We start from the raw sequence: 144179 nt of genomic DNA, 5'->3' as shown, positions 1-144179 counted from the left end.
TGGGTTTTGAAGCTTTTCTTCGATCTAGTCTTTTCTGGTAATCTCGTGATCCGGTTTTTTTAACTTTTTTTGATTTTTTCGCAAATCTCGATCAAGATTCGAGAGTTTATTTGCCGCTTCGGATCGTTGGGTCGTGGCTGATGGATTTTCTCTTCTTGGCAGCGGCGATCGTTTTTTTTGTTTTTGCAATTCTTCGCTATTTTTCAGCTTCAATGGCGCCAACGACGCAGCACCTGAAAGAAGAGCGAACTCGGTATTTTCTCGTGATCTGTTCCTCCTCCGTATTTATTTGATCGAGATAAGTTTTCTGCAAGATCTCCGGCCGCCGGATTACGAGGTATTCTTCGCTCGATCTCGCTTCCTCGATCTGAATATCGGCGTTCCAAGCGAGGCTTTCTAATCTGACATTTTTTTTGGGAGCAAGGGTTTTGATTTGATTTGATTTGATTGCATCAACCGAAGCATCGGAGGGATGCCGTGCATGGGGGCGGCGGACGAGGACGCGGCCGCGGCTGCGGCGGACAAGGACGAGGAGCTGTTCGTGGAGGTGGACCCGACGGGGAGGTACGGGCGGTACGCGGACCTGCTGGGGGCCGGCGCGGTGAAGAAGGTGTACCGGGCGTTCGACCAGGAGGAGGGGATCGAGGTGGCGTGGAACCAAGTGCGTCTGCGGAGCTTCAGGGAGGACCGTCCGATGATGGACCGGCTCTTCGCGGAGGTGCGGCTCCTCCGTGAGCTCCGCCACGACAACATCATCGCTCTGTACCGGGTGTGGACGGACGCCGAGCGGAGCACCCTCAACTTCATCACCGAGGTCTGCACCTCCGGCGACCTCCGCGAGTACCGGAAGCGCCACCGCCACGTCTCCCTCAAGGCCCTCAAGAAGTGGTCCCGCCAGATCCTCATCGGCCTCGACTACCTCCACAACCACGACCCCTGCATCATCCACCGCGACCTCAACTGCAGCAACGTCTTCATCAACGGCAACACCGGCCAGGTGCTACCGCGAAACAAACCCTCTTTTTCTTTTTTCTCTTTTTTGGTGAAAAAGGCAGTTCATATAGCAAACAAACGCTCTTCAAACACCGATGTCGGCGCTAATGTTTTGATGGTGGGTTGTTGCAGGTGAAGATAGGGGACTTGGGGCTGGCGGCGATCGTAGGGAAGAGCCACGCGGCGCACTCGATACTGGGGACGCCGGAGTTTATGGCGCCGGAGCTCTACGAGGAGGAGTACACAGAGCTGGTGGACATCTACTCGTTCGGGATGTGCGTGCTGGAGATGGTGACGCTGGAGATCCCCTACAGCGAGTGTGACAGCATCGCCAAGATCTACCGCAAGGTCACGGCCGGGGTGCGCCCGGCGGCCTTGGGCAAGGTCCGCGACCCCGAGGTCTGGGCCTTCATCGAGCGCTGCCTCGCCAAGCCCCGCGCCCGGCCCTCCGCCTCCGAGCTCCTCAAGGACCCTTTCTTCAGTGGCCTGGATGATGACGAAACCCCACCTCCTCCCAGCGTGGTCGCCGTCGAGCACTGCAACCCGCCGTCGGCGGACATCTCCGGCATCCGGCTGGTTTGAAGGGAATGCATGCGTTGGGGTCTGGCTTTGGCTTCTCTTCGTCTCTATACAAGCGTGTTCGTGGCGCTTCACGTCGCAGCAACTCGCAATAGTTGTATTTTTTATATTTTCAATTAATTTGGTCTTCGTATCCATATACATACCAAACTCGTTGGGTTGGAAGGGTCGTATTTTCAGGCTGTTATTTTTATTCTATTTGATTATACTTCAATTTTTTTCTCATCTTCATTTGCGAACGTGTCTCAATGATCAGTAGAAATTGTAATGATGGGTTCGTGCGATGGCAGACAGCTGAAATTATATGGATAACCGGGATATTTTTTTTTAATTTGATTAAAGAGTATCAAGAAAAAAGAGAAACGTTTATGCATGTTTTAATTTGGTAGCTGCAAACCGGTGTCAATTATGAAATGGATGCAACTGCACCAAGGTAAGGATCATACGCCAAAGTTTTTATATGTACGATATTTTCTATTTTGCACTACCCTTGTATAAGGATTATAATGCCTATCTAAAATAATATGGATAACCAGGATGATTTTTTTTTTTTTTTTGATTAAAGAGTATCAAGAAAAAATAGAAAGGTTTATGCATGTCTTCTAATTTGGCAGCTGGATATTGGTGTCAATTATGAAACAGATGCAACTTCCCATGGATGAGGATTATATGCCAAAGTTTTTGTATATATGATATTTTTTATTTTGCACTACCATTGTACAGAGTTTCAAGAACTTTGGCGTATAATCCCTATCCAAAATAATCAATGTCAAAATTTGTAGACTATAATCTATCACCAATCATATTAATTTTATAAATTGCACCAATCCTCTCATGGCGCGTCAATAGCATGGGCTTTTCTTTTTTAAGCTGATTAATTAGTTGGGTATAGATTATCCAAAGTTTATAAAAAGCTCTTCTAATCACTTCTTTGTGATTGCAGTAATAATTGGTGACTAATTTAAATTCTAAACCATTCTCATCAACCTATGTGCTATATATATATATATATATATATATATATATATATATATATATATATATATATATATATATATATATATATATATATATATATATATATATATATATATATATATATAATGGGAGAAAGTGATGGTGCAACATGTTTCATACGCTCTTTGTTAGATTTCCACATATCATTGTTATTACTGTGGAAGCTACTAGTAGTATTATTTATCCAGTTAACAAAGTAGCTTCCGGTTATGGTACTCCAGATCTAAAAAACAGAGTGGGTGGGACTTGCCAAGACTTCTAGTTCATGGAGTTAACATATCGTCATTAATGTAAAGGTTCCTAGGAGCATGGAAGATGTTAGTCAAAAGAGTTGCTAGAGTTTTTGGGGCTGTCAAGGGTGCAAGAGAGACATTCATGGAATGAGAGGAGAAAGTAGGAAAAGAGGAGGGAAGGGAGATGAGGCTAGGAAAGGAGAGGGAGGAGAAAAGAGGAGTTGTAGGTAGAAAGGGGAGGGTGAGTCTTGAGGAGTTTGAGAAGAGGGTCTTTTAAATTCCTCTTGTGGTGTTTGTATCACCTATATTAATCTTTTGGGACATTAGGCTAAGATGTTTTGTAAATTTTGTGAGAATTTATTTTATACACATGCACATTATTTGTCTTTAAGTTGTGCTCATCATAGGCCAAGAGAAATAGCTTTTCGTGTCTTTCTTTCTAAAGAAAGTTATAAGTTATTTGATCCAGCACTAACATGAAGACAATTCGCACTGATGGACCTTGAGCTAGCCTAGGTCCATTTCTAACATCTCACTCACCAGGAAATGGATGATAGATAATTAAGTTGGAGGGCTATTGAGAGGCCTTTTGGACTCTTTTGTGAGTTTTAAATACAGTGCTTGATTTTATTCATTTAGCTCCAGCATTCATGTATGTAAGAGGCCATTCTCTAGGTAGTCGCATAGAGTTGTGCAGAGTGAGATGAAGAGGCATGCAATAATAAAAAAGTGACAGTCACTCTTAAGGAGGGAGATGCGACCACTCAATGCTAGCCCCTACCAGTAATGCACATTTATTTTAGGGTTTTATTACAATGCTTTTTCATTATTTTTTTTTTTGAAAAGTTCAAATCCATCCTCACTGTTGATTATGAGTAAACATATTCATGGGTCGGATGGCCTGTCTGCTTGATCAAGTCTAAAATCTTTTGGATAAGAGTAGACATGGATTTTAAGCCTAGCAAGCCAGGCACGACCCCTAAAAAAATAAGCCTGTCAATTAAATAGGTTGGACTCAAATTTAGGCAATGAAGCTCAGTTCGAGCCCAATCCAACCTTAATCATAAATATCCTATTTTTAAATAATCCTGATTCACTTAAGTAGAGGCTAGGGCTATCTGGTTTGCTGCTTATTTTTAAATTGTAAGAAGGAATCCTCTCCTCCCTAGTCTCCTTCTCTTCTTCTTCTTTAGATGCTAATGATGATCCAAGGTTTACTATTTCTTGAGGGTTGTTGCCCTCCATCCCTCCGCTCTGTTGATGCCACCTTCCATAGCTTTCACCACAATGGCTACACGGTTTTTCCAGGCTCCCCCATCCCTCACTCCCCATCCACCACAAGGGAGAACCCTCCTATCTCTTTTTGCCTACCTTTGTTACCTAGCTATGCAATCCAAGAGGAGGGTTGAATTGGATTTTTAAAAATTTTAGCTAATAATGCAGCAAACTTAATTTAGTACTTAATGGACAAAGATAAACTTCAGCAGTAAACTAATAGATAGAAATGCTAAGGATGAAAGTCAGCGCTCATGGGAAGAGCAAGCCTATAGTTAACTGAATGTGGATCAGTATACATTTGACCTGGCCTTGGAGAAGATGGGGTCTCTTCGTTGTGGCAGTGCTGAAGCCAAAAATAGCATGGCATGGTTCAAGAAGGGATTCTATGAGGAGTTGGTGCGCTTGGGAGAAGCTTAGACTTGGTTTACTTGGAGATCTTCATGAGATCTAGCCTTTGGGTATTTGTTTGTTTGTCATTATCATATTATCGCCAATTAGAACTAAAATTTTTCTAATGTTTGTTTGCATCATTCATTTACTTATGCTGCTTTCCTAAGTTGATTTAAAGATTCAACAATTCAACTATTCCACTTTTCCCTGTATCTAGGATGCATATTAGTTGAAAAATTCAATTATTCAGCCTCAGCCAAAATTTACTTGCTTTGCCCTGGTTGTCAGCTGATCCCATTGAAAATTTAGGAAAACTTTGTTCTAGGTTAGGCCAAAAGGCCAATATATCTCTATTAATAAATAAAAATTATATATGATAAAACAATAAAAAATTTATTAGGAAAAAGTCATAAAAATCATATCTAATTTGCGCCTGGTCAAGAAAGTCCAATTCATTCACCCAAACAAAATCAAGCTAGAGAATCAATTTCGCCGTTCAGCACCCGGACTCGACAAAGCTGGTCTGCATCGAGCCGGATTTTGTTCTGGACCCATTTGCACCCATACCTAGGTTTTAAGAGATTTGGTTGGTGTTGGCTCACTTAACCAAGTCCTCGGAATTTATTCCCCGACAACCTGCCGTGGAGGTCAGGGCAACTGGATGCCCGGCCCACAACATCGAGCCAGACCGGCCATTGGACCTGACCGGCCCCACCTCGACCGGAGGGCTCTTGCATGAAATGAATTAAAGAACGTTCGAACCCCACACCCTAGATTGGCAAGTCTTTGATTTTCAATCTCAATCGTGGCCATTAAATGATGAGATAAGGCGACCCTTGCCATTGAATGGGATTTGTTTGTCTTGTTTTGTCAAATGGAAAAGGACCAGGACCAAGTTTAATATCCTAGGTGACATACTGACATTGCGACATAGATTTCTTTGATATGTAATGTTGAGGATACTATATCTATGGATAATATAACTTTACAGGCTTGGTCTTTTTTATAATTATATTAAGAAGGAAAACAAAATACAATGGGAGTATTATTATATTAAGTTGTATAAAAAAATAAATTGAATGTAGATCAACCGATAGTTAGTCTCTATAAACTCATGTTGCAGGTCCTCTAGTCTACATAGGCTATGAGTCGAGTTAGTTTTGAAAGATATTTTTTAAGTTTTTTAGTTCTATATAAGCACTCAAGATTTTCTCGGTAAATAACCGATGTGGGACTAAACATATGTATGTACGGATTCTGACACATATGTAACTAGTTTGATTATAAATTTGATGTAAATTTAGATCATTGAGGTACAAATAATATTTTTTTGCAAGCCAGTATATACCAAGCAATAAGCATATAGGTTATCGCAACACAAACATGGAGAGAGAGTGAGAGATGGGAGGCTAAAATAGCACGTTGTTTAAAGCTGACGTAACAAAATTTTCAGATTTAGTTGATTGAGGCCAAAACCTAGCCTTTTGGCTTATAAGGTGACTTTCCTTTTTTTTAATGAATAACATATTAGAATATTTAATATGATGGTAATTTGAATGGTCCCAATTGCAAGGGAGATAGGGTAATAGCCCATCCAACTCATGCCGGTCGTGCTGCCATCCTAGCTACAAGTTTAACTAATCTTAAAAAAGAAAAAAAAATCAGTCATCCTGGCAAAAGGACGAGCGATACCCGCAATCAATGGCGCGAGACTGCACCTCTCTTAACACGTAAACGAACAGAGGACGATGGCTTGACTTGCTCACTCACCGACCGTCATGTTTTCCTACCACAACGCAAATCAGTATGCTTTGAATGCTAAGTATTAATGATCCGACCAGCCAATCGTTCTCATCTGCAGATCTAAATTTTGGTTTGACTTAAGTTATAAATAAGCCAAGTCGTTTAAATTTATTTATTCAATAAATGAGCTTCAGGTTTAAATATTTGACTGTTTAATTTGTTTTGATTCCTCGGATTATTACTCAACCCGTTTATTCTGTTCAAAATCTGTTTAGCCTATATGATCTATTTAACTTAATCCACCTGACCTGTTTAATATATTTCAATTCATTTAATTCGTTAGAAATTCATCTAAATCGGATTATCAATTTAATAAACAGAAATAATTCAAATTTAAAATTTTGACCATTCTAATAAATAAATTGAAGTTGGGTAGTTGAATTTTGATCCGGTTCAACTTAATTGCCATCGACTATATGTATACATTTTTTTTATTTTATTATTTTTATGCCAGTCAACAATCTATGCGTCATCATCCAGAAGCCTGCAGCAGCATGAAGTTACGAGCCGTCACCACTGAAAATGTTGTTATAAAGTTTCTATAAATTTCTTGTTTAACTTGAACTGACCTGTTATATAGCTCTTAAAAATGAAAGCATATATAAATCAGCTAATGATTTATTAAAAGTTGATTGTGAATGCGCAAACTTTTATGAAAATATTGATTAATTTGTTGCGCATATGTATGTATAGAATCAGGATGTATAATGAACTGCACTATTGAAACCATATTAGTTTTGCCTAACTTTTCTAAGCAAAAGCCAAGCAATGGTATTAATCATTCAACAATCATTTTCTTTCGCATTCATAATCATTATATTTAGCAATCAAATTTTTTTGGCTTCAAATATTAAGTGGTGCATTCTCAAGATTAGAACCTCATAACTATAGTATAAATGAACTTTCCCCTCTTTCATACATGCATACATATATAGATGTGCACGGTCTCTCTCTCTCTCTCTCTCACACACACACACACACACACACACACATATATATATATATATATATATATATATATATAACATGTATGATGCATGCATGCGGTACAATATATTTCTCAATTGTTTTTGAAATAAGAAATAGCAATGTAACAAATTCATCAATTTCATTATACCAATGTTAATGAGGCCAACAATTATCGAGATTCATTGCTTAATGCACAACAAAAAATTTGGCTAAGGAAGTCTTCTATTTTTTGTTAGAATTTATTAGAATTTGGCTATGGTTATCAGCTGATCCCATTGAAAATTTAGGAAAACCTTGTTCTAGGTTAGACCAAAAGGCCAATATATCTCAATTAATAAATAAAGATTATATATGATTAAAAAATAAAAAATTATGGAAATACCCTCTCGACATTGGACCGATCTCATAGACGCACGCTCAACTTTAAAAAGTTTTAAACGGACCACTCATGTTTGTAAACTGTTCCAAACTAATCCTTCGACTTTCCGACCAATGGACAATGTTAGTTTGTTGTTTCAGTTAACAATAATGCCTCTCCTTCTTTTAGCTTATTCCAACATCTTTTTAAAATCTATGCATGTGGACAAATAATCCAGATCATCCATACTATCACTTTGAGATCTATGAAGAAGGATGAATATTTGGATCATCCACAAGCTTGCTTTGAGATCCGTGCAAGTAGATGAATATTTGGATTATTTCGAGATCTATGTAGCTGGATGAATAATCTGATCATCCAGTGACTGTTTTGAGATCTCTACAAGCGGATGAATATTTGGAATATCTACATGGTTGTTGGAGATCTATGCATGTATATGAATATTTGGTTTGCTTCGAGATCTGTGCAGGTGGATGAATTGTCCTGATCATCCATTAATCACTTTGAGATCTATGTAGATAAATGAACTTCTGGATCATCTATGGTTGCTTTGAGATTTATGGAAGTGGATGAATATCTGGATCATCCATGGTTGCTTTGAGATCTATACAGGTGAATGAATATTTAGATCATTTGTGGTTACTTTGAGATCTGCGTAAGCATCATCCTCCCATCTCCTTGTTTGCATAAATTTGGTTCCTCCACCCAGCTTTGAGATTTATGTAGATGGATAAATAAACTAACCTTTGAGATCTGTGCAGATAGATGAACAATCCTGATTACCCACCGGTCACTGTGAGATCTGTGCAGAAGGATGAATAATCTAGATCATCTATGCGGTCGTTTTGATATTTGTGCAAGTAGATGAATAATAATATCATTCATAATGTGTTTTAAGTGAGGTGCAATAGAGTTCAGCCACAAATATGCAAAAGCAAGATTGAAATAGATAGATATATAAGCTCATAGAGACAAGAAGATAAATAAATAAGAGAGCAAGCACACACATCGTGCAAACACAAGAATTTTATTGAGCTTTAGAGCCAAACCCAGCTCCTACGTTCTTTCCCCATGGAATCCCTCTTGAGAATTATAATCCACGAATCATATGCAATGATTACCAGATCTATTGGTTTTCCACTGACCTATTATACCCCGAGCTTATCCCTAAGTTTGTACAACAACCCATTTTAGGGCATAGTCAAACCTTTCCCCAAGTTTCAATACAACCATTGAAACTTGTCATGATAACAAACAATTTGGAAAGAAAAATAGGTTACAATAAGAGTGCTCCCTATTCAAAGCAAGATGTATATTTTGCAGCTTGATTTGAATATGGAGGGAAGTAAGAAATATATAGGTGAAGCTTTTTTCTACTTGGAATCTCAATTGAATACGTAAGGAAGAGGTTGTTCTCTTGTAATGAATGTTTCTCAATGAAAAATTCCCAAAATAACCTATTCTTATATAATGTTTGAAGCTTTTATATCAAATAGAGAGGCTTGAGATGCTTTCTTGATTGTTGGAGAGCTTTTTTGGATCATTAATAGCCATCCAATGCATTTTACAAGTGTTGGAAAACTCGTCATTATAGTTCGTCGGACATAATGGAGTCGACTCCTGGTTTTTAATAGTCGGCTCCTGAACATCTGGGTTCAATTCTTTCCTAATTGAAATTGACTCCTGAAGTGTCGTAGAAACTAGATCTTCTCTTGTCATCCTGTAGCTACTTTAGGGTTGACTCTTGTGAGTCTGGGATCGACTCCTCTCGGACAAGAATTGGCTCCTGAAATGATGCAAATATTAGGTTTTCCATTTTCATCCTGTGGTAGTTTTGGGGTTGATTTCTGTTAGTCTGGGGTAGATCTTCTCTAGTCTTGGGTTCATTGAGTATCCTATTAAAATAACCTTTCTGCCTAGCTTGCGGTCAATCTGGGTCGACTCCTCTAAGGTTGTAGTTGGCTCCTCCTACTCTAAAAATTCCAAAATGGTTTATATATATCTCCAACCTTTGAAATTGATTTCTCAAGACCTTTTCATGCACTTAAATACAATAAGCTTCCTGAAAATAGAATTTAATATTTTCAAAATACAAGATTATTAGTATCATACTCAAATATTTTGTGATCATCAAAATCAATCTTTTAGGTCAACAACCAATCAGATTATGCTCATGAAAATGGTAATATCGACAATTTTAGACTCACGATGACTTGGTTGAATTGGGAGAAGCTCTAGGCATTATTGCAGGTCAATAAGAAACTAGGGACTCGACTAATATTAAGAACATTTTATACTGGTGGGGTATTCATAGGTGATACTACCGAACATGTACTGGCTCCTTCAAATTTTTATTTATTTATTTTGTCTTATTCTGTAAACCTTGCAATTAGTCAACCTAGTAAAGAAGCATTAAAAAATGGATAAGCATAATAAACCCATTGTTAAATTTCTATATTAAAGTGAAGTATGGTTCTTGATCTTTTCTTTGATTTAATGCCCAATGTACTCCAATAGTATATTTTTTTGGAGACGAAGATGCAGTTCCGATTGAAGTGTAGTGCGACTTGTCAAATGCAATGGCATATATGGGATTTACTCATTCTCTCTCTTGTTTTTTTTTTTTTTTTTGGTTGAAAACGACAATTCATATAGCTCTAACTTGAGTACATCCTGCCAAATTAGAAGAAAGCAAAAAATACAAATGTGGCGGTAGCTCTACTGTGGATGTCCAGTGGAACTCCCCGGAGTGTCATGCAACATAAGAGGCGACCCAGTCTGCAGCTCTATTCGTCTCCCAGAAAATGTGTACGGCCTGAAACTCATCCATCTCCATAGCCAATCTGCAAGTCTCCCGAATGAGCGGGTGCCCATCTCCATACCTATCAGCACCCTGGATCCAATCTATGACTATGGAGGAATCCCCCTCAAGGTGCACCCGCCCGGCCCCGAGCACCCCGGATTCTCTCTCTTGTTTGAGATCCTCTATTTTGCTTAAGAAATATTCTCTTTGAGATTGAGTGAACATTATACAATTAATATAAAGTTGGTAAGTTCATAAACAAAGAAATTTAAGCGTGGGGCATTTTAGAAATTCTATTAGGATAGCCAAAAATAGAAGTTATTTGCATTTTGGTGTACAATATGGTTTACTTCATCCAAGGAATTTATTGCAAATAGCATATATTAATTGATTTTGTTCTTGTCACTTATTTTCCAAAATACAATTTCATGGATATGAATAGCCATCAAAATATAGCCTAATAAATTTATAGTTTTGTAAAGTAGACTAGTAATGACAAACTTATGGATCCAACATCTATTCAACCATGATACTTACGATTTGGCATGAATTTAACACACTTCTGCATCTATGCTACTACATTAATGGGGACTGCAGAGGCCTCCCCAACATGCCATGTGTCGCGCTATACTTTTTCTTTTCTTTTTATTGGAAGTTTTCTTTAGTCCCATGAAGAGGGGGACTCCAACACTCTCCCCACATGGATTCTCCTCTGACACGTGCTCCCGGTCGAGGCACGTGCTGATACAAAGAAAAGTATTCTTGCCAATCAGGTTGCTACACTTCGATTCGGATGCAATTGGAATTTTTTTTCTTTTTTCCTCCTTAGCAGTGCGGAGAGGGGAGGCCGGCACTCCCACACAAATGTTCGCCTTCGGCTTGTGTTGTTCCTACTCGGGGCTGCTTCTTGATGAAAAGAGAAAAAAAAAAAAAAAGTTAAACTTGGCCGCTCAAAAGAGAAAAAAGAAAACAATTGCAATCATAGCTGTTGAAAAAAAATATCCTCCATGTTGTCGATCATGATGCCAGGATCTGAATGCATAAGAATATAACACGTGGCAAGATCTGAGTGTGTTGGGGGAGGAGCGGATTTTTTTCTATGGAGAGGGGCGCGTTCGTAGCAATGCACCATGCACCATGCACCATGTACCTCTTCTTTCTTTCTTTTTTTGCCACCATGCAGCAGCCCGGACAGGGCCCAACACTACCCATGCATCATGATGCGTTGTGCGGGTTCACGTGATAAGATCACACCTCCTGTGACTAGACCTAGAGTGTGCAGGTGGATTTTCAACCTTAAAGAGAGGCCTATGTGTGGCTTAAAAAAGAGAGAGACAGCCTTGGGGCAAACAGAGGCTAGATGGGCTGATAACAAGGATGTTGTGATGCCATAAAATCCATTTCATGCTAATAGTAGAATAGCTTTAGATATAGGATGTGTGTTGTCTTGCTATTGAGGGGAAAGAGATAAAGGCCAGCACCCCATCCCTATCTCGTTATAGTTCGACGCTCAGCTTCGGATCAACAATGAGGGGGCCAATGATTAAGGCTCTGTTTGGAGGAGCTTTTGGAGGGCCAGAAAAGTTCTATATGGGGGAGCTTTTGGAGGGCCAGAAAAGTTTTATTTTCTGGCCCTTCAAAAGTACTTTTGGATGAAAAAAATGTTTGGTAAAAATTTCGAAAAACTGTTTTAGCTTTTCTAGAAAGCTGAAAACAGCTTTTTGAAAGAAGCTCCATTTTGGAGCTTTTCGAAAAAGCTGTTTTCAGCTTTGTCGAAAAACTATTTTTTTTGAACAAAATACCCTCAGTTAAAAAAAATTTTCCTTCCAAAATACTCCATCCTCATCCCCTCCCACCCATCCCCCTTCCTCCCCCTCTTCAATGCCAAAGTAATCCCTCCTCTCCCTCTTCCCCGTCGCCGCCTCCGACGCCCTCCCCCTCTTCTCCCTCCTCCTCTGCCGTCCCTCTCCCCCGCCGCCGCCCCCGATGCCCTCCGTCTCTTCTCCCTCTTCCTTTGCCACTCCCTCAGCAGCTCGAAGTCGAAAAGGCCATGGGAGTTGAGGAAAAGGACCGGCTCGCCCGATCCCTTCCAGCAGACTCGGATCTCGAAGGGGTCGTGAATGAGGATGGCCTCGAAGCCGTCGGCCAGGTAGAAGGAGGAGGTGGATTCGGCTGCGGGAGAGGAGAGGTGAGGGAGCCAGAGGCGGTGGTTGTCGAGGTCGGGGAGGAGAATGTTGGGGACCTCGAATCGACGATCTGTAGGCGGAGGACGCCGCTTGGGTAGACAAATAGATAGAGGAGGAGGAGGCGGGAGGGATCACGGTCAGACTCAGGGTCGTCTCCAGCGGTGGCCTGACGAAGGGGCTAGGATGGGAGGAGGCGGGCGGAGGGGTTGGGATGGGAGGAGGGGAGCGGCCGCAGGCTCGGCTGCGGGTGTCCCGTGATGCCACCGGCCTCGGCCAGCTTCTCTCGGCGCGTGTCTCCTCCGTGGGAAGAAGAGGGCTGACTGCCGAAGGTGCTGCTGGCTTCGGGCCGGCCCCCTTCCGAGCTTCGATTGCCTCCTTGCCTCGCAGGAGAAGAGGGGAAAGGGAGAAGAAGTCGGCAAAAGAGAAGAAGAGGAGAAGACATTAAAGTGCCACATCACTTTAGAAATGTAGTTATTAAACAACAACAAGCTTTTTATAAAAGCTCTTCTTTGGAAAACTCTACTTCCAACAGCTCTACTTCCAACAACTCTACTGTCAACAACTCCTCCAAATAGGGCCTAATACCTTCACCATAGCCCTATACTCTTCATTTTTGATTAAGGCTGCAAATGGGTCGGGTCGACCCGAGACCCGACCCGACCCGCATAGATCCGATCCGACCCGAATTTTAGGACCCACGGATTCGGGTCAGGTCCTAAAATTGGATCCGAATTATTTTCTGGATCGGTTTTGGGTTTACCGAACGGATCCGATCCGACCTAAATGGACCCGAAGAGAGAGAGAGAAAGGAAAAGCAAAAGAGTGTTTTTTTTTTTGCGTGGGTTGTGGCACCATTGATCCGTCAGAATACTCTCTCGATCTATTACATTGTTGATACCTCTGGTGTCTCGGTAGCTGGTCTTTTTTTTTTCCTTCTGTTTTTTGGTTTTTGTTTATTTTAACTTTTGCAGGGAGGAAGTGAGGGAACACTAAACTGAATATGGGTCGTGTGCCAGTTTTCTGCAATGGAATTGGATTTTGGAAGAAGGTATGGGATTTTTTTTGTCCTCGTGAGAGGGGAGCTGAGAGACACCAAGTTCCGTCCAATCAGTCATATAGACAAAAAATAGTGTGATATGAAATTTGGCTTGTAGGCCGACTTAGTAAGTCATGGGTCATCCGTTCTGACTGGGGGTCAATTGCAAGTCTTTCAAGTCATAGGTCACCCAGCACCTCATAATTATCATATGACCAAATTAGATTTGTCCAAACTTTTTTTCCAAAAGCAAAAAAAATTAGATTCGGACCGAATTCGATCCGACTTGGATCCGAATTCGATCCGGATTCGATTCGAACCCGATCCAACCTGATCTTCCACTGGATCGGATCTAGATCCAAAATTAGGATCCAAACAAAAACTCGAATCGAATCAGGATCATCCAGAATTTGATCCGATCCCTTTGCACCGCTAAAAAAAAATAAAAGTTGAATGCGATCCAGACTGTTTTTAGAGACTTATGGTTTCCTCTTAGTCAATTTATGCTTTTTGTAGCACGTGCAAGTCTCGTACCACCTACTGGCTTTTGATCAAGCATCTGCCGCTTCATTAGCATGTGCACTCTGCTTCCCACTTCCCACTGCCTTCTGTCTGACTGGCGATAACTAGTAGGCCTTCTTTCCCGTCTTTTCTCAATCTTCCCCTTATCTTCTATCATGTGTAGGGTTTGTTGCCAAAAATGTTAGCATTCCTCTTCCCACATTTTTTCCAAAGTAAGTGGAGGTAGAAAAAAAGAGAAATAATAGGGTTGATAGGGCAAGACCATTGGAGAATGCAGTTCCAAAAGATCCATATCTTTGCTTCCCACTTTTCCTTTGCTGAATGCTCAAGGGAAAAGAAAATGATATCTTTTTGAAAAAATAAACGATAATTTGTTAGGTAAGAAAAATAGTTTGAAGTTAGAAAAAAATAAAAGTTTCTTTTTTTAATAAAAATGAAATAGTACTATCCTCTTTTGAATAGCAGTATATCTAATTTCGCTAGCTGTATATCTATTTTTTGAGATTGCTTTTTTTTTTTGAAAATTACACTTTTCATAAAAGAAAAAAAACTTGAGGTGGACGTGAGGTGGAGGTGGAGGACAAACAATTGATGACAGAATTCGATGAGCTGCAAAAGGTCATAAGATACAAGAAAATGTTCCTATGAGTGGATGAGTCATCCAATGGAGAGAATTTGGAGTAACTATTCTCTTTCCTTTTCCCATCTGCTTTCCTCCAGGGCCAGCTCGAGCCTTAGGCGGCTGCCTAAGGCCCCCGGCTCAAGAAAAGCCCCGTTTTGCCGCTTGCACGACTACAGCTTTCACATCCGAAAGCTAAGAGTAGGAGGATGTCTGTCCCGCCTGGCAACGCCGCTACAGTGGGTTCCCGTTAACGGACAGCGAGACAGGCTTTGGCTATAGGTGAGTCAGTGGCTGAGGTGAGCTACGAGCCTACGACAAGGACAACCAACGGACATCTTCTCCATCCTGTCATCCTGCCGTCTTCTCCATCCTGCCGTCCATAGCCTATAGGACCATACCGTGTCTTCTCCATCCGCCGTAGTCATCTAGAGGACGGAGGACCAGAGCGGCAATCCATCTAAAGTTCTAACTTCTAAACTCTTCTTCTTCGGTTTTTCCTTCCTCCGGACCTCTTTAGTTCTTCCATCCTTCCGAAGAAGATCAAACATAAACCACCAAAGCCCTCTCCACATTATTCCTAGAGATTGTTTACTACATTGCAGTTAAGGTCAAGAGACAAAAAGACTAACAAAAGAAACTTCTACTCACCAGCCATCGCTTGGCTCTACCATCCCATTCCCATACTTCCCCACTATTTGGGAAACAGCTACTGCTTTCTTTGTTCTTCCATCCTTCGCCCGTTTGCCGTCCATGGGTTCTCAGTTCTCACTTTTCGCTTCTCACTCCTCCCCATCGGCCGCCGTCGCCACTCGGCCGAAGAGAGTGACGAGGGATCAGGATTCAGGGAGGCGGCGTGATGGCGTCTCTTCTCGGCCCTCCGTGGCTCCGCCCTCTCCAACCTCCAGGTGAGCAGCGTGAGCTTCCGCCTTCTGTGGTTGTCTATTTCTCTCTGAATTCTCTAAGTATTTGGTGTGATTGGATGATAGCCTGACTGGATTTTTGAGAATTGGGGCTGGAGTATAGAAAGGCTGGTCTCTTGCCTCTTGAAATTAAATTACTGATCCTTCCAGACTGTTCGAGCATTTTCTTTCAAGATTTTGCTTTTTATTTCGTGCAGTGGTATGTATGGATGATGAACTTACTGGATTCATCATGTGACTAGAGTCTAGAAACATGGTTCTCAAATTAATTTAAAACTTGTTTTAGATTCTTTTTTGTATTTCATCTATTTGGGATGAGGTCCTTTTAGCTATTACTAGCTTCTGGTTTTTATCTTCTGGAATGGTGTGCTTGTTTGGATCATAGTTTGAGTGGGTTTATGAAGTGGGTCAGGCTCGGTTTGAAGAAAGAAAGAGCAGAAAGTTGGAATCTTTGTAATTAAATGAACAGAATTTTGAATTTAATATAGGCATGATTTTTCGCATATTTTATTGCCTATTGCTTTGGGTATAACTTTATGCTTATTCTTAAAAATTGACAGTAGCTTTTCATGTCTAGGGTTCCCATTAAAATTGACAGTAGCTCCAGCACCAATTCTCGCTATCGAGTTCGGCACCGCTTGTCGGGACTTGAGTTCGTCATCGAGTCCGGCATCGCTTCTCTTGATATTTCGAATTTTATCATTTTCAACTCTATTATATTTTAATTTGTTTATAGTGATTGTCTTAATTATTTTGTTTCATAATATTATTTTTAAAGTATTTTGTACTTATTAAAATTATTTTATTATTTTTTTTAAAGAAAGGCCTCTCTTAGTGATTTCGCCTTAGGCCCCTAAATACATTGGGCCGCCCCTGCTTCCCCCACGAGTTCATCAAAAGAAATCGCAGAATCTAGTGAATGACATCGATAAATTACCTCATTTTTTTTCTTCAGCTTACCTAGAATACGATAACTAATGCTATATTTATTTAATAAATATTGCTTGATATTTTTTTGCATAACTAATATAAAAACTATTACAGAGTGCGGCTTAGTTGCTAGTGCTATCATAAATCTCTTATCTCATATCTATATATAATGAAAAATGTTGAGTGACTATCCATCGATCATTCAACCATCTTAAGGGACTAAGCATGAGATAATCCTAGTCTTTTCTCTCTTCTTTTTTTTTTTCTGCGAAGGATGACTCATATACTTCAAGTATGGATACATTCAAAAACATCAAAAAATAATACATCGCGGAGTGCTCTAGGCAGCTCTCTTTTTTCCAACTTATTGTGTCCCTCCAGAGTGATCCGCTATGTATGAAGTGTTGGGAATTGTCTCCTAAAAGCCAATCGCCAGTTTGCTGATGATTGAATTTGTATATGAATTAATTAATTAATAAAATATTATTTGGCATTATTCATCATTTTATTTATACATCTTCAAATAAACTCTTGTTATAAGATGAAGTTCTTAGGACTCCTTTATGATAAAGAAAGATTTATCTACGAGTCCTTAAAATAGTTCGCGACCAAATGATGTGTTGTTACTAGGACAATAGCATTATCAAGATTAGGTCGTTGTGTGCCATATACGTTGGTTATCCTCTTAACCAGAAAGTGTGGAGACACTGATATGTCACACAGGTGAAATATAGGAGTACACTTCACTGAATGTGACCATTTCGGAACGCTCTGCTGTCAAGAGATGTTCCGACTGGATATGGGTATATATGTCCCTCAGACCTGAGATCACCTTGGTGATTAGCAAGCAACTCATTGTACTTTGGTACCGGATGTTAGATGTATGCCCTAGAAGCCAATTTTTGGCTGACACATTATTAATTCTGGGACATAATTTGTATTTGATTTTATTATTGAATAAATAAAAGACATTTTTTTCATTCATATTGATTATGTGTCTATGAATCGTCCAAGAATTAATAAGATGATGATGCATATTCTTGAGAGTTAAGAATTTGAGCCATGCATCATTAGTAATTAATTTTTGAATGCTTCTGATCGATGGATCATCACGAGGGCGGTGATCGATCCGATGAGATCAGTGCACACATTACTTTCCTTATGGATGGACGAGACTCGAGTCCACGGTGTGGGGACACTGAAGTAATAGTGCAGGTGCTTGTTAGAGAATAAGGGTACTGAGCGTGACCAATACAAGAAGTCACTTGGATGTCTATCCACTCGTCAGTGACTTGCTTGATGTTGCAGTAGTGTGACTGGTCCTTTGACCTGCGGTGCTTCGGCCACTCACAGTGAGGTTATTGTAGTTTGACTGCACACATACATGGTCTCTAGTCATATGGGTCCATGCAGTGTAGATTGGCTGCAGTAGGTTCACTGTAGGAGTAGGGTATGCACCTATAAGGAATCTATCGACCTTGATAGATAAGGAGAGATCCTATGTGATTTATAAGACTGAGTTCGTAAGACCTCGGCCGGGGCAGATTGCACAGTAGAGAAAGAGTTCTCCGCTCTCGAACTTAAGTCGAATAAATCTTCACATATGACAGACGATGGGGTTTGATGAGTTGTCCATGACCTCCGTCCTGTAGGGATCCACGATAGTAGGACTGTATCACATGATAACTGCACCTAGAGGTTCATCATTCTATTCTGCTGGGTATCCACTACATGCTGCTAGGTGTCACTGGTGGATGGTGGGACTCCTAGGGATTATCTTGATGATCGATAAACCCTAATGAGTAGAGTTGGAATCGTTCCAATCCATTGAAAGGAGTTTTCAATGATATTGTGATAGAGATCACAATATATCTCACTACCAGTCAGAATAGAACCTATGGGGTCACACACACTAGAAGTATTGACCGATCCGATGGTTGAAAAAGTGATTATGAATCACGAGTAATCAATTCGATTGATAAGAAGTTGAAGAAGGAATGGGAATTGATTAATTGGACTTAAAACACAAATCCTACTTGGAGTAGGATTCCTAGAGTCCTAATTGGATTAGGACTGGGAATTCTATTTGGAGTAGGACTGGAATTCCTACTTGGAGTAGGATTCCTACAATCCTAATTAGATTAGGATTTTGAATTCATCTTTGGATTCCTACTTATAATAGGATTCCTAGAAATCCTAATTAGATTAGGACTTCGGATTCAATTAGAGTCCTAATTGGATTAGGACTAAAATTAAAAATGTCCTAATTTGGATTAGGGTTTCTTAAGTTACAATTAATTATTAATCTAATGAATCAATAAGACTCCTAATTGGATTAGGATTGAAGAGTTCAATTGAGTCAAAATTGATTTAAGTTCTAATTAGATTAGGACTTACCTAGATTGGATCCAAATTGGTTCACCCTTGGGCTAAGCCTAATTGGATTAGGGCTTGACCACATTAGGGCATTCCAAACCCTACTAAATGTGGATTAGGGTTTACCAAGAGTCCCCTCCCCTTTTGCTTCCTTGGTGCGGCATGAAGAGAGGGGGCCGGCGCCCCCTCTTAGGAAATAACTCTAGGGCTCCTAAATTGTAGGAGCCCTAGATAGGTTTAAAAGAGGAACAAGGGGCCGACGCCCTAGAAGGATTGAAGCCCTCTTCCTTTGTGCCGTGGCCACCCCTCTCCCTTCCTTGGTTCAGCCGCAAGCAAAGGGAAGAAAAGAAGAAGCCATTGGCGGCCTCCTCCTCCTCTCTTCCTCCTTCCAACGCAGGGAAAAGAAAGTAGGCTGCAAGGGCTTTGATTCATCTTCAAGTTTCATCCTTCTTCTTCCTCCTCCCAAGCACAATCAAGGGTTGATTGAAAGGGAGGAAATCAGCCATCAAAAGAAGTCTTTGCAAGGGAGCTAGCACCCCGGAAAGACGAGAGAGCTTTGATCGGATCTCTGCTTCGTGTGGATACCCATAGAGGCCGGACACTTGAACGGCTTCAAGCGAACCCTCTTCCTAAAATCACAAACTCAGATTTGCGGTGATCATCTACCCGCACAAGGTGAAGATCTGATCTTCAAATTAGTTTAAAAAGTTTTTAATCCTTATCTATCTACGAACGGTTCATGAAACAACGTTCATGAGATGAACATTGATCCCGCACATGCCTCTTCCGCTGCCATCTGATTTTTTTTGAATTATCAGCGGCATGGGCGGGGTTCCCAACAGTGGTATCAGAGCCTAGGCATCGTAGATTAAGGTAAGGATTAATTATTAATAGGCTTAATAGATCTGAAAATTGAATGATCATGCATGCTGAAAATTTTCTGCATGCAGATTTTTTCTAGGGTGCTGATTTTTACATGCTGATTTTTATGTGATAAAAAGATGATTCTAATTGCATTGTTAATGGGATTACAAAGTTTAGAATTATGATTAGCATGATCAGCAACCTATGTCATAAGATAATCAATTAGTTTTTAGATCTGAAAAGTATAATTGTTGCATGCGGTGATGATCATAGGATTCAAACCCTTTTGGTATTAAATGTAAAGACCTGCGATGTGATCTGCAATGTCATGTAATTTTTCAGATGCTTGCATGCATCTTATTTAATATTTTGAGAGGCCTGCGTGCCTCCTAAAAGGGAGATGTAATTTATTTTTATTTTTATTTTATATCTGGTTGTATTTCTATGATGTGATGTCGTCAACGATCAAGTCAAAGATGATGCATGGATGAGCAGGGGTCTAAGCGGTTGATGGCGATTGGATCAAGATTTGGTCAAGGATCGAGTCAATGAGGCTTGGAACCAATTCAAGAGTTGAAGACAAGTTGATCGATTGACGTGCATGTGCTTGTAATATGACCTAATTAGAATCCATGATCATCACCTATTTAAAGTTTAGCTTTAATTATTGCTGCGATTATAACTGCCTGCAATGTGCTGTTTGCATGTGATGTGAATGAGAGTCGGGTAGATAGGTTTACATGTGATGTAGCAAACCCAATAAGACCTAAACTAAAAACCTCCTCAATCAAGTCGAGAGTGAACCGACATGAGCAAGTCATATTAGATTAATTGATCTAATTGGTGTCTAGGAAAGCATGAAAGGTGGTTACTTAATTAGGACCTTACTCTCTGAGTAAGGGGAGCCTCCCACCTGCTTACCTGGCCAATTGTTCGATTACCTCTTATGAAGAGCTCAAGTTGTAAACACTAAGACCTGATTAACCAATATTAAGTCAATAGGTCTTCCACCGTAGTAGAGCTACTAAGGTCTTTCTGATGTTGATTTGTCTCGGCTGGACACAGTGGGCAAGTTGCATCGGGGGGCTGGACCTCTCTATAGACATGAGATGTTGTAGGGTAAAGGTGGGGTTGGGCACCAATAACTGTTAGGTGAGGATCCAATGATGACTTTATTCCTACGGTTATACGGTGGGTCTGACTTAACTAAGAAATGGGACCAATAACTGTTAGGTGAGGTTTTCATGGCTTAGAGACCAAGTTGCACTGCAACATGCTTGAGAAGCATTGTACAAGAGTTGTACATTCATCAATCTATGTGTCACCAATAACTGTTAGGTGAGGTGGGATGTAAATCGGTGGAACCGCAGTACCCACTAGAAACCCTAGTCGTGTAGGATTTTCGTTTTCCTACCAGGAGAGTGTGAGGAATTCGAGAAAATAGTGGGAGGTACATTCGTTCTAAAAGTCCTTAGAACAGATTAAGGATCAAGTACAAAAGTCTAACTCGAATCTTTACTCTCTGCAGATCATAATGTCAGCCTCAAACCCTTTGACCCGTATTTTTGAGACCAACCGATTGACCGGTATAAATTACAAGGACTGGCTTAGAAATCTCAAAATTATTTTGGGCTATGAGAAAATAGGCTACATACTCGATTCAGATATCCCCACACTACCAGCACGTCCTACTGATGTTCAGCGACAGATGCATCAAAAGTGGATGGATGATGACATTAGAGTCAAGTGCTATATGATGGCATCCATGTCCAATAAACTCCAATGCTAGCATGAGAATCTCAAGACTGCTAGGGACATACTAGCACACCTGCAAGAGTTGTATGGTGATCAGAGTCGCACAGCTCGTTTTGAAGTGTCCAAGAGGCTCTTCAAGACAAAGATGCGCGAAGGGCAGTCCGTCCATGATCACGGTCTGACTATGATCAAGGACCTTGAGGAGCTTGAGAAGCTCGGTATGAATATGCACAAGGAATTGCAAGTTGATCTGATCCTTCAATCCCTTCCTGATTCATTTGGTCAGTTTATAGTAAACTACCACATGAATAAGATTGAATGCACTAAGACTGAACTGATAAATATGTTGGTAACTGCTGAGGGAGCCTTGAAAGGTTCAAGGGGCAATGTCCTTGCTGCTGAGTTGACTTCTGGTTCCAAGAGAAAGTCTGCTTGGAAGAAAAAGAAGCCGGCTAAGAAGCAAAAGAAAGACAAGAAGCCAAAGAAGGAAGTTCAAAAGAAAAAGGCTAATGACAAAGGAAAATGTTTCCACTGCAATGTCGACGGCCACTGGAAGAGAAACTGTCCTTCATACCTCGAGAGCCTGAAGAACAAGAAAGGTGACAGACCTTCAGAAGGTATAGACTTGCTCATAATTGAAACTAATCTAACGGTTTTCTTCTACTTCTAGTTGGGTTATAGATTCTGATTCTAGTGCTCATCTGTGCACTACCATGCAGGGTCTAAAGGAAAGTAGAAGGCTGGCGGAAGGTGCGGTAACCCTTCGGGTTGACAACGGGGCAAAAGTTGCTGCTATGGCTGTGGGCACCTACCATCTGCGACTACCGTCTGGTTTTAGTTTATTACTTAGAGACTGCTATTATGTACCTGCTGCTAGCAGAAATTTGATTTCTGTTTCATGTCTAGCATAGGAAGGTCATGTTTTTACATTTGACAAAGACTGCTGTTCTATTTATTTCAGAAATAAAATAGTCGCACGTGGTTTTATGATTGACAGTCTCTATCATTTGCATATGGATGTATCTATAAATGTGTCTGAGCAAGAAGTGAGTGCCAAAGGATCCAAAAGATCCAGGGATGAGATAAACCAAAAGTATTTGTGGCACCTTAGGCTTAGCCATATTGGAGAGGACAGAATGAACAAAATGGATAAAGATGGGCCTCTTGGCTCATTGACTTCCGAGTCATATCCAGTTTGCGAGTCCTGTCTTCAAGAAAAAATGGCCAGATTGCCCTTTGTAGGACATGGGGAGAGGACCACTGAAATACTTACCCTGGTACATACAGATGATGTGGCCCATTCGATGTGCTAGCCAGGGGACGTTATTCATACTTCATTATCTTTACCGATGATTATTCACGGTATGGGTATGTGTATCTTATGAGACACAAATCTGAATCTTTCGAAAAGTTCAAAGAGTTTAGAAATGAAGTAGAAAAACAAACTGGAAAATCCCTTAAGGCTCTTCGATCAGATCGAGGAGGAGAATACCTTAGTGGAGAATTCCGAGACTATCTCAAGGACAATGGCATAGTATCACAATGGACTCCTCCGGGTACACCTCAACTCAACAGGGTGTCAGAGAGGAGAAATCGGACTCTATTGGATATGGTCCGGTCCATGATGAGCTTCACTGATCTACCGATGTTTCTTTGGGGAGATGCCTTACTTACCGCAGTATATCTACTGAATAGGGTTTCCTCTAAATCCATTCCTACCACACCGTATGAGATATGGCATGGTAAGAAACCAAGTCTTGGTCATCTCAAGATTTGGGGATGTCCGGCCTACGTCAAAAGACTACAGGCAGACAAACTATAGGCTAGGACCATAAGTGCTCGTTTTATAGGATATCCTAAAGAGTCATTAGGATACAATTTTTACATCTCAGAGGATCACAATGTGTTTGTGAGCCGTCATGCCATATTCTTGGAAAATCAGTTTATCCTTGACAGAGGCAGTGGGAGGAAAATTGAGCTTGAAGAGAAAGTCTCTGAAAAGCAACGAGTCATGGATCCTATCGAACCCATTAATACAGAGCCAGTACACGATGTCCCTCAACCACCTCGTAGATCAAGTAGGGTCTCCCATCCTCCCGATAGATACTTAGGTATACTAGAAGAGGATACTGAGAAAATGTTCCTAGTGGGAGATAGGGATCACGTACAGGATCCCAAAACCTACAACGAGGCGATATCTAATATCGATTCCGAGAAATGGTTGGAAGCTATGAAGTCAGAATTAAACTCCATGCATTCCAACCAAGTCTGGACCTTAGTAGATCCACCAGAAGGTATTGTACCTATTGGATGTAAATGGATCTACAAAAGGAAGATAGGTTCGGATGGAAAGGTAGAGACCTATAAAGCAAGGCTGGTGGCGAAAGGATATAGTCAACGCGAAGGCATTGACTATCAGGAGACTTTTTCACCTGTAGCCATGCTGAAATCCATCCGAACATTGCTTGCCATTGCAGCATTTCATGATTATGAAATCTGGTAGATGGATGTGAAAATTGCTTTCCTAAATGGATATCTTGAAGAAGATATCTATATGGAACAGCCTTTGGGTTTCACTTCCAGTGATGGAGATCACAAGGTCTGCAAGCTGTAAAGGTCCATTTATGGACTAAAGCAAGCATCTCGGAGTTGGAACACTCGTTTCGATGACGCAATCAAAACGTTTGATTTCATCAAAAACGAAGAGAAACCGTGTGTTTACAAAAAGGTTAGTGGGAGCACTATCGTATTTTTCGTACTGTACGTGGACGACATCCTCCTGATAGGGAATGATATTCCCATGCTAACCTCGGTTAAGGTCTGGTTGTCAAAAGAATTCTCCATGAAAGACCTTGGAGAAGCAACCTATATTTTGGGAATTAAGGTCTATAGAGATAGATCTAAAAGGATGCTTGGCCTATTACAGAAGATGTACATAGAGGAAGTCCTGAAAAGGTTCAGCATGGAAAACTCTAAAAGGGGTCTCTTACCCCTAAGATATGGAATTCATCTCTCCAAGAAGATGTGCCCCAGCACATCTGAAGAGATTCAACGCATGAGCAAGATTCCTTATGCATCGGCAATAGGGAGCCTCATGTATGCCATGCTATGTACACGACCTGATATAGCTCTTGCTGTGAGTGTCACAAGCAGATATCAGTCGAATCCAGGTGAAGAACACTGGACAGCTGTGAAGAATATTCTTAAGTACTTGAGAAGAACTAAAGATTTATTCTTAGTCTTTGGAGGATCATCAGAGTTAAAGGTAGAAGGGTACACAGATTCAGACTTCATGACTGATGTCGATGATAGGAAGTCAACATCTGGATATGTGTTCTTGTGCAATGGTGGTACGGTGAATTGGAAGAGTTCTAAACAACCGATCATTGCTGATTCTACTATGGAAGCTGAATACATCGCCGCCTCTGAAGCTGCTAAGGAAGGCTTCTGGTTCAAGAAATTTATTGCGGAATTGGATGTAATGTCATCAGATGCCATAACACTCTACTGCGATAATAATGGCGCCATAGCTCTTGCTAAGGAGCCAAGGTCTCATCAGAAGTCCAAGCACATAGAGCGGCGCTTCCACCTTATACGCGACTATGTTGAGAAGAAGTATGTCGAAGTGCAGAGAGTAGACTTCGCAGACAACGTGGCAGACCCATTCACTAAACAGCTAAGTCAGCAAAAGACTGAAGCCCACCTTGAGAAGATGGGACTAAGATATATGACTGATTGGCTTTAGTGCAAGTAGGAGATTGTTAGATGTATGCCCTAGAAGCCAATTTTTGGCTGACACATTATTAATTCTGGGACATAATTTGTATTTGATTTTATTATTGAATAAATAAAAGACATCTTTTTCATTCATATTGATTATGTGTCTATGAATCGTCCAAGAATTAATAAGATGATGATGCATATTCTTAAGAGTTAAGAATTTGAGCCATGCATCATTAGTAATTAATTTCTGAATGCTCCTGATCGATGGATCATCACGAGGGCGGTGATCGATCCGATGAGATCAGTGCACACATTACTTTCCTTATGGATTGACGAGACTCGAGTCCACGGTGTGGGGACACTGAAGTAATAGTGCAGGTGCTTGTTAGAGAACAAAGATACTGAGTGTGACCAATACAAGAAGTCACTTGGATGTCTATCCACTCGTCAGTGACTTGCTTGATGTTGCAGTAGTGTGACTGGTCCTTTGACCTGCGGTGCTTCGGCCACTCACAGTGAGGTTATTATAGTTTGACTGCACACATACATGGTCTCTAGTCATATGGGTCCATGCAGTGTAGATTGGCTGCAGTAGGTTCACTGTAGGAGTAGGGTATGCACCTATAAGGAATCTATCGACCTTGATAGATAAGGAGAGATCCTATGTGATTTATAAGACTGAGTTCGTAAGACCTCGGCCGGGGCAGATTGCACAGTAGAGAAAGAGTTCTCCGCTCTCGAACTTAAGTCGAATAAATCTTCACATATGACAGACGATGGGGTTTGACGAGTTGTCCATGACCTCCGTCCTGTAGGGATCCACGATAGTAGGACTGTATCACATGATAACTGCACCTAGAGGTTCATCATTCTATTCTGCTGGGTAGCCACTATATGCTGCTAGGTGTCACTGGTGGATGGTGGGACTCATAGGGATTATCTTGATGATCGATAAACCCTAATGAGTAGAGTTGGAATCGTTCCAATCCATTGAAAGAAGTTTTCAATGATATTGTGATAGAGATCACAATATATCTCACTACCAGTCAGAATAGAACCTATGGGGTCACACACTAGAAGTATTGACCGATCCGATGGTTGAAAAAGTGATTATGAATCACAAGTAATCAATTCGATTGATAAGAAGTTGAAGAAGGAATGGAAATTGATTAATTGGACTTAAAACACAAATCCTACTTGGAGTAGGATTCCTAGAGTCCTAATTGGATTAGGACTGGGAATCCTATTTGGAGTAGGACTGGGATTCCTACTTGGAGTAGGATTTTCTACAATCCTAATTAGATTAGGATTTTGAATTCATCTTTGGATTCCTACTTATAATAGGATTCCTAGAAATTCTAATTGGATTAGGACTTCGGATTCAATAAGAGTCCTAATTGGATTAGGACTAAAATTAAAAATGTCCTAATTTGGATTAGAATTTCTTAAGTCACAATTAATTATTAATCTAATGAATCAATAAGACTCCTAATTGGATTAGGATTGAAGAGTTCAATTGAGTCAAAATTGATTTAAGTTCTAATTAGATTAGGACTTACCTAGATTGGATCCAAATTGGTTCACCCTTGGGCTAAGCCTAATTGGATTAGGGCTTGACCACATTAGGGCATTCCAAACCCTACTAAATGTAGATTAGGGTTTACCAAGAGGGAGGGGCGCAAGCCCCTCCCCTTTTGCGTCCTTGGTGCGGCATGAAGAGAGGGGGCCGGCGCCCCCTCTTAGGAAATAACTCTAGGGCTCCTAAATTGTAGGAGCCCTAGATGGGTTTAAAAGAGGAACAAGGGGCCGGCGCCCTAGAAGGATTGAAGCCCTCTTCCTTTGTGCCGTGGCCACCCCTCTCCCTTCCTTGGTTCAGCCGCAAGCAAAGGGAAGAAAAGAAGAAGCCATTGGCGGCCTCCTCCTCCTCTCTTCCTCCTTCCAACGCAGGGAAAAGGAAGTAGGCTGCAAGGGCTTTGATTCATCTTCAAGTTTCATCCTTCTTCTTCCTCCTCCCAAGCACAATCAAGGGTTGATTGAAAGGGAGGAAATCAGCCATCAAAAGTAGTCTTTGCAAGGGAGCTAGCACCCCGGGAAGACGAGAGAGCTTTGATCGGATCTCTACTTCGTGTGGATACCCGTAGAGGCCGGACACTTGAACGGCTTCAAGCGAACCCTCTTCCTAAAACCACGAACTCAGATTTGCGGTGATCATCTACCCGCACAAGGTGAAGATCTAATCTTCAAATTAGTTTAAAAAGTTTTAATCCTTATCTATCTACGAACGGTTCATGAAACAACGTTCATGAGATGGACGTCGATCCCGCACATGCCTCTTCCGCTGCCATCTGATTTTTTTTGAATTATCAGTGGCATGGGCGGGGTTCCCAACACCGGACCAGCTGAATTTCTAATTCAGGGATGGAAGGTCACTGGGTTCAGTCAATTACTTGCGAAGTCGGTATGTGAGTCAAAATGGAATTGATCCCTTCTAATAGCAGAAGATAATGTCCTTGTGTTCAATTTAGCAAAATCTTGGCCAGGATAATCCTTGTGAGGAGTCACAGAATTTCTAAGGTTGAATCATAGAGTGGTGTAATATTACAGAGTTGACAGAATTCTGATGTCATCCAGGCATTAGGAGCTATAGGGATGAATTATACAGATAACCATAGTCCAAGGGTTCAAAAATTTTGCTTTACAATTATTCGGCCTATCCGGACGTCGGGTACCATTGCTAGATGGTCACTTCAATTATTATAGAAAGTCATTCTTATGCTACCGGCTTAGGTTTGAGCCTATGGGGTCACACACATAGAAGTTTCTAGGTTGATCAAATGGCTGATCGACAATTAAGAATCGTCCAGGGGTATATCAGTCAATTCGATTGACAAATTACCCAAAGCAAAAGTTATAGTAAAATAATTATTGAATTATTAAAGGATTAATTAGCAATTAGCTTGCTAATGAACTTAATTGATTGAATGATTGAGCTTAGGTTAAGCCAAATTGAATAAAATTCAATTTGGGCTACATCAGGATTTGACCTAATTGGATTGGGTTCGATACGAGTTGATTAGGCTCGACCCAATTAATCGGACTTGATCCAATTGGATTGGGCTTGATTTGAGCCTATTAAAAGTTCTTATTTGATAAGGATTCTGTCAACCTTAAAGGATAAATTTTGATGATTACAAAACACTTGAGATAATGTTGTGTACTAATGATGTTGGCTTAATTGTGAAGTTTTATAAGTCAAAAAAAAATTCAGAAGAAATGAAGCACTGCAAAATCATTAGTTCTTCACAAACACTTTATTGGATATGTTCTAAAAGAAAAATAATCTTAATCTAATCCATGGAGATCAAAGATAAAGTCTAAAATTTTCTGTTTGAAAAACTTGAGTCGACCCCTAAGCAAAAAGGACAAGTTTGAGTTGACTCTGACATGTTTTTTTCAAGTGGCACAGTCAATGAGTCGCCCACAAAATATGAGCCGACCCATGTATAGTTTAAATTAAACAGAGAGTGTGTTTGAAGAGTTGACTCTTGTTCCAAATGAGTCGACCCCCGAAATTGAAGAGTCGACCTCAGTTCAGTCTCAGCGTTAGTTAGAAAAATTATTGGATGAGTCGACTCTTGTGTTTAAAGAGACGACTCTTAAAGAGGATGAGTCGACCTTTAAGGTTAAAGAGTCGACCCTTTGAAGTTATCACAGCAAGAACCGTCTCAATATCTTGAAGTGCCAACCTAGGATAAACATGAGTCGATCCCTGCATTGCTGGGACCACAACGGAAAGCTTGCAACAACTTTTGTCTTCTTCTGTAACATTGAAGAGAACCTTAGAAAGAAAGAAAAAAAAGAAAAGAAAAAAAGATTCTATCAAGAAAAAAAAATTTCCACAAAAGAAAGGAGAAGAAAAATCTAAACAGTTCATTATCCTCACCGACATTTATCTGAAACTTGCTACTGTGAGAAAATCAGTCGAGGCTTCTCATCACATCAAGAAGAGTTGGTGTTCAAGCATTGGAACACTCTTCCACAACCAACTTCTTCATCGGCTTCAGATTTCATTTTTATTGATTCAACTGGGTGATAGATTTTTCGTTGGTTGCCTCAAAAAACCAACTAGGTTTTTGATTATGAGCCTGAAAAACAATCAGGCTGTAATCTGCTGGGTTATAGTGAAATCTCAAGCTAGGCTTGGGGAGTGGATGTAGGTGCTGGGAGTGCACCGAACCACTATAAATTCTGATATTTGTGTGTGGTTTATCTCTCTTCTTCCACTGCATATTTCTAGCTGCTTTTCTAATCTTATTCACTGCTTTATTTGTGCAACTTTAGTTCCGCTGCTGAATCTACAAGTTACAAGAAGATAACTATAACTCATTCACTTCAAATTATTAATTTTAAAAGATCTAATTCACCCCCCCCCTCTTGGGCTGCACCTCTGGGCAACAGATTCAAAGTTCAAAAATTCAAAAATTGATAAGAAGAAGAATCCCTAAATTTTAGGACCCTAGTTTTCTTTCTTAAGAAGAAAGATACCTCATCTTTATCCGTAAAAGCAGTGGTGCCTATCCTCTTTATTTTTGGCTAATTTTTGGCACCTCAAATCTGCTGAGTTATGCCCCGCGCGATGCGACAATCGCAGCGGAATACCGCACGAGGCGTCGTTCATCGTATGAACGTACCAAGAATCGTAGAGTTCAAAAATTTTCTGGATCCAAATCCAGAAGATCCTTAAACTCAAGAGGGAGGGAGATTAGGATATGAAGGAGGTTGATTAACATTCATGTAAATAGAAACAAAATTAAGAGATAACGATTTAAAGATCCCATCTTCAAACCTTGTGTGGTTTTATGAACACCGCAGCCTGATGATCTTTCAAGGTTCCTGGTTAAGCCGCACATGTGTCCGGCCTCTACAGGTATCCACACGAGGATCTAATCATCTGAGATAGGGTCTTACCGGAGTGCTAGCTTCTTGCAAAGACCTCTCATGACTATCATAATATTGGAAGATAAAAATCTGCAGCATACCTCTTTAAAGAAGAACGCTTTCTTCTTCAACCTTGCTCGCAATTAAGGAAGAGAAGGAGGTAGCTTTGCACGTGGATCTTCCTAGCCTTTGTTGCCCAAGGTGACAACCCAAGAGGGGGGGTGAATTGGGTTATTCTAAATTTTTGGTGTTTTAAAAGTTTTCTTAGTTAAGTGCGGTGGATGCTTTCTTAAATTATTTGAATGAATTAAACTAGAGCAAAGATGAAAGATAATGCAAGAATAAGCATAAGAACGAGCACAACACAAACACAACGATATATAGTGGTTCGGTGCACCCCAAGGCACCTACGTCCACTCTCCAAGCGTTCCCTTGGGAATTTTACTATTACCCCTTGGATTACAGTAGGATTGTTTTCCGGGCTCACAATCCAAAACCTTTACAATTGGTTTTTCGGGATCACCAACAAACCTAACTATTGGTTTTACGGGCTCACCAATAACCTACGTTGGTTTTACGGGCTTACCAACAACCTACGTTAGTTTTACGGGCTTACCAACAACCTACGTTGGTTTTACGGGCTTACTAACAACCTACAATGTTGGTTTTACGGGCTTACTAACAAACCTTACAACAAGAATAAATAACAAGGAACTAAAGCTCCTAAATGAGCAAATAAAACAATTATGAGCTACAAAGAAGAGTTTAGAATATGGTTATCCCTTTAATAAGGCTCTTCTCTTTTTTGTCAAGATTGCTTCACTCTTCAAGGATTGGTGGAGCTCTTAATGTCTCTTGGAATCTGCTCAACCACTTCCTTTTGGCTCTTTGAATGAAGCAATTGAATGAAGCTTGCCTTGCTAGGGTTTTCTCTTGAATGCACTTGATGTCTTTTCCAAAGCTTGCTTCCTCTGATGAATACTCCCTCTTAAATAATTCTCCAACCTCTAAATAATCCTTCCTGACCGTTGGATTGAAGAAACTAGCCGTTTATAGCCGTTGGGAGTCCAAAAACCACTTCTGCACAACTAGCCGTTATGCTTCTGCCCGTGCTTGGGTCGACCCAAACTTTTCTTGGGTCGACCCAAACCACTGTTCATCAGACTTGGGTCAGCTCAAGCTTTTCTTGGGTCGGCTCTCTCAGAAAATACAGAACCTTGTATTTCAGCCTTCCTTCACTTGGGTCGACTCAACTCTGTTTGGGTCGACTCAAGGTTGGGTCGACTCAAGGTGGGGTCGACCCTCTCAGAGATTCCAGAGACTTGTTTTCTTGAAGCTTGAAGATGGGGTCGACTCAACTTTCACTTGGGTCGACCCAAGTGCTGTTCATCCATGCCATAAGTGCTAGAATGTGCCAGAATGTTTCTAAAATGTGCTAGGGTCGACTCCATCTCTTCTAGGGTCAACTCCTACTCTGTGCCAAGTGTTCCAAAGGCGTGCCACTTCGTTCCAAGGCGTGCCAAATGTATCGGGGTCGACTCCAAACTAATTGGGGTCGACTCTAACCATGTTTTTCTACACTTTGAAGGTTAGTTATGCACATTGAAACAACAATATAATATTCCAAGCAAATTACGATGCATGGCACAATAGAGTTTCATACCCTTAACAGTAGAAATTACCGAATTGCCCTTTTAGGTATTTTTAACGTGAAACTTTGCCAAAATGGATTCTTGAGCTTTCTACCATTTTCTATTACAAATTTTATCTCGTTTATCAATTCTTGAGAGTGGTTTTGACCATATAGTCCTAATGTATCATGAGTGTATCAAGGGTGTGCCATTTATCAATGATGTATTGAGTTAATTTGCATTTCTAATATGATATGGCCTCAATGGTTGTGTTAATCATCAAAATAACATTATCATCCTCAATCTCCCCCTTTTTGATGATTACAAAATATTGAGTGTAAGCAAATTGGCATTCATATGAAAAGTTAGATTTAACATTCATAAAGTACTTTTGGTTCAAGAGTTTCGAAGTAGTCTTATTTAGAGTTTTTATAAATGAACCAAAAACTCCCCCTCTCCTATCCAAATGGATGCCAAATGAGTTTTAGCTTTGCTCCCCCTTACTCTTGTATTTCATTAAGACAAAATTTTCAAAAGTTTGTGTCAAAGCAAGAGTTTCAAGTCATGTATCGAGGCAAGAAAAATCTCTATGATTATGTGCCAGAATTTAGATTTTCTTTTTTTTTTTTCACATGTCTCCCCCTTAAGTATATAATATATACCTTTTATATTTTCTCCCCTATTATATTTTCTCCCTTATACTGTTTTTCTTATAGAATTTGCTTCTAGTTTCTTCCTTATATTTTCTCCCCCTTTTTGTTATCATCAAAAAGAATGAATAACAATGAAATGGATAGCATTGTAATGACAATCACAAAGATCATAACTCAAGAGAAACATTGTCTATGCCAAAAGCACTATGTTTTAGAGAAGAAATACAAACTACCACAAAGAGCAAATAAGTCAAAACAAATACAAAGTCTGGGAGATACTTTAAGAATATACTTCATGATAATGCTTTAGAGTTAATCAGCTTTAATATAATCAATGTATTTCAATCTAAGCTGATTTATATTCAATTCAAAACATAAAGCATTATGAGCATATACTCAGATATTTCTTCTTTTTTTTTGACAATATCAAAAAGATTGCAAAATAGTGAAACATTAAGCACAAGGCAATATTTCATTCAATGTATGTCAAATTATTGCAAGCATATGAATCACGTAACTCAAGGCAATAATGTCAGGACAAGATAATGAGTATAGATCAGTGCCAATTAAGATAGTTTCAAAATTATGATGAGATCACATTAAATTTGATGATTTTAACATTCTTTTAAAGTTCTTTTACCTTTCTTTCAAAAAGAGTAAACATGAAACAATTTCAGGGGTAACAGATATCATCAAAATCAAGGATGAAAAGTTTGGCTTTAAGAATGAGACATTTAGGATGTGAGCCAGAAGTGATCTCTAAATGTAGATTCCAAAGATAGTTTTCAAATCAAGTGTAGATGGAATCTTTTTCAAGTTATTTCAAAAAGTATCAAGAATAATATTCAAAGAAAGCACGAATGAAAATCCAACACTCTTTTTTTTTAATATATTAAGTATATAGCAACATGAGAGCAATCTAATTAATTTTCAGAGTATAGTATAAGAGCAGATAAAGATCAAAACTTATATACTCGAAAAACATAAGATTATGTTGAATCCTTAATTCTTAATGACTTCAAAGTTCTTTCATGATATAAAAGTATTGGGGCATAGATACCAAAACATGAATTTATGCAATGTAGGATACATAAAATTCAGGGCTTTGAAAGTTCTTTTAAAGCTCTCTTAAAGACTTTCTTTTACTCCTTTAAAGATCATAGCATCAAAACAATTAAAATGAATTGGCTCAAGATTGAAACACTAAAGTGCAAGCCAATAAGAGCTCATTAGTAGGTTCCAAAGTAAATTTTCAATACTAAGACAAATGGAATCTTTTTCACTTAGTTTTCAAAATAAGTGATTTACCAATTAAGTACAGATGAAAATCCAACTTTCAAAAGATATTCAATGAAGCACAAAGTCTAATACCAAAATATGCTTAAATTGATATCAGTTTGAAACCAATTAGACATTAAAAGCATGCTAAAAGTCCTTTGCCAAATTTACATAGAGTAATCTTTAATGATTTAGCTTTAAGAAATTCATGTCTCTTTCTTGTATGTAAGGCTCTTGATATCAATTCATGCTTTGTAAGTAAAACAGTTAAATTCAGAAATTAACAAGAATGATCATGAATCAAATATGAAATATTTCAAGGTATGCATCAAATGTAAGTGACTTTTGAATAAGATACAACATGCAAAGATGTAGAATATCTAAAGCTCCCCCTCAAAAGATGCATTCTTCTTTAAACATTCTTTTCTTTTATTGAATTTCAGATTTTAATGATAAGCGTGAATAAAACTGAAATTGTGTGATATCAAGAATGTAGGATTTTTCAAAATATATAGCAATCACTCCATTTAAACTTTCAAGAACAAATTATGCTTCCTCTTAATTTTTGAAATATGCATTGAAATATTAATCAGAAAATAATTCTTTTGAAGCTCAAATTTCTTTCAAAAGTAATTATATTTTCTTTTCTTTAAAAATTATTTGAGTAAGATGAAATATTTCAAGCTTTAGGATCATTCACTCTCTTCTTAAAAATAGCTTTTTCTTTTAATGATAGAAGCAATTAACTATGCAAGAAAAATATATAGAAGATCATTCAAGTGTATATTTATAAATTTCAATTTCTTAGTCATAGTTTCTCAGCAATGTATACATGAAGCACAATAAATCTTTTTAATATCAAAATAAAATCATATGTTTAGAAACATTTGTTCGCAATCAAGATTATTGAAAAATACATCATTTAGACCAATTTTAATAAGCTTATAAGATAGAAAATGATATGTTTCAGATGCGTATCGGAGCAAACAATCAAGGCATCAAAATTAATTCTATTTTTCTTAGACCGTAGTTTTCATTCAGGAATCATATTGAGTTATTCCCCAAAATGATGCAATCATTGAAGCATATAATGAAAGTTACAAAAATGCAATGATAGAAGCATTTTTTAAATTAAGTTTAAGCTTTTATATAAAATCAGATTCTGAATTTCATAAAAATTTTCAAGAAAGCTTTCAGGATTATAATTTGAGATATGCATCTTCTACATTGTAGCTCATCTTAAGTTATTAAGATTGAAAACACATATTTCAAAAGTATTAGAACATATTCAGAATCTTTGTAATTAACATTTAATTTTGGCACAAATTGGAGCAATTTAACAAGTATCAGGATATTATGTACCAATGTTAGGCAAGATAAAAGATAAATCAGAATCAATTCATTTTGCCTAATTTGCAAATTTAAATTATTCTTTTCTTTTATTTTTCAAAATATATTCATTAAAACAAAATGATGTTGTTGTTGGTAATAACATATTTCAATCAAATTTTATAGGCATGAAGCATTACAAGTTATATTTAGGAAAGATCTTTGTTATTTGAATATTGAAAATACATAATTCAAAACATCATGTCACATGCAAAACATAATATGCATTAAGTCATAACATCATATATTAAAACATTAAGAGCAAGCATGCCAAGGATCAAAATTAATTCTTTTCAAATAAACTCTCCCTATTTATATATAATTCTACACTGATTTTATCCTTAAGGTGTGTTTTCAAGTGATCGAAACTTCATTTGGCTTTTCACAAGCTTTTTATATACTTTCATTTATCTTGTCATTCATTTCCTCATTTTTGAATTTCTTCCTTTAACCACTCAGTGAACATTCTAATCTTCATTTCTTTTGGTTTTACTTTTCTATGCTCTATACTCTATTTGCTCCCTATCCGGTGGAGTTGGAAGGGGCACGAGGTACTACCACTAGCCTCCCTCTTGTGCCGTCCCTAATATGCCCTACACCGAATAGTTGGGTCAAATAGTGTCGGGTACTACCACTAGCCTCCCCATTGACACATCCCAATGATGAGCAATATAGAAAGGTTAAACCGTTCCCTTTAACAACAAGATATTCACTCCAAACTCTTCCTATTTAAATATAATTAATTACGAATTTTATCCCTTCCAAAAGAATGCTCATACAAGTCTCACAAATATGCTGAATATATTATGCTTGCTCTGCTTTTTCTTAAGATTGGAGTATTTACTTAGCTTTTACTTCTCCCTATTTACTTAGCTTTTACTTCTCCCGAACAATGTTCATTTTCTTTTTCTTTATCTCTCTCTCTCTTTTTGTTATTTTCAAGTAATTACATGAAAGAGCAGAATAAAAAATTAATCTAATATGCTGCATATAAATGTATATCATGCAAACAGCATTTTCATTATGCCCAATGATTCATAGCTTATCACAAGTTATTTTGAATTAGAGGTTTGAGGCATAAGCTTGTGTATTTCATGGTTATGCATTATATAGGAAAAAGTAAACTTCAATTTAATCACACCATGAAACAATTATCACTAGCATGAGAATGAAGCATGATATCAAGATGATTAGCAATTAAAGGTTTAATCATGCTACCATATAATTTCAGACTATTGATTTTGCTCAACTAACTCACAAGAGAAGAGTTTAGATTACCAGTGCATTTAGCATTCTTCAAGCCAAATACCTTTTAGATTCTTTACACCCTTGGCTGAAGAAAATCTCTCTTTTTTTTTGTTTGCAAGGGAATGTTTATTGTATCTTTCATCGAGGTGTCCTTCAAGTTGAAATTTCTTGCTCATAAATTCTGTATCATTAGCAAAATCTTTTTCTTTTCTTGAAGGCAATTCATTAGGTTCTCTAGGATACAAAAACATTCATACAACATATTTCTTAACTAGATGACTCAACATGAGACATGACAATAATTGAATTTGAGTCACTTTACTCAAGAGATTGCCTAAATATAAGCAAGCACAAGTCACTTGAACTAAAGAGATAACTTCATTAAGTAAAATGGTTCAAGGACAAGCATGTGAGGCAATAAAAAGATTTATTAAAGTTAAATCAATTTTTTTTTGTTTTCAGAATCAATTTAACTTAGATTCTATTTGCATAAGATAATTATCAATAAAATATACAAGTTGAATTTTAATCAGATTATCTTAAGTAGTTGTTTCTATCAAAATTCTGATTATGATTTAGCTTTCAACACAGATACTCTTGTTTCAGGAAGACAAGCAATATTCTTTTAGAGCAAATAAGAAATATTTTTGACTTACGAGAGATAGTTCAAGAAAATTAATATTCATGCTTTAACAGATTTTTATGCTCAGATTAAACATGATGAGTTAAAAATTAATCATTGAAATTTGAGATCATTTTAGGAGAGGGTATTAATCATTCAATCAAGGATACAATGATTATGCTCAATGAAGTTTTAACATGAAGGCATGAAATCAGCATCAAACGTTTATACTAGAGAGGGAATTTAGATTTTGTAAACTTGAAGAAGAAGGTTATATATATATATATCCATTCATTGTTTTCTTATCATGATGCAAGCACTAGAAAGTTTCATGAAAAAATCGTTGAGATAAGATTTAACATATGAGGCATTTAAAAACTTTGATGCAGAGAGTATCGTAATTTCATAAAAAGATAATTTCGGTACACGATGTAGAATGTTAAATCTTATACTAGATTTAATGAATAAATTGAGACTTATCTTTAATTATGTGTCAACGCACCCATTTGTATGAAAGTTTCATTTGTTCCATGGGTAATTTGGCACACCTACATCTACACCCTCATATTTTCATTTTGGGTACCCAAGCTTGCTTGGGTCCTTGAGGGTTAGTGCATATGGTTCCTTTTGGAACCCAAATCTGTTTAATCGTAATAACTTTACCATTTGATTTATTCGTATTAGAACCATAGGTAAAGTTTTTATGCCCAATCTTTTTATGTTTGAAATAAGTTATCTTATTTGATGGTTTGCTTGGCGAATTGATAACCTTTTTCTTTAGGAGTTTATTGTTGAGCAAAGAAATCCAGCCAAGTCTTGATTTATCAAAAACAGCATGTTGACTTTCAAACATCGTTTTTAATCTTTCTGAACTTACAGTGAATTTGTTAATAAAAGATTTCAATTGGTTAACTTCTTCACTTAAGTTTTGATTTTCTTTAATTAAATTCTGATTTCTCTGAATCAATCTTCTGAATTTAATCTTAAGCGTTCATTCTCAGAATTTAATTTGTCTTTCGTTTCAGCGAAAGAATTTCTTTCTTCTGACATTTCCAGATTTAGCTTTTTAAGATTTTTATTTTTCGTAGCTAATTTTCTACATTCACCATGCAAATCATGAAAAGCATTTAATAGTTCATCACAAGAGAATTCTTCTTGAAATTCATTAGGTGTAAAATCAGATTCAGATTTTATCTTATCTTCTTGTGCCATAAAGCATAAGTTAGTTACCTCTTTGAGGATGATAGTGTTATTTTGATGATTAACAAGCAATTATCTAGAGTATATTATAAGTTAAATTGATACTTTATTTATAAGTTCATTACTCTCAGTATTTTTGTATGATTGATAATAGATACATGGCTTTGTTCATTTGAATCAATCTAACCTTGAGAATGCAGCAAAGTGTGGATTGAGTCAACCCAAAGGTTGATTGGGTCGACCCCGGCACCTCAAGAAATCATTTGGCACACTCCTGCAAAAATGGCACAGATGAACAGTGAGTTGGGTCGACCCAAGGTAAGCATGAGTCGACCCAAACTTCAAGAACCTCAAAACATGAAAGAAATATGTTCTCTGGATTTACTGAGAGGGTCGACCCAAACAGTGGTTGAGTCGACCCAAGCTTGAGTCGACCCAAACCCTGAGAGGGTCGACCCAAAGGCAAGACAGAAAGGCAGACAGAAAATGGTTCTCTAAAATTACTGAGAGGGTCGACCCAAGAAGAAGTTGAGTCGACCCAAGTGAACTTTGAGTCGACCCAAAGAATGGTTGGGTCGACCCAAGTGAAGGAAGTCTGAAATTCAAGTTTCTATGTTCTCTGAGAGGGTCGACCCAAGGAATGTTTGAGTCGACCCAAGGCAAAGTTGGGTCGACCCAAGGACAGGTTGAGCCGACCCAAATACGGGCTGAACAGTAATGGCTAGTTCTGCAGATGTACTTTTTGTCTTTCCCAAGGTCAGTAACGGCTAGTTTTTGAATTCTAACCATTGGGGCTTGACCAAAGGATGTGGGAAGCTATTTAAAGGGGCACTATTCATCAGATAGAATAACTTTTGAAAGGAATATCAAAGAGTACACAAGAAAACAAAAGTGCCCTAATCTTCTTCATCAAGAGCTTCATTCAAGAATCAAAGAAAGGGATTGAGCAGATTTAAAGAGTTATCAAGAGCTCCATCCTCCCTTGAAGAGTGAAGCATCCTTGACAAAGAAGAGCAAAGCCACTTCAAAGCGATAAATACTTTCTAACTCTTCTTTGTAGTTAATATTGTTTCATATGCTCATTTAGGAGTTTGAATCTTTCCTTTTGTTTGTCGAACAATTTGTAAAGGTTCGTTGGTGAACCCGTAAAACCAACAAAGGTTTTTGGTGAACCCGGAAAACCAAAGTGTAAAGGTTCGTTGGTGAGCCCGTAAAACCAACAAAGGTTTTTGGTGAACCCGGAAAACCAAAAGTGTATAGGTTCGTTGGTGAGCCCGTAAAACCAACAAAGATTTTTGGATTGTGAGCCCGGAAAACAATCCAACTGTAATCCGCGAGATTGTAGTGAATTCCCAAGGGGTCGCTTGGGGAGTGGACGTAGGTGCTAAGGAGAGCACCGAACCACTATATATTGTTGTGTTTGTGTTGTGCTTGTGTTTACATTTATTCTTGCATTACCTTCTATCTTTGTTCTAGTTTAACTCATTCTAATAATCTAAGAAAGCAACCACCGCACTTAATTAAGAAAGCTTTTAAAGCACCAAAAATTTAGAAGAAACCAATTCACCCCCCCCTCTTGGATTGTCACTTTGGGCAACAAGTGGTATCAGAGCCAGGTTCTCTAATAGTACTCATTGATCTCACAATCAAGAGTTAAAGATCATAACAACCCAAGTGGGATGTGCAATGAGTGAGGGGCAATCCACAAATAGACCACCTCTGTTTAATGGCACAAACTACACATATTGGAAAGCTAGAATGAGGATATTCATTCAAGCTTCAGATTATGAACTATGGCAAATCATCACTAGAGGACCTCACACACCCACACTTAACATAGAGGGCACTATCATACCCAAACCAGAAATGGATTGGAATGAGAGTGATAGAAGATTAGCACAGTTAAATGCAAAAGCTATAAATGTACTTTACTGCTCATTAGATGTAAATGAATTTAATAGAATATCTGCTTGCACTACCGCCAAAGAAATTTGGGACAGACTTGAGGTCACACATGAAGGAACCAATCAAGTTAAGGAGTCTAAGATAAACATATTAGTACACAAATATGAATTGTTTAAAATGGAATCTACTGAGTCCATAACTGATATGTTTACTCGTTTTACTGACATTATAAATGGGCTTAAGAGTTTAGGAAAATCTTACTCTAACTCTGATTTGGTGCGAAAAATTCTTAGGTCTCTACCAAGAAATTGGGAGGCCAAGGTAACCGCTATTCAAGAAGCAAAGGACCTCAACACACTGCAGTTAGAGGAGCTTCTAGGATCTCTCATGACCCATGAGTTGACAATGAGGCAAAATTCAGAAGATGAGGTCAAGAGAAGAAAGCCCATTGCCCTAAAGACTACCACCCCTAAACAACTAACTGAATCGGAAGATTCAGATGATGATGAAGAAATCGATGAAGAAGGGATGGCTGTGCTTGGGAGAAGATTTAGAAAATTCATGAGAGGTAAGAATAGGTTCCATAAAAAGAAACCCTTTCTTAAAGGTAATTCAAGCAAAGAAAAGGGTAAGGACAAAGAAAAGGAAAAAGAGACTCCCATTTGCTATGAGTGTAACAAACCCGGGCATTATAAGATAGATTGCCCAGATTTGAAGTGGATGGCAAGAAAGTTGAAAAAGAAGAATTTCATGGCCGATTGGAGTGAAAGTGAGGAATCAAGTTCGGAGGAGGAAGATCATCAAGAGACGGCCCAAATGTGTCATATGGCCAATGACGATGAGGTAGATTCTGAACTTGACTGTGATTTTACTGTTGATGAATTACATGATGCATTCTTAGAACTCATGGAAGAACATAAGAAAGTAATTAATAAAAATAAAGCTCTAAAAGAAGAAAATCAATCTCTTGTCAAAGATAAGCTAAAACTGTCTCATAACTGTGAAACATTAAGTAGGAAACTTGCAAATGAAACCAAGAATCTAATTGCTGAAAATATCAAGCTAAAAGAAGATGCTGAAAAATATAAAACTTTGGTAGATAAATTTACTCTTAGTTCTACCAAATTAAATTTGATTCTTGATAGCCAAAAAGCTGTATATGATAAGGCCGGTTTAGGATATAGAACAAATAGGAAACAAAAATTCTTAAAGAACATTTTTGTAAAAGCTAAAAGTGAGAATATTACTTGTTATTGTTGCAATAAGTTAGGACATAGAGCATATGAATGTAACTTTAGAAAGTCTAATCAAAACAAATTAAGTAATAATCAAAAGATTAAATTCAAGAAAGTTTGGGTTCCAAAAGGAACATGGAGCACTAACCCTAAAGGACCCAACTTAGTTTGGGTACCTAAAGTCTCTTCTTGATCTTGATTGCAGGTGTGTCTTGCAGCTGATAAAATGGAAAAACGATGGTATCTAGATAGCGGCTGTTCAAGACACATGACCGGTGACGAAGATCAATTTGTCACCTTGGAATCAAAGAAAGGTGGAGTAGTAACCTATGGAGACAATAGTAAAGGGTATATCATTGAAAAAGGTAAAATTTTCATTGCTCCATATATCTTTATAGAAAATGTCTTATTAGTTAAGGGTTTGAAACATAACCTTCTTAGCATAAGTCAATTTTGTGATAAAGGATTTAAAGTTACATTTGAAGCATCTGTATGCATAATCACAAATCCTAAAGATAATAGCATTGTACTTGTAGGACAAAGGCAAAGAAATATTTACTTAGTAGATCTTCATGAGTTAGGCAAGAAAAATGGTTTATGCTTAATTACTAATGAAGAAAAGAAAATTGAAACTAGTTGGCTTTGGCATTGAAGATTAGGACATGCTAGTATGGAATTAATATCAAAACTAGTTAAGAAGGAATTAATAAACGATGTGCCAAAATTGATCTTTGAAAAGGACAAAATATGTGGACCATGTTCAATGGAAAAACAAACTAAGTCATCCTTCAAATCGAAAAATGTAGTATCAACAACTAGACCATTTGAACTCATACATATGGATTTATTTGGACCTACTAGAACTACAAGTCTAGGAGGGAAAAAGTATGGACTAGTCATTGTTGATGATTTTTCAAGGTATACATGGGTTACATTTTTGGCACATAAGAATGAAGCATTTTCAGAATTTTTGAAACTATATAATAATATCATAACTGAAAAGAAACTCACCTTAGTAGCAATTCGAAGTGATCATGGTACGGAATTTGAAAATCAACACTTTGAAGAATTTTGCACTAAAAATGGAATATCACATCAATTTTCAGCACCTAGAACGCCTCAACAAAATGGGGTTGTTGAAAGAAAAAATAGGACATTGGCAGAAATGGCACGCACAATGTTGTGTGAGTCAAATCTTCCAAAGTACTTTTGGGCTGAAGCTATAAACACTTCTTGCCATATTCTAAATCGAGTTTTAATACGACCTATAACCAAGAAAACTCCTTATGAACTCTGGAAGAATAAGAAACCAACTGCTAAATATTTTAAAGTGTTTGGATGTAGATGTTTCATCTTAAATAATGGCAAGGAGGATCTAAGTAAATTTGATGCCAAGTCAGATGAAGGTATCTTTTTAGGATACTCCACATCTAGCAGGGCATACAGAGTATTCAATAAAAGAACATTAGTAGTGGAAGAGTCAGTCAATATTATATTTGATGAGTCTGATAGTGAGTCTGCTAGGAAAGAAAATATTGTTGATGATGATACAGGAATTATCGACTTTGAAAAGTTGAATATTGATGACGTGCCAAATCAAGATAAGGGAGATGATTGCGTGCCACCACAACCCCAAAATTTGCCAAAGGAATGGAGGTATGCATATGGACACCCTAAAGACTTAATCATTGGTGATCCATCACAAGGGGTAAGAACTCGATCATCTCTTAGAAATTTAAATGATTATCTTGCTTTTGTTTCATAATTAGAACCTAAGACTTATGAAGAAGCTGAAAAAGATACTAATTGGATAAATGCCATGCAAGAAGAATTAAATCAATTCAGAAGAAGTAATGTATGGACATTAACTGAAAGACCAAAGCATAATTCAGTAATTGGAACAAAATGGGTATTTAGAAATAAATTAGATGAAAATGGATTAGTTATAAGAAATAAGGCTAGACTTGTAGCTAAGGGATACAATCAAGAAGAAGGAATAGATTTTGATGAGACATTTGCTCCTGTAGCCAGATTAGAGACTATTAGATTGCTTCTTGCATTTGCATGTTTCATGGATTTTAAATTATATCAAATGGATGTGAAGAGTGCATTCTTAAATGGTATTATTGAGGAGGAAGTATATGTAGAACAACCTCCAGGATTTGAAAATCATGAATTGCCAAATCATGTGTTTAAATTACATAAGGCATTATATGGATTAAAGCAAGCACCTAGGGCTTGGTATGATCGTTTAAGTAAATTTCTGCTTGATAATGACTTTAGTAGAGGAAATGTAGATAAAACTCTATTTCTCAAGAGAAAGGACAAAAATCTGTTAGTGGTACAAATATATGTAGATGATATAATCTTTGGTGCCACTAATGATACTCTGTGCAAAGAATTTGCTGATTTAATGCATGGAGAATTTGAAATGAGTCTAATGGGAGAACTAAGCTTCTTTCTAGGTTTACAAATCAAACAAACCAAAGAAGGCATTTTCATTCATCAAACTAAGTATACAAAGGAAATACTAAAGAAGTTTGGGAATGAAAATCATAAGGGAGTAGGTACTCCAATGAATCCTACTAGTAAGTGTTAGATGTATGCCCTAGAAGCCAATTTGGCTGACACATTGTTGATTCTAGGGACATAATTTTGTACTTGACTGTTTATTATTGAATAAATAAAAGGCATCTTTTCATTCATATTATTTATGTGTCTATGAATCGTCCAAGGAATTAATAAGATGATGATACATATTCTCAAGAGTTGAGAATTTGAGCCATGTATCATTGGTGATTAATTTCTAAATGCTCCTGATCAATGGATCATCACGAGGACGGTGATCGATCCGATCAGTGCACAGATCACTTTCCTTCTGGATGGACGAGACTTGAGTCCACAGTGTAGGGACACTGAAGTGATAGTGCAGGTGCTTGTTAGAGAACAAGGGTACTGAGCGTGACCAAGACAAGAAGTCACTTGGATGTCTATCCACTCGTCAGTGACTTGCTTGATGTTGCAATAGTGTGACTGGTCCTTTGACCTGCGGTGCTTCGGCTACTCACAGTGAGGTTATTGTAGTTTGACTGCACACATACATGGTCTCTAGCCATATGGGTCCATGCAGTGTAGATTGGCTGCAGTAAGTTCACTATAGGAGTAGGGTATGCACCTATAAGGAATCTATCGACCTTGATAGAAGAGGAGTGATCCTATGTGATTTGTTAGACTGAGTTCTAAGACCTTGGCCAGGGCAGTAATATAAAGTGGAGAAAGAGTTTTCCACCATCGAACTCGAGTCGAATAAATCTTGACATATGACAGACGATGGGGTTTGACGAGTTGTCCATGACCTCCGTCCTGTAGGGATCCACGATAGTAGGACTGTATCACATGTTAACTGCACCTAGAGGTTCATCATTCCATTCTGCTGGGTAGCCACTACATGCTGCTAGGTGTCACTGGTGGATGGTGGGACTCATAGGGATTATCTTGATGATCGATAAACCCTAATGAGTTGAGTTGGAATCATTCCAACCCATTGAAAGGAGTTTTCAATGATATAGTGATAGAGATCACAATATATCTCACTACCAGTCAGAATAGAACCTATGGGGTCACACACACTAGAAGTATTGACCGATCCGATGGTTGAAATCGTGATTAGGAATCACAAAGAAATCAATTTGATTGATAGAAGTTGAAGAAGTGAACAAAGGGAATTAATTAATTAGACTTAAACACAAATCCTACTTCGGGTAGGATTCCTAGAGTCCTAATTGGATTAGGGCTGGGAATCCTAGTTGGAGTAGGACTGGAATTCCTACTTAGAATAGGATTCCTACAATCCTAATGAGATTAGGAATTTTGAATTAAAATTGGATTCCTACTTGGAGTAGGATTCCTAGAAATCCTAATTGGATTAGGACTTCGGATTCAAATAAGAGTCCTAATTGGATTAGGACTAAAATTAAATACATCCTAATTAGATTAGGATTCTTTAAGTCTAAATTAATTATTAATCTAATGAATCAACATGACTCCTAATAGGATTAGGATTGAAGAGTTCAATTGAGTCGTGATTCATTCAAGTCCTAATTAGATTAGGACTAGCGTAGATTGAACCAAATTTGGCTAATCCTAATTGGATTGGGATTAAACCATGAGAGAGGCACCTAATCCTCTTGGGAAGAGGATTAGGTTAACCAAGTAAGAGGGACATCAGCCCCTCTCACTTGGCTAGGGCGACATGAAGAAGCTAGGGCCGGCGCCCCCCCTTCTTAGGCAAGTTGTCATTGGAACTCCTAAAAGTTAGGAGCTCCAATCCCTTTATAAGGAGGACTAGGGGCCGGCGCCCTAAGCAATTGAATCCTCTTCTCCTTGCTGCCGCCACCCTCTCCCAACTCCCTGGTTCAGCCGCCAACAAGAAGAAAAAAGAAGAGAGCCTTGTCCGCCTCCTCTTCCTCCAATCCTTCTTCCAACGCGGGGAAAAGAAAGAAGGCTGCAGAAGCTGTGTTCTTCTTCCTTGAGTTCCTTCTTCCTCTTCCTCCTCTCAAGCGCAATCAAGGGTTGATTGAAAGAGAGGAGATCAGCCATCAAAAGAAGTCTTTGCAAGGGAGCTAGCACCCCGGGAAGACAAGAAAGCTTTGATCGGTTCTCTACTTCGTGTGGATACCCGTAGAGGCCGGACGTTTGAACGGCTTCAAACGAACCCTCTTCCAAAACCACGAATTCAGATTTGCGGTGATCATCTACCCGCGCAAGGTGAAGATTTGATCTTCCTATTAGTTTTAAAAGTTTTAATTCTTACCTAATTACGAAAGGTCTCGAAACAACGTTCATGCGATGAACGTCGAACTCGTGCATGCCGATTCCGCTGCCATCTGAAAAATTTTTAAAATATCAGCGGCATGGGCGGGTTCCCAACAGTGGTATCAGAGCCTAGGCTTCGTAGATTAAGGTAAGAATTAAATATCTAAAGGCATATTAGATCTGAAAATTGAATGATCATGCATGCTGAAAAATTCTGCATGCAGATTTTTCAGGGGTGCTGATTTTTTGCATGCTGATTTTTATGTGATAAAAAGATGATCCTAAATGCATTGTTAATGGGATTACAAAGTTTAGAATCATGATTAGCATGATCAGCGACCTATGTCATGATACAATCAGTTAGTTTTCAGATCTGAAAATTATAATTGTTGCATACGGTGATGATCATAGTATTCAACCCCTTTTGGTATCAAATGTAATGACCTGCGATGTGATCTGCGATGTCATGTAATTTTTCAGATGCTTGCATGCATCTTATTTGATATTTTGAGAGGCCTGCGTGCCTCCTAAAAGGAGATGTAATTTATTTTTATTTTTATTTTACATCTGGTTGTATTTCTGTGATGTGATGTACATCAACGATCAAGTTGAAGCAAAGGCATGAAATGAAAGGCGATCTAAGCGGTTGATGGCGATGGGATCAAAAGTTGATCAAGGATCGAATCAAGGAGGCTTGGAACCAATTCAAGAGTTGAAGACCACTTGATCGATTGATGTGCATGTGCTTGTAATACGACCTAATTAGAATCCATGATCATCACCTAGTTAAAGTTTAGCTTTAATTTGATGCTGCGATTATAACTGCCTGTGATGTGCCGTTTGCATGTGATGTGAATGCGAGTCGGGTAGATAGGTTTACATGTGATGTAGCAAACCCAATTGAGACCTAAATCAAAACCTCCTCAATCAAGTCGAGAGTGAACCGACATGAGCAAGTCATATTAGATTAATTGATCTAATTGGTGTCTAGAAAAGCATGAAAGGTGGTTACTTAATTAGGACCTTACTCTCTGAGTAAGGGGAGCCTCCCACCTGCTTACCTGGCCAATTGTTCGATTACCTCTTATGAAGGGCTCAAGTTGCAAACACTAAGACCTGATTAACCAATATTAAGTCAATAGGTCTTCCACTATAGTAGAGCTGCTAAGGCCTTTCTGATGTTGATTTGTCTCGGCTGGACACAGTGGTCAAGTTGCATCGGGGGGCTGGACCTCTCTATAGACATGAGATGTTGTAGGGTAAAGGTGGGGTTGGGCACCAATAACTGTTAGGTGAGGACCCAATGACGACTTTATTCCTACGGTTATACGGTGGGTCTGACTTAACTAAGAAATGGGACCAATAACTGTTAGGTGAGGTCTTCATGGCTTAGAGACCAAGTTACACTGCAACATGCTTGAGAAGCATTGTACAAGAGTTGTACACTCATCCATCTATGTGTCACCAATAACTGTTAGGTGCGGTGGCATGTAAATCGGTGGGACCGCAGTACCCACTAGAAACCCTAGTCGTGTGGGATTTCCGTTTCCCTACCAGGGGAGTGTGAGGGATTCGAGAAAATAGTGGGAGTTACATTTGTCCTAAAAGACCTTAGAACAGATTAGGATCAAGTACAAAAGTCTAACTAGAATCTTTACTCTCTGCAGATACAATGTCGGCTTCAAACCCTTTGACCCGTATTCTTGAGACCAACCGACTGACCGGAACCAATTACAAAGACTGGCTTAGAAATCTCAAAATTATTTTGGACTGTGAGAAAATAGGCTATATACTCGATTCTGATATCCCCACACTACCAGCACGTCCTACTGATGTTCAGCGTGAGATGCATAAAAAGTGGTTGGATGATGACATTAGAGTAAAATGCTATATGATGGCATCTATGTCTAATGAACTCCAATGCCAGCATGAAAATATAAAGACTGCTAGGGACATACTGGCACACCTGCATGAGTTGTATGGTGAGCAGAGTCGCACGGCTCGTTTTGAAGTGTCCAAGAGGCTTTTCAAAGCGAAGATGCGCGAAGGGCAGTCTGTCCATGATCACGGTCTGACCATGATCAAGGACCTAGAGGAGCTTGAGAAGCTCGGTATGGACATGCACAAGGAATTACAAGTGGATTTGATCCTACAGTCACTTCCTGATTCATTTGGTCAGTTTATAGTAAACTACCACATGAATAAGATTGAATGCACTAAGACTGAACTCATAAACATGTTGGTAACTGCTGAGGGAGCCTTGAAAGGTTCAAGGGGCAATGTCCTTGCTGCTGAGTTGACTTCTGGTTCCAAGAGAAAGTCTACTTGGAAGAAAAAGAAGCCTGCTAAGAAGCAGAAGAAAGACAAGAAGCCAAAGAAGGAAGTTCAAAAGAAAAAGGCTAACGACAAAGGAAAATGTTTCCACTGCAATGTCGAAGGCCACTGGAAGAGAAACTGTCCTTCATACCTCGAGAGCCTGAAGAACAAGAAAGGTGACATACCTTCAGAAGGTATAGACTTGCTCATAATTGAAACTAATCTAACGGTTTCTTCTACTTCTAGTTGGGTTATAGATTCTGGTTCTAGTGCTCATTTGTGCACTACCATGCAGGGTCTAAAGGAAAGTAGAAGGCTGGCGGAAGGTGCGGTAACCCTTCGGGTTGGCAACGGGGCAAAAGTTGCTGCCGTGGCTGTGGGCACCTACCATCTGCGACTACCGTCTGGATTTAGTTTAATACTTAGAGACTGCTATTATGTACCTGTTGCTAGCAGAAATTTGATTTCTGTTTCATGTCTAGCACAGGAAGGTCATGTTTTTACATTTGACAAAGACTGCTGTTCTATTTATTTAAGAAATAAAATAGTCGCACGTGGTTTCATGATCGACAGTCTCTATCATTTACATATGGATGTATCTGTGAATGTTACCGAGCAAGATATGAGTGCCAAAGGATCCAAAAGATCCAGAGATGAGATAAACCAAAGATATTTGTGGCACCTCAGACTTGGCCATATTGGAGAGGATAGGATGAACAAAATGGATAAAGATGGGCTTCTCGGCTCATTGACTTCCGAGTCATATCCAGTTTGCGAGTCCTGTCTTCAAGGAAAAATGGCTAGACTGCCCTTTGTAGGACATGGGGAGAGGACCACTGAAATACTTACCCTAGTACATACAGATGTATGTGGCCCATTCGATGTGCTTGCCAGGGGACGTTATTCTTACTTCATTACCTTTACCGATGATTATTCACGGTATGGGTATGTGTATCTTATGAGACACAAGTCTGAATCTTTTGAAAAGTTCAAAGAGTTCAAGAATGAAGTAGAAAAACAAACTGGAAAACCTCTTAAGGCTCTTCGATCAGATCGAGGAGGAGAATACCTTAGTGGGGAATTCCGGGACTATCTCAAAGAAAACGGCATAGTCTCACAATGGACACCTCCGGGTACACCTCAGCTCAACGGGGTGTCAGAGAGGAGGAATCGGACCCTATTGGATATGGTCAGGTCCATGATGAGCTTCACTGATTTACCTATGTTCTTTTGGGGAGATGCCTTACTCACAGCAATTTATTTATTGAATAGAGTTCCCTCTAAATCCGTTCCTACCACACCGTATGAGATATGGCATGGTAAGAAACCAAGTCTTGGTCATCTCAAGATTTGGGGATGTCCAGCCCACGTCAAGAGACTACAGGCGGACAAGTTAGAGGCTAGGACCATAAGTGCTCGTTTTATAGGATATCCTAAAGAGTCATTAGGATACAATTTTTACGTCTCAGAGGATCACAATGTGTTTGTGAGCCGTCATGCCATCTTCTTGGAAAATCAGTTTATCCTTGATAAAGGCAGTGGGAGGAAAATTGAGCTTGAAGAGAAAGTCTCTGAAAAGCAACGAGTGATGGATCCTATAGAACCCATTCATAAAGAGCCAGTACACGATGTCCCTCAACCACCTCGTAGATCTAGTAGGGTCTCCCATCCTCCCGAGAAATACTTAGGTATACTAGAAGAGGATACCGAGGAAATGTTCCTAGTGGGAGATAGGGATCACATACAGGATTCCAAAACCTACAACGAGGCGATATCTGATATCGATTCCGAGAAATGGCTGGAAGCTATGAAGTCAGAGATAGACTCCATGCATTCCAACCAAGTCTGGACCTTAGTAGATCCACCAGAAGGTATTGTACCTATTGGATGCAAATGGATCTACAAAAGGAAGATAGGTTCGGATGGAGAGGTAGAGACCTATAAGGCAAGGCTTGTGGCGAAAGGGTATAGTCAACGCGAAGGCATTGACTATCAGGAGACCTTTTCACCTGTAGCCATGCTAAAATCCATCCGAACATTGCTTGCCATAGCAGCATTTCATGATTATGAAATCTGGCAGATGGATGTGAAAACTGCTTTCCTGAATGGATATCTTGATGAAGATATCTATATGGAACAGCCTTTGAGTTTCACTTCCAGTGATGGAGATCACAAGGTCTGCAAGCTGCAAAGGTCCATCTATGGACTAAAGCAAGCATCTCGGAGTTGGAACACTCGTTTCGATGATGCAATCAAAACGTTTGATTTCATCAAAAACGAAGAGGAACCGTGTGTTTACAAAAGGATTAGTGGGAGTGCTGTCGTTTTTCTCGTACTGTACGTAGATGACATTCTCCTGATTGGGAATGATATTCCCATGCTAATCTCGGTTAAGGTCTGGTTGTCAAAAAGAATTCTCCATGAAAGACCTTGGGGAAGCATCCTATATTTTGGGAATAAAGGTCTATAGAGATAGATCTAAAAGGATGCTTGGCCTTTCACAGAAGATGTACATAGAGGAGGTGCTGAAGAGGTTCAGCATGGAAAACTCCAAGAGGGGTCTCTTACCCCTAAGACATGGAATTCATCTCTCCAAGAAGATGTGCCCCAACACATCTGAAGAGATTCAACACATGAGCAAGATTCCCTATGCATCGGCAATAGGAAGCCTCATGTATGCCATGCTGTGTGCACAACCTGATATAGCTCTTGCTGTGAGTGTCACAAGCAGATATCAGTCGGATCCAGGCAAGGAGCACTGGATAGCTGTGAAGAACAGTCTTAAGTACTTGAGAAGAACTAAGGACATGTTCTTGGTCTTTGGGAGAAGATCAGAGTTGAAGGTAGAAAGATGCACACATATTGATGATAGAAAGTCTACATCAGAATATGTGCAATTGTGGTTCAGTAAATTGGAAGAGTTCCAAACAACCGATCATTATAGATTCTACCTTAGAAGCTGAATGTTAAGCCGTATCTAAGGGTGCAGTGGAAACCTTCTGATTAAAAGTTAATTGCAGAATTAGGTGTAATGTCATTAGATGCCATAACACTTTACTGCGATAACATTGGCACCATAGCACTAGCTATGGAGCCATGGTCTCATCAGAAGTCCAAGCACATAGAGCGGCGCTTCCATTTCATACGCGACTATGATGTAGAGGTGCAGAGAGTAGACTCCGCGGATAACGTGGCAGACCCGTTCACTAAGCAGCTGAGTCAGCAAAAGACTGAAGCCCACCTTGAGAAGATGGGCCTAAGATATATGACCAATTGGCTTTAGTGCAAGTGGGAGATTGTTAGATGTATGCCCTAGAAGCCAATTTGGCTGACACATTGTTGATTCTAGGGACATAATTTTGTACTTGACTGTTTATTATTGAATAAATAAAAGGCATCTTTTCATTCATATTATTTATGTGTCTATGAATCGTCCAAGGAATTAATAAGATGATGATACATATTCTCAAGAGTTGAGAATTTGAGCCATGTATCATTGGTGATTAATTTCTAAATGCTCCTGATCAATGGATCATCACGAGGACGGTGATCGATCCGATCAGTGCACAGATCACTTTCCTTCTGGATGGACGAGACTTGAGTCCACAGTGTAGGGACACTGAAGTGATAGTGCAGGTGCTTGTTAGAGAACAAGGGTACTGAGCGTGACCAAGACAAGAAGTCACTTGGATGTCTATCCACTCGTCAGTGACTTGCTTGATGTTGCAATAGTGTGACTGGTCCTTTGACCTGCGGTGCTTCGGCTACTCACAGTGAGGTTATTGTAGTTTGACTGCACACATACATGGTCTCTAGCTATATGGGTCCATGCAGTGTAGATTGGCTGCAGTAAGTTCACTGTAGGAGTAGGGTATGCACCTATAAGGAATCTATCGACCTTGATAGAAGAGGAGCGATCCTATGTGATTTGTTAGACTGAGTTCTAAGACCTTGGCCAGGGCAGTAATATAAAGTGGAGAAAGAGTTTTCCACCATCGAACTCGAGTCGAATAAATCTTGACATATGACAGACGATGGGGTTTGACGAGTTGTCCATGACCTCCGTCCTGTAGGGATCCACGATAGTAGGACTGTATCACATGTTAACTGCACCTAGAGGTTCATCATTCCATTCTGCTGGGTAGCCACTACATGCTGCTAGGTGTCACTGGTGGATGGTGGGACTCATAGGGATTATCTTGATGATCGATAAACCCTAATGAGTTGAGTTGGAATCGTTCCAACCCATTGAAAGGAGTTTTCAATGATATAGTGATAGAGATCACAATATATCTCACTACCAGTCAGAATAGAACCTATGGGGTCACACACACTAGAAGTATTGACCGATCCGATGGTTGAAATCGTGATTAGGAATCACAAAGAAATCAATTTGATTGATAGAAGTTGAAGAAGTGAACAAAGGGAATTAATTAATTAGACTTAAACACAAATCCTACTTCGGGTAGGATTCCTAGAGTCCTAATTGGATTAGGGCTGGGAATCCTAGTTGGAGTAGGACTGGAATTCCTACTTAGAATAGGATTCCTACAATCCTAATGAGATTAGGAATTTTGAATTAAAATTGGATTCCTACTTGGAGTAGGATTCCTAGAAATCCTAATTGGATTAGGACTTCGGATTCAAATAAGAGTCCTAATTGGATTAGGACTAAAATTAAATACATCCTAATTAGATTAGGATTCTTTAAGTCTAAATTAATTATTAATCTAATGAATCAACATGACTCCTAATAGGATTAAGATTGAAGAGTTCAATTGAGTCGTGATTCATTCAAGTCCTAATTGGATTAGGACTAGCGTAGATTGAACCAAATTTGGCTAATCCTAATTGGATTGGGATTAAACCATGAGAGAGGCACCTAATCCTCTTTGGAAGAGGATTAGGTTAACCAAGTAAGAGGGACATCAGCCCCTCTCACTTGGCTAGGGCGACATGAAGAAGCTAGGGCCGGCGCCCCCCCTTCTTAGGCAAGTTGTCATTGGAACTCCTAAAAGTTAGGAGCTCCAATCCCTTTATAAGGAGGACTAGGGGCCGGCGCCCTAAGCAATTGAATCCTCTTCTCCTTGCTGCCGCCACCCTCTCCCAACTCCCTGGTTCAGCTGCCAACAAGAAGGAAAAAGAAGAGAGCCTTGTCCGCCTCCTCTTCCTCCAATCCTTCTTCCAACGCGGGGAAAAGAAAGAAGGCTGCAGAAGCTGTGTTCTTCTTCCTTGAGTTCCTTCTTCCTCTTCCTCCTCTCAAGCGCAATCAAGGGTTGATTGAAAGAGAGGAGATCAGCCATCAAAAGAAGTCTTTGCAAGGGAGCTAGCACCCCGGGAAGACAAGAAAGCTTTGATCGGTTCTCTACTTCGTGTGGATACCCGTAGAGGCCGGACGTTTGAACGGCTTCAAACGAACCCTCTTCCAAAACCACGAATTCATATTTGCGGTGATCATCTACCCGCGCAAGGTGAAGATTTGATCTTCCTATTAGTTTTAAAAGTTTTAATTCTTACCTAATTACGAAAGGTCTCGAAACAACGTTCATGCGATGAACGTCGAACTCGTGCATGCCGATTCCGCTGCCATCTGAAAAATTTTTGAAATATCAGCGACATGGGCGGGTTCCCAACAGTAAGCTAGACAAAGATGAAAAAGGGAAGAGCATTGATATTAAGCTCTATAGAGGACTAATTGGATCCTTGCTCTACCTTACTGCTAGTAGACCCGACATCGTATTCAGTGTAGGGATATGTGCTAGATACCAATCGGATCCTAAGGAGTCACATTTAAGTGCTGTTAAGAGAATCCTTAGATATTTAAGAGGAACTACCAATATAAGATTATGGTACTCGAGAGACTCCTGTCTAGATTTGCTTGCATATTCAGATGCTGATTTTGCCGGATGCAAATTAGATAGGAAGAGCACAAGTGGCACATGTCAATTCTTAGGAAATAACTTAGTATCATGGTTTAGTAAAAAGCAGAATTCAGTGGCACTGTCCACAGCTGAAGCTGAATACATAGCTGCTGGTAGTTGTTGTGCTCAAGTATTGTGGCTCAAGCAACAACTAGAGGACTATGGAGTGAAACTAGATAATATTCCTATCAAGTGTGATAATACTAGTGCCATCAATCTTACTAAAAATCCAGTTCAGCACTCTAAAGCCAAACACATAGAAATAAGGTACTATTTTATTAGGGATCATGTGCAAAATGGAAATGTATGTATTGAGCATATATGCACGGAAAAACAATTAGCCGACATATTTACAAAACCATTGAGTGAAGATAGATTCTGCATGCTAAGAAGGGAATTAGGCATATGTGATCCTTTTTATTGAAGAAATATAAAAGGGAGCTAGTAGTCTCATGATACATTCCTCTAACTTCTAAAATCCCATGAAACATGAGTCAAATTTGTTATCTAGAGATTCCTTACTCATGTATCATTGTCCCAGAGAGAATTTATAAGGTTTGGAAGCAAGAAAAATTTTTAGAAGCAAAAAGGAAGAGAAAAAAAAATTTCTGCACTTGGGTCGACCCAACCCAGAGCATGGGTCGACCCAACGTTGAGTCGACCCAAGAAAAATCTTGAGTCGACCCAACGTCGGGACCCCACTGATAAAAGGGGACCCGAGAGCTTATCTAGGGCACTGTTTGCCCTTTGTCTTCTTCCGAAAAACCTTTTCCCCACTCTCAAATCTTCTCCAATCATCTCCAAACAGTAGATTTCCTTGAGATCTTAGAGAAATGGGACCCAAAAGAGCCGTAGCCAAGAGATCCGGAAGAGTAACTCGGATCCAACGAGAGGAAAGGCAACCTACCGAGCCTTCTCCCGTGTCTCCACGACGTGAGGCACGTGCGGAGGCCCCTCCTCCTCCTTCCCCCTCAGTGATACTTGCAAGATTTGCGGGGAGGCCGGTTACAACGGGGAAGGATCCATTCCGAGTTCTTCAATCAAGAAGGGTTTCGGATTTGGAAATGGATCCAAAGGCAAGGTTGGGAGTATCTTTGCTCCCTAAATGTGGTTATCTACCCCGGATTGGTACAAGAGTTCTATGCCTTCCTCAAGACTGGTATGGGAGGGCTTGTTTCAGAAGTTCGAGGGGTTCGAATTCGAGTTTCCGAGGAGAGCTTGAGTGAGCTACTTCATCTACCCTGCATAGGAGCCACTCCGGAAAAGCCAGAAAACAAAATGAGAGCTCTACAGTTGATCATGAAAAATGAGAACTTCGATTTTTCCACGAAGGTAATAGCTAGTTCTCTTTCCGCTGAAATGAGATTATTGCTCAATATGATCAATAGGATTTTATTTCCAAAGACCGGAAGATTCGATCTCATCACTGGTCGAGATCTGGCAGTGATGGAGTGTATGATTCGGGGGATTCTCCTAAATCTTCCGGCTATGATACTGAGACAGATGAGGAAGGTGATGTGCAGCAATAGGGTATCACTACCTTATGGTATGATACTCACATTGATTTTCCGTCAGCACGGTTTACCTCTCGAGGAGGAGGCATCCAAGAGTCTGCATCACACTGACACATACACTGCACGGACACTTATACGCATGGGATATGAGAAAGTGAACGGACAGTGGATTCATACTGGAGCAGGCATTCAGGGTGAGGCACCAGAGGGAGATGCACCAGAGGATGAGGATGAGGAGCATATGGATCATTCTACTGCACCCTCAGAGGCTGGACCATCGTCATCCGTTCCTCCGTCAGATACGGATGAGTTCTGGAGCAGGATGACTGAGCTCATGTCAGCTCAGGCGAGGACTATCACTGACGGGCTGACGAGCCGATTGGACGCCCGATTGGATGTCATGTCTGCTGAGATCAGTGATCTGAGGCAGCAGATTGGAGCACTCCGGAGAGAGAGAGACCCATGGACCATCTGTGCCACAGGCTGCTGAGTCAGAGATTTCGGCACAGAGTCATCCAGCTCGTCGTGCTCCACGCCAGACACAGTCCCACCAGGCTCGACCTCTCCTCGCCACGTATACTAGGAGGATGAGGACTAGATCCCAGCCGTTAGAGTCTCCCTAGGCTGTTCTTAGCACTTATGTTTAGAGCCTAAGCTAGAAATCTAGTTCTCACATGTATCTTGCTTTTCTCATATGTATCTTGTTTTTTTTTTCTCATATGTATCTTGTTTTTTCTCATATGTATCTTTAAATCTTGATTAAGGAACATTGTATCTTTTTTGTTTTTGGACATGAATGTATTAAAATGTTCCTATTTTGATCAATGAAGTTTGAAGTTTGTTATATATTGCATCTTTTCCATGTATCTTTTTGATGATAACAAAAAGGGGGAGAAGAAAAGAAAGAGTATTTAATTTGAGAAGTAAAGAAAGAGTATTAATTTTAGGAGAAGTAAAGATCTTAGGGGAGAAGTAAAGATATTGTTTAGAGTAAGTAAAGAAAGAATAAGAAGAGCAAAAGTAAAGAAAGTTAAAGAAAGGATTATGTAAAGAAAGAGAAATAAGAACTTATGCAAGAAAAGAGAAATAACTGGGCAAACAAATTGAAAATCATATAAGATAGCTTATACATCTAAGGGGGAGCAATTTGTAACAATGAAAATCATCAAATCAAAAATTTCTATCAAAATTCAGAATTTGGCACATATAAATTCAGAATTTGGCACGCACCTCTCACACCCCGATACATAACCTGAAACTCATATTTTATCTCAAATTTTTGAAGTTTCATCGCTAATGAATTATAAATGAAAGGGGGAGCAATTCAAAAAGTCAAATTGGCAACATTTGAATGATATAGGGGAAGATTTCACTCTTATGTATGAAAAGCTGAAATTCAGCAATTTAAACCCTTTTATAAACTGTTTTTAAAGACAGGTATCAATAGGTTTATACTCTTTATTTTGTAATCATCAAAAAGGGGGAGATTGAGGATGATAGTGTTATTTTGATGATTAACAAGCAATTATCTAGAGTATATTATAAGTTAAATTGATACTTCATTTATAAGTTCATTACTCTCAGTATATTTGTATGATTGATAATAGATACATGGCTTTATTCATTTGAATCAATCTAACCTTAAGAATGCAGCAAAGTGTGGATTGAGTCGACCCAAAGGTTGATTGGGTCGACCCCGGCACCTCAAGAAATCATTTGGCACACTCCTGCAAAAATGACACAGATGAACAGTGAGTTGGGTCGACCCAAGGTAAGCATGAGTCGACCCAAACTTCAAGAACCTCAAAACATGAAAGAAATATGTTCTCTGGATTTACTGAGAGGGTCGACCCAAACAGTGGTTGAGTCGACCCAAGCTTGAGTCGACCCAAACCCTGAGAGGGTCGACCCAAAGGCAAGACAGAAAGACAGACAGAAAATGGTTCTCTGAAATTACTGAGAGGGTCGACCCAAGAAGAAGTTGAGTCGACCCAAGTGAACTTTGAGTCGACCCAAAGAATGGTTGGGTCGACCCAAGTGAAGGAAGTCTGAAATTCAAGTTTCTGTGTTCTCTGAGAGGGTCGACCCAAGGAATGTTTGAGTCGACCCAAGGCAAAATTGGGTCGACCCAAGGACAGGTTGAGCCGACCCAAACACGGGCTGAACAGTAACGGCTAGTTCTGCAGATGTACTTTTTGTCTTTCTCAAGGTCAGTAACGGCTAGTTTTTGAATTCTAACCATTGGGGCTTGACCAAAGGATGTGGGAAGCTATTTAAAGGGGCACTATTCATCAGATAGAATAACTTTTGAAAGGAATATCAAAGAGTACACAAGAAAACAAAAGTGCCCTAATCTTCTTCATCAAGAGCTTCATTCAAGAATCAAAGAAAGGGATTGAGCAGATTCAAAGAGTTATCAAGAGCTCCATCCTCCCTTGAAGAGTGAAGCATCCTTGACAAAGAAGAGCAAAGCCACTTCAAAGCGATAAATACTTTCTAACTCTTCTTTGTAGTTAATATTATTTCATATGCTCATTTAGGAGTTTGAATCTTTCCTTTTGTTTGTCGAACAATTTGTAAAGGTTCGTTGGTGAACCCGTAAAACCAACAAAGATTTTTGGTGAACCCGGAAAACCAAAGTGTAAAGGTTCGTTGTTGAGCCCGTAAAACCAACAAAGGTTTTTGGTGAACCCGGAAAACCAAAAGTGTATAGGTTCGTTGGTGAGCCCGTAAAACCAACAAAGGTTTTTGGATTGTGAGCCCGGAAAACAATCCAACTGTAATCCGCGAGATTATAGTGAATTCCCAAGGGGTCGCTTGGGGAGTGGACGTAGGTGCTAAGGAGAGCACCGAACCACTATATATTGTTGTGTTTGTGTTGTGCTTGTGTTTACATTTATTCTTGCATTACCTTCTATCTTTGTTCTAGTTTAACTCATTCTAATAATCTAAGAAAGCAACTACCGCACTTAATTAAGAAAGCTTTTAAAGCACCAAAAATTTAGAAGAAACCAATTCACCCCCCCCCCCCCTCTTGGATTGTCACTTTGGGCAACACTCTTGTAGTTCTTTGGAGCTAGTATCATTATTGTTGCTCCTAACTTTCATTTTCTTGCTTGACTCTTCCTTGGTCAAGGCTTTCTTGCTTTTTATCTCTTTCTTCCTTTCTTCTTGCTTCCTCTTCTTCTTTGTCTTTAGGAAGCTTTTGAATTTTTCGGTGTTTGGGTATGGATCCTTGTTTTCATCACCGAATTCTTCATTTGTTGTTCTTTCTTCCGGATTGGGAGATTCAACAACTTTTTCTGCAGGCTCACTGTTAGTATGTAATTGAAGCACATGTGAGCTAATCAGAATTTTGTCATAAATATTTTCTAAAGTATCCCAGATTTCCTTAGCAGATAAGCATGCAGAGATTTTATTAAATTCAGTTTCATGGATAGCACAATATAGTATGTTCATAGCATTAGCATTCAATTGTGCTAAGTCTTTTTCATTAATAGTGTGAGAGAGTGAGTGAGGGCCATTTGTTATGACATTCCATAACTCAATTCCATAACTCATAGTTTTGTGATTGAACAAAGATTTTCATTCTAGCTTTCCATTGGATATAGTTATTTTCATCAAACAGTGGAGGTCTGTTTATGGAAAGTCCCTCGGTGAATAACATATTATGCGGGGTTGCCATGATCTTTGGCTCTAGTCGGTTAAGACTATAAATGACAAGAGAGCACCTGCTCTGATATCACTTGTTGCCTAAGGTGACAACCCAAGAGGGGGGGTGAATTGGGTTATTCTAAATTTTTGGTGTTTTAAAAGTTTTCTTAGTTAAGTGCGGCGGATGCTTTCTTAAATTATTTGAATGAATTAAACTAGAGCAAAGATGAAAGATAATGCAAGAATAAGCATAAGAACGAGCACAACACAAACACAACGATATATAGTGGTTCGGTGCACCCCAAGGCACCTACGTCCACTCCCCAAGCGTTTTCTTAGGAATTTTACTATAACCCCTCGGATTACAGTAGGATTGTTTTTCGGGCTCACAATCCAAAATCTTTACAATTGGTTTTTCGGGATCACCAACAAACCTAACTATTGGTTTTACGGGCTCACCAACAACCTACGTTGGTTTTACGGGCTTACCAACAACCTACGTTGGTTTTACGGGCTTACCAACAACCTACAATGTTGGTTTTATGGGCTTACCAACAAACCTTACAACAAGAATAAATAACAAGGAACTAAAGCTCCTAAATGAGCAAATAAAATAATTATGAGCTACAAAGAAGAGTTTAGAATATAGTTATCCCTTTAATAAGGCTCTTCTCTTCTTTGTCAAGATTGCTTCACTCTTCAAGGGTTGGTGGAGCTCTTAATGTCTCTTGGAATCTGCTCAACCACTTCCTTTTGGCTCTTTGAATGAAGCAATTGAATGAAGCTTGCCTTGCTAGGGTTTTCTCTTGAATGCACTTGATGTCTTTTCCAAAGCTTGCTTCCTCTGATGAATACTCCCTCTTAAATACTTCTCCAACCTCTAAATAATCCTTCCTGACCGTTGGATTGAAGAAACTAGCCGTTTATAGCCGTTGGGAGTCCAAAAACCACTTCTGCACAACTAGCCGTTATGCTTCTGCCCGTGCTTGGGTCGACCCAAACTTTTCTTGGGTCGACCCAAACCACTGTTCATCAGACTTGGGTTAGCTCAAGCTTTTCTTGGGTCGGCCCTCTCAGAAAATACAGAACCTTGTATTTCAGCCTTCCTTCACTTGGGTCGACTCAACTCTGTTTGGGTCGACTCAAGATTGGGTCGACTCAAGGTTGGGTCGACTCAAGGTGGGGTCGACTCAAGTTCCATTGGGGTCGACCCTCTCAGAGATTCCAGAGACTTGTTTTCTTGAAGCTTGAAGATGGGGTCGACTCAACTTTCACTTGGGTCGACCCAAGTACTGTTCATCCATGCCATAAGTGCTAGAATGTGCCAGAATGTTTCTAAAATGTGCTAGGGTTGACTCCATCTCTTCTAGGGTCGACTCCTACTCTGTGCCAAGTGTTCCAATGGCATGCCACTTCGTTCCAAGGCGTGCCAAATGTATCGAGGTCGACTCCAAACTAATTGGGGTCGACTCTAACCATGTTTTTCTGCACTTTGAAGGTTAGTTATGCACATTGAAACAACAATATAATATTCCAAGCAAATTACGATGCATGGCACAATAGAGTTTCATACCCTTAACAGTAGAAATTACCAAATTGCCCTTTTAGGTATTTTTAACGTGAAACTTTGCCAAAATGGATTCTTGAGCTTTCTACCATTTTCTATTACAAATTTTATCTCGTTTATCAATTCTTGAGAGTGGTTTTGACCATATGGTCCTAATGTATCATGAGTGTATCAAGGGTGTGCCATTTATCAATGATGTATTGAGTTAATTTGCATTTCTAATTTGATATGGCCTTAATGGTTGTGTTAATCATCAAAATAACATTATCATCCTCAGCCTTGCTCCCATGGAAGAAGAGGAAGAAGAGGTCCTCTTGCTACCATGGAGGAGGAGGAAGAAGAGGGCTTGAGGCATGATGGAAGAACTCCTTCCCTCGCACCGTGTGGTGTCTCTTGCCTCCTTTTCTTCTAACGCCACCAACGCTTTAGAGGAGGAAGAAGATGGACTCCCTTGCTGCCGTCGGGAGGAAGAGGATGGATGATGGGGACATCAGAGCCTTTCATCCAGATGATCCTGAGCCCCCGGATTGAGTCAGACCCGGATTGGGTCCATTTGAGTTCGAGTCATTTTCTTTTATTGTATTATTTACTTTTATCTTAGTCAAGTCAATTTGGTCCGTTGTTTTATTATTGGACTGGTCAATTAGGTTTATGTAATTCGGTCAATGTGTAAGGTCTATATAAAGACCACCCCTCTCATGTATGAAGCAATTGATGATTGAATGAAAAAACCCTAGCCTCCTTCTTGTTCTTCTTCTTCTTCCCCCTCCCCTCCTCTTCTTCCTACGTCTCTATAACTTCTTCTTCCTTCTCCCTCCCTTGTTCTTCCTTCTTCTCCTCTTTCCCTGTAGTTGTGCTACATCAGCTTGGTATCAGAGCCTCGGCTTTGCCCCTGCTGCCAAAGCCACGGTCCATTTCCTGATCTCTCCTCTCTCTCTCTCTCTCTCAGTTTCACCAGGTTCTCTTTTCTCTTCATCGGTTCCCACCAATGACAAGAGCAGAGCCCCATTCTCTATCAATTTTGTTCACCAGAAGGAAGGGCCGTCCCAACTCCTTCGGTCGGATCTTCTGCAGCCACCGCAGGCCACCAACCCGTAGGGAGTAGACCACCTTTCCCTTTCCCACCAAAACCATAGAACTAGGAAGCCCCCACCGGCCATCGTGTACGGTGACTCAACTCCATGGAAGCCCGCCGCCTTGCTGTTCACCGTGCAGCACCCAGACTGTAGGAGTCGTGACCGACCGCCACCCACAACTGCCCTGCGACAACCCTGGAATGCCCTCCGCTCGTGCCGTACCATCCAGGAAGAGGCCGTCCGCCGCCATGACCGGCTGCCGTCCATCGCCGCCGACCATAGAGCCGCGGTCGCGATTTCCACCGCCGCCCCTTCGGTCGATCCGCAGCTGCCGCCCTCCCCTCCATTCTGCAGCCGCCGTCGAGGAGGTTGGTACATCCTCCCGAATTCGTCGGAAGGTTGAAGAAGAAGTCAAGGTAACAAGTAAGTTCTAAACCCTTTACCCACAACTCGGTTACCCAGGTCCAAAAAAAAAAGTGCACGTGATCTGCATGGGCTGGAGATAACGGGTATCGGAGCGGGTTGCGCCTGATAACCCAAACCCATAAAGAGTTTTAAAAAAAAGAAAAAAAAGGAAAAAAAACATTGCATGTGACTTCACGTGCGTCAAAAAAAAAAAACCTTACCTGTCCATCTTCCCTGATCGGCCGTGCCTCCGTCGAGCTTCACCACCATGCCCGCCGCCGTGCGACACCTCCTTCGGGCGCCTCCTTCCCGCGGTCAACCGTAAACGATCGAAGCCGACCGCCACCGAGCCCCGACGACGCCCTCCCCGCTGATCCTCGCCGCCTGCGCACACCATTGCCGAGCTGTGCCGATCGAGGCGCCTCCTCCCCGCGGCCAACCACAGCGCCGCCCGAACCAGCCGCAATGCGGAGCAGCCGGCAGACCACCCGAGCGCCGCCTGTTTCCTCCGAGTGTCGCCTGCTTCCTCCGAGCGTCGCCTGCTTCCTCCGAGCGTCGCCTTCTCCTTCCCCCAAGAACACCGCCCCTGCTCCCGCCATCTCCTTTTCCTTCTCTTCTCGGCCTGTTCTCCCTTCCTTCGGCCGCATCTTCCCCGTTTGCCCCTCCCTTCCCCTCACGTTTATTCGGGGTTTCAACATTGAAGCCTTCATCCCGGGTGTTTTCTCCGACCCTCACGGCAGCCCACTCTGCATCAGGCCCGAGCCGCGCCCGTGAGGCCCATCATCAGACCCACTGAATTTTCTTGATCAGGCCCCTAAGTTGCTGATATTAGGTCCACCGAGTTCTGTGATTCGACCAGATTTGCGCCATCTGACAAGCCGACTTGCCGCACACCGATCGTCACCCCAGTCCACGAGCACACGATTTTGGTCGACTACTTCACGACAGGTGATAGGTTTCTACTTTTTCTGGCTTGTTCATTTAATTATGTTCTAGTTCTCTTGCATGATAGCCACATTTTGAAAACTTATATTGCTATCAAAATTCAGAATATTAAACCTTTCACTTTCGAACCTGTTCTATTATCCATTACATCTTGATATTAAATTAGCACACCCTAGCAATAGGACGTTTCTAAACATTATTCGATCAGATTGATTTAGGATCAGAACAACTGTACTACTTGATTGCAATCTAATTTTTTAAATTGAATAATCTTAATCCTTAATTCTGAATAACCGAAGTAAAAATCAGCAACATTTAAACTTTAAGTTATTCTTGTGTAAACTTGTTGATCTCTAAAATCATAATAGATTGCATTAATAGGTTGTCTTGCATCAAATTTGGTCCTACATCATATCTATTAGGGTTTCATTAGTGATACTGCATTTCACATCATCACCTAGTGTCGTTATTGCATGCCAACCCATAGTGATAGGGAGTACTATTTCAATCAACCTTAAATCCCTGTAGCTACCATGAATTCCGACATTTTGAGGTCTCTCATAGAACAGCTCGATGCCATGCAGGTTGCACACAAGAAATTCAAACAAGAGATCCGTGAGCTCATGCAAAATTCTAGGACCCCTAAACTGCCAACTCCTATTGCAGCCCAACCTAAAATCGGTTTGGTCGCACCACCTGTAATCCTTTCCCATTTTTCTAGGCACCAAATGTTGTCAGCGCCCACGCCGGAACCCACTCACACCGGCGCCGCCACCGACGTCGGACAAGCAAAGAGAGAAACAAACGGATAAGCACTCTCTCGCTCCCTCGACACCGGACTCAAGGATCATCACTTCGCTTCCGCTGCGAAGGGCAAAAGATTACCCCTGGTATCAATAGGGTAAAACACTTGAGCACCGCAACGGATTATCAGACCAAAGGAAGAAGAAAGAAGAAAATAGCAAAGCATACACAAAGATGTAACGAGGTTCGGCTACAAGTAGCCTACGTCCTCCACCGCTCCAAATCTCAATTAGGATGATCTGATTACAGAGATAGCACACACCCGAACGATCACAAGTGATCGCTCTACAAGAGATTCACACAGAATTCCCTTTGCACAAGAAGTAGGATCCCAATCCTCTTCTTCTCTAGAACCCTAGCCTCACAAAACAAGAGTCTCTCTCAAATATACGGCAATCTCTATACCCTAGGGCTCTCATGAGTCCTATATATAGTCTCAAGACCTTCAGATGATCATAGCCGTCGAAACGCCAACAAAACACCAAAAGAAAACTCATCCGTATGATTTCCCGCGAGCTCGAGTCGACTCGACTTTAGTTCGAGTCGACTCGGGCACGTCTGGACAACTTTCAGTATGACTGGCACGATCTCGGGTCGACTCGACTGTGGCTCGAGTCGACTCGACGATGCTTCGAGTCGACTCGACTGTAGCTCGAGTCGACTCTGACAGTCCAGACAGAAACATGGTTTTTGCGGCTTTTTTCCTCTCGGGTCGACTCGACGAGCCTCGAGTCGACTCGACTGTTTCCGAGTCGACTCGACTGTAGCTCGAGTCGACTCCGACAGTCCGCCAGACAGAACTATGCAGAATTAATTCTCCTTCAATTCTCTTCATCACCAATGGTCTCCACATACCCCAACAATCTCCCACTTGGAGACCTTGGGTATATCCTCTTGTTACTTGGTTCTCCTCTGTGCTCCCACTGAAACTGGATCATCCTAGTGAAATCGGTACGATGCCTCCTCAACGTCTTCAAGCATGAAGACCAGCAGAAGCTGAACAACTCCTCAGCTTCTCCACCGTGACGACCTTCGTCAACATATCTGCAGGATTCTGACTTGTATGAATTTTCTCCAACTTGACGAGTCCCTGCTCGAGCAATGACCTCACGAAGTGGTACCGTATGTCAATATGCTTCGTCCTTGAATGGAAAGCTGAATTCTTCGCTAGATGAATTGTACTTTGACTATCTGAATATAACATGCAATCCTTCTGCTCCTTCCCAAGCTCCTTCATCAAGCCTTGAAGCCATATTAGTTCCTTGCACGCCTCTGTGGCTGCCACATACTCCGCCTCCGTAGTCGACAATGCAACAACTGGTTGCAACTTGGAAATCCAACTGACGGCTCCACTGCCCAAGGTGAACAAGTACCCTGTCGTGCTCCTTCTTCTGTCCAAGTCCCCTGCCATGTCTGAGTCCACAGAGCCCTATAACTGGATCTCAGAACCTCCATAGCACAATGACATGTGCTCAGTGCCTCTCAGATACCTCAGTATCCATTTGACCGCGCGCCAATGCTCCAAGCCTGGGCAGCTCATAAAGCGACTCACAACTCCCACTGCTTGAGCAATGTCTGGTCTCGTACACACCATAGCGTACATCAAGCTCCCCACTGCCGATGCATACGGGATTTTTGACATATTGAGCTCCTCCACCCGTGTCTTCGAACTTTGCCCTTTTGAAAGCTTAAAGTGGGCACCCAGCGGTGTGCCAACAGGTTTGGCACTCTCCATGCGAAATCTCTTGAGTACTCGGCTGATGTACTCCGCCTGAGATAGTCTGAGGATATGTTTAGACCTATCTCTGCTGATCCGCATCCCAAGGATCTGTTTCGCTGCTCCTAGATCCTTCATTGCAAATTTTCTTGACAGCTTCAGCTTCAATTTTGCAATCTCATGCATGCTAGCTCCTGCAACTAACATGTCATCAACATACAATAGCAAGATAATGTAAGATGTACCGAAGTCCCGGAAGTAGCAACAGTGATCCTCCTGACATCTCCTGTATCCTATCGCAAGCATGTAACTATTGAACTTGAGATACCATTGTCTGGGTGCCTGTTTCAAACCATAGAGGCTTTTCTTTAATTTGCAGACTAAGTCACCCGTGCCAGCTGCAATGTATCCCTCCGGCTGCTGCATATATATCTCCTCATCGAGATCTCCGTGGAGAAAGGCCGTCTTCACATCAAGTTGCTCTAAGTGAAGATCCTCTACTGCCACCATGCTCAGCACCGCTCGAATAGAACTCATCTTGACTACAGGAGAAAAAATCTCTGTGAAGTCGATACCTGCTCTCTGCTGAAATCCTTTTACAACCAGCCTGGCCTTGTACTGCTTCTTCCCACCCTGCTCTTCCTTCAGCCTGTAAACCCATTTGTTTGACAGTGCTTTCTTCCCCTTAGGCAGATCCACCAAATCCCACGTTTGATTCTGCTCCAATGACTTCATCTCATCATCCATGGCCAACTCCCACTCCTTCCTGGTATCAACCTCCAATGCCTCCGTGAAGCATTCAGGTTCGCCATTATCTGTGAGCAGCAAATAACTAAGAGTCCCATCATACCTTTGCGGAGGCTTCCCATGAGTACTACGAGTGGACCTTCTTAGTTGTGGAGGGGGTGCCAATGCTTCAGGTTCTTGCTCTGACTGAGTCTTCCGACCAGAATTTGTAGACTCCTCTTCAGGATCCACAAAACACGGCTCAACAGGTTTTGTTTCTGATTCATAGCTCTGCTACATTTTCTCATTGAATACCACATCATTACTACGAATGATCTTCCTATGTTCGGGATCCCACAGCCGGTACCCAAACAGTTGACCTCCGTATCCAACGAAAATGCACTTCTTTGATTTGGCGTCTAGTTTGCTTCTTTGACTGGAATCAACATGGACATAACTGGTACAACCGAATACTCGTAAGTGCGCCAAATCAATCTTCTTCGCTGTCCATGCTTCCTCAGGAATCCCAAATTCAAGTTTCTTTGATGGCCCTCTGTTGATCAAGTAGGCAGCAGTGTTAACTGCTTCCGCCCAAAACTGCTGTGGCAATCCAGCATGTATCCTCATGCTCCTGGCACGATCATTAATTGTTCTGTTCATCCTTTCAGCAACTCCATTTTGTTGTGGTGTCCCTGGAACTGTCCTCTGCCTGACGATCCCAGCATCTGCACAGTAGTCCTCAAACTCCCTGCTACAATACTCACCACCGTTGTCCGATCTCAGGCATTTCAACCTCCTTTCTGTCTCGAGTTCTACCATCGCCTGCCATCTCCTGAAGACCCCAAATACCTCTGATTTGTGCTTCAAGAAGAACACCCAAAGCTTCCTGGTAGCATCATCAATAAAAGTAACATAGTACTGAGATCCACCAATGGAAGAAACTGGTGCAGGCCCCCACACATCCGTGTGCACGAGATCTAGCTTTTCTTGCTTCCGAGGTTTACCTTCTTTGTTGAATGAAACACGCTTCTGCTTTCCGAGAACACAATCCTCACAGAAGTCCATCTCAACACTCCTGAGACCCTGCAACTTTCCCAACTGGTGCATCACCTCCAGTCCCTGATAACTCATGTGCCCAAGTCTGCAATGCCATAACTTGGCGTCCACATCTGCTGCAGCAACTCCAATAGAGTTCTCCGTGCCATTGGCGACATAAAGTGTCCCAACTTTCTTGCCACTAGCCACCGTCAACGAACCCCTGGATATCTTCCACTGATCAGCTGTGAAAATAGTCTTGTACCCCTGGCTCGCCAACTGTCCAACAGAAATCAGATTCCTCTGCAGTTGAGGCACGTGCCGTACGTCCTCAAGCTCAAGTGAAGATCTAGAAATCAACTTCACTTCCGCGCTTCTCCTTCCTTGTATGGTGCAAGGCTCTCCATCCCCTAGGTAGACTTTGCCGAAGTCTCCCTTCTCATATCCTCCAAGAAGCTTCCGTTGGGATGTAGCATGGAAAGACGCGCCCGAGTCTATCACCCAAGACTCGTCACAAGTTGATAAAGATAGAACGAGGGCATCCATATCACCGTCTTCAGCAAGATTTGCCAGATCCTTGCTGACTCCTTCGGTGTGGTCGCCTTGCTTCCCTTTAGGAGATTTGCAGTCCCTCTTAAAGTGCCCCGTCTTTCCGCAGTTCCAGCACTTCACTCCCTTGTTCTGAGGTGCTCGAGACCTGCTGGATCTCGACTTCGAGTCGCTTCGAAATCGACCGTCCTTCTTTTGTCTTCCCCGGTCAGAGGTGTTTAGTACACTTCCAGACGACTCCGTAGCTCCAGAAGATTTCCTTCTTGCTTCTTCACTTAGAAGCACTCCCACAATGTCATCAAAGATCAACTTCTCCGTCGCCGAAGAGTTGCTCACCGCCATCACCAGGCCCTCCCAGCTATCAGGCAATCCGGAGAGGATTAGCAATGCCCGAATCTCATCGTCAAAACTAATCTCCACTGACTCCAACTGGGCCGTGAGTCCATTGAATTCGTTGAGGTATTCTGCTATGCTGCCGCCATTTTTCATACGAAGATTAAACAACCTCTTCATGAGAAATACCTTGTTTGATGCTGAGGGTTTTTCATACATCCGCGACAATGTTGCCATCAACTCCATTGTCGTCTTCTTGTTTTTGATGTTGAATGCCACTTGGGATGCAAGTGACAATCTAATGGTGCCGAGCGTCTTCCGATCGAGGACCTCCCAGTCTTCATCGGGCATCTTCTCTGATTTCTTTGCTCTACCTCCAAGAGGTAAATAGAGATCCTTCTGGTAAAGGTAATCCTCTATTTGCATCTTCCAAAACCCGAAGTTCGTGCCATTGAACTTCTCAATTCGCACCTTTCCTTCATCCGCCATCGTAGAAAAAAACCAATAGCTCTGATGCCACTTGTTGTCGGCGCCCACGCCGGAACCCACTCACACCGGCGCCGCCACCGACGTCGGACAAGCAAAGAGAGAAACAAACGGATAAGCACTCTCTCGCTCCCTCGACACCGGACTCAAGGATCACCACTTCGCTTCCGCTGCGAAGGGCAAAAGATTACCCCTGATATCAATAGGGTAAAACACTTGAGCACCGCAACGGATTATCAGACCAAAGGAAGAAGAAAGAAGAAAATAGCAAAGCAAACACAAAGATGTAACGAGGTTCGGCTACAAGTAGCCTACGTCCTCCACCGCTCCAAATCTCAATTAGGATGATCTGATTACAGAGATAGCACACACCCGAACGATCACAAGCGATCGCTCTACAAGAGATTCACACAGAATTCCCTTTGCACAAGAAGTAGGATCCTAATCCTCTTCTTCTCTAGAACCCTAGCCTCACAAAACAAGAGTCTCTCTCAAATATACGGCAATCTCTATACCCTAGGGCTCTCATGAGTCCTATATATAGTCTCAAGACCTTCAGATGATCATAGCCGTCGAAACGCCAACAAAACACCAAAAGAAAACTCATCCGTATGATTTCTCGCGAGCTCGAGTCGACTCGACTTTAGTTCGAGTCGACTCGGGCACGTCTGGACAACTTTCAGTATGACTGGCACGATCTCGGGTCGACTCGACTGTGGCTCGAGTCGACTCGACGATGCTTCGAGTCGACTCGACTGTAGCTCGAGTCGACTCTAACAGTCCAGACAGAAACATGGTTTTTGCGGCTTTTCTCCTCTCGGGTCGACTCGACGAGCCTCGAGTTGACTCGACTGTTCCCGAGTCGACTCGACTGTAGCTCGAGTCGACTCCGACAGTCCGCCAAACAGAACTATGCAGAATTAATTCTCCTTCAATTCTTTTCATCACCAATGGTCTCCACATACCCTAACACCAAACCTAATGCTCTAGGTGCCAACAATTCGGCCATATAGCATCTCAATGTTCTATTAAGACCTACCTGATTACTGAACCAGAAGTTAGAAGCCAAAAGGTCGAATATGTCGAAGAAGTCTATGAACCAAATATAGAAGACTATGAAGAAAACTTTGAAGACGAACCCACAGAATTAGACTTTGTCCAAAATGATTTCCAAAGGGAGACTATTGATCTAAGTATAACTAGGCCACTTCACATCACTACTGTGGAAGAGGTAGTGAAAGATATTGAGAGCCAGTCACCTAAGTTGGCACTTGTGGCTAAAGATACCAATGCGGAGTCCAACTTTAAACATTCCTCTGTATCAGTTCCCCTTTTAGAGGAGTTTCATTCTATATTCCCTGATGATCTTCCGGATGCACTTCCTCCGATGCGTGATATCCAACACATAACTGATCTAGTTTTCGGAGCATCTCTGTCCACCCTTCCACAACATAGACTCAACCCGAATGCATATGCTAGGACCTGAAATTTAATGTTACCGACAGTTGAGTTTGTATATAATAGTTCGGTTAATAAGTCCTGTTATGGGGGAATTGAGCCGCCATGCCCCACGTGATCGGCACGCGTATCCAGGAAAGCTACAGCTGCCCTATGATCCAGCACTCCGACCCCGAGTCGGACCTCCTCGGCTCCGCAGCCCGACCCCGGGTCGGCTGCCCTATGATCCAGCACTCCGACCCCGAGTCGGACCTCCTCGGCTCCGCAGCCCGACCCCGGGTCGGCTGCCCTATGATCCAGCACTCCGACCCCGAGTCGGACCTCCTCGGCTCCGCAGCCCGACCCCGGGTCGGCTGCCCTATGATCCAGCACTCCGACCCCGAGTCGGACCTCCTCGGCTTCGCAGCCCGACCCCGGGTCGGCTGCCCTATGATCCAGCATTCCGACCCCGAGTCGGAGATCTTTTGATAACGACAGGCTATTCTCCAGAGGCACGCCGCGGCCTCCTGCTCCACTACTCCCTGCAACGGCTGTACCCGATGCTGCCCACGATCTCCTGTATCAACCGTACAAAGCGGAGCTCCACTACGCCCTGCCATGACCGTACCCAGCGCTGCTCCACGACGCCCCGTAACGGCCATGTCAGTGGCCATTCTATCGTGCCCCACGACGACAAACCCCCCTGAGAGACCTCCCAGCCAGGTATATATGCGGCTGGGGGGAGAAGGGGGGGGGGGTAAGCAATACCTCCCAGAGCACTCTCTCCCACTTGTGATTATCATCTCTCCTCCTCCAATCTCCTCTGACTTGACCGTCGGAGGGCCATCACCACCCTGGTGGTGGTGCAAGGCTTGTTTGCAGGTTCCTTGGCGGAAGGTGGAGCGCAACCAGCACCAACCAAGACAACTCAGGCGGAACCCCGTTCACACCGTCGTGTCAATCGTTCTCGGTTTGGACCACCAGCAACAGTTGGCGCTAGAGGAAGGGACGAATCTCAGAACGATCGTAATGGCACGGCGAGGTGGTCGCGGAGCTTCCAATGCTTCCGGTCGCGGAGCCTCTCGCGCCTCTGGCCGGGAGGCTGCTGCGTCCCCAACACACTCTCAGCAGCATTCCACCGCTTCTCCTCCCATTCAGACGGTCGAACCTGCTCAGTTCGACCAGCTAGCCCAGCAGGTTCGCACCCTCGCGGAGGCAGTGCAGAATCTGCAGGGTGTGATCTCTCGGGTGCCGCAGCGGGCTCAGGAGCCGCTGCTCCCCGAGCACTCGCCTCTTCCTCACAACCCGCGCTCCTTCCTCTCCCATGGAGAGGAGCGCCGGCGCGGGGAGGATTCTCGAGTGCGGTCCATTCTGCCAGGACCTTCTCATCGGAGCTGCGCGGGGTACGAGAGGCGGACCCGGGCGCGTTCTCAGACACCCCAGTCCTCGAGGGGCCCGCACTCCAGTCGGTCCCCCTCGCGCCGCTCCTTGTCTCCCACCCACCGGTCGCGCTCCCTGGACCGGCGGGTGGACGATCTCCACAGACAGCTCCAAGTCCTGAAGGGCCACTCCAAAGATCCCTTCGCCGACTTGGAAATCTCCTCCCAGCCGGCGCTTGCCTCAAGGATCCTGCGAACCCTAAACCCGCCGGGGTTCAAAATGCCGGCGATCGAACCCTACGACGGGGCGGCGGACCCACGGGACCACGTGGAGAGTTTCAGGACTCTTATGCTCCTCCATGGAGCATCGGATCCTCTCCTCTGCAAGGCCTTCCCGGCGACCCTCCGCGGCCCGGCAAGGGCGTGGTTCGCCGGCCTGGAGGCTAATTCCATCCAGTCCTTCCACCAGTTCACCCGTCTCTTCATCAGCCATTTCGCCGTCAGTAGCCGGCGAAGACTGGTCTCCGACTCCCTCTTCGATGTCCGGCAGAACGAGGGAGAGAGCCTGCGGGATTATCTCACCCGCTTCAACAAGGCAACACTGGAGGTCCGGAATTTGAGCCAGGAGGTGGCTCTCTCAGCCCTGAAGCGAGGCTTCCGGAAGGGCAGACTCACCTTCTCCCTGGACAAACGCCTGCCGCGGAGCTTCCCGGAGCTGTTGTCTCGGGCAAACCAGTATGCAGACGCCGAGGAGGCAGCCTCCCACCGGAACAAGGAGGCCGCCGAGGCCCCTCTAAAGCCCGGGAAGAAAAGGCGAAAAGAGGCACCCCAGAGGAGGAGCCCGACGCCTCAACGCCGGCGCAGAAGCCCGTCACCAGCAAGGAACCACGGCGCCACACGCCCTCGTTCTCCGCACCGACGCTTCAACCGGTACACCCCACTCCTGGCCCCCCGGGCCCAGATCCTCATGGAGGTCAAGGGGCGGGAGGACCTCCCGGTCCCGAGGCAGATGAAGAAGATCCCTGGGAGGAAGCCTTCTCGGGCGTACTGTGAGTACCACCGAGACCACGGCCACGATACCGAAGACTGCTTCCAGCTTCGGGACGAGATCGAGGCTCTCATTCGCCGAGGGCGTCTCGGTCGATATGTAAACGACCGACGTCCCCCCGCAGACCCGCGTCCAGCCGACCCGGCCCCTCAGGAGCCTCGGGAGCAGAATCGACCCGTTGCGGGAGTGATCCACACCATCACTGGGGGCTGCTCTCGGCCCGTGAGGAACGCAAGGGGCTCGGCGGAAGTATCAGGAGTGGCCGTCGCGAAGAGGCAGCGGGTCGGAAATGTAATCACTTTTTGTGATGAAGATGTAAAGGGGGTTCAGACTCCCCACGATGACGCCATGGTGATCTCTCTCACTATGGCGGACTATGATGTAAGGCGTGTTCTTGTGGATAGTGGAAGCTCAGCTGATATTTTGTATTACGAGGCCTTCCAAAAGATGGGCTTTTCCCGACAATTGTTGCACAAAACATCCACCCCCCTCATAGGATTCACTGGAGACGCTATCTCGGCCGAAGGTGTCATCGAGCTGCCTGTGACTGCGGGCATTGCACCCGCAGAAGCCACGGTGCGGCTCGGGTTCTTGGTCGTCCGTGTCCCCTCGGCCTACAACGCTATCCTCGGACGACCCGGACTGAACGCCCTTCGCGCGGTGGTTTCTACCTACCATTTGCTCATGCGGTTCCCCACAGCGGCCGGGATTGGAGAGGTCCGAGGTGACCAGCCGACCGCACGGCAGTGTTTCCTAGCAACTCTCAAAGGGAAGAAGCCCATGGAGGCCCTAAGCGTCGAGTCACTTGACGCCAGAGACGAAGTGGCCTTGCGGCACGGGGAGCCGGCCGAGGGCGTAATCGAAGTTCCCCTCGAAGAAGGCCGCCCGGACCGCACGGTCCGGGTCGGTGCCAACCTCGACTTGGAAGCTCGGCTCCGGTTAGTGGAATTCCTCCGAGCCAATGCAGATGTGTTTGCCTGGTCGGCGGCCGATGTACCTGGGATCGACCCGGAGGTCGTTTCTCACGCCCTCAACGTCGACCCGACCCACCGACCAGTAAAGCAAAAGAAGAGACACTGTGCCCCGGATCGGATCCGGGTGGTCGACCAGGAGGTAGACAAACTCTTGGAGGCAGGTTTCATAAGAGAGGTGAGCTACCCCGAGTGGCTGGCAAACGTCGTACTTGTCCGGAAGGCGAGCGGGAAGTGGAGGATGTGCGTCGACTACACCGACCTGAACAAGGCGTGCCCCAAGGATAGCTTTCCGCTTCCGCGGATAGACCAACTGGTCGACGCGACTTCCGGATATCAGCTACTGTCTTTTATGGACGCCTTCTCCGGCTACAACCAAATAATGATGGCTCCACAGGACGAGGAGAAAACTGCCTTCATAACAGACCGGGGGCTGTACTGTTACAAGGTAATGCCCTTCGGTCTGAAGAACGCTGGCGCCACTTACCAGCGCCTCGTCAATAAAATCTTCAAGGAGCAGATCGGCCGGAATATGGAGGTGTACGTGGACGATATGCTGGTAAAAAGCCGCCATGCAGACCAGCACATTGCAGATCTGGAGGAGACTTTCACCACCTTGCGAAAGTTTCGCATGAAGCTAAACCCAGCGAAGTGCGCTTTTGGTGCTTCGGCCGGGAGGTTCCTCGGTTTCATTGTCAACCAGCGGGGGATCGAGGCCAACCCGGACAAGATCAAAGCCATCCAAGATATGTCCCCTCCGACCAAAGTGAAGGAGGTTCAGGAGCTCGCTGGAAGGGTCGCCGCGCTCGGACGATTTGTGGCAAAGTCGGCCGAACGCTGCCAACCATTCTTCAAGGTGTTGAAGCGCCCAAAAGACTTCCTCTGGACGGCCGAATGTCATGCGGCGTTCGACCAGCTCAAGGAGTACATGGCGTCTCCTCCCCTGCTGTCCAAGCCGCAAGAGGGGGAGATGCTCTACCTTTACCTGGCGGTCTCCCCAACCGCAGTCAGCGCAGTACTGGTTCGGGAAGAGGCAAGACTTCAGAAGCCTGTATACTACATCAGCCGAGTCCTCCGGGATGCCGAGACGCGGTACACGAAGGCTGAGAAGATCGCCTTCGCGCTGCTGACTGCGACCAGGAGGCTTCGCCCCTATTTCCAGGCTCATTCTGTCACCCTTTTGACCGATCAACCACTGCGGCAGATTCTCAGCAATCCAGAGAATGCGGGACGGCTGGTGAAGTGGGCAGTAGAACTTGGTGAGTTCGACATCCGCTACCAGCCCCGACCAGCCATCAAGGCCCAGGTGCTCGCGGATTTTCTCGCTGAGTGCACTGTGCAGGAGGCGGAACCTAAGCCGCCGGAGACACCCAGCCTCGATCTCCCGATCTGGACGCTCCACATTGACGGGTCGTCGAACCCTGAAGGTGGAGGGGCTGGGCTGGTCCTCACCAATCCCGATGGAGTGATAGCCGAGTATGCCTTGAGGTTCGGATTTCCAGTGACCAACAATGAGGCGGAGTACGAGGCCCTAGTCGCGGGACTCAAACTCGCCAAGGAGCTCGGCATCCGGCGTCTGAAAGTCTTCACCGACTCCCAGCTGGTGGTCGGGCAGGTTCGAGGGGAGTTCGAGGCGCGGAGCCCGACCATGCAGAGCTACGTCCGGAAGGTGCAAACACTCATTCCCGACCTCGGCAGTGTTGACATTCAGCAGGTCCCGAGGAGCGAAAATGCCAGGGCCGACAGGTTGTCCCGCCTAGTGGACGCAGACGCGCACAACTTGTCGAGGGCAATCTACCTGGAGACCCTGGATGCCCCGAGCATTGACGGGGCTGGAGCGGTGATGGCAATTGATCCGGAGCCGTCTTGGATGGACCCGCTCGTCGCCTACCTCGCCGAAGGAATCCTCCCTGAAGACGAAGATCAGGCCCGGCGGCTTGTAAAGAAGTCCGCCCACTACGTACTTTATGAAGGGAGGCTGTATCGGACCTCGTTTACCGCCCCCCTCTTAAGGTGCCTCCGCCCCGCGGAAGCGGCCTACGCCCTCGGCGAAGTCCACGAAGGCATCTGCGGATCGCACTTGGGGGCTAGGTCCTTGGCGCATAAGATCATGAGGCAAGGCTACTATTGGCCGACCTTGTTGGAGGACTCGAAGGACCACGTGCGGAAATGCGACGCCTGCCAGCGCCACGCCAACGTCCAGAGAGTCCCCTCTGTCCCCTTGGCGCCAATCACCGCGCCCTGGCCCTTCGCACAGTGGGGAATGGATATCCTCGGACCATTCCCCGTCGCTTCGGCCCAGCGGAAATTTTTGATTGTCGCCATCGACTACTTCACCAAGTGGGTGGAGGCAGAGCCACTGGCCACCATCACGGAGGCACAAGTCCGGAAGTTCGTGAAGAAGAACATCATTGTCCGATTTGGAGTACCTCGGGTCCTCATCTCGGATAACGGTCGACAGTTTGATAACAAGCACTTCCGGGACTTCTGCGAGGAATTCAGGATCGAGCATCGGTTCACATCCGTGTCGCATCCCCAAACCAACGGCGAGGCCGAGGTCACAAATCGGACAATCCTCCAAGGTATCAAAGCGCGGATCGGCCGGACGGGGCAAGCTTGGGTCGAGGAACTCGAGAATGTCCTTTGGGCGTATCGGACCACACAACGGACTCCTACTGGAGAGACGCCTTTCAGCCTAACCTATGGCACGGAAGCCGTTGCCCCCGTGGAGCTCGGACTCCCCTCGCCTCGGGTGGCCGCGCACCGACCCGAGGCCAATTCAGAGCAACTCCGAGGGAACTTGGATCTCTTGGAAGAGGCAAGGGAAATGGCTCAGGTACGGATGGCAATGTATCAGCAGAGGGTGGCCCGATATTACAACTCCAAAGTCCGACCGAAGCTTTTCAGAATTGGAGATCTGGTGCTGAGGCGAGCTAAGGCATCTCAACCTACGGAAGGTGGGAAGCTAGCGCCAAATTGGGAAGGCCCGTATAAAGTTCGTTGGGTAAACCGACCTGGCTCCTACCAGTTGGAAGCCCTAGATGGCCGAGAAATTCCAAGGGGCTGGAATTCCGCTAACCTGCGGATGTATTACCAGTAGAACAACAAGGCCAGAAAGACAATTTAAAAAGGTGCAATACTTTTCATTTCAATAATTTCTGGTTACAGTGGCGTGCTCGTGTGATTACAAGGAATTCCCAGAGGGGAATTAGGGAGTAAAGAAAGTAAAGAAGAGGTGGGGACCCAAACCCTCAACCCAGGGCGGCTGCAGTCCCACCAGAAGTGGGTGCTTCTAACCGGAGGCGCCATCCAGCACCTCACCAAAAAGAGGAGGAGCCGCCGCAGAAGAAGCTCCCGCTGCCCCCAGGGGAACGCCGCCTCCAAAGGATATTCCCATCTTTCCCAGTGGTAGGGAAGAGAAGGGATTCAAGGGGGAAGAGTATATGGAGGCGCGGTCCCGGATTGAGCGTCCGGCGCAGAGCTCAACCGGGAGGCTGAACTTCAAGGAGGGGAGATGTGATCCCGGATGAAACGCCTAGAGCGGAGTTCCGCCGGGGAGACCCTCCTTGTTGATCCCAGATGAAACGGCTAGTTGGCTGAAGTTGTAAGGGGAGCGCCTCCCCTTTCCTTCGACAGGAGTCTCTCAGTCATATGCCAAGGAGGAGGTCCGCGATCCATGGCAACCTGCAGCTCCGGCTTGGCAAATTCCATCGTACCTGCACCTGTATTTATAGCCAAGCTGCGGCCCCCTGGTAGTTCCGATACGGGTGGCTCCAATAAATGCAGGCGCACTGAATCCGGAGCCGTTCCGGCTCCCGAGGCGTATCTCCCCGCGATTTCCTAAGCGTCATTCTCCTTAAATCGCATTCTTTGTGCAGGACGATCCGGGTGACGTATACCCCTAGGTCCACGTGTCTCCGCTCGCGCCCAGGCCGCATCCTCCTCGAAGAACCCGCGTATCGCGGCCGCTCAACTAACACTCCTCACCAGCAGCAACTGGCGATCCGATTTCCCAGGTAACGCATTAATTAGCGTTTAATACCCTTCTCGTGTTCCCCCCAGGCAACGCTTGGAGGAGAGGAGAAACACGGTCGCGGCTGGGCACAGAGAAACCCCGATGGGCGGCGAGCGACAAGTGGCCGACCAACGAGTGGAATGTCCCGAGGCTCGGCCCTCGGATGCCTGGCTAACCCGATGATCATCCCGGGAGCAGACTAGCCGGAAGCCCCGACCGGTCGCCTCGGCTTGCGCCAGCCTTGGCCGACCAACGAGCGGAATTTCCCTGAGGCTTGACAACCCTCGGATGCCTGGCTAACCCGATGATCATCCCGGGAGCAGACTAGTCGGAAGCCCCGACCGGTCGCCTCGGCTTGCGCCAGCCTAGGCCGACCAACGAGTGGAATCTCCCGAGGCTCGGCCCTCGGATGCCTGGCTAACCCGATGATCATCCCGGGAGCAGACTAGCCGGAAGCCCCGACCGGTCGCCTCGGCTTGCGCCAGCCTAGGCCGACCAACGAGTGGAATTTCCCTGAGGCTTGACAACCCTCAGATGCCTGGCTAACCCGATGATCATCCCGGGAGCAGACTAGCCGGAAGCCCCGACCGGTCGCCTCGGCTTGCGCCAGCCTAGGCCGACCAACGAGTGGAATCTCCCGAGGCTCGGCCCTCGGATGCCTGGCTAACCCGATGATCATCCAGGGAGCAGACTAGCCGGAAGCCCCGACCGGTCGCCTCGGCTTGCGCCAGCCTTGGCCGACCAACGAGCGGAATTTCCCTGAGGCTTGACAACCCTCAGATGCCTGGCTAACCCGATGATCATCCCGGGAGCAGACTAGCCGGAAGCCCCGACCGGTCGCCTCGGCTTGCGCCAGCCTTGGCCGACCAACGAGCGGAATTTCCCTGAGGCTTGACAACCCTCAGATGCCTGGCTAACCCGATGATCATCCCGGGAGCAGACTAGCCGGAAGCCCCGACCGGTCGCCTCGGCTTGCGCCAGCCTAGGCCGACCAACGAGTGGAATCTCCCGAGGCTCGGCCCTCGGATGCCTGGCTAACCCGATGATCATCCCGGGAGCAGACTAGCCGGAAGCCCCGACCGGTCGCCTCGGCTTGCGCCAGCCTTGGCCGACCAACGAGCGGAATTTCCCTGAGGCTTGACAACCCTCAGATGCCTGGCTAACCCGATGATCATCCCGGGAGCAGACTAGCCGGAAGCCCCGACCGGTCGCTTCGGCTTGCGCCAGCCTTGGCCGACCAGCGAGCGGAAGAATTTCCTGAGGCCTAACCCTCGGATGCCTGGCTTAGCGCCGGAAGAATTTCCTGAGGCCTAACCCTCGGATGCCTGGCCTAGCGCCGGAAGAATTTCCTGAGGCCTAACCCTCGGATGCCTGGCTTAGCGCCGGAAGAATTTCCTGAGGACTAACCCTCGGATGCCTGGCCTAGCGCCGGAAGAGTTTCCTGAGGCCTAACCCTCGGATGCCTGGCTCAGCGCCGGAAGAGTTTCCTGAGGCCTAACCCTCGGATGCCTGGCTTAGCGCCGGAAGAATTTCCTGAGGCCTAACCCTCGGATGCCTGGCTTAGCGCCGGAAGAGTTTCCTGAGGCCTAACCCTCGGATGCCTGGCCTAGCGCCGGAAGAGTTTCCTGAGGCCTAACCCTCGGATGCCTGGCTCAGCGCCGGAAGAGTTTCCTGAGGCCTAACCCTCGGATGCCTGGCTTAGCGCCGGAAGAATTTCCTGAGGCCTAACCCTCGGATGCCTGGCTTAGCGCCGGAAGAATTTCCTGAGGCCTAACCCTCGGATGCCTGGCTTAGCGCCGGAAGAGTTTCCTGAGGTTTAACCCTCGGATGCCTGGCCTAGCGCCGGAAGAACTTCGGGAATCAAAAGTCAGCAAGAAGCAACCAAGAGCTAAAAAAAAAAAAAAAAAAAAAAAAAAAAAAAAAAAGAGGACGAGGGCGAGATGAAGAAATATTCAACGTGCATTAATTTTCAGGGCCGAGGCCCATACAATTGGGCAAAACGCCGACATACAAAAATAAAAAAGACAATGAAAGGTACAAGAGGTCAGCTTGGAGGAACTCCCGGGTCGGGAACGCCGGGCTCGTCCGCGGGAGGTAGGGAAGCAGCAGGAGAACCAGCAGGCGATGGCGCCGGAGAGGAGTCCAGGAGGGAGATCTCGCTCAGGTCAACTTCGGGATACTTAGCCGACACCCTTGCCAGGCCCTCCTCGAAGCCCAAGGTGAAGGCTTCGGCCCCCGCGTCCGACGCGTCATGGACAAACTCGTCAGACTGGCGATAGGTCCGCACTGCCTCCGACATATCATGGGCGAACTCGGCGGACTGGCGATAAGCCTCTACCGCCTGACGCCCGATTTCCGCCCTCTTCTCGGCCAGCTCCGCCTCAGCTCGCTCCATAATCTGAGCCTTGGCCTCCAAGACCTTCGCCACAATCCGGCCTTCGGCCTCAGAGGAGACCCTCAGCAGATCAGCCTGAGCCTCTTTATGCTTCGCCTCGGTAGCAACCCGAGCGGCCTCGGCTTCCTTCAGGCGCGAACGGAGCTCTTGGACGTCCGTGCATGACTTCTCCAGGGCCGACTCCAGTTCGCCTAGTTTGGCTTCAAAAGAGCGGATTCGGTCGCAGGCGTTGTCGGCAGACCGCTGGGCCTTCTCCCACCGCTCTCGATAGTCCGCGATCTTCCGGGACTGCTTTTCAGCCCGTTCCTCCGCCTTCTTGACCCTGCTTTCGAGGCCCGAGGCGGCTTTGAGTTGCTCCCGAGCCTCTGACAGTTGCTCCTCCAGGGCGGCGAAGCCGAGTGCCCGCTCTTCGGCCTCCCGGAGCCTCGCCTCGAGGTCCCCGGTCGTCCTGCCTGCCGCAGCCCGGCCTCCCTCTTCCATTGCTTTCAGCCGGTCCTCGGCCTTCGCCAAAAGCCCCGCCTGTTCCTTGTAGCACTCCTCCAGACGGATCATGTACTGGGCGAGCTAAGAAATAGGAAAAATAAGGGAGTCAGGCGGAGAACAACAGAGCCAATAAATGGTGAAAGACGGCCAGAAGAACACTCACCGACATGAGACAGACGCAGCTGGCGGCCCCAACGTCAGAGACATCCAACTCCCGGACCCGCCGACGGTCCTTCTCCAGCAACACTGTTTCGATGAGATTTCGGGCGCCATCGGTAGTGAAGGCAGACCCCGATTTCTCCCCGGAGCCGGATGGTGGTTCTGCAGCCTTACCCTTATCCATCGCCTGGGGAAGAGTCCGGCTGATCGCGCTCGGGGCGGGGGTCGCCCCAGGAATTGATAGGGTCCCGCTCGGCCGGGGCCTCGGCGCGTCCCTCCTCGAGTCATCAGGAGCTGACCGAGTCGAAGGCCGGGTCGGGGACCGATCACGTCCGACCCGTCCGTCTTGAGCAGGCTCAGGTGGCACCTCCGGAGTAGCGGCAACCTTACCACCGGAGGGCTGATACAGCGTCAGCTGCCGGTCGGTGCCCACGACATCTCCCTGACCGGTGGGCCCGGACTCGTCGGTCGGCATCGGAGGTATCTCCTTACGGGACTTCTTCGCCGGTGGGGCCCCGCTCGGAAGAGCTCGTTTCCTCCTCCGGACTGCTTCCAGCAGGGACGCCCTACCAACAGCCTTCGACTTCACCGACCGCATGACGTCGTCGACCTCTGCAAGAAGGACGGGATGGTCAGGGACTGAGAAACCGAAAGGAAGAAGGAACGAAAGAGAAGAAAAGAGCTAAAGAAACGATGGCGGACTCACGGTCGGTGGGGACCGAGCTCAAACCGACGTTCACCAAGGTATCCTCAGAAATAAGGCGGCCCACCGGGGGAAGCTGGCCCTCGGCGACCAACCCCTTCAAGGCGGCGACGCCCTCGGATTCCTCCCTCGACAACTTCGACAGGCCAATTGGGGACTTCACCGGCGTCCCCTAGATTGCCCTGATTTCCCAGGAGGGGTCTGCATCAACGAAAAAGAAGCGCTCCTTCCAGTGGTGAATGGAGGTAGGACCCTCCTTGACAAGGCCGCACCCTCGCCGCGCTGCGAAGCACCACCACCCTTTGTCCTGGGGGTGGCCGCTCAGGCCGTAGAGCTCCCAGAAAACGTTCAAGGTGGCGGGAATCGCATGCAAGCGACAGAGAACCTGGAAGACCGTCAGAGCACGCCACGAGTTCGGCACCAGTTGCGTCGGTGCCATTCCTAAACCCCGGAGCACCTGTAAGACTAGGTCTGAAGGGGGAAAGCGGAACCCGGCCTGGAGGATGCCCTCATTGATGGCGATCTTCCCTCGAGGAGGATGAGACATCCTCTCCTCAGGCCCTGGGAGCGTGACATTGCAGGCCTCGGGAAGGTGGTACCGAGCCACAAATCCGTCTAAGTCCTCGGCGACCAGTTTTGACTTGATGCTATCTGCTCCCACTTCGCCCATCCCTAATGGCCAATCTACGGTCAGGACGGGGTCAAGAAGGAGGGAAAGGCCGGAACGACTGGGGTGCACTAGTACAAAAAGAAAAAGTATGAAGAGCTCAAAGTAGAAGAGTGGGAAACTCACTTGAAGAGGAGGAAGAACGGCTCCGAGAGCGTCAAAGGAAAAGCAAGCGAACGTTTCGGCGGCAACAATGGTAGCGCAAAGGAGAAACTCGAAAATGTCCGTAAAGAAGAAGACGGACGGGGGAGGGCCCCCGATTAAATAGGCGAAAGGGCAAGTGACACCTCGATGACGCCAGAAGACGCCTGGCCGCCGAAGGGTCGCTCGCACCCCAAAGGCGAATCGACACCATTAAGGAAGGATGTCCGCCGAAATCCTCAGGTTGCCAGGTCAGCAGCAACCGCCATACGCCATAAAGAAGGCGGGAAGCTTGAAGCGCGCGCGCCTCTCCGAAGGATGGCGGCAATCTCGAAACATCACTCCCTTCACCTGTTCCCCTTCTGGTTCCAGGCTCGGAAGTGGGGGGCTACTGTTATGGGGGAATTGAGCCGCCATGCCCCACGTGATCGGCACGCGTATCCAGGAAAGCTACAGCTGCCCTATGATCCAGCACTCCGACCCCGAGTCGGACCTCCTCGGCTCCGCAGCCCGACCCCGGGTCGGCTGCCCTATGATCCAGCACTCCGACCCCGAGTCGGACCTCCTCGGCTCCGCAGCCCGACCCCGGGTCGGCTGCCCTATGATCCAGCACTCCGACCCCGAGTCGGACCTCCTCGGCTCCGCAGCCCGACCCCGGGTCGGCTGCCCTATGATCCAGCACTCCGACCCCGAGTCGGAGATCTTTTGATAACGACAGGCTATTCTCCAGAGGCACGCCGCGGCCTCCTGCTCCACTACTCCCTGCAACGGCTGTACCCGATGCTGCCCACGATCTCCTGTATCAACCGTACAAAGCGGAGCTCCACTACGCCCTGCCATGACCGTACCCAGCGCTGCTCCACGACGCCCCGTAACGGCCATGTCAGTGGCCATTCTATCGTGCCCCACGACGACAAACCCCCCTGAGAGACCTCCCAGCCAGGTATATATGCGGCTGGGGGGAGAAGGGGGGGGGGGTAAGCAATACCTCCCAGAGCACTCTCTCCCACTTGTGATTATCATCTCTCCTCCTCCAATCTCCTCTGACTTGACCGTCGGAGGGCCATCACCACCCTGGTGGTGGTGCAAGGCTTGTTTGCAGGTTCCTTGGCGGAAGGTGGAGCGCAACCAGCACCAACCAAGACAACTCAGGCGGAACCCCGTTCACACCGTCGTGTCAATCGTTCTCGGTTTGGACCACCAGCAACAAGTCCATATGCATGAATTCATTCGAAGTAGTGCATAATTACAAACCTAGGCAATCCATAGACCTATTTTTCATGTCTCATCAGTACAGAATCTTTGAGCCTGCACAATCATTTGCATCACATCCACATTCATTGTATCAAGAAATCAGCAATTGTTTTCACTTTAATAACTTAAAATATAAATTCCTTACTGATTTACACAGACGTTATAAAGAATTAAGTGAAAGAGATTACGTCATGATAAGAATTAGGCTTGAACAATTTTCTTCGAAAATATTTAAGAAATTGCAAGCTTGTAGTGCAGAACCGTTCAAAGTCTTAAAGAAAATTAGTTCGAATGCTTATGTTGTGGATCTTCCTGATAACTATGGGATTAGTGCGACATTTAATATTGAAGATTTAGCCCCATACAAAAAGACAACATTCATGCCTTCTGATCCCTTTCTTGATATACTTGTCCATGTTGAACACCCTGACCTATTACCCGCTGTTGAGCCACCACCTCCTAAATTTCATGCACGCAGAGAACAAATAGAACATATGTTGGATGAGCAGGCTATGTCAACTAGGAACGGTGGTTACCAACGTTACCTTGTTCGGTGGAAAGGTCGACCAAAGTCCGACGTGACATGGATTTCCAGAGCCCAGTTGTAGCGCCTTGACCCCGATCTCCTGGAGCAGTATAACAGCCGGCCAGACCTGTACTCGACAGAGTCGAGTTTTTTCCACCTGAGAGTTGATGGGGACATCAGAGCCTTTCATCCAGATGATCCTAAGCCCTCGGATTGAGTCAGATCCGGATTGGGTCTATTTGAATCCGAGTCATTTTCTTTTATTGCATTATTTACTTTTATCTTAGTCAAGTCAATTTGGTCCGTTGTTTTATTATTAGACTAGTCAATTAGGTTTATGTAATTGGGTCAATGTGTAAGGTCTATATAAAGACCACCCCTCTCATGTATGAGGTAATTGATGATTGAATGAAAAAATTCTAGCCTCCTTCTTGTTCTTCTTCTTCTTTCCCCTCCCCTCCTCTTTTTTCTGCGTCTCTATAACCTCTTCTTCCTTCTCCCTCCTTTCTTCTTCCTTCTCCCTCCTTTCTTCTTCCTTTCTCTCCTCTTTTTCTGCAATTGTGCTACATCAATGGACTCCTCTTGCTGCCGTGGGAAGGGAGAAGAGAGGCAGAGAGGAGGCGTGGAGTTCTAGGATGAAGGATTCAGATCCAATGCACACGCCTCCCCTTTAAATAGATGGGTCTAGGGTTTTTTTTTTCAAAGTCTATCATTAGTAGGAGGCAAACTTCTCAAAATAACCCATCCTTGGATTAATGCCAAGTGTCCAATCCATGTGCCCATGGTGTCATCAAATCAATGCATGACATGTGTCCACTTAATCAATTGATTAGAGCCTAGTCCAATTAGGTCTAATCCCTATGGCGCCATGATCAAGTCCTAATCCAATAAAGTCTTGATCAATTCCAATTGATCCAATCATGAACCCAAATTAATTTGGATCGAACCCAATTTAATTTAGCTCATTTAAACAGCCCGATTGCAATCCAATTGCAATCAATTCCACTTAATTTTTCTTCCATTAACTCACTAACACTTAGTGGGTTAATCAATCTCCAATCATATTGATGATTGATTTCTTTCGTGATTCTAAATCACAATTATAATATTCTGACTAATTAAATCCTCTATGTGTGTGACCCCGTAGGTTCTATTCTGACTGGTAGTGAGATATATTGAGATTTCTATCTCAATATCACTGAAACTCCTTTCAGTGGACTAAAACTATTTCAGTTCTACTCTCAAGGTTCACTGATCACCAAGTGAATGCCTTCGAGTCTCACAATCCACTAGTGACACCTAGCAGTATGTGGTGGCAACTCAGCAGAACGGAATGTCTGAATCTCTAGGTGCAGTTAGCATATGATACAGTCCCTTTATCATGGATCCCGATGTGACGGAGGTTATGTATATCTTGTCAAACCCCATCGTCCATCATATGTTAAATTTATTCGACTTCCAGTCTGAGATATGGAAAACTCTTTTCCAAAATATCTGGCCAGGAATTTATCAAACTCAGTCTCATAAATCACATAGGATCACTCCTAATCTATCAAGATCAATAGATCCCATCTACATGCATCCCTATTCCAAAATGAACTTACTGCAGCCAATCCGCACTACAAGGACCCGAATGGCTAGGGCCCAAATTCACATGCTCGTCAAACTACAGCAACTTCACAGTGAATAGCTGAGGCATCAGAGGTCAAAGGATCAGTCATACAACTGCAGCATAAGTAGTCACTGATGAGTGGATAGACATCCATGTGATTACTTTCTTTGGTCACGCCCAGTACCTTGTTCTCTAACAAGTACTTGCATAATCACTCCAGTGTCTCTACAATATGGACTCGAGACTCATCCATCCGATTAAGTGATCTGTGCACTAATCTCAGCGGATCAATCACCGTCCCTCATGATGGATCCATCGATCACGAGCATTTAGAAATTAATCCATAATGACACATGCCTCAAATTCTCAACTTCTTGAGAATATGTGTCATCATCTATTAATTTCTTGGACGATTCATGGACACATACAAACATGAATGAAAAATAAATTACCCAATCTTATTTATTAATAAAAGTTAAATTACAAATTTATGTTTCAAATTACAAATATGCGTCAGCCTCATTGGCTTCTAGGGCATACTTTTAACAATATCCCACTTGCACTAAAGCCAATCAGACATATATCTCAATTCCATCTTCTCAAGATGGACTTCCAACTTCCGCTGACTCAGCTGCTTAGTGAATGGGTCCGCCACGTTGTCAGTGGAATCTACTCTCTACACCTCTACATACTTCTTTTCGAGGTAGTCGCGAATTAGATGAAATCGCCGCTCTATGTGCTTCGACTTCTGGTAAGACCTCGGCTCCTTAGCCAGTGCTATGGCGCTGTTGTTGTCACAGAAAAGGTTTATGGCATCTGATGACGTGACTCCTAGCTCTTCGACAAACTTCTTGTACCAGAACGCTTTTTTCGACAAACTTCTTGTACCAGAACTTCTTTTCCAATTTATCGATCCTCCATTACATAGGAATACATATTCTGATGTAGACTTTCTGTCATCAGGGTCAGTCATGAAGTCTGAATCAGTATATCCTTCTACCTTTAACTCTGTGCCTCCCCCAAAGACCAAAAATATATCCTTAGTCCTTCTCAAGTACTTAAGAATATTTTTCACAGCTATCCAGTGCTCCTCATCTGGATTTAACTGATATCTACTCGTAACGCTCATAGCATGTGCTATATCAGGTCGAGTACATAGCATGGCATACATGAGGCTCCCTATTGCCGAAGCATAGGGTATTCTGCTCTTGCGCTGAATCTCTTCAGATGTTTTGGGACATATCTTCTTGAAGAGATTTATCCCATGCCTTAGGGGTAACAATCCCCTCTTAGAATTTTCCATGCTGAACCTCTTCAGCACTTCCTCTATGTACAGTTTTTATGATAGGCCTAGCATCATTTTAGATCTATCTCTATAGACCTTGATCCCCAAAATATAAGATGCTTCACCTAGGTCTTTCATGGAGAACTCCTTAGACAACCATAACTTGACTGATGTGAGCATGGGAATTTCATTCCTAATCAGGAGTATATCATCCACGTACAATATAAGGAATACTATAGCCCTCCCACTGACCTTTTTGTACACACATAGTTCCTCTTCATTCTTGATGAAATCAAACGATTTGATCACATTATTGAATCGAGAATTCCAACTCCGGGATGCTTGCTTTAGTCCATAAATGGATCTTTGCAGCTTGCAGACTTTGTGATCACTATCACTGGAAGTGAAACCCTGAGGTTGCCCCATACAGATATCTTCCTCAAGATGTCCATTAAGGAATGCAATTTTTACATCCATCTGCCATATCTCATAATCATGATAAGCTGTAATAGCAAGCAATGTTCGAATGAACTTCAGCATGGCTACCAGTGAAAAAGTATGCTGATAGTCAATGCCTTCGCGCTGACTATAACCTTTTTCCACCAACCTTGCCTTAAAGATCTCTACCTTGCTATCCGAACCTATTTTTTTTTTTGTAGATCCATTTACACCCAATAGGTACTATACCTTCAGGGGGATCTACTAAGGTCCATACTTGGTTGGAATGCATGGAGTCTATCTCTAACTTCATCGCATCCATCCATTTCTTGGAGTCGATGTCTAACATCGCTTCGTTGTAGGTTTTGGGATCATCACTATGTTCCTTTTCTCCCATGAGGAACTCTTCCTCTACTTTCTCTGTAAGCATACCTAAGTACCTTTTAGAAGGATGGGAGATCCTCCTGGATCTACGAAGTGGATGAGGTTCTTCATGTATTGGCTCAATGTTAATAGGTTCACTAGGCTTAATTGCTCGTTCCTCTTCAGAGACTTTCTCTTCGAGCTCAAATTTTCTTCCACTGCCTCTATCAAAGATAAACTATTTTTCCAAGAAGATGGTATGTCGGCTCACAAACACTTTGTGATCTTCTAGGATGTAAAAATTGTATCCTAACGACTCTTTAGGATATCCTATGAAACGAGCACCAATTGTCCTAAACTCTAACTTGTTCGTCTGTTATCGCTTGACTTGGGCTGGATATCCCCAAATCTTGAGATAACCAAAACTCGGTTTCTTACCATGCCATATCTCATACGGGGTGGTAGGAACGGATTTAGAGGAAACTCTATTTAATATGTAGATAGCTGTAAGTAGGCGTCTCCCCATAAAAATAAGGATAAGTCAGTGAAGCTCATCATGGACCTAACCATATCTAATAGGGTCCGATTCCTCCTCTCTGACACTCCATTGAGTTGAGGTGTTCCAGGAGGTGTCCATTGTGAAACTATACTATTTTTCTTTGAGATAATCGTGAAACTCTGTACTAAGGTATTCCCTTCCTCGATTTGATCGAAGAACCTTAATGAGTTTTTCTGTCTATTTTTCTACTTCAAATCTGAATTCTTTGAATTTTTCAAATGCTTCAGATTTATGTCTCATAAGATAGACATAACCATACCGTGAGAAATTATCGGTAAAAGTAATAAAGTAAAAAAATTGACCCCTAGCCTACACATCGAATGGGCCACACACATCAGTGTGTACTAGGAAAAGTATTTCAGTGGACTTCTCTCCGTGTCCTACAAAGGGTAATTTGACTATTTTTCATTGAAGGCAGGATTCACAAATCGGATATGACTCAGAAGTCAATGAACTTAAGAGCCTATGTTTCTCCAATTTGTTAATTCTGTCTTCTCCTATATGACCAAGTCTGAGGTGCCACAAATACTTTTGATTTATCTCATTTGTAGATCTTTTTGATCTTATGGTACTCACTGTATGCTCAGCTACGTTCATAGATACATCCATATGTAAGTGATAGAGACCGTCAATCATAAAACCACGTCCAAATAGTTTATTTCGCAAATAAATAGAAACGTAGACTTTATTGAAATTAAATTTATAATGTTCTTGTGTTAGACAAGATATAGAAATTAGATTTCTGCTAGCACTAGGTACAAAATAACAATCTCTAAGTATTAAACTAAATTCTGATAGTAAATGAAAAGAAAATGTGCCCCCAGCAACAACAGCAACTTTTGCTCCATTGCCAATCCGTAGGGTTACTGCACCTTCCGTAAGCCTTCTACTTTTCTTTAGATCCTACATGGTAGTGCATAAGTGAGCACTAGAACCAGAGTCTATAATCCAACTGAAAATAGAAGAAACCGTTAGATTAGTTTCAATAATGAGCATACTAGACATACCTTCAAAAGGCGTGTCACCCTTTTTTACTCTTTATGTTTTTCATGTAGATAGGATAATTCTTTTTCCAATAGTCGTCTTCATTGTAATGGAAATATTTTTCTTTAGGTTCGGCCTTTTTCTTAGGAGCTTTCTTCTTCCGCCTTTTCTCGATCTTCTGCTTCTTCGCAGGCTTCTTCTTCTTCCTAGTAGACTTTCTCTTGAACGTAGAAGCTAGCCCAGCAGCGAGAACTGTGCCCCTTGAACCTTTCAAGACTCCCTCAGTTGTCACCAACATATTCAACAATTCAAGCTTGGTGCATTCAATTTTATTCATATATTAGTTTACAATAAACTACCCATATGAAGATGACAACGATTGTAGGATCAAATCCGTTTGTAAATCCTTGTGCATGGTCATGCCAAGCTTCTCAAGCTCCTCAAGATCCTTGATCATGGTCAAACCATGTTCATGGACAGACTGCCCATTATGCATCTTGGCTTTGAAGAGTTACTTGGACACTGCAAACCTTGCTACACGACTCTGTTCACCATACAATTCTTGTAGGTGATCAAGTATGTTCTTAGCAGTCTTCATGCTCTCATGCTGGCATTACAATTCGTTGGACATGGATGCCAAAATGTAACACCTAATCTTATTGTCGTCATCCAACCATTTTGCATATGTCTCATGCTGCTCATTGGTTGCACGAGTTGGTAACACTGGAAGTTCATGGTCAAGAACATAAGCTATCTTTTCGCAACTCAAGACGATCTTCAAGTTGCGGAGCCAATTTTTGTAGTTTGGTTCGGTCAACCTATTGTTATCTAGGATTCAAACTATAAGGTTGGAAGCCATTGACATCTGCAGAGAGTAAAGATTCTAATTAGAAATTTGTATTTGACATTAATTTATTTTAGAAACTTCTAAAACAAAATTGGATCGAATCCTCCCACTATTTCTCGGATCCTCACACTCCGCTGCGGTCCCACCAATCTACATGTCTCCTCACCTAACAGTTATTGGAGACACATAGACGATGAGTGTACAACTCTTGTACAATGCTTCGTAAGCAAATTGAGCTAACCAGGTCTTCAAGTCATAAGGACCTCACCTAACAGTTATTGGATCCGTTCCTTAGTTAAGTCAGACCCACCATATATCCCGCGAAAGTAAAGCTGTGATTGGGTCCTCACCTAACAGTTATTGGAGCCCAACCCCATCCTTACCCCACAACATCTCATGTCAATAGAGAGGTCCAATCCTCCGATGCAACTAGCCCACTGTATCCAGTCGAGACTAATTAACACCGGAAAGATCTTAGTAACTCTACTATGGTGGAAGACCAATCGACTTAATATTGGATAATCAGATCTTAGTGATTTCAACTTTGAGCTTTCCATAGAAGGCAATCAATCAATTGGCCAGGTAAGCAGGTGGAAGGCTCTTCTTACTCAAAGAGTAAGGTCCTAATTAAGTAACCACCTTTGAACTTTTCTAGACACCAATTAGATCAATTAATCAAATATGGCTAGCTCAATGTATCGTTTACTCTCGATTGATTTAGGAAGATTTTATGTCTCTTGGGATTTACATGTAATGTAGCCATTCACCCCATGTTATATGTCATTCGATTTACATCTTATGTTAATGTCACATTGGTTCAAGTTTACATCTTATGTAATTATGAAACCCTTTAATATATTATGTGATTACATCTTATGTAAATGACATAATTGTTTTAATTTACATCTTATGTAAATGTCCTATTGTTTAAGGATTTTATTTATATCTCATGCAAATAAATTTTGTTTAACTAATACATACATCTCATGTATACATTGTTTTGAACAAAATTTTAAACAGGGGTCGACTCGTGTGTTCTTAGAGTCGACTTGAGTTAACCTGGAGTCGACTCGAGTTGACATGGGGTTGACTGGGGTGGACTTCCAGTTAACCCGAGAGCTCCTGAGTCTCTTGGAGTCGATTCGAGTATACTTGGGGTCGACTCGAATAGGATTGGAGTTGACTCGAACAGGATTGGAGTCGACTCGAGCATGCCTAGGGCCGACTCGAGCATGATTGGAGTCAACTCGAGCATGCCTGGGGTCGACTCTTCTCACATGAATCCTAAATTTTGATTATATCAAATGCATCTCATGCATACAATTCAGATCTGAAATTTTTAATCTATTATGCTATTCTATGAAATACAGATCATGCATTAATTGATTTCAAATATTGTAATCTAATTGCAATTCTAAAAACAAGTTTGCAAAGTCAAAAGAATAGAAAATCTGCATGCTTGAAAATTTCAGCAACCTGAAATTTCAGCACACAGAAAATTTCAGTAAGCATAGTCCTTTAAAAACAGATCTAAAATTGTATTAATCAATCATTAAATTCTAGTCACACTCCCAAAATAATGGCTCTGATACCACTACTGAGTTATGCCCCGCGCGATGCGACAATCGCAGGGGAATACCGCACGAGGCGTCGTTCATCGTATGAATGTGCCAAGAATCGTAGAGTTCAAAATATTTTCTAGATCCAAATCCAGAAGATCCTTGAACTCAAGAGGGAGGGAGATTAGGATCTGAAGGAGGTTGATTAACATTCATGTAAATAAAAACAAAATTCAGAGATAACGATTTAAAGATCCCATTTTTAAACCTTGTGCGGTTTTATGAACACCGCAGCCTGATGATCTTTCAAGGTTACTGGTTAAGCCGCACATATGTCCGGCCTCTACAGGTATCTACACAAGGATCTAATCATCTGAGATAGGATCTTATCGGAGTGCTAGCTCCTTGCAAAGACCTCTCATGACTATCATAATATTGAAAGATAAAAATCTGCAGCATACCTCTTTGAAGAAGAACTCTTTCTTCTTCAACCTTGCTTGCAATTAAGGAAGAGAAGGAGGTAGCTTTGCACGTGGATCTTCCTAGACTTGCTCCTGTGGAAGAAGAGGAAGAAGCGGTCCTCTTGCTACCGGGGAGAAGGAGGAAGAAGAGGGCTTGAGGCATGATGGAAGAACTCCTTCTTCCCTCGCACCGTGTGGTGTCTCTTGCCTCCTTTTCTTCTAACACCACCAACGCTTTGGAAGAGGAAGAAGATGGACTCCCTTGCTGCTGTGGGGAGGAAGAGGATGGACTCCTCTTGCTACCGTGGGAAGGGAGAAGAGAGGGAGAGAGGAGGCGTGGAGTTCTAGGATGAATGATTCAGATCCAATGCACACGCCTTGATAAGTGCTAAATAATGCATAAATTAATATCTTATTCATAGCACTTATCATTATTTTAATTCACATATTTTGTAAATTCAACTAAAAGATGTGTTACCCTCATTATTACATTTTAATAAATTATTAGGTAATTCAAGTTTGGTTTAATTATTTTGGTCGAGTCTAATGTATGCAGGTTGATCCGAACTCATTTGGGATTCGAACTCATTTGGGAAAAATCCTGAACCCAAATCGTATGCACCCTATAAATCAGATCTTTTCATATTCCAATTTGGTCGTTCATCCCAACTCCCTTATTTCTTTCCCAACATTGGGCTCAACAACCGACTCCCTTATTCATGCCTTGCCAAGTCCATCTCACGTCCATCATCCCGAATAGTTTCCTTTCACGAATCCGAATTCCGTGCGTCCCAAACCGAGTCTCTTCCACTTCAAAAAAATATAAATAATAACACTCCAGCCGTGTGCATGCCATTCGGACCCAGGAATAGAGCAGTGTCCACGGAATGCCTCCCAGCAAATCCAAACTCTTCCACATCCTCTCGTGTCCCACGAACAAAACCAATCCAGCTAAAGCCGCATCCATTCCGGGATCCACCGCATATGAAGTCTCGCTTCCAAACTCCTTCCAAGTTAATCCTTATCCCCTGAATCCCAGCAGAATAGAGTTCATCCACGGGATGAATCCAAATCCCAGCGTCCACGATTCAAGGATTATCTCTCAGCTCATTTTCCTCGCGTCTGGAAGCCATAGCCATCCGAGATCTTCTTCACACCTCAACCGCATCTGAGTATCCCATCTTCTTTCGGATTCCTTCCGTCCGCATTCAACCTCCGAGATCCTGTCAACGTCCACAGCCTTCTCTTGCTTCGGAACAGAGCCGAGACTCATTCCATCATCCACGGATGAATCCCAGCGTCCCACAATCAGCCAATCGTGTTTGATCCCAGCCATTGTTTCACGTCCAAGCTTCCTCCACATCCACTCGCATTCAACCATTCTGTTTCTTCCTCCCGCTCGGAACCAAGTCCCAGATCTCACACAATCCACATCTGATAAGTGCTAAATAATGCATAAATTAATATCTTATTCATAGCACTTATCATTATTTTAATTTACATATTTTGTAAATTCAACTAAAAAATGTATTACCTTCACCAGTGCATTTTAATGAATTTTCCAAGGTAATTCAAGTTTGATTTGATTATTTATTGATTAAGTTTAATGCATGCAGGTCAAGTCAAACTCAATTGGGTAAAGCCTAAATGGACACTACATCATTTCACAATTTTATATTTTCCAGAGTCGACTCCAAGAATTCTTTTCCAAAATTCAGTGCTTTTCAAGTTCACCTAAATTTCTTCCCACTCGTTCCAACTCTTTTTCCACACAACCCAATTTTCCTATTTTAATCTCAAAAACCAATAAAATCCTTTCAATTATTTGTCTCTTAGATCTCAAAGTATATCATCTATAGTTGCACAGATCTCAAAGAATTATAACCGTTGGATATGTTCTAGCCAAAGGAAATCTCTTATTCCCATTTACATCACCCTATATCAAAGCTCCATCCTCTTTCACGACATTCGCCCAGCCAAATCCAAACAGAACCCGCCCCAAGCTCATCTCCTTTCAGCCGATTTCCCAGCCTCCATGTCACTCTCCCTCATCCAAAAAAATAAAACAGAACCCATCTTCATCACCCACGGATCTTCCCAGCCATTCTATCCTTCCACAAAGTCCCAGCATCCTTATCTTCTTCAAATCTCAGCCATTCCGTCATCCAAAAATTACTCTCGCCATCTCGTTGTAATCCATCCTTACCCGGATCAGCAACCACCCTCTTCTTCCGAACCAACCCAGCTTCCCTCGGAATCACATCCATGTTGATCACCTTCCAATTCTTCTGCTAGATCCCACGTTTGATCCCAGCTACATCCACTCGCATCAGCCATATCCACCGTTCCCAAGCTTCATCCCAACGGCACCATCACCTTCCTCTTGTTCTGGACTCCTTCCGTTCACAAACAAAATCCCAGCTCATATCACCTCGTCACAGCTCATCTCCCCTCCTCTTCGCCCGTAGGATAAACTCAAATCCTTGCTTCTTCCTGATTGATCCCAACGTCCCAAGCTCTCCGAGCTTCCTCCCGTGTCCCACGAACGAAGCTAAGGCCGTTCCGTCCGCGATCCAAGGATCAGCACCCAGTTCCCCTGTTCTGAGTTCATCTTTTCAACCATGAACCAAATCCCAACATCCCAACAGCTTCCGGATCACTTCACAGCCATTCCCAAGCTTCTTTTCTTCCGGATTGAATCCAGTATCTACTGATAGCTTCAAATCCCAGCGAATCCTATCTTCCCAGAATTTCTTCCAATCGGGAACATCATCCGAACCTTATCATCCCCTGCTTCAAGATCAGCTCAAATCCTCCGCACCAGCCGCATCCAAGATTCTCTCCGCATTGAAGAAGCACCGATTCCTTCCATCGCCCACGGATGACAACCAGCAAGCACAAATCAACTTCCGGATCAACTCCATCCAGCAACGTGACCAAGGATCAAGGAACAGAGCTTCACAGATCACTCCAGCGTCCGACAGATCCTTCCAACGTCTTCCGCGTCCGAATTTCCCGCGGCCAAAAAAAAATTCCCTCAGCTTCATCCAGCGTCGATCTATGCTTATCCTCCCATTTGAATCGGAAACAGAGGGGAGAGAGGGAGAATCCGCAGCCTATAAAAGGCCCAAGCGTGAAACAGGGGAGGGGAGCGGGGACGGCTTGGGGGAGTTTGGTTCCATATATATTTTTATCAAGTCCCACGGGAAATAAAAAAAAAAAGAGAAGAAGAGTTTCTTGAGTACTTTGGGAATGATTTTCCAAAAGAAGAGATGACGATGTGCTAAGAGGAAGCTGACGGGAGGAAGGAGGAAAAGCCAATCATTATGAAGTCCCGCTGCTGTGCCACTGCTGCTATCGCCCACAACTCCATAGAAGCTTGATCTCCTCACTAGGGCTGGATGCAGCCCTAACAAAGGGCCATGGGTTTTCTATTTTTAATTTTATATTCTTGGAGTTGTATAAACTTTATTTTATTCTTAATGAATATTTTATTTCATCGCATATTTAATTTCTGTGATTTTAAATATGACGTTTATACAACTGTTTTTCATGATCACTACGTAAATATAAGATAGTCCATGCTTAAGGAAGATGTGGTGTGCTACCACCTTAGATTAGGGTAGACATTGCATGCCAACTAAAGATGGATTATTCGCAAATTACTTTTGTAAATTTTTATCTGAATGCTTATTAGGCTTGTAACCAATTTGCATGTTAATCTAAGAACGAATAAAATACAAATAACCCTTATTCCGATGTTAGTGGTGAATTCCTTGCCCTAGGTTTTTCCTAAACTGATATCAGTTTAATTGCATTGCTTAGTTTAATAGTCTTCACAAACTCTTCCTTTTAAATATTTTTATTTTAAAAAGAAAAACAACTGTACCCCAATCCCTGTGGATCGATACCCGTAATCACTATTCTACCAAATACGTGCTATTGCATGGTCTTTAAAACTAACATCCTCCCCAATTTCGGAAACAGAACAGAGTATCAGCCTATTCATGCTCATTCCAGCCGACCGAATCCAATTCCAACGTTCCTCCCAGCGTTCTAGATTGAATTCATGGATTATCTCCCAGCCTTGCATCATTATCTCTTCTTCGGAATAGAATCCCAAAAACCATCTTCCCAGCTTCAACCGTATTCATCTTCCCATCGACCTACGCTCCCACGTTCATCCCATTCGGATTGGAGATAAACTCAAATCCCATCTCTCTCCGTGTTTGGAAGCTAACAACGATCAATTCCTCTGCTCCACGTCACAGATCTTCTTCAGCCGTGCACATCCATTCTGGGTTCAACTTCATCCACGGATGAGTTCTCTCCCCTGTTTCAACTTCCACGTCCTCAACCGAACCCAACAATCTCCCAGCCATCTTCCGGATCCCAGATTTCCTCTCCCGAATCTGAATCATCCCGCATCCTTATCCCACCGCGTCTTCATCCTTATCTGCACTCAAAACAAGGAAGAGGAGAAGGCTGGTGGAGGCTATAAAAGGAGAGGAGACGGACCCCATGAACGAAGCTCTTGGGAGGCAAAAATCCCACAGAAGACAGAGGAGGGAGAAGAGTTTCTTGGGCATTTTGGGAATGATTTCCTAAAGAAAAAATTAATGAAGTTCAGGAGGGAGAAGAAGCTGACAGAAGAAAGGAAGGAGAACCGAGTCGTGATGAAGGTCCTCTACATTGCTGCTGCTACTCTCCGTACCATGGAAGCCTAAGCTCTTCACTAGGGCTGGATGCAGCCCTAACAAAGGGACACGGGTTTTATGTATTTAATTTTTATATTCTTGGAGTTGTATGAACCCTCTTACTCTTAAATAAATATTTTTCTTTCATCTCATATTTAATCTCTGTGACTTTAAATATGATGTTCGTACAACTACTCTTCATGATCATGAAGTAAAAATAAGATAGTTCATGCTTAAGGAAGATGCGATGTGCTGCCACCTTAGATTAGGGTAGACATTTCATACTAACTAAAGATGGATTATGCCTAAATTACTTTTGTGAAATTTTATTCGAATGCTTATTAGGCTTGTAGCCAATTTGTATGTTAATCCAAGAATAAATTAAAATACAAATAACCCTTGTTCCGATGTTAGTGGTGAATTTCTTGCCCTAGGTCCCCTCACACTGATATCACTTCAGTTGCATTTTCATTAAATTTCTTAGTTTACTTTTCTTTACAAATTCTCTTTTTTTAATTTTTTTTAGAAAACAACTATACCCCAATCCCTGTGGATCGATACCCGTAATCATTATCCTACTAGATACGTGCTATTGCATAGTCTTTAAAGTTGACTATCAATTTTTGGCGCCGTTGCCGGAGATTGCTAGTGTTGCTGGTGGTCCAAACCGAGAACGATTGACACGACGGTGTGAACGGGGTTCCGCCTGAGTTGTCTTGGTTGGTGCTGGTTGCGCTCCACCTTCCGCCAAGGAACCTGCAAACAAGCCTTGCACCACCACCAGGGTGGTGATGGCCCTCCGACGGTCAAGTCAGAGGAGATTGGAGGAGGAGAGATGATAATCACAAGTGGGAGAGAGTGCTCTGGGAGGTATTGCTTCCCCCCCCCCCTTCTCCCCCCAGCCGCATATATACCTGGCTGGGAGGTCTCTCAGGGGGGTTTGTCGTCGTGGGGCACGATAGAATGGCCGCTGACATGGCCGTTACGGGGCGTCGTGGAGCAGCGCTGGGTACGGTCATGGCAGGGCGTAGTGGAGCTCCGCTTTGTACGGTTGATACAGGAGATCGTGGGCAGCATCGGGTACAGCCGTTGCAGGGAGTAGTGGAGCAGGAGGCCGCGGCGTGCCTCTGGAGAATAGCCTGTCGTTATCAAAAGATCTCCGACTCGGGGTCGGAATGCTGGATCATAGGGCAGCCGACCCGGGGTCGGGCTGCGAAGCCGAGGAGGTCCGAGGAGGTCCGACTCGGGGTCGGAGTGCTGGATCATAGGGCAGCTGTAGCTTTCCTGGATACGCGTGCCGATCACGTGGGGCATGGCGGCTCAATTCCCCCATAACAGTAGCCCCCCACTTCCGAGCCTGGAACCAGAAGGGGAACAGGTGAAGGGAGTGATGTTTCGAGATTGCCGCCATCCTTCGGAGAGGCGCGCGCGCTTCAAGCTTCCCGCCTTCTTTATGGCGTATGGCGGTTGCTGCTGACCTGGCAACCTGAGGATTTCGGCGGACATCCTTCCTTAATGGTGTCGATTCGCCTTTGGGGTGCGAGCGACCCTTCGGCGGCCAGGCGTCTTCTGGCGTCATCGAGGTGTCACTTGCCCTTTCGCCTATTTAATCGGGGGCCCTCCCCCGTCCGTCTTCTTCTTTACGGACATTTTCGAGTTTCTCCTTTGCGCTACCATTGTTGCCGCCGAAACGTTCGCTTGCTTTTCCTTTGACGCTCTCGGAGCCGTTCTTCCTCCTCTTCAAGTGAGTTTCCCACTCTTCTACTTTGAGCTCTTCATACTTTTTCTTTTTGTACTAGTGCACCCCAGTCGTTCCGGCCTTTCCCTCCTTCTTGACCCCGTCCTGACCGTAGATTGGCCATTAGGGATGGGCGAAGTGGGAGCAGATAGCATCAAGTCAAAACTGGTCGCCGAGGACTTAGACGGATTTGTGGCTCGGTACCACCTTCCCGAGGCCTGCAATGTCACGCTCCCAGGGCCTGAGGAGAGGATGTCTCATCCTCCTCGAGGGAAGATCGCCATCAATGAGGGCATCCTCCAGGCCGGGTTCCGCTTTCCCCCTTCAGACCTAGTCTTACAGGTGCTCCGGGGTTTAGGAATGGCACCGACGCAACTGGTGCCGAACTCGTGGCGTGCTCTGACGGTCTTCCAGGTTCTCTGTCGCTTGCATGCGATTCCCGCCACCTTGAACGTTTTCTGGGAGCTCTACGGCCTGAGCGGCCACCCCCAGGACAAAGGGTGGTGGTGCTTCGCAGCGCGGCGAGGGTGCGGCCTTGTCAAGGAGGGTCCTACCTCCATTCACCACTGGAAGGAGCGCTTCTTTTTCGTTGATGCAGACCCCTCCTGGGAAATCAGGGCAATCTGGGGGACGCCGGTGAAGTCCCCAATTGGCCTGTCGAAGTTGTCGAGGGAGGAATCCGAGGGCGTCGCCGCCTTGAAGGGGTTGGTCGCCGAGGGCCAGCTTCCCCCGGTGGGCCGCCTTATTTCTGAGGATACCTTGGTGAACGTCGGTTTGAGCTCGGTCCCCACCGACCGTGAGTCCGCCATCGTTTCTTTAGCTCTTTTCTTCTCTTTCGTTCCTTCTTCCTTTCGGTTTCTCAGTCCCTGACCATCCCGTCCTTCTTGCAGAGGTCGACGACGTCATGCGGTCGGTGAAGTCGAAGGCTGTTGGTAGGGCGTCCCTGCTGGAAGCAGTCCGGAGGAGGAAACGAGCTCTTCCGAGCGGGGCCCCACCGGCGAAGAAGTCCCGTAAGGAGATACCTCCGATGCCGACCGACGAGTCCGGGCCCACCGGTCAGGGAGATGTCGTGGGCACCGACCGGCAGCTGACGCTGTATCAGCCCTCCGGTGGTAAGGTTGCCGCTACTCCGGAGGTGCCACCTGAGCCTGCTCAAGACGGACGGGTCGGACGTGATCGGTCCCCGACCCGGCCTTCGACTCGGTCGGCTCCTGATGACTCGAGGAGGGACGCGCCGAGGCCCCGGCCGAGCGGGACCCTATCAATTCCTGGGGCGACCCCCGCCCCGAGCGCGATCAGCCGGACTCTTCCCCAGGCGATGGATAAGGGTAAGGCTGCAGAACCACCATCCGGCTCCGGGGAGAAATCGGGGTCTGCCTTCACTACCGATGGCGCCCGAAATCTCATCGAAACAGTGTTGCTGGAGAAGGACCGTCGGCGGGTCCGGGAGTTGGATGTCTCTGACGTTGGGGCCGCCAGCTGCGTCTGTCTCATGTCGGTGAGTGTTCTTCTGGCCGTCTTTCACCATTTATTGGCTCTGTTGTTCTCCGCCTGACTCCCTTATTTTTCCTATTTCTTAGCTCGCCCAGTACATGATCCGTCTGGAGGAGTGCTACAAGGAACAGGCGGGGCTTTTGGCGAAGGCCGAGGACCGGCTGAAAGCAATGGAAGAGGGAGGCCGGGCTGCGGCAGGCAGGACGACCGGGGACCTCGAGGCGAGGCTCCGGGAGGCCGAAGAGCGGGCACTCGGCTTCGCCGCCCTGGAGGAGCAACTGTCAGAGGCTCGGGAGCAACTCAAAGCCGCCTCGGGCCTCGAAAGCAGGGTCAAGAAGGCGGAGGAACGGGCTGAAAAGCAGTCCCGGAAGATCGCGGACTATCGAGAGCGGTGGGAGAAGGCCCAGCGGTCTGCCGACAACGCCTGCGACCGAATCCGCTCTTTTGAAGCCAAACTAGGCGAACTGGAGTCGGCCCTGGAGAAGTCATGCACGGACGTCCAAGAGCTCCGTTCGCGCCTGAAGGAAGCCGAGGCCGCTCGGGTTGCTACCGAGGCGAAGCATAAAGAGGCTCAGGCTGATCTGCTGAGGGTCTCCTCTGAGGCCGAAGGCCGGATTGTGGCGAAGGTCTTGGAGGCCAAGGCTCAGATTATGGAGCGAGCTGAGGCGGAGCTGGCCGAGAAGAGGGCGGAAATCGGGCGTCAGGCGGTAGAGGCTTATCGCCAGTCCGCCGAGTTCGCCCATGATATGTCGGAGGCAGTGCGGACCTATCGCCAGTCTGACGAGTTTGTCCATGACGCGTCGGACGCGGGGGCCGAAGCCTTCACCTTGGGCTTCGAGGAGGGCCTGGCAAGGGTGTCGGCTAAGTATCCCGAAGTTGACCTGAGCGAGATCTCCCTCCTGGACTCCTCTCCGGCGCCATCGCCTGCTGGTTCTCCTGCTGCTTCCCTACCTCCCGCGGACGAGCCCGGCGTTCCCGACCCGGGAGTTCCTCCAAGCTGACCTCTTGTACCTTTCATTGTCTTTTTTATTTTTGTATGTCGGCGTTTTGCCCAATTGTATGGGCCTCGGCCCTGAAAATTAATGCACGTTGAATATTTCTTCATCTCGCCCTCGTCCTCTTTTTTTTTTTTTTTTTTTTTTTTTTTTTTTTTTTAGCTCTTGGTTGCTTCTTGCTGACTTTTGATTCCCGAAGTTCTTCCGGCGCTAGGCCAGGCATCCGAGGGTTAAACCTCAGGAAACTCTTCCGGCGCTAAGCCAGGCATCCGAGGGTTAGGCCTCAGGAAATTCTTCCGGCGCTAAGCCAGGCATCCGAGGGTTAGGCCTCAGGAAACTCTTCCGGCGCTGAGCCAGGCATCCGAGGGTTAGGCCTCAGGAAACTCTTCCGGCGCTAGGCCAGGCATCCGAGGGTTAGGCCTCAGGAAACTCTTCCGGCGCTAAGCCAGGCATCCGAGGGTTAGGCCTCAGGAAATTCTTCCGGCGCTAAGCCAGGCATCCGAGGGTTAGGCCTCAGGAAACTCTTCCGGCGCTGAGCCAGGCATCCGAGGGTTAGGCCTCAGGAAACTCTTCCGGCGCTAGGCCAGGCATCCGAGGGTTAGTCCTCAGGAAATTCTTCCGGCGCTAAGCCAGGCATCCGAGGGTTAGGCCTCAGGAAATTCTTCCGGCGCTAGGCCAGGCATCCGAGGGTTAGGCCTCAGGAAATTCTTCCGGCGCTAAGCCAGGCATCCGAGGGTTAGGCCTCAGGAAATTCTTCCGGCGCTAAGCCAGGCATCCGAGGGTTAGGCCTCAGGAAATTCTTCCGCTCGCTGGTCGGCCAAGGCTGGCGCAAGCCGAAGCGACCGGTCGGGGCTTCCGGCTAGTCTGCTCCCGGGATGATCATCGGGTTAGCCAGGCATCTGAGGGTTGTCAAGCCTCAGGGAAATTCCGCTCGTTGGTCGGCCAAGGCTGGCGCAAGCCGAGGCGACCGGTCGGGGCTTCCGGCTAGTCTGCTCCCGGGATGATCATCGGGTTAGCCAGGCATCCGAGGGCCGAGCCTCGGGAGATTCCACTCGTTGGTCGGCCTAGGCTGGCGCAAGCCGAGGCGACCGGTCGGGGCTTCCGGCTAGTCTGCTCCCGGGATGATCATCGGGTTAGCCAGGCATCTGAGGGTTGTCAAGCCTCAGGGAAATTCCGCTCGTTGGTCGGCCAAGGCTGGCGCAAGCCGAGGCGACCGGTCGGGGCTTCCGGCTAGTCTGCTCCCGGGATGATCATCGGGTTAGCCAGGCATCTGAGGGTTGTCAAGCCTCAGGGAAATTCCGCTCGTTGGTCGGCCAAGGCTGGCGCAAGCCGAGGCGACCGGTCGGGGCTTCCGGCTAGTCTGCTCCCGGGATGATCATCGGGTTAGCCAGGCATCCGAGGGCCGAGCCTCGGGAGATTCCACTCGTTGGTCGGCCTAGGCTGGCGCAAGCCGAGGCGACCGGTCGGGGCTTCCGGCTAGTCTGCTCCCGGGATGATCATCGGGTTAGCCAGGCATCTGAGGGTTGTCAAGCCTCAGGGAAATTCAGCTCGTTGGTCGGCCAAGGCTGGCGCAAGCCGAGGCGACCGGTCGGGGCTTCCGGCTAGTCTGCTCCCGGGATGATCATCGGGTTAGCCAGGCATCTGAGGGTTGTCAAGCCTCAGGGAAATTCCGCTCGTTGGTCGGCCAAGGCTGGCGCAAGCCGAGGCGACCGGTCGGGGCTTCCGGCTAGTCTGCTCCCGGGATGATCATCGGGTTAGCCAGGCATCCGAGGGCCGAGCCTCGGGACATTCCACTCGTTGGTCGGCCACTTGTCGCTCGCCGCCCATCGGGGTTTCTCTGTGCCCAGCCGCGACCGTGTTTCTCCTCTCCTCCAAGCGTTGCCTGGGGGGAACACGAGAAGGGTATTAAACGCTAATTAATGCGTTACCTGGGAAATCGGATCGCCAGTTGCTGCTGGTGAGGAGTGTTAGTTGAGCGGCCGCGATACGCGGGTTCTTCGAGGAGGATGCGGCCTGGGCGCGAGCGGAGACACGTGGACCTAGGGGTATACGTCACCCGGATCGTCCTGCACAAAGAATGCGATTTAAGGAGAATGACGCTTAGGAAATCGCGGGGAGATACGCCTCGGGAGCCGGAACGGCTCCGGATTCAGTGCGCCTGCATTTATTGGAGCCACCCGTATCGGAACTACCAGGGGGCCGCAGCTTGGCTATAAATACAGGTGCAGGTACGATGGAATTTGCCAAGCCGGAGCTGCAGGTTGCCATGGATCGCGGACCTCCTCCTTGGCATATGACTGAGAGACTCCTGTCGAAGGAAAGGGGAGGCGCTCCCCTTACAACTTCAGCCAACTAGCCGTTTCATCTGGGATCAACAAGGAGGGTCTCCCCGGCGGAACTCCGCTCTAGGCGTTTCATCCGGGATCACATCTCCCCTCCTTGAAGTTCAGCCTCCCGGTTGAGCTCTGCGCCGGACGCTCAATCCGGGACCGCGCCTCCATATACTCTTCTCCCTTGAATCCCTTCTCTTCCCTACCACTGGGGAAGATGGGAATATCCTTTGGAGGCGGCGTTCCCCTGGGGGCAGCGGGAGCTTCTTCTGCGGCGGCTCCTCCTCTTTTTGGTGAGGTGCTGGATGGCGCCTCCGGTTAGAAGCACCCACTTCTGGTGGGACTGCAGCCGCCCTGGGTTGAGGGTTTGGGTCCCCACCTCTTCTTTACTTTCTTTACTCCCTAATTCCCCTCTGGGAATTCCTTGTAATCACACGAGCACGCCACTGTAACCAGAAATTATTGAAATGAAAAGTATTGCACCTTTTTAAATTGTCTTTCTGGCCTTGTTGTTCTACTGGTAATACATCCGCAGGTTAGCGGAATTCCAGCCCCTTGGAATTTCTCGGCCATCTAGGGCTTCCAACTGGTAGGAGCCAGGTCGGTTTACCCAACGAACTTTATACGGGCCTTCCCAATTTGGCGCTAGCTTCCCACCTTCCGTAGGTTGAGATGCCTTAGCTCGCCTCAGCACCAGATCTCCAATTCTGAAAAGCTTCGGTCGGACTTTGGAGTTGTAATATCGGGCCACCCTCTACTGATACATTGCCATCCGTACCTGAGCCATTTCCCTTGCCTCTTCCAAGAGATCCAAGTTCCCTCGGAGTTGCTCTGAATTGGCCTCGGGTCGGTGCGCGGCCACCCGAGGCGAGGGGAGTCCGAGCTCCACGGGGGCAACAGTTTCCGTGCCATAGGTTAGGCTGAAAGGCGTCTCTCCAGTAGGAGTCCGTTGTGTGGTCCGATACGCCCAAAGGACATTCTCGAGTTCCTCGACCCAAGCTTGCCCCGTCCGGCCGATCCGCGCTTTGATACCTTGGAGGATTGTCCGATTTGTGACCTCGGCCTCGCCGTTGGTTTGGGGATGCGACACGGATGTGAACCGATGCTCGATCCCGAATTCCTCGCAGAAGTCCCGGAAGTGCTTGTTATCAAACTGTCGACCGTTATCCGAGATGAGGACCCGAGGTACTCCAAATCGGACAATGATGTTCTTCTTCACGAACTTCCGGACTTGTGCCTCCGTGATGGTGGCCAGTGGCTCTGCCTCCACCCACTTGGTGAAGTAGTCGATGGCGACAATCAAAAATTTCCGCTGGGCCGAAGCGACGGGGAATGGTCCGAGGATATCCATTCCCCACTGTGCGAAGGGCCAGGGCGCGGTGATTGGCGCCAAGGGGACAGAGGGGACTCTCTGGACGTTGGCGTGGCGCTGGCAGGCGTCGCATTTCCGCACGTGGTCCTTCGAGTCCTCCAACAAGGTCGGCCAATAGTAGCCTTGCCTCATGATCTTATGCGCCAAGGACCTAGCCCCCAAGTGCGATCCGCAGATGCCTTCGTGGACTTCGCCGAGGGCGTAGGCCGCTTCCGCGGGGCGGAGGCACCTTAAGAGGGGGGCGGTAAACGAGGTCCGATACAGCCTCCCTTCATAAAGTACGTAGTGGGCGGACTTCTTTACAAGCCGCCGGGCCTGATCTTCGTCTTCAGGGAGGATTCCTTCGGCGAGGTAGGCGACGAGCGGGTCCATCCAAGACGGCTTCGGATCAATTGCCATCACCGCTCCAGCCCCGTCAATGCTCGGGGCATCCAGGGTCTCCAGGTAGATTGCCCTCGACAAGTTGTGCGCGTCTGCGTCCACTAGGCGGGACAACCTGTCGGCCCTGGCATTTTCGCTCCTCGGGACCTGCTGAATGTCAACACTGCCGAGGTCGGGAATGAGTGTTTGCACCTTCCGGACGTAGCTCTGCATGGTCGGGCTCCGCGCCTCGAACTCCCCTCGAACCTGCCCGACCACCAGCTGGGAGTCGGTGAAGACTTTCAGACGCCGGATGCCGAGCTCCTTGGCGAGTTTGAGTCCCGCGACTAGGGCCTCGTACTCCGCCTCATTGTTGGTCACTGGAAATCCGAACCTCAAGGCATACTCGGCTATCACTCCATCGGGATTGGTGAGGACCAGCCCAGCCCCTCCACCTTCAGGGTTCGACGACCCGTCAATGTGGAGCGTCCAGATCGGGAGATCGAGGCTGGGTGTCTCCGGCGGCTTAGGTTCCGCCTCCTGCACAGTGCACTCAGCGAGAAAGTCCGCGAGCACCTGGGCCTTGATGGCTGGTCGGGGCTGGTAGCGGATGTCGAACTCACCAAGTTCTACTGCCCACTTCACCAGCCGTCCCGCATTCTCTGGATTGCTGAGAATCTGCCGCAGTGGTTGATCGGTCAAAAGGGTGACAGAATGAGCCTGGAAATAGGGGCGAAGCCTCCTGGTCGCAGTCAGCAGCGCGAAGGCGATCTTCTCAGCCTTCGTGTACCGCGTCTCGGCATCCCGGAGGACTCGGCTGATGTAGTATACAGGCTTCTGAAGTCTTGCCTCTTCCCGAACCAGTACTGCGCTGACTGCGGTTGGGGAGACCGCCAGGTAAAGGTAGAGCATCTCCCCCTCTTGCGGCTTGGACAGCAGGGGAGGAGACGCCATGTACTCCTTGAGCTGGTCGAACGCCGCATGACATTCGGCCGTCCAGAGGAAGTCTTTTGGGCGCTTCAACACCTTGAAGAATGGTTGGCAGCGTTCGGCCGACTTTGCCACAAATCGTCCGAGCGCGGCGACCCTTCCAGCGAGCTCCTGAACCTCCTTCACTTTGGTCGGAGGGGACATATCTTGGATGGCTTTGATCTTGTCCGGGTTGGCCTCGATCCCCCGCTGGTTGACAATGAAACCGAGGAACCTCCCGGCCGAAGCACCAAAAGCGCACTTCGCTGGGTTTAGCTTCATGCGAAACTTTCGCAAGGTGGTGAAAGTCTCCTCCAGATCTGCAATGTGCTGGTCTGCATGGCGGCTTTTTACCAGCATATCGTCCACGTACACCTCCATATTCCGGCCGATCTGCTCCTTGAAGATTTTATTGACGAGGCGCTGGTAAGTGGCGCCAGCGTTCTTCAGACCGAAGGGCATTACCTTGTAACAGTACAGCCCCCGGTCTGTTATGAAGGCAGTTTTCTCCTCGTCCTGTGGAGCCATCATTATTTGGTTGTAGCCGGAGAAGGCGTCCATAAAAGACAGTAGCTGATATCCGGAAGTCGCGTCGACCAGTTGGTCTATCCGCGGAAGCGGAAAGCTATCCTTGGGGCACGCCTTGTTCAGGTCGGTGTAGTCGACGCACATCCTCCACTTCCCGCTCGCCTTCCGGACAAGTACGACGTTTGCCAGCCACTCGGGGTAGCTCACCTCTCTTATGAAACCTGCCTCCAAGAGTTTGTCTACCTCCTGGTCGACCACCCGGATCCGATCCGGGGCACAGTGTCTCTTCTTTTGCTTTACTGGTCGGTGGGTCGGGTCGACGTTGAGGGCGTGAGAAACGACCTCCGGGTCGATCCCAGGTACATCGGCCGCCGACCAGGCAAACACATCTGCATTGGCTCGGAGGAATTCCACTAACCGGAGCCGAGCTTCCAAGTCGAGGTTGGCACCGACCCGGACCGTGCGGTCCGGGCGGCCTTCTTCGAGGGGAACTTCGATTACGCCCTCGGCCGGCTCCCCGTGCCGCAAGGCCACTTCGTCTCTGGCGTCAAGTGACTCGACGCTTAGGGCCTCCATGGGCTTCTTCCCTTTGAGAGTTGCTAGGAAACACTGCCGTGCGGTCGGCTGGTCACCTCGGACCTCTCCAATCCCGGCCGCTGTGGGGAACCGCATGAGCAAATGGTAGGTAGAAACCACCGCGCGAAGGGCGTTCAGTCCGGGTCGTCCGAGGATAGCGTTGTAGGCCGAGGGGACACGGACGACCAAGAACCCGAGCCGCACCGTGGCTTCTGCGGGTGCAATGCCCGCAGTCACAGGCAGCTCGATGACACCTTCGGCCGAGATAGCGTCTCCAGTGAATCCTATGAGGGGGGTGGATGTTTTGTGCAACAATTGTCGGGAAAAGCCCATCTTTTGGAAGGCCTCGTAATACAAAATATCAGCTGAGCTTCCACTATCCACAAGAACACGCCTTACATCATAGTCCGCCATAGTGAGAGAGATCACCATGGCGTCATCGTGGGGAGTCTGAACCCCCTTTACATCTTCATCACAAAAAGTGATTACATTTCCGACCCGCTGCCTCTTCGCGACGGCCACTCCTGATACTTCCGCCGAGCCCCTTGCGTTCCTCACGGGCCGAGAGCAGCCCCCAGTGATGGTGTGGATCACTCCCGCAACGGGTCGATTCTGCTCCCGAGGCTCCTGAGGGGCCGGGTCGGCTGGACGCGGGTCTGCGGGGGGACGTCGGTCGTTTACATATCGACCGAGACGCCCTCGGCGAATGAGAGCCTCGATCTCGTCCCGAAGCTGGAAGCAGTCTTCGGTATCGTGGCCGTGGTCTCGGTGGTACTCACAGTACGCCCGAGAAGGCTTCCTCCCAGGGATCTTCTTCATCTGCCTCGGGACCGGGAGGTCCTCCCGCCCCTTGACCTCCATGAGGATCTGGGCCCGGGGGGCTAGGAGTGGGGTGTACCGGTTGAAGCGTCGGTGCGGAGAACGAGGGCGTGTGGCGCCGTGGTTCCTTGCTGGTGACGGGCTTCTGCGCCGGCGTTGAGGCGTCGGGCTCCTCCTCTGGGGTGCCTCTTTTCGCCTTTTCTTCCCGGGTTTTAGAGGGGCCTCGGCGGCCTCCTTGTTCCGGTGGGAGGCTGCCTCCTCGGCGTCTGCATACTGGTTTGCCCGAGACAACAGCTCCGGGAAGCTCCGCGGCAGGCGTTTGTCCAGGGAGAAGGTGAGTCTGCCCTTCCGGAAGCCTCGCTTCAGGGCTGAGAGAGCCACCTCCTGGCTCAAATTCCGGACCTCCAGTGTTGCCTTGTTGAAGCGGGTGAGATAATCCCGCAGGCTCTCTCCCTCGTTCTGCCGGACATCGAAGAGGGAGTCGGAGACCAGTCTTCGCCGGCTACTGACGGCGAAATGGCTGATGAAGAGACGGGTGAACTGGTGGAAGGACTGGATGGAATTAGCCTCCAGGCCGGCGAACCACGCCCTTGCCGGGCCGCGGAGGGTCGCCGGGAAGGCCTTGCAGAGGAGAGGATCCGATGCTCCATGGAGGAGCATAAGAGTCCTGAAACTCTCCACGTGGTCCCGTGGGTCCGCCGCCCCGTCGTAGGGTTCGATCGCCGGCATTTTGAACCCCGGCGGGTTTAGGGTTCGCAGGATCCTTGAGGCAAGCGCCGGCTGGGAGGAGATTTCCAAGTCGGCGAAGGGATCTTTGGAGTGGCCCTTCAGGACCTGGAGCTGTCTGTGGAGATCGTCCACCCGCCGGTCCAGGGAGCGCGACCGGTGGGTGGGAGACAAGGAGCGGCGCGAGGGGGACCGACTGGAGTGCGGGCCCCTCGAGGACTGGGGTGTCTGAGAACGCGCCCGGGTCCGCCTCTCGTACCCCGCGCAGCTCCGATGAGAAGGTCCTGGCAGAATGGACCGCACTCGAGAATCCTCCCCGCGCCGGCGCTCCTCTCCATGGGAGAGGAAGGAGCGCGGGTTGTGAGGAAGAGGCGAGTGCTCGGGGAGCAGCGGCTCCTGAGCCCGCTGCGGCACCCGAGAGATCACACCCTGCAGATTCTGCACTGCCTCCGCGAGGGTGCGAACCTGCTGGGCTAGCTGGTCGAACTGAGCAGGTTCGACCGTCTGAATGGGAGGAGAAGCGGTGGAATGCTGCTGAGAGTGTGTTGGGGACGCAGCAGCCTCCCGGCCAGAGGCGCGAGAGGCTCCGCGACCGGAAGCATTGGAAGCTCCGCGACCACCTCGCCGTGCCATTACGATCGTTCTGAGATTCGGCCCTTCCTCTAGCGCCAACTGTTGCTGGTAGTCCAAACCGAGAACGATTGACACGACGGTGTGAACGGGGTTCCGCCTGAGTTGTCTTGGTTGGTGCTGGTTGCGCTCCACCTTCCGCCAAGGAACCTGCAAACAAGCCTTGCACCACCACCAGGGTGGTGATGGCCCTCCGACGGTCAAGTCAGAGGAGATTGGAGGAGGAGAGATGATAATCACAAGTGGGAGAGAGTGCTCTGGGAGGTATTGCTTCCCCCCCCCTTCTCCCCCCAGCCGCATATATACCTGGCTGGGAGGTCTCTCAGGGGGGTTTGTCGTCGTGGGGCACGATAGAATGGCCGCTGACATGGCCGTTACGGGGCGTCGTGGAGCAGCGCTGGGTACGGTCATGGCAGGGTGTAGTGGAGCTCCGCTTTGTACGGTTGATACAGGAGATCGTGGGCAGCATCAGGTACAGCCGTTGCAGGGAGTAGTGGAGCAGGAGGCCGCGGCGTGCCTCTGGAGAATAGCCTGTCGTTATCAAAAGATCTCCGACTCGGGGTCGGAATGCTGGATCATAGGGCAGCCGACCCGGGGTCGGGCTGCGAAGCCGAGGAGGTCCGACTCGGGGTCGGAGTGCTGGATCATAGGGCAGCCGACCCGGGGTCGGGCTGCGGAGCCGAGGAGGTCCGACTCGGGGTCGGAGTGCTGGATCATAGGGCAGCCGACCCGGGGTCGGGCTGCGGAGCCGAGGAGGTCCGACTCGGGGTCGGAGTGCTGGATCATAGGGCAGCTGTAGCTTTCCTGGATACGCGTGCCGATCACGTGGGGCATGGCGGCTCAATTCCCCCATAACAGCTAGCATAGTTGTTTTTCTTTTCATAAAAAAATTCAAATAATAATAATAATAATAATAATAATATATATATCTAAAATAAAATAAAAATATTTTCTATTTTTGTTACTTTCCTTATCCCCTTTCTTCTCTCTTACTAATTTTTGGTTTTTCTTTTGGGTATTATTTGATCAGGAATCGAAGAGGAAGACAGGGACAATCAAAAAGGGAACTGCTAGAGAAGGAATGCTATAAAGGTTTGCCTAAAAATTAAAAAAAAGTTTGCTGGGGAAATTCCCTTTGGTAACCTCTAAACTTTTCTTATTTAAATTGATTCCCAGTTTGCTTGAAATATTGTGGTGATTGTTTGATTTTAATTTCAGTAAAAGTGTGAATGTATGCCTGATACACATACACCAATTAATCCGCACATAGTAAGGGCAATCACCCTAACAAGATAAGAACTGGATTTCATCACCAGATTCTTGCCCAAATTAGGCGAATCAATTTTCACATTTTTATCATTTTAATTAAAATCAATTAGACATTGGCCCCTAGGGACATTCGAGCTCAATAGGACGAAGATCACCGAAAGTTGCACCAATTTCGCTCTGTGGCTCAGTTGATGTCTAGGCAAGCTTTATCCCAAGGGAGACAGTTCATCTGTTCGAGGCAAGTGGTTTTTAAGTAAGACCTTTGCAATGCATCGTGACCCCCCCACTTACCCAGAAGCTTACCTGGTCAATTCAGTTCATTAGACCGGATTGGAGGCTTAGGTGCCCTCTTCAAACCAGTTAGGAGCTGTCTAGTGATTTTAGGGTAAACACAAGGATTTGATTTGTTTTTCCTTTAGTGCATGCTTAACTGTACTTGACTGATCCAACAAGCTTTAGCGTATGCTAGGGTGTCGTTCCAGATCTCCTGAATTAGTACCTTTTGATTCTGAAATAGAGCGTCTATTAGGGCCCTTCGAGCCGAAATCCGCACCTATAGAACCATAGGATCTACACCACCTGTCGAGATGGCTGAAGAACAACCCAAACTGCTAAAGAAGTACTTTACTCCTTCCATTTATACCTCTCCATCTTGTATTCGACTACTTGATACCACCGCTGCGGTACAGTTTGAGATTAAGTCTAGTGTCATCCAAATGCTTCCCTCCTTTTATGGACTCAACAATGAAGACCCATACAAACATTTAGATGAGTTCCTTGAGATTTGCACTACTATCAAAATTCAGAACTTCACTGATGATGCTCTGAAACTTAGTCTGTTTCCTTTTTCCCTTAAAGATAGAGCTAAGCAGTGGCTCCATTCATTAGAAGCCAATTCCATTCTTTCATGGGCTCAAATGCAACATGAATTTTTGAAAAAATATTTTTCCATAGGAAGAACGAACCAATTTAGGCGTGCTATCACGAGCTTCTCTCAATCTGACGGAGAAGAATTTCATGAAACTTGGGAGAAATTTAGAGATTTACTCCGAAAATGCCCGCATCATCAAATACCCAAATGGCAATTAGTGCAATGTTTCTATGACGGGTTGTCCGAACGAAATCGTCAAATGGTTGATGCTTCTTGTGGGGGTACTTTGTTGATCCCCTAATGGATTTTGATGAATACAAAATACTAGAGTATAATACCATTTATCTTAACAATTTAATTAAGAATTTCATGTGTTTTATTAAGAATATTGTTAAGAAATGTCTAGGCAAGTTCCCATAATTTTTATGGATTTATTGAAGAATTTTTGAGATGAAGGAAAAAGTTCAGGGACAGCCGAGACGTCTTCGGGTTGTCTCCAAGACGTCTCTGGCACAAACAGGAAGAACTGGCACGTCTGGAGACGTCCCCGGTACCTGCGGAGTCGTCCCCGCAAGTAAAAAGCAGACCAGCGGAGTCGTCCCCTAGATAGCGGAGACGACTCTCTCAGAGAATTCCAGAAGACTTGTTTTTCGGAGATATAACGGCGGAGACGTCCCCGTAAAGCGCGGAGACGTCTCCGGAGCGCGGAGTCGTCCCCGAAGAAGCGGAGTCGTCCCCATGCAAAAAGCGCAAACAAGCGGAGACGTCCCCGTAAAGCGCGGAGACGTCCCCGGAGCGCCTGGGACGCGACTAACAACTTTTTCAGGTTTGATTTGAATTTCAAACGTCTCTTTTTTGTGTCTAACGGCTATATTTGCTTTTGGGGCTATAAAAGGGACCTCTTAAGTGCTTCTCAACAACTTCTCACCAACCCAACACGAGATCATTCAAGAGAGAAGAAAGAAAAAGAGGTTCAAGGGAGTTAGAGCTTTCAAGAGGAGAAATCAAGTGCATTCAAGCTTTCCCATCTGATTTCGAGCTCATCTACTCACTCCCACTTGGCAATCAAAGCTCACATTCAAGCCAACGTGATCCACATCAGAAGAACCACCATCATCCACGCTTCCAACGGCAAAAAGGGTTCTTCCGATTTTATTGTTTCTCATTGTTATATTTACTTCTTAAGAGCTTTCAAATCTTTTGTAAAACATTTAAATATTGAGCTTGTTTCAGTCAAGGGACTTGGAACAAGGGATAGGCGTCCCAAGCCTAAGTTAAACTTGGCGGATTGTAGGGTTCGTTGTTAGCCCGGGGTAAAACAACGAGTTGGGTAGTTCACTCGAAAAACTACCGGATTGTAGGGTTTGTTGTTAGCCCGGTGTAAAACAACGAGTTGGGTAGTGCACTCGCAAAACTACCGGACTGTAATCTAGAGGATTATAGTGAAATTCCCAAGAGGTCTTGGGGAGTGGATGTAGGTGCTGGGGTGCACCGAACCACTATATGTTTGTTGTGTTTGTGATGCTTTTTGTCATTGTCTAACTTGCTCACCTACTTACTTAGATAAATTGCTTGCTTAACTCTTATCCGTGCATCCTTTAGTTGCAAGCATATTTAATTTACTTAATCAAGTCTCATTCAATAAATCAAACTGTTGCTAAGTTTAAATTCCACTGTGCATCTATACAACTTAGCATAATTAATTGAAAAGTTTTAGAAGTAGTACAAAAGTTTTAAAAGACCCAATTCACCCCCCCTCTTGGGTTGTATCTACTGGGCAACAAGTGGTATCAGAGCAGGTGCTCTAAGTTTAATTGTTGATCTCACGATCAAGAGCCAAAGATCATGACAACTCAAATAGATAGTTTTCTAGGAGAAGGACAATCAATTGATACACCTCCATTATTTAATGGCTTAAACTATACACATTGGAAAATATGCATGCGCATTTTTATTCAATCACAAAACTATTACTTATGGAAAATCATAATAAATGATCTTCACACACTCTCTCAAACTTTTAATGAAAAGGACTTAGCACAATTGAATGCTGATGCCATGAACCTATTATATTGTGCATTAGATAGGAATGAGTTTAATTGCATATCTTCTTGCATGACTGCTAAAGAAATATGGAATATGCTTGAAGACAAATATGAATGCACTAACAAATCTGAAACATCATGTGTAGAAGGAGAGCAGTATCATATTGAAAATCCATGCTTGGTGGCACAAGAGGTACATGCTGAAACTGAAAGCAATTTTACATTTGATGAACTCCATGATGCCTTTTCTGATTTGTATTTAGAATATAAGAAACTTATTTGTAAGAACAAGAACTTGAAGAATGAAAATCAAATTCTAATAGATGAAAAACTGAAACTAACTAGTAAAACTGAAATCTTAATGAAAGAAAACAATATCTTTTATATTGCATATACTCCAAGTTTTGTCATCATCAAAAAGGGGGAGATTGATGACCCAAAGATTGATTCATAGATTGATTTTGATGATCACAACACCTTGAAGTATAGATACTAATGTTTATGTTGCAAGGAGAAATATATTTATTTTGCAAGGAACATAGCAAGTTGGAAGAACACAAGAAGGCCTCCAAAAGCACTCAAGAAAAGTTAGAAGAAAGCTACAATTCATTGGCCCAACTTTAAAGTTCAAAAGATTCAAATTGGAGGAGCAAATTCAAAGGAAAATTCAAAAGAATAGTCTTCGAGTCGACTCCTGAGGAATTCGAGTCGACTCCAATGGTTGCCGAGTCGACTCCAAAGAAAGCGAGAGTCGACTCTCAGTGGTACACAAGGGAAAACTCAGAGAAGCAGTTTTTGGACACTGAGATTCGAGTCGACTCCCACAAAGTCCGAGTCGACTCCAAAGACAGAACAACCCCAAGACAGAAGACGGTATTTTCGTCTCTGAGAGGCGAGTCGACTCCAAGACAAGTCGAGTCGACTCCAAGGCAGCGCGGCTCCAAAATACAGAGGATCAGTTTTCCGACTCTGAGATTCGAGTCGACTCCCAGACAGCTCGAGTCGACTCCAAGGCAGCGCTACACTAAGATGGCAGAAGACCAACTTTCGGAAACTGAGAGCCGAGTCGACTCCAAGGAAGTTCGAGTCGACTCCAAGACTGGATGAGCCAAAAGACAGAGAATCGGGAGTTCGGGCTCTGAGATTCGAGTCGACTCCCAGGACAGTCGAGTCGACTCGAGTGGACAAAATTCAAATTTGGATCCACGGACTACAGAGGATGAGCCGACTCCAAAATTGCCAGGTCAGCGCCAGAAGTTGGCGAGTCGACTCCGGGTTAAGTCGAGTCGACTCCCAGTCAAGACGGCAACTTTAATTCAAACTTGGAACAGTTGCCGAGTCGACTCCGGAAAAGCTCGAGTCGACTCCTGCTACAGCCGAGCCGACTCCTGATCGCGCGAGTCGACTCCAAACCCAACGGTCATATTGTCAGGAGCTGCAGACTGGTTCCAACGGCTCTATTTTTGGCTCTAACGGCTATATTCTTGTTTCCACGTTATCAAAAGCTATAAAAACAAGAAGAGAGCTAGGAGAGAAGGGATGGAAGTAGGAGAACACATTTAGGGAAGAGATTCCAAGGGAAATCTCCCATAAGCACAATAAGGGCCATTCAAAGTGAAATAGAGAGAAGAAGAGCTTCCAAGTGTATTCCAAAGCTTCCTCACCATCCGTGTGCTGCCGCGGTGATCCTCTACTTCGTGCCAAATCAGAAGAGGGTCAAGTAAAGAAGAAGTCGAGCTCCTCCATCTTCAAAACTCGTTTGAGGGCTTCTCTTTACTATATTTGTTTACATTGTTATATTTGCTTGTTTAAGAAGCTTTGATTTGTTTTTATTCTTTGTTTTAATATCTTGTAACTTGATTCAATCAAGGGATTGAATCAAGGGGTTAAAGGTTTGTTGGTAAGCCAAAGGAAAAACCAACGGGGTTTAAGGTTTGTTGGTGAGCCAAGGGGAAAACCAACGGGGTTTAGGTTTGTTGGTGAGCCGAGGGTAAAACCAACGTGTAAGGGTTTGATTGTGAGCCCGGGAAAACAATCGGAGTGGTTCTAGTCGGTGAGCCTGGGAAAACCGACCGAGTTCGTTGTGCGCTCGTAAAACAACAAGTTGGGTTGTGAGCTTGTAAAACAACCGGCTGTAATCTGTAGGATTATAGTGGAATTCCCAAGAGGTCTTGGGGAGTGGATGTAGGTGCTGGGATGCACCGAACCACTATATTTTTGTTGTGTTTGTGATGCTCTTTGTTGACTGACCTCCTCACTCACTTACTTAGATATTAAGCTTGCTTAACTCTTCTTCGTGCATCCTTTAGTTGCAAGCATAATCAATTTACTCAATCATTAAATTGAATAGCATACTAGGGCAAAATTAGACTAATCTTTTATTGAACCCACTGCTTAATAGTTGATTAGATTAGAATCATACTCTTGCTAAGGTTAAGCTTCACTAAGCATCCATACAACTTAGCATAATTAATCTAAAAGATTAGAAGTAGTTTAAAAGTTTTAAAAGACCCAATTCACCCCCCCCCCTCTTGGGTTGTCACCTTGGGCAACAAGTGGTATCAGAGCAGGTGCTCAAATATTATTTGTAGTCTTAACCGACTAGAGCCAAAGATCATGACAACTCAAATAGATAGTTTTCTAGGAGAAGGACAATCAATTGATACACCTCCACTGTTTAATGGTATAAACTACCCACATTGGAAAATACGCATGCGCATTTTCATTCAATCACAAAACTACTATCTATGGAAAATCATAATAAATGACCTTCACACACTCTCTCATATTAATGAGAAGGACTTAGCACAATTAAATGCTAATGCTATGAACATATTATATTGTGCTATTCAAGAAACAAAGTTTAATGAAATTTCTGCATGCTTATCTGCTAAGGAGATCTGGGATACTTTAGAAAATATTTATGATAAATCTCAGATTAGCTCTCATATGCTTCAATTATATACTAACAATGAGACTGCAGAAAAGGGTGATGAATCTTCCTCAATCGAGTCGACTCCAAGTAGCTCAGAGTCGACTCCCAAGTTAGTCGAGTCGACTCCAATAAGGTCCGAGTCGACTCCGAGGCAAATCAACTTCCTAAAGACAAAGAAAAAGAGGAAGCAAGAAGAAAGGAAGAAAGAGATAAAAAGGAAGAAAGCCTTGACCAAGAAAGAGTCAAGCCAAAAAATAAAGGTTAGGAGCAACAATGATGATATTAGCTCCAAGAAACTACAAGAGGTAACTGACTTGTGCTTTATGGCACAAGAAGACAAGGTAAAATCTGAATCTACTCTTACCTCAAATGATTTTCAAGAAGAATTCTCTTATGATGAATTATTAAATGCTTTTCATGAGTTGTATAGTGATTGTAGAAAATTATCTGTAAAGAATAAAAATCTTAAGAAACTAAATTCTGAAAATGAAAGCTTAAGGTCATTTTCAGAAGAATTGATTCAGAAAAATCATAGCTTAATTAAAGAAAATCAAAACTTAAGTAAAGAAATTAACCAACTAAGATGTTTTATTAACAAATTCACTGTGAGTTCAGAAAGATTAAAAATGATGTTTGAAAGCCAACATGCTGATTTTGATAAATCAAAATTTAGCTTGACTCCTTCACTTAGCCATAAATCTCTAGAGAAAAAGGTTATCAATTTACCAAGCAAACCATTAAATAAGATAACTTATTTCAAAAATGAAAAGGATGGGAATAACAACTTTACCTATCGTTCTAGTATAATTAAATCAAATGGTAAAGTTATTACTATTAAACAGATATGGGTTCCAAAAGGAACCATATGTCCTAACTCTCAAGGACTCAAGCAAGCTTGGGTACCCAAAATGAGAAAATGAGGATGTACACATAGGTGTACCAAGGTACCTATGGAACATAAAGAAACTTAAAAAGTTATTAACAAAAAAAATAATAATGAAATCAGTAATTCTTGCATCTCATCATTATTTGTGCTTTAGTATTTGATATGATTTGCTAGTAGTGATCAATTTTGTGATATAGAAAATACTTTTGGAAATATAATCAAATCTCTTCATTTTTTAGTATACTTTACTCACTATTGGATAAGATGCTAAATGATTAATCAATTTATTAAGAATAACTCTATGAATTCTCTATATGCTTGATTGAGAGTTTTTATCCATGGCATTATTGTTTAAATGATAATGTGTACTTGGTATGCTTTTGAATATATGCACTATGAATACCAAGATTAAAGAAACCATCTTTGGCATATAAAATCAACTCATGCTAGTATGTACTTAATCTCAAAAGACCTTGTCATTGCCTTACTTAGATTATCTTCTAAAAAGTCAAAGCTTGCTATGCATGTTAACTAAGGAAACAAACAAAATCAATTTCTAAATCTAAAGATATTGTTTCCATCACTAAGTTTTCAAAAGCTTACATTGGATGTGTTCTTGGCAAATAAAATTGAAATATTTTCTGTATTTGCTAAATCATGTAAAAGTGTTTCAAATGATAAAGGTTTCCAAACTGTGAAGATAAAGAGTATCATGGCACAGTGTTGAAAACCAAAATCCTGATAAAGTTTATACAGAAATTAATTATTTCAGCACCAAGGACACCTTAAGTAAAATAGGGTTAATAGAATTCTTGAAGAAATGAAAAAGACAATTGTGTATGATAGTCATCTACTTAAATGATTTTTAAAAGCTATCATCACCGCTTGTCATACATATGATTTCTATTAGATCTATTTTTGATGAAAACTCCTTTTGATCTTCTGAAAAATGAAAAATGAACCATTGCATATCCTTCATATTTTTCAGTCATACACGTTATGCTTGATATGTTCTTATGAAAATAATGCCAAATCTCATAAAGATATCTCTATCCTTGGATATCATTCATCAAGCAATGCATATAGAACATTTATGAAAAGATTCTAGTTGTAGAAGTATCAATTCATTTTATTCTTTATGAGACTAATGATTTATTATCAAAATACTAAAATCAAATTATATATGTATATGGTTAATCTTTTACATATAACAATCTGAAAACTTGTTAATAATTATAACCAAATTGAGTTTTTCAGAAATGCACTTAATGAAGAAAAATTGATGACTACTAAAAGACTAAATCAAGAAAAGATGAAATAGATCTTGATTCTTGCATGATTAGAAGTAAAGATCACCATTATCATTTGCTTGCTTTATGAGCTTTATATTCTATCAAATGAATGTGTAGAATGCACTCCTAGGTGCTTATTTTATTAAAGAAGATATATGTTAAATAACCACCATATTTGAAAACACTCATTACAAATATGATAAAGCAATTTATAATTTGGAACAAGCATCAAAAGCATGATATAAAAGCTTAAGTGACCTTTTTGATAGAAAGTAATAATGATAAATCTATACATTAAAAAGATGAATCTGTGATATCTTGCTTGCTCAAAGCACACATTGATGGCATCATTTTTGTTCTACTGATGAAAATTTATATGGAGATTTTACTAAGCTCATGCAAAGTGAGTTTGAAATATGTATAATGAATGAATTAACATTTTCTTTCTCAAACTCTAAATTAAGACAAACAAGAAAGGGGATCTTCATTGACCAAAGTTAGTCCACAAGAAAACTCTTATAGAAGATTGGCATGAAGAAGATATGTCTATGACCCCATCTTGTATAATTTGAAAAGGATGAGCAAAGTAGATCTATTGTTTTAAAGCTGTATTGAAGCATGATAGAATAATTATTTTATCATACAGCAGTAGACCAGATTGTATACTCATTATGTGCCCTTGTGCAAGACTTCAATCTAACTCTAATGATTCATAATCTGAATTTTGATAGAAACAACTGTTTAAGATAAGTTGATTAAAACTTAGCTAGCATGTCTTATTAATAATTATCTTAAGCAAATAAAATCTAAACTAAATCATTTTTGAGAAATTGATTTGACCTTGATAAAACTTCCTATTGCCTCACATACTTGTCCTTGAACCATCTTGGTTAATGAAACTATCTCTTTAGTTCAAGTGATATGTGCTTGCTTATATTTAGGCAATCTCTGGCGTAAAGTGACTCAATATTCAACTATTGTCATATCTTATATTGAGTCATCTAGTTAAAAAAAATATGTTGGATGAATGTTTTGTATCTTGAAGAAACCAATGACTTTCTTTCAAGAAAGAAAAGGAGTTTGTTAATAATGCAGGATCCTTGAGCAAGAAAATGAGAGATCTCAACTTGAAGGATATCTCCATGTAAGATACAATAAACATTCACTTGCAAACAAGAGAGAGGACCTTCTTCAGCCAAAGGTTCATACATAAGAAATCTAGTAGGTATTTGACTGAAGAATGCAGAATGGATTGGTAATTCTAGATACTTCTTGAGCAAAGTCAACAACTTAAGTCTTATTATGGCATGATTAAGTTCTTTAATTATTAACTTTTGATATCATGGCTCTATACATATTGATTGACTTATGCTCTTAGAAATTGTTTCATGGTTTGCCTAAACTAAATGATTTCTTTGCCTATATCATAACCATGAAATACACAAGTATATGCTTAAAAGTTTGATGTAAAATAACTTGTGAGAAGTTATGAATCCATGAGCATAATAAAAATGTTGTTTGCATGATATACATATATATGATACACAAGATTAATTCTTTATTCTGCTCTTTCATGTAAATTACTTGAGAATAACAAAAAGAGAGAGAGATAAAGAAAAGAAAATGAATATTATTCAAGAGGTGTAGAATCTAAGCAAAGGCAAATACTCCAATCTTAAGAAAAAGTAAAACAAGCATAATATATTTGGCACATTTGGAAGGGATAAAATCCATAATTAATTACACTTAAACAGAGAGAATTCGAAGCAAACATTTTAATCCTTCTATATTGCTCATCATAGGGATGGTGCCAATGGGGAGGCTAGTGGTAGTACCCGGCACTATTTGACCCAACTATTCGGTGTAGGGCATATTAGGGACGGCACAAGAGGGAGGCTAGTGGTAGTACCTCGTGCCCCTTCCCAACTCCACCGGATAGGGAGCAAATAGAATATAAAGCATAAGAAAGTTGAAAATGAAAGACAAAGTAAATGAAAATATATAAGAAGAATCAAGTCTAATTATTAGTCACTTGGAAACACACCATAAGGATGAAGTCAATGCAAGATGATATTTAAATAGGGGGAGTGTATTTGAAAAGAATTGACTTTGATCCTTGACATGCTTGTTATTATTATTTTAATGCATGACTTAACACTTAATATATTTTGCATATAGTATGATGTCTTGATTTATGGGTTCTCAATATTTTGTAATGTTTCATGCTTGGACAATTTGATTGAATGCATGAATTGCTACATAACATCTTTTGTTTAGTTTTATTGAAAAGAAATTTCAGATTTGTCATTCACAATCATTGTTAAAATCTGAAAGCTAAATAAAATTGTAGGAAGGAAAAGAGAAGAATATCTCTATTTAGGGAAAATAAATTGATTTTGATCTATCTTTCTACTCGTCTAACTTTGATACATAATGTCCTAATACTTGTTAAAATATCCTTTATTTTGTATCGAAACTCAAAATTAAACACAAAGATTCTGAAAGTGCTTTAATGGTATTGAAATATGTATTTTTCAATCATAATAATTTAAGATGAGCCACAATATGAAAGATACATATCTCAAATTATGACTTAAAAGGCCTCTATTGAAAATCTTTATGAAATTCAGAATTTGATTTTGAATAAAAGTTTAAACTCCATATGATTACTAAATAAAATGTTAATGTAAGAAAAACAGAATTTATTTTGATTGCTCCGATACGCATCCGAAACATATCATTTCTTACCTTCAAAGTATAATAATTTTGATTCAAATGATGTGTCTTACGATGATCTTGATTGCAAGTAAATATTTTTAAAATATATGACTTTATTTTAATATTTAAAAAAATTTATTGAGCTTCATGTATACATTGCTGAAGAACTGTGATTAAGAAATTGAGTTCTATAAATACACATACCTCAATGATCATCTATATGTTTTTCTCTCCTACATTCTTAGAAACTATTATCAGAATATATATATATAGAGTGAATACTATAAATTTTGAATAATTCTAGATCACTCTACATTCTCGATAACATAGAATTTCAGTTTTATTCACGTTTATTATTAAATTCTGAAATTCAACCAAAGAAAAGAATGATTAAAGAAGAATGCATCTTTTGAGGGGGAGCTTTAGATATTCAGTATCTTATCCTAAAGAAACTTTAATTTTATGGATTGATTTTGATGAACCTCCTTATATTGCAAGACATGCTTTATTCTATAAAGGCTGTCTTATCTCAAACCTTGAGTCTTATGAAAATGAGCTGAAACTTATAGAAAATATATTTTTGAGATTGACAATTTTATTGAACATTATCTTCAAATTCTAAACTCTTAAATGGAATGATCAATAGAGGGGGAGAAAGAAAATTTCAGAAGGAGAGGTCTCACGGAACTTAATTACATAAATCTATAGGAGAGGGAAAGAATACTAAATGAAAAGTGATCCTAATACTCTCCAATATGTATCATCTGAAATTTAAATATGAAAATCTTTATGATACACCTTGAGGCATGTTATTTGGTTAATATATCTTCTGCACAAATCATGAACCAAATTGCAATTCAAATAGTTGATCTTAAGAGCCTCTAATTTAATGAAAAAAGGGGAGAATAATGTGTTAAATTTTCTTGAGTATCTCGTAGAAAATCTATTTTGGAATTCACTAATGAGTCCTAATTGGCTTGCTCTTTAGAACTTCAATATTGTGCCAATTCATATCTTTATATATGTATCAAATCGTGCTTATTTTCTAAAGGAATAAAAGAAAGTCCTTAAAAGAGCTCTAAGATATATCATAAATTGCATGAATTCATATTTTGGTATTTGTGCCCCAATGCTCTTATTATCATAAAAAGAACTTTGAAGTCATGATCCAACATGATGATATGTTCTTCAAGTATATAAGTTTTGATCTTTTACTCTGAAAATCAATTAAATTGCTCTCATGTTGATAAAATACTTAATAGATTGGGCAAAAGTTCTTCAATGAACAAGCTTTCATACTTATTATTAAAGAGAGGTTAGATTTCCACTCATGTTTTTGGTTATTAATTGTGGTACTTCTTGAATTAACCTAAGGAAGATTCCACCTACACTTGATTAGAAAACTATCTGTGGTATCAAATTAGAAAATCTCTTGAATTCACACTCGATGTGTTCTGCTCTGATCTTTGTACTTAATGTTTCACTATCTTTTTGATGTTGTCAAAAAGGGGGAGAAATATCTAAGTATATGCTTATAATGCTTTGTGATAATCAGCTTGAACTGAAATATATTGATTGTGTTAAGCTGATTAAATCTAAAGCATTATCATGAAGTATGTTTTGTTTTAAATATACATGTTGTCTACTTCATGCAACTTTGCTATGTATTACTTCTAGAAAACAATATCTTTTATATTGCATATACTCCAAGTTTTGTCATCATCAAAAAGGGGGAGATTGATGACCCAAAGATTGATTCATAGATTGATTTTGATGATCACAACACCTTGAAGTATAGATACTAATGTTTATGTTGCAAGGAGAAATATATTTATTTTGCAAGGAACATAGCAAGTTGGAAGAACACAAGAAGGCCTCCAAAAGCACTCAAGAAAAGTTAGAAGAAAGCTACAATTCATTGGCCCAACTTTAAAGTTCAAAAGATTCAAATTGGAGGAGCAAATTCAAAGGAAAATTCAAAAGAATAGTCTTCGAGTCGACTCCTGAGGAATTCGAGTCGACTCCAATGGTTGCCGAGTCGACTCCAAAGAAAGCGAGAGTCGACTCTCAGTGGTACACAAGGGAAAACTCAGAGAAGCAGTTTTTGGACACTGAGATTCGAGTCGACTCCCACAAAGTCCGAGTCGACTCCAAAGACAGAACAACCCCAAGACAGAAGACGGTATTTTCGTCTCTGAGAGGCGAGTCGACTCCAAGACAAGTCGAGTCGACTCCAAGGCAGCGCGGCTCCAAAATACAGAGGATCAGTTTTCCGACTCTGAGATTCGAGTCGACTCCCAGACAGCTCGAGTCGACTCCAAGGCAGCGCTACACTAAGATGGCAGAAGACCAACTTTCGGAAACTGAGAGCCGAGTCGACTCCAAGGAAGTTCGAGTCGACTCCAAGACTGGATGAGCCAAAAGACAGAGAATCGGGAGTTCGGGCTCTGAGATTCGAGTCGACTCCCAGGACAGTCGAGTCGACTCGAGTGGACAAAATTCAAATTTGGATCCACGGACTACAGAGGATGAGCCGACTCCAAAATTGCCAGGTCAGCGCCAGAAGTTGGCGAGTCGACTCCGGGTTAAGTCGAGTCGACTCCCAGTCAAGACGGCAACTTTAATTCAAACTTGGAACAGTTGCCGAGTCGACTCCGGAAAAGCTCGAGTCGACTCCTGCTACAGCCGAGCCGACTCCTGATCGCGCGAGTCGACTCCAAACCCAACGGTCATATTGTCAGGAGCTGCAGACTGGTTCCAACGGCTCTATTTTTGGCTCTAACGGCTATATTCTTGTTTCCACGTTATCAAAAGCTATAAAAACAAGAAGAGAGCTAGGAGAGAAGGGATGGAAGTAGGAGAACACATTTAGGGAAGAGATTCCAAGGGAAATCTCCCATAAGCACAATAAGGGCCATTCAAAGTGAAATAGAGAGAAGAAGAGCTTCCAAGTGTATTCCAAAGCTTCCTCACCATCCGTGTGCTGCCGCGGTGATCCTCTACTTCGTGCCAAATCAGAAGAGGGTCAAGTAAAGAAGAAGTCGAGCTCCTCCATCTTCAAAACTCGTTTGAGGGCTTCTCTTTACTATATTTGTTTACATTGTTATATTTGCTTGTTTAAGAAGCTTTGATTTGTTTTTATTCTTTGTTTTAATATCTTGTAACTTGATTCAATCAAGGGATTGAATCAAGGGGTTAAAGGTTTGTTGGTAAGCCAAAGAAAAAACCAACGGGGTTTAAGGTTTGTTGGTGAGCCAAGGGGAAAACCAACGGGGTTTAGGTTTGTTGGTGAGCCGAGGGTAAAACCAACGTGTAAGGGTTTGATTGTGAGCCCGGGAAAACAATCGGAGTGGTTCTAGTCGGTGAGCCTGGGAAAACCGACCGAGTTCGTTGTGCGCTCGTAAAACAACAAGTTGGGTTGTGAGCTTGTAAAACAACCGGCTGTAATCTGTAGGATTATAGTGGAATTCCCAAGAGGTCTTGGGGAGTGGATGTAGGTGCTGGGATGCACCGAACCACTATATTTTTGTTGTGTTTGTGATGCTCTTTGTTGACTGACCTCCTCACTCACTTACTTAGATATTAAGCTTGCTTAACTCTTCTTCGTGCATCCTTTAGTTGCAAGCATAATCAATTTACTCAATCATTAAATTGAATAGCATACTAGGGCAAAATTAGACTAATCTTTTATTGAACCCACTGCTTAATAGTTGATTAGATTAGAATCATACTCTTGCTAAGGTTAAGCTTCACTAAGCATCCATACAACTTAGCATAATTAATCTAAAAGATTAGAAGTAGTTTAAAAGTTTTAAAAGACCCAATTCACCCCCCCCCCCTCTTGGGTTGTCACCTTGGGCAACAAGGTTTGATTTGAATTTCAAACGTCTCTTTTTTGTGTCTAACGGCTATATTTGCTTTTGGGGCTATAAAAGGGACCTCTTAAGTGCTTCTCAACAACTTCTCACCAACCCAACACGAGATCATTCAAGAGAGAAGAAAGAAAAAGAGGTTCAAGGGAGTTAGAGCTTTCAAGAGGAGAAATCAAGTGCATTCAAGCTTTCCCATCTGATTTCGAGCTCATCTACTCACTCCCACTTGGCAATCAAAGCTCACATTCAAGCCAACGTGATCCACATCAGAAGAACCACCATCATCCACGCTTCCAACGGCAAAAAGGGTTCTTCCGATTTTATTGTTTCTCATTGTTATATTTACTTCTTAAGAGCTTTCAAATCTTTTGTAAAACATTTAAATATTGAGCTTGTTTCAGTCAAGGGACTTGGAACAAGGGATAGGCGTCCCAAGCCTAAGTTAAACTTGGCGGATTGTAGGGTTCGTTGTTAGCCCGGGGTAAAACAACGAGTTGGGTAGTTCACTCGAAAAACTACCGGATTGTAGGGTTTGTTGTTAGCCCGGTGTAAAACAACGAGTTGGGTAGTGCACTCGCAAAACTACCGGACTGTAATCTAGAGGATTATAGTGAAATTCCCAAGAGGTCTTGGGGAGTGGATGTAGGTGCTGGGGTGCACCGAACCACTATATGTTTGTTGTGTTTGTGATGCTTTTTGTCATTGTCTAACTTGCTCACCTACTTACTTAGATAAATTGCTTGCTTAACTCTTATCCGTGCATCCTTTAGTTGCAAGCATATTTAATTTACTTAATCAAGTCTCATTCAATAAATCAAACTGTTGCTAAGTTTAAATTCCACTGTGCATCTATACAACTTAGCATAATTAATTGAAAAGTTTTAGAAGTAGTACAAAAGTTTTAAAAGACCCAATTCACCCCCCCTCTTGGGTTGTATCTACTGGGCAACAAGTGGTATCAGAGCAGGTGCTCTAAGTTTAATTGTTGATCTCACGATCAAGAGCCAAAGATCATGACAACTCAAATAGATAGTTTTCTAGGAGAAGGACAATCAATTGATACACCTCCATTATTTAATGGCTTAAACTATACACATTGGAAAATATGCATGCGCATTTTTATTCAATCACAAAACTATTACTTATGGAAAATCATAATAAATGATCTTCACACACTCTCTCAAACTTTTAATGAAAAGGACTTAGCACAATTGAATGCTGATGCCATGAACCTATTATATTGTGCATTAGATAGGAATGAGTTTAATTGCATATCTTCTTGCATGACTGCTAAAGAAATATGGAATATGCTTGAAGACAAATATGAATGCACTAACAAATCTGAAACATCATGTGTAGAAGGAGAGCAGTATCATATTGAAAATCCATGCTTGGTGGCACAAGAGGTACATGCTGAAACTGAAAGCAATTTTACATTTGATGAACTCCATGATGCCTTTTCTGATTTGTATTTAGAATATAAGAAACTTATTTGTAAGAACAAGAACTTGAAGAATGAAAATCAAATTCTAATAGATGAAAAACTGAAACTAACTAGTAAAACTGAAATCTTAATGAAAGAAAATCAAGAACTAAATCAAAGAGATCAATCTCTCACTAAAAGTCATGATAAACTTAAGAAAAATAATGAATTACTTTCAGAAGATAACAGAAGATTAACTAAAGAAGTTGACAAATTAAAATCTGTTGTTGAAAGATTTACCCTCAGCTCTGAAAAATTGAACCTAATGATAAATAATCAAAGAGCTGAATTTGATAAAGCTACATTAGGATATCAACCTTGGTACACCCAAAAATCTTTTAAGAATATGTTTGTTAAAACAGTTTTTAATTATTCTAAAACAGAGTCTTATAATACTGATAAACAAAAGCTAAGTAAAATCTCTTCTGTTATTCCTAAATCTATACATTACAAATTTGATGAACCTAAAAGGGAAAAACAGAAAACTGAAAGTTTTTCTACTACTCATGTTCGATCTAAGTTTGTTAAATTCAACAAGAGGATACAGAAATACATCCCTTGTAATCCTAAAATCTGTAAATTCATGGACAAAATAGCTATTAAGAAAATATGGGTTACAAAAGGAACAATTATAGCTAACCTACAAGGACCCAAAAGAGCTTGGGTTCCTAAGTTGAAAATATGATTATTCATCAGCAAGTATGTCTAGCTATCCAAGGTTCTAATAAAAGATGTTATCTAAACAATGGGTGCTCTAGACATGTGCTAAGGAATTGAATTTAAAATGTAATTAAGAAGAATGAGTTAAATGAAAGAAATAATGATATAAGTTATTATTGCATCCTCTCATAGTGAAATTACTTTAGTATTCGATTAAAATATGAATTGCATGTATTGATCAATTTTGTGATATAGAAAATACTTTTGGAAATATAATCAAATCACTTCATTTTATAGTATACTTTACTCACTATTGGATAAGTTGCAAAATGATTAATTTATTAAGAATAATTCTGTGAATTCTCTATATGCTTGATTGAGAGTTTTTATCCATGGCATTATTGTTTATTGATCATAGATATGATAATGTGTACTTGGTATGTTTTTGAATATATGCACTATGAATACCAAGATTAAAGAAACCATCTTTAGCATACAAAATCAACTCATGCTAGTATGTACTTAATTCAAAAGACCTTGCCATAGGCTTACTTAGATTATCCTCTTAAAGGTCAAAGCTTTGCTATGCATGCTAACTAAGGAAACAAACAAAAATTTCTAAATCTAGAGATGTTGTTTCCAACACTAATTTTTCAAAAGCTTACATTAGCCTTGTTCTTGGCACTCAAATTGAAATATTTTCTGCATTGGCACAAACTCACAAAAAGCGATCAAATGATAAAGGTTTGCAAACTATGAATCACGGCATAGGTTTGAAAACCAATTTTTGTGTTAAGTTGTGCACAGAAAATAATATTGAATACAATTGTTTCTACACCAAGAACACTATAAGTAAAATAGGATTAATAGAATCTTTGAAGAATTGAAAAAGGCAATGTTGTATGATAGCCATCTACTTAAATGCTTTTTAAAAGCTATCATCAATACTTGTCATACATATGACTTCTATTAGATCTATCTTTGATGAAAACTTCTCTTGATCTTCTGAAAAATAGAAAACGAACTATTGCGTATCTCTCATATTTTTCAGTCGTACATGTTATGCTTGATATGTTCTCTTGAAAAATAATGACAAATCTAATAAAGATATTTCTATCCTTGGATATCATTCATCAAGCAATGCATATAGAACATTCATGAAAAATTCTAGTTGTAGAAGTATCAATTCATTTTATTCTTTATGAGACTAATGATCTATTATCAAAATACTAAAATCAAATTATATGGTTAAATCTTTTACATATAACAATCTGAAAAACTTGTTAATTAGAACCAAATTGGATTTTTCAGATATACACTTAATGATGACTACTAAAAGATTAAATCAAGAAAAGATGAAATAGATCTTGATAAGATTCTTGCATGATTAGAAGTAAAAATCACCTTTATCATTTGTTTGCTTTATAAACGTTATATCCTATCAAATGAGTGTGTAGAATGGACTCCTATGTGCTTACTTTATATATGTTAGATAACCACCATATTTGAAAATACTCATTACAAATATGATAAAGCATTATATGATTTGAAACAAGCATCAAAAGCATGATATAAAAGCTTAAGCAACCTTTTTGATAGAAAGTAATAATGATAAATCTATGTATCAAAAGGAAGAATTTGTGACATTATTTTTGGTTCTACTAATGAAGATTTATATTTTTACTAAGCTCATACAAGGTGAGTTTGAAATATGTATGATGAATGAATTAACATCTTCTCTCAAACTCCAAATTAAGACAAACAGGAAAGGGGATCTTCATTGACCAACATTAGTCCACAAGAAAACTCTTATAGAAGATTGGCATGAAGAAGGTATATCTATGACCCCATCTTGTAGAATTTGAAAAGGATGAGCAAAGTAGATCCATTGTGTTAAAGCTGTATTGAAGCATGATAGAATAATTATTTTATCATACAGCTAGTAGACCAGATTGTATGCTCATTATGTGACCGTGTGCAAGACTTCAATCTAACTTTAATTAATCATATTTTATTGATAACAAATAAATCATAATCTGAATTTTGATAGAAACAAATGTTTAAGATAAATTGATTAAAACATAGTTAACATATCTTATTGATAATTATCTTAAGCAAATAGAATCTAAACTAAATTGACTTGAACTATCTTGGTTAATGAATCTATCTCTTTAGTTCAAATGATATGTGCTTGCTTATATTTAGGCAATCTCTTGAGTAAAGTGACTCAACATGCAACTATTGTCATATCTCATATTGAGTCATCTAATTAAAAAATATATATATGTTGGATGAATGCTTTGTATCTTAAAGAAACTAATGACCTTCCTTCAAGAAAGGAAAATGAAAAATTTCAACTTGAAGGATATCTTCATGTAAGATACACTAAACATTCACATGCAAACAAGAGAGAGGATCTTCTTCAGCCAAAAGTTCACACATAAGAAATCTAGTTTGGCTTGAAGAACATGTAATGAATAGGTAATTTAGATACCTTTCTCACAAATTAGTTGAGCAAAGTCAGTAACTTAAATCTTATTATGGCATGATTAAATTCTTTAATTATTAATTTTTGATATCATGTCTATATGTGTATTGACTGACTTATACTTTTAGAAATTATTTCATGATTTGCCCAAACTAAAATATATCTTTGCCTATGTCATAACCATGAAATACACAAGTATATGCTTAAAATTTTGATGTAAAATAACTTGTGAGAAGTTATGAATCCTTGAGCACAATGAAAATGTTGTTTGCATAATATACATCTATATGATACATAAGATTATCTCTTTATTCTACTCTTTCATGTAAATTACTTGAGAATGACAAAAAGAGAGAGAGATAAAGAAAAGAAAATGGACATTGTTCAAGAGATGAAAAATCTGAGCAAAGGCAAGTACTTCAATCTTAAGGAAAAGCAAAACAAGCATAATATATTCGGCACATTTGGAAGGGATAAAATCTATAATTAATTACACTCAAACAGGGAGAGTTTGAAGTAAACATTTTAACCTTTCTATATTGCTCATCATAGGGATGGTGCCAATGGGGAGGCTAGTGGTAGTACCCGGCACTATTTGACCCAACTATTCGGTGTAGGGCATATTAGGGACGGCACAAGAGGGAGGCTAGTGGTAGTACCTCGTGCCCCTTCCCAACTCCACCGGATAGGGAGCAAATAGAGTATAGAGCTTAAGAAAGTTAAAAGAAAGACAAAGTAAATGAAAGTATACAAGAAAGAATCAATTCAAATTTTTAGTCACATGGAAACACACTTTAAGGATGAAATCAGTGCAAAATTATATTTAAATAGGGGGAGTTTATTTGAAAAGAATTGATTTTGATACTTGACATGCTTGTTCTTAATATTTTAATGTATGACTTAATACACACTATATTTTGCATGTGGCATGATATTTTAAATTATGGGTTCACAATATCTTTTGTAGTACCCCATACTTGGACAACTTGATTGAATGTTTGAAATACTACATAACATTTTTGCTTAGTTTTATTGAAAAGGAATTTCAGATTTGTTGTTAGCAATCATCTCTAAAATCTGAAAGTTGAATAAAGAAGAAGAGAAGGATATCTCTATTTAAGAAAAATAAATTGATTTTATTCTATCCTTCAACTTGCCTAAATTTGGTATATAATGTTCAAATTCGTACCAAAACTCAACACTTAATACAAAGATTCTGAATATGCTCTTATATGTTTGAAATATGTATTTTCAATCGTAATCATATAAGATGAGCTATAATGTGGAAGATACATATCTCAAAGTATGAGTTTGAAAGCCTCTATTAAAAATCCTATGTAATTCAGAATCTGATTTTGTATAAAAGCTTAAACTAAATGTGATTTTTAAATAACGACTTACTTTAAGAAAAACAGAATTAATTTTGATGCCTTTGGTGATTGCTCCGATACGCATCCGAAACATATCATTTCTTATCTTCAAAGTATACTAATATTGGTTCAAATGATGTGTCTTTCGATGATCTTGATTGCAAACAAAAATTTCTAAATATATGATTTTATTTTGATATTAAAAAGATTTATTGTGCTTCATGTATACATTGCTGAAAAACTATGATTAAGAAATTGAGTTCTAAAAATATATATATTTCAATAATCATCTATATATTTTTCTCTCCTACATTATTAAACACTTCTATCAATAGAGTGAATGATCTTAAAGCTAGAAATATTTCAGCTCACTCAAATGATTCTAAAAGAAAGAAAATGTAAATGCGGTTGAAAGAAACTAAGCTTCAAATGTAAATGAATCATTTTCTGATTGATATTTCTATACATTTTCTCTAAGATTAAGAGAAAGCATAACTTGTTCATAAAAGATTAAAAAGGGTGATTGCTATAAATTTTGAATAATTCTTGATCACTCTACATTCTCGATATCATAGAATTTCAGTTTTATTCACGCTTGTCATTAAAATCTGAAATTCAACAAAAGAAAAGAATGATTGAAGAGGAATGCATCTTTTGAGGGGGAGCTTTAGATATCTTATCCTAAAGTTACTTTAATTTGATGCATACCTTGATTTTTATGGATTGATTTTGATGAACATCCTTATATTGCAATACATGCTTTAATTATAAGTTTATACCTTAAGATGAGTTCTATAAAGGTTGTCTTATCTCAAACCTTGAGTCTTATGAAAATAAGCTGAAACTTATAGAAAACATATTTTTGAGATTGACAATTTTATTGAACATTATCTACAAATTCTAAACTCTTAAAATGGAATGATCAATTAAGGGGGAGAAAGAAAATTTCAGAAGGAAAGATCTTATGGAACTTAATCGCATAAATCTATAACTAAAGGAGAGGAAAAGAATACTAAATGAAAAGTGATCCTAATACTCTCCAATATGTATCATCTGAAATTTAAATCTGAAAATCTTTATGATACACCTTGAGGCGTGTTATTTGGTTAGTATATCTCATGCATCACTCTTGAACCAAATTGTAAATTTTAAGAGCCTCTAATTTAATGAAAAAGGAGGAGAATAATGTGTTGAATTTTCTTGAGTATCTCTTAGAAAACCAATTTTTGGAATTTACTGATGAGTTCTTATTGGCTTGTTCTCTAGAACTTCAATTTTTATACCAATTCATTATTATATGTACCAAAATGTGTTTCCTTTTTAAAGGATTAAAGTCTTTATAAGAATCTTCAAAGCTTTGAATTTTATGTATGCTCTAAGATATATCATAAATTGCATGAATTCATGTTTTTGGCATTTATGCCACAATATTTTTACACCATAAAAGAACTTTGCAATCATACTTAATATACTGCTCTTATACTCTGAAAATTAGTTAAATTGCTCTCATGTTGATAAAATACTTAATATATTGGGCAAAAGATCTTAAATGAACAAGCTTTCATACTTATTATTGAAGAGATGTTAGATTTCCATTCGTGCTTTCCTTGAATATCATTTGTGGTACTTCTTGAATTAACTTAAGAAAGATTCCATCTACACTTGAGTTGAAAACTATCCTTGGAATCACATTAGATGTGCTCTCATCATAATTTGCTCTGAAATTATCCGAAATGGCTCTGATATATGCTCATTTATATTTTTCTAACATTATTGCCTTGAGCATTCTTATCTTTATGCTTAATGTTTCACTATCTTTTTGATGTTGTCAAAAAGGGGGAGAAATATCTGAGTATATGCTCATAATGCTTTATGTGTTGCATTTACTCCAAGTTTTGTCAAAAAGGGGGAGTAGAACCAATATGGAATGCAAAATACGAAATTCATACTCCAAAGTTGAATTAGAAAAGATAAAATTGAAGAATATTGGCTTTAAGATAATTGCCCTTCTGAAAAAGAAAGGGAGAGTCAAAAAGAACTTAGCCTTCAATTATCTTTAGCATCAATATTTCATTTTAACTTGATTCAAATTCAGTTGATATGCTAAAATTGCTCAAGAGCTATTAAGATCAATTTTATGCATAAGGATAGAACTGAAAATTGACTATTTTGAATTATGCACATTGTATCTAGCTCTAATCAAAACATTAGACTTGTATATCTGATCAAATACTGTGTATATGTTTAAATTTCGAATTTTGCATATACTCAGTATTTTGTCATCATCAAAAAGGGGGAGATTGTTGATCCCCTAATGGATTTTGATGAATACAAAACACTAGAGTATAATACCATTTATCTTAACAATTTAATTGAGAATTTCATGTGTTTTATTAAGAATATTGTTAAGAAATGTCTAGGCAAGTTCCCATAATTTTTATGGATTTATTGAAGAATTTTTGAGATGAAGGAAAAAGTTCAGGGACGGCCGAGACGTCTCCGGGTTGTCTCCGAGACGTCTCTGGCACAAACAGGAAGAACTGGCACGTCTGGAGACGTCCCCGGTACCTGCGGAGTCGTCCCCGCAAGTAAAAAGCAGACCAGCGGAGTCGTCCCCTAGATAGCGGAGACGACTCTCTCATAGAATTCCAGAAGACTTGTTTTTCGGAGATATAACGGCGGAGACGTCCCCGTAAAGCGCGGAGACGTCCCCGGAGCGTGGAGTCGTCCCCGAAGAAGCGGAGTCGTCCCCATGCAAAAAGCGCAAACAAGCGGAGACGTCCCCGTAAAGCGCGGAGACGTCCCCGGAGCGCCTGGGACGCGACTAACAACTTTTTCAGGTTTGATTTGAATTTCAAACGTCTCTTTTTTGTGTCTAACAGCTATATTTGCTTTTGGGGCTATAAAAGGGACCTCTTAAGTGCTTCTCAACAACTTCTCACCAACCCAACACGAGATCATTCAAGAGAGAAGAAAGAAAAAGAGGTTCAAGGGAGTTAGAGCTTTCAAGAGGAGAAATCAAGTGCATTCAAGCTTTCCCATCTGATTTCGAGCTCATCTACTCACTCCCACTTGGCAATCAAAGCTCGCATTCAAGCCAACGTGATCCACATCAGAAGAACCACCATCATCCACGCTTCCAACGGCAAAAAGGATTTTTCCGATTTTATTGTTTCTCATTGTTATATTTGCTTCTTAAGAGCTTTCAAATCTTTTGTAAAACATTTAAATATTGAGCTTGTTTCAGTCAAGGGACTTGGAACAAGGGATAGGCGTCCCAAGCCTAAGTTAAACTTGGCGGATTGTAGGGTTCGTTGTTAGCCCGGGGTAAAACAACGAGTTGGGTAGTTCACTCGAAAAACTACCGGATTGTAGGGTTTGTTGTTAGCCCGGTGTAAAACAACGAGTTGGGTAGTGCACTCGCAAAACTACCGGACTGTAATCTGGAGGATTATAGTGAAATTCCCAAGAGGTCTTGGGGAGTGGATGTAGGTGCTGGGGTGCACCGAACCACTATATGTTTGTTGTGTTTGTGATGCTTTTTGTCATTGTCTAACTTGCTCACCTACTTACTTAGATAAATTGCTTGCTTAACTCTTATCCGTGCATCCTTTAGTTGCAAGCATATTTAATTTACTTAATCAAGTCTCATTCAATAAATCAAACTGTTGCTAAGTTTAAATTCCACTGTGCATCTATACAACTTAGCATAATTAATTGAAAAGTTTTAGAAGTAGTACAAAAGTTTTAAAAGACCCAATTCACCCCCCCTCTTGGGTTGTATCTACTGGGCAACATACTTTCATGCTTAAAAGTGAGCATGAGGCATGGCAGATGTTTGAAAATCTTAATAAAAATTCTCTCCACCATGCCTCCTCCGCTCGTTAAGCACCTCCGAGTTCTCAAAGAAAGGGAACCATATATGAAGTTAGCCAGTCCATAGGTCTATCTGACAAAGTAGATGCACTATCCCGCAAGTTGGACCAGCTAATGTCTAGAGAACAGCTCCCAAACTTTCCTCAAGCACAAATGTGTGCTCTCTGTTCTAGTCCGTCTCATACTGTTTTTAAGTGCCCTTCGGCAGCACAATTCCCTGAATTTGTGCAAGAATAAGTAAATGCTGCCCAAGCACAGTCCCAACCGGGTAATGATCCGTATTCTAACACTTATAGTCCGGGGTGGCGCAACCATCCAAATTTCTCTTGAAAGCAGCAGACTTCCAATACCTCCCAGCCTTATTCCCAAAACTTTCAACTGTTCCAGAATGTTCATCCAAACCGTCCTCCTACTCACTATTCACAATTTCAACATGTCCCTCCTCCAGCACCCCAAAGAGATATGGCTTTTGAGCAAAAAGTTTTGACTGCCCTTCAAGGACTCGAAGCCAATACACAATTGTTGCACTCCCATACCCAGTCTATTGCCAAATTAGAAACCCAGCTAGGGCAGCTAGCGAGTGCACTAAATAAAAGAGAGGAAGGCAAGCTTCCAAGCCAACCAGTGAGTAACCCGAGAGGGCAGTACATGGCTCAAGAGACTCACCCGAATGATGTTTACCATGAACAAGCTAATGCCATGACTACCTTAAGAAGCGGACGCGTAGTGGACATAAGGTTGGAGAAAAAGAACATAAGGAAAATGAAGATAGGAGTATGACTATAGAGAACCCAAACTCTGCTGTGTCACCATCTAGTCCAGTATCGACCACACCTTTTACACCGAAGGCTCCTTTCCCTCAGTGTCTGAATGCACCTTCTTCCTTTAGCAAGAAAGGAACTTCGTTGGAAGAAATAATGGAGGTATTCAAACAAGTCAAAATCAACCTCTCTCTCCTTGATGCCATAAAACAAGTTCCATCGTATGCCAAATTTCTCAAAGACCTTTGTACCCAGAAACGAAAATCTAGAACACATGTGCCTAAAAAGATCTTCCTAACTGAACAAGTGAGCTCCATCCTCCAACACAAAATCCCTCCTAAGTTCAAGGATCCTAGTGCACCTACCATCTCTTGTGTGGTAGGAGACAATTCGATTGATTGTGCACTATTAGATTTAGGGGCAAGTGTTAACCTCCTTCCTTATTCAGTCTACGAGAAGTTCGGATTAGGTGAATTAAAGCCTACTTTGGTGTCCCTGCAATTGACTGATCGATCTGTTAAAATACCACGAGGAACAATTGAAGATGTCCTAGTTAAGGTAGATAAATTTTATTTTCCAGTTGATTCATCGTCCTTGATATGGAACCTGTGCGGAACCTTAAGAAACAGATCCCTATGATTCTTGGTTGTCCCTTCCAAGCTACAGCCAATGCATGTATTAACTGTAGAACTAGGGTGATGGATATATCTTTTGGGAACATGAAAGTCAAACTGAATGTATTCCAAGCCTCGGATCAACCCGCAAGAGAAGATGAGTGCTTCCTAGTAGACACAATGGACGACCTTGTAGAAGAAGCCCTTCCCTATATTCTGGCAGATGACCCTTTGGAAGCATGTTTAGCCCATTTTGACATTGATAATGTTGCCCAGAGATGGTCACCCAAGAGGGGGGTGAATTGGGTGTTTTAAAATTTTTAGTCTAATTAAACAATACACACAAGTGTAGGTGCAAGAATGAAAGTAAAGTGGTAAGCACAATCAATCGCAAACACAGAGGTTTATAGTGGTTCGGAGCTTCTACTGCTCCTACATCCACTCTCCAAACACCTTTGAGAATTTTCCACTATAATCGGCGATTACAGTCCGGTAGTTTTTCGAGTGAACTACCCAACTCGTTATTTTAACCCGGGCTAACAACGAACCCTACAATCCTCCAATTTAAACTAGGCTTGGGACGCCTAACCCTTGTTCCAAGTCCCTTGACTGGAACAAGCACAATGTTTAAGAGTTTTACAAGAATTTAAAAGCTTCTATGAAAGCAAATAAATCAATAAAGAACAACAAAACCGGAAGAACCCTCTTTGCCGTTGAAAGCTTGGATGATGGTGGTTCTTCCGATGTGGATCACGTCGGCTTGAATGTGAGCTTTGATTGCCGAGTGGGAGCGAGTAGATGAGCACGAAATCAGATGAAGAAGGCTTGAATGCACTTGATTTCTCCTCTTGAAAGCACCAACTCCCTTGAGACTCTCTCTCTTTCTTCTCTCTTGAATGCTTTAGTGTTAGGTGGGTGAGAAGTTTTTTTCATGCACTTAAAAACTCCTTTTTATACTTCTGCAAGCAATAGATCCGTTAGAAACAAAAATAGAGCCGTTAGGATTAAAAAAAAAACCTGCAAAAATGTGTCAGTCGCGTTCCAGGCATTCCGGAGACGTCTCCGCTTGAACGAGAGACGTCTCGGCTGTATAAAAAATCCTTCGACAATGTCGGAGTCGACTCGGCGCTTTCTGAGGACGACTCCGAAGAAGAACAGCCCGATTTCTTGTTTTTTTGTTTTTCTGAGAGAGCCGACTCGCATGCCTCGGGGGACGTCTCGGGATTTTTTGTGCTTTATGTGCGGGGACGACTCCGCGATGTCGGAGACGGCTCCGACATTTTCTCAACGAAAAATGGGTCCTCTGGAATCCCTGAGAGAGTCGGCTCCGCGTCCTTCGGAGACGACTCGCGCGCATCCCTTGAAAACGGCCTTTCTGCCGTCTCTGAGAGAGTCGACTCTAGAAAGCCGAAAATCGACTCCGACCCTGCGAGACGCCTATGCAAGTGCTGGGGACGTCTCCAGACGTCCCAGCTTCTTCTCTGCGTACCGGAGACGTCTCTGGAACAAGCCGGAGACGTCTCGGCTGCCCCTGATCCGTTTTCTTCATCTCAAAAATCTTCAATAAATCCACCGAAAAATACGGGAACATGCCTTGACAATACTTAACAATATTCTTAGTTAAACACCTAAAATGCTCAAGTAAATTGTCAATATAAAGGGAATTATACTCTAGTGTTTTGTATTCATCAAAATCCATTAGGGGGTCAACAATCTTCCCCTTTTTGATGATGACAAAATACTGAGTATATGCAAAATTTAAAATTAAACATATACACAGTATTTGATCAGATATACAAGTATTGTGTTTTGGTTAGAGCTAGATACAGTATGCATAATTCAGTATAGTCAATTGTCAGTTCTATACTTATGCATAAGCATTGATCTTAGTAGCTCTTTGAGCAATTTTGGCATATCATCTATCACTTTTAGATTTGAATCAAGTTAAAGTGTAAATTGATGAAATATTGATGCTAAAGACAATCAAAAGCCAAATGCTTTTGACTCCCCCTTTCTTTTCCAGAAGGACAATTGTCTTTAAGCCAATATTCTTCAATTTTATCTTTTCATTTTGTTGATTCTAATTAAACTTTCAAGTATGAGTGTGATAAACATAAAAATTTTGCATTTTGCATTTCATATTGGTTCTACTCCTCCTTTTTGTCATCAACAATGAAGGGGACAAATTAGTGCCAGGCGGCAGGACATGCTGACAGTGTTCCGCAAAATATGTCCGACATTCCCCCCCAAACGCGATGCCTATTTGAATGGTTCTACTTCCTTTTTCAGATTTGCAAATAAGATTTCAGCATCCATGTTGCTTTTTAGATTAGAATTCAGCATTTATATCTAATTAACATGAAACATTCAATGATTTGGGAAAGTGAATTTTACTCCCCCTTTGTTTTGGAATTCATTTCAGACCATTTAAATTCAATTATTACAAGTTGTGCTCCCCCTGTTTCATATGCATTGTCAAGTTGGCAAAATAGTGAAATGGTTGCACATTGTCAAGTTTGAACATTCAAGGTATATTATGACATTTTAACATTCATAGCACATCACAATATTCAAAAAACATACTCCAAGATTCAAAAAGAAAGGATATGGCATTCATATAGCATTACAACATTTGATGCCATTACAAGGATTGATTGCAAACACAAAAGAAAGAGTTTCATATAATCCTAGGGCTTCACAAAAAGATGAACCCTAGATGTCTACAAAATGTGCCTCACTAGCCAGCACCCTCAAGAGCCCCAGTAGCAGCTTCCACAAACTTATGAATTGCTAGCATTAATCTTCTAAAGTTATCTCCCTGAGACTGATTGAGCGCTTTCATTAATGCTTCAATTTCATGGGATGCTTTATCAGTCCTCCCTCTAAGCCGGGCAGCCACACTGCCTAAATTGCCTTCAGGGCTCGTCAGCTCTTGAAGATTATCCGATATGATCTTCAATTCAGCTTGTATCTCACTTGATCTTCTAGTTTGGTTTGATGCCACACAAACCAACTCTGACCCTATAGCTTCCATTTGAGTTCTAATTGCTTTCAACTCTTCTAAAAGTGCTTCATGTGAAGTGCGGATAGGAGCTATCTCAGCAGAAACCACTGACCTAATTTCTTCCCTCATTTGCTGGCACACCATGGATGCTAAGGTGTGCATCTGCTCATCCGACAAGAGAGTCGATCCAACAACTGGAGGAGGAGGCATGGAAGTGGATGGTCCAGCCGAGCGAGCTAGAAGGTACATTAGAAAAAGGAAAGCTCTCCATATGATCAGTAAAGGGTATAGGGCTATGTGGAGGAGAGAGGTGGACAGGCTCCTGATGATGGATCTCAGGCTCTACAGTTTGGGATTTTCTTTTATAAACCTTAACCCAAGATCCGTCTTTCTTGTAAAAATCCATCCTATGTAGTGTGCTCTCGTTATAGAAGTCAGTGTGTCTCAAGGGTCTCTCTGGCTTATTTTCAGGGATAGGAACCTTAAAATGCTTGAAAAGTAGGGTAAAGACCATCCCATACGGGATGCTGAACCTGGAGGACCTATGACAGATTGAAATGTAGTTTAACATGAGCCTAGAAAGATTTAGGGGAATCCCTAACAGGATGTGGTGCATAATGGCCAAATCTCGCTCCGAAACGAAGTCGAAGCGACCGGTTTTTGGGAACAAGACCCTGTTGATTATGCTCAAAAGCAATCTCATTTCAGCATTGAGGTCGTGGGACTTAACAATGTCAAGAGGACCGCAGTTCTCTCTATCTAGAATTAAGTTTAGAGCAATATCTCTTTGGGGATGTGAGGTCGGAGCCTCACCGTACTTAGGTATTTGCAATAAACTAGACAAGATATCCTCATTGACTTCTACAAATGTGCCTCGGACATACCCTGTGTACCCCGAGCTCCCTAAGGCCAAACTACCAAAAACTTCTCTCACTAAGCCAGGGTAGGTAGACACGTTTAGGTAACATAGGTGTTCCCAACCTTGGGCACGGAGTCTCTCTTCAATAGAGAACCCCTCACCCGCTAAGAATTGAAAATCTATATACCTACCTGTTGTTACTGTGCGAATCGCACAGGAGGGAGTCACGGTTGGCGGAGCAACCGGAGGAGATGGCGCGGAGGGCTCTTCCCGCCGTTCCTCGTCGTTCGCCATCCTAGGACGCCTCCCACCGCTACGCCTAGCTGTCTTAGGTGCCATCGACCGGAAATCTAGGGAAATGGGCAGTGATTTTGGTTCGATTGGTGGTGGAGAGAAGATGGATGCGAGGGTTTAGGGTTTCGTTGGGGACGATGGAAAACAGCTCGGAACGGCTCGAGCTGTTTCGGCCCGTTAAAAAAAAAAAATTTCATTCTGTCCCCGAGACATCTCCGCAACTAATGCGAGACGTCTCGCCGGGGGGACGTCTCTGCGATTCGCCAGAGACGTCTCCGGCACTGAAAAAATTTCAGAACGTTTCCAATCTTCTCCCAATTCGTTTTATTCAACCTCAATGATCAGTTTAATTTCTTTTGGCGATTATTAAGTGAGCTTGCTTGTGATCCTCCCCCTTAATAATTCATCCTATAAAAGCTTGACAATGATTTTTGAATTATCAATATTGAAATGAGGAATGTTTGATCAAATTTCGAATGCCTATGGAATAGGCTCTGAAAATATCTCTATGAAGAGTCCAAGGGGGATATCTATCCTCCGGAAAGTCAAACAATTCGTCATCTAATTTGATAGATTCATATTTTCACTTATTAGGCTCTAGGTTTGCTATATGTAACCTTGAAGTGTATTGTGAGTTTGAGTAGCATTCATATGTGCCTCTAGAGCATACAAAGCATTGCATATGTTTGAGGAGTTAAATCATTTAAGCTATAGCATTGAAGTCAAATCATGCTTGCATTACAAATTCAATCTACTTGCTAGGATCATACAAGCACAAGGCATTCCTTAGAAAATTGAACCTATCTTTACAAAGGGGCTTTGTAAAGATATCGGCCAATTGATTTTCAGTGCATACATACTCAATCAATACATCATTTTTCAACACATGATCTCTTATAAAGTGATGCCTAATCTCTATGTATTTTGATTTAGAATGTTGGACAGGATTTTTTGTTAAATTGATTGCACTTGTATTATCACATCTAATTGGAATATTGTCCATTTTGATACCAAAATCTTCAAGTTGTTGCTTAATCCAAAGAACTTGGGCACAACAGCTTCCGGCTGCAATGTACTCAGCCTCAGCTGTGGACAAGACAACTGAATTCTGTTTCTTGCTAAACCAAGAAACCAAGTTAGCACCCAAGAATTGACAAGTGCCACTTGTGCTTTTTCTGTCGAGTTTGCATCCGACAAAATCAGCATCGGAATAAGCAATTAAATTTAAATCAGATTGTTTAGAATACCATAAACCTGCATTAGATGTCCCTACTAGGTATTTGAATATTCTTTTAACAGCTTGTAAGTGTGATTCCTTAGGACATGCTTGGTATCTAGCACACATGCAAACACTGAATAATATGTCTGGTCTACTAGCAGTAAGGTAAAGTAAAGACCCTATCATACCTCTGTACAATTTGCAGTCTACACATTTACCTTTTTCATCTTTGTCAAGCTTGCAACTTGAGCCCATGGGTGTGCTGATTTCCTTTGCATCCTTCATCTTGAACTTCTCCAACATTTTCTTGATGTACTTGGACTGACTGATGAAGATGCCTTCCTCTGATTGTTTTATTTGTAGCCCAAGGAAGAAGTTGAGCTCACCCATCATGCTCATTTCGAATTCTCCCTGCATAAGCTTAGCAAACTCTTGACAAAGACTATCATTAGTAGCACCAAAAATTATATCATCCACATAAATTTGCACAAGCAATAAGTCATTCCCTTTTCTTTTAATGAAGAGTGTTTTATCTACATTTCCTCTTTTAAACTCATTTTCAATTAGAAAATTACTTAATCTTTCATACCAAGCCCTAGGGGCTTGCTTAAGTCCATACAATGCTTTATGCAATTTAAAAACATAATCTGGATGTAAGTGGTTTTCAAAACCTGGAGGTTGTTCTACATAAACTTCCTCCATTATATAACCATTTAAAAATGTACTTTTTACATTCATTTGATAGAGTTTGAAATCCATGAAGCATGCATATACCAAAAGTAGTCTAATAGCCTCTAACCTCGCAACAGGAGCGAAGGTTTCATCAAAATCTATGCCTTCTTCCTGATTGTAGCCTTTGGCTGCCAACCTAGCTTTGTTTCTTATTACTACTCCATCTTTATCTAGTTTATTTCTATATACCCACTTGGTGCCTATAATTGAAACATTAGGGGGTCTTTTCATTAGAGTCCAAACTTGATTTCTTTCAAATTGGTTTAATTCCTCTTGCATAGCATTTATCCAATTTTCATCTTTTTCGGCTTCTTCTAGTGATTTAGGCTCTATTTGTGAAACGAATGCAAGATAATTACTAGTATTTCTTAAAGAGGATCTTGTCCTTACCCCTTGTGAAGGGTCACCAAGGATTAGATCCCTTGGATGACCATGTGCATACCTCCATTCCCTCGGAAGATCTTGATTTCTTGCTTGGGGTTGATCTTCTTCATCTTGCTGAATTGTATCTTCCTTGATTTCATCCTCATGTTGTTTGTCTTGTATGGAGAACTCCTTCATTCTGTCTTCAAGTATACCTGCATCACCATCTTCTTCTTTTCTAGAAGAATCTCCATTAGCTTCATCAAAAACAACATTAATGGATTCTTCAACAACGAGAGTTCTCTTGTTGAAGACCCTGTATGCTCTACTAGATGAGGAATAACCTAAAAAGATCCCCTCATCTGATTTAACACTAAATTTACTTTGATTGTCCTTTCCATTGTTTAAAATAAAGCAGCGACAACCGAAAACATGTAAATAACTTATATTGGGCTTCTTATTTTTCAACAACTCATAAGGTGTTTTCTTTAAAATAGATCTAACTAAAGCACGGTTTAAAATATGGCAAGCAATATTGATTGCTTCAGCCCAAAAATACTTTGGTAGATCCGATTCGCACAATATGGTACGAGCCATATCTGCTAGTGTGCGATTCTTTCTTTCTACCACCCCATTTTGTTGGGGTGTCCTAGGGGCCGAAAAATTGTGATTGATACCGTTTGCTTCACAAAATTTTTCAAAATGCTG

The 144179-nt window shown here is 43.0% G+C and overlaps 1 protein-coding gene across 3 annotated transcripts in view; it reads left to right on the top strand.

Annotated features, from left to right (window-relative positions):
* The window catches only part of LOC103724268 (putative serine/threonine-protein kinase WNK11), a 1844-nt gene extending 47 nt beyond the window's left edge, over positions 1–1797 (top strand). Inside the window, exons 1-4 of one of the 3 annotated variants that reach the window (XM_026800432.4) lie at positions 1–37; positions 163–337; positions 463–997; positions 1126–1797. The exon at positions 1–37 is cut by the window's left edge and continues 47 nt beyond it. In XM_026800432.4, the coding sequence (XP_026656233.1) occupies positions 473–997; positions 1126–1575 (975 nt within the window). In that variant the 5' untranslated portion in view covers positions 1–37; positions 163–337; positions 463–472 and the 3' untranslated portion in view covers positions 1576–1797. Of the gene's footprint in view, positions 38–162; positions 998–1125 lie in introns of all 3 variants that reach the window. The other 2 variants (XM_026800431.4, XM_088711692.2) reach the window with 2 other exon arrangements.
* The last annotated feature ends 142382 nt before the right edge of the window (positions 1798–144179 follow it).

This window comes from Phoenix dactylifera, chromosome 15 (assembly GCF_051530095.1).
Source record: "Phoenix dactylifera cultivar Ajwa chromosome 15, Ajwa_hap1_PhDact_Kaust_v1.1, whole genome shotgun sequence".
NCBI lineage: Eukaryota > Viridiplantae > Streptophyta > Magnoliopsida > Arecales > Arecaceae > Phoenix > Phoenix dactylifera.
Note: the sequence above shows the minus strand (reverse complement) of the source record. Positions and strands in the feature narration are given on the sequence as shown.